General features: G+C 42.4%; 7 protein-coding genes and 1 pseudogene across 18 annotated transcripts in view; 2 read left to right on the top strand and 6 right to left on the bottom strand.

The window, feature by feature from the left end:
- Positions 1–59,913: 59,913 nt before the first annotated feature.
- RPS29 (ribosomal protein S29) lies at positions 59,914–82,921 on the bottom strand. 5 transcript variants are annotated; one of them, XM_025391268.1, is made up of 4 exons: positions 82,611–82,921; positions 69,258–69,357; positions 66,987–67,023; positions 66,829–66,890 (listed from the first exon to the last, which is right to left on the bottom strand). In XM_025391268.1, exons 1-3 carry the CDS (start codon positions 82,661–82,663, stop codon positions 67,015–67,017), a joined length of 162 nt encoding a protein of 53 aa, XP_025247053.1. In that variant the 5' UTR covers positions 82,664–82,921; the 3' UTR covers positions 66,829–66,890; positions 66,987–67,014. The 5 variants fall into 5 exon arrangements, with proteins under 5 accessions (XP_025247049.1, XP_025247053.1, XP_025247051.1 ...); XM_025391266.1 differs by lacking the exon at positions 82,611–82,921 and adding an exon at positions 69,593–69,735; XM_025391264.1 differs by lacking the exons at positions 66,829–66,890; positions 66,987–67,023; positions 82,611–82,921 and adding exons at positions 59,914–60,455; positions 69,593–69,716.
- Positions 59,933–60,395, bottom strand: LOC112628480 (annotated as a pseudogene).
- LRR1 (leucine rich repeat protein 1) lies at positions 81,690–96,922 on the top strand. 2 transcript variants are annotated; one of them, XM_025391261.1, is made up of 4 exons: positions 81,690–83,415; positions 84,974–85,072; positions 90,356–91,077; positions 96,512–96,922. In XM_025391261.1, the coding sequence occupies exons 1-4, from the start codon at positions 83,233–83,235 to the stop codon at positions 96,750–96,752; spliced, it is 1,245 nt and encodes a 414-aa protein (XP_025247046.1). In that variant the 5' UTR covers positions 81,690–83,232; the 3' UTR covers positions 96,753–96,922. The 2 variants fall into 2 exon arrangements, with proteins under 2 accessions (XP_025247046.1, XP_025247047.1); XM_025391262.1 differs by lacking the exon at positions 90,356–91,077.
- Positions 96,923–100,979: 4,057 nt separating this feature from the next.
- Positions 100,980–102,918, bottom strand: RPL36AL (ribosomal protein L36a like). The gene is made up of 2 exons (XM_025391577.1): positions 102,843–102,918; positions 100,980–101,429 (listed from the first exon to the last, which is right to left on the bottom strand). The coding sequence occupies exon 2, from the start codon at positions 101,393–101,395 to the stop codon at positions 101,075–101,077; it is 321 nt and encodes a 106-aa protein (XP_025247362.1). The 5' UTR covers positions 101,396–101,429; positions 102,843–102,918; the 3' UTR covers positions 100,980–101,074.
- On the bottom strand, positions 102,686–103,474 carry LOC112628594 (translation initiation factor IF-2-like). The gene is made up of 2 exons (XM_025391576.1): positions 103,425–103,474; positions 102,686–103,320 (listed from the first exon to the last, which is right to left on the bottom strand). Exons 1-2 carry the CDS (start codon positions 103,470–103,472, stop codon positions 102,820–102,822), a joined length of 549 nt encoding a protein of 182 aa, XP_025247361.1. The 5' UTR covers positions 103,473–103,474; the 3' UTR covers positions 102,686–102,819.
- On the top strand, positions 103,067–105,754 carry MGAT2 (mannosyl (alpha-1,6-)-glycoprotein beta-1,2-N-acetylglucosaminyltransferase). Of its 3 annotated transcripts, none has more exons than XM_025391572.1 (2): positions 103,067–103,313; positions 103,511–105,754. In XM_025391572.1, exon 2 carries the CDS (start codon positions 103,534–103,536, stop codon positions 104,875–104,877), a length of 1,344 nt encoding a protein of 447 aa, XP_025247357.1. In that variant the 5' UTR covers positions 103,067–103,313; positions 103,511–103,533; the 3' UTR covers positions 104,878–105,754. The 3 variants fall into 3 exon arrangements, with proteins under 3 accessions (XP_025247357.1, XP_025247359.1, XP_025247360.1); XM_025391574.1 differs by having other exon boundaries at positions 103,084–103,439; positions 103,531–105,754; XM_025391575.1 differs by having other exon boundaries at positions 103,139–103,307.
- Positions 105,755–107,753: 1,999 nt separating this feature from the next.
- DNAAF2 (dynein axonemal assembly factor 2) lies at positions 107,754–116,774 on the bottom strand. 2 transcript variants are annotated; one of them, XM_025391570.1, is made up of 3 exons: positions 114,630–116,774; positions 109,973–110,116; positions 107,754–108,619 (listed from the first exon to the last, which is right to left on the bottom strand). In XM_025391570.1, the coding sequence occupies exons 1-3, from the start codon at positions 116,514–116,516 to the stop codon at positions 108,113–108,115; spliced, it is 2,538 nt and encodes an 845-aa protein (XP_025247355.1). In that variant the 5' UTR covers positions 116,517–116,774; the 3' UTR covers positions 107,754–108,112. The 2 variants fall into 2 exon arrangements, with proteins under 2 accessions (XP_025247355.1, XP_025247356.1); XM_025391571.1 differs by lacking the exon at positions 109,973–110,116.
- A 9,005-nt stretch (positions 116,775–125,779) lies between these two features.
- The window catches only part of POLE2 (DNA polymerase epsilon 2, accessory subunit), a 52,080-nt gene continuing 34,980 nt past the window's right edge, over positions 125,780–142,879 (bottom strand). For 3 of the 4 annotated variants that reach the window (XM_025391698.1, XM_025391699.1, XM_025391695.1), the window contains 9 exons: positions 138,320–138,492; positions 137,672–137,761; positions 137,450–137,504; positions 136,810–136,869; positions 136,645–136,722; positions 134,095–134,203; positions 133,091–133,267; positions 130,100–130,167; positions 125,780–125,895 (listed from right to left, as the gene is read on the bottom strand). In XM_025391698.1, coding sequence (XP_025247483.1) covers positions 125,877–125,895; positions 130,100–130,167; positions 133,091–133,267; positions 134,095–134,203; positions 136,645–136,722; positions 136,810–136,869; positions 137,450–137,504; positions 137,672–137,761; positions 138,320–138,492 — 829 coding nt within the window. In that variant the 3' untranslated portion in view covers positions 125,780–125,876. The remainder of the gene's footprint in view (positions 125,896–130,099; positions 130,168–133,090; positions 133,268–134,094; positions 134,204–136,644; positions 136,723–136,809; positions 136,870–137,449; positions 137,505–137,671; positions 137,762–138,319; positions 138,493–142,879) is intronic. The other variant, XM_025391696.1, reaches the window with a different exon arrangement.

Below are 142,879 nucleotides of genomic sequence, written 5' to 3' on the forward strand. Positions count from 1 at the left end.
GATGTAAGATATCATTATTGCTCCCTAAAATCCTTCCAGACCTCATTCATTCATTCAACAAATCTTTTCTTTCTTAGGGAGGGGCCGCTGTTCTACACACTAGGGTTCCAAAGATGAGTAATAAATTATCACCACTCTCAAGGAGTAACTGAGAATCAATAATCACAGATATTATAATGGAAAAATAATGAAAAGACCTATGCCTCTGCATGAAAATTTTGTAACAGAAACTATAGAGAGAAAAAATGTGAGGCTCATAGGATGGAGTGGGAAGGAGAGGAGGGCTAGTTAAGACATCTAGAGTCAGGCTTCCGAGCCACCTTCCTGGCACATATGTCCCTTTTTGCTCCAACCTGGCTCATTCTCAGTCTGCCCAACATGTTCACTACCAAGACAGAGCACTTTTAAAGCTGACACCAAAAGGTCCCTGTGTTTGGGGAGCAAAGATGTTCAGTGTAATCCTGGAAAACAGGGCCCCCATCTGATTCAAGAGCAATAAAATACAGATCATTGAAACAGCAACAACGTAGTTGACACACTTACAAAGAAAGGAAGCACCAAAGTCCCTCTCAGGCTTGGGACTCAATGATTAGAATCCTGTCAAATCACTGGTGTCATAGATGAAACAGCAAAAGAGGTCACCAAAGTTCATCCAGAGGACCATTGGTCATCCTCCCCTGAAGCCCCATTTTACAGGTGAGGACATCAAGGCTTCCCCCTAGTCCTCTGGACTTCCAGACCGCTCATCTTCCCCTAAGCAAGATAAGTACATCGTTGTCCATCAATCAGAGGCTCAATGATCCTTTAGAGATATCAGTGAAGTTTCCAAATCTGGTTTCTTGGAACCGTCAGTACAGTGAATAAAACTTTGAGACACTACATCACGTTGTTTATTGCTTTTTGCACAGTTCAAACTGGCATCTGTTCAGCCCAGGGTTATTTAAGGCCTAATGTTCACGGTGCTGGAGTGTACAGTGAAATAAATGGGGTTTCAGCTAATTAAATGCTGGCACAAAGCTGAGGTGTTTGAAAAATCTCTAAATCCATCTAGTGGCCTGTCCCTGAGCCAAGAGCTGCTGCTGTTATATGACACAATAAAAGAGATGCTGTGTAAATTTCAAATATTTTATTGAACATAAATAATTAGAATATCTAACCATTTGCTAAGGCAGAAATATCTAGCAGCTAATGTGCCGAATGCATTGCAGATGTTCACAAACTACAGAAATGTCAATTTGCTTTTAAGTTCCTTTTAACCAATTTTTTACTCTAAAGAAGTAAACATTTATAACTGTGAATAAATTGTTTGTGGTTTGGGCAAAATGTTTAGGAATATTCAATAAAGCATCCATATAAATATTCAGTTATGGAGATAATTTGATTTAAATAGATGGTACTTTCAATAAATAAACATTGTTCAACATGAATAAACATTTTAAACAACCAGCAAGCATCAAAACCCAGCTGATGTTTCAGGAAAATCTTTGGAGAACATTTTATTTAGCAGTTCTTCTTACATATGCTACACAATGTCAAGGATTTCTTCATAGTCTTTATTATCAGGACTATTTGCATGAAAGCAGTACCTTTTCTTAAGAGAATTCATCTTCTTTCAGCACCACATTTTATTACCATCTTTTCTTCTTCGCAGAGTTACCACGCAGGGTTGTGGAGTCCAAGGTTGAGAACAACAGCAGGAACCAGCCAGCCTAGGTTTAAATTGTCTCTGTCATTTAAAGCTGTGATCTTGGGCCGGGCGCAGGGGCTTACGCCTGTAATCTCAGCACTTTGGGAGGCCGAGGCAGGCGGATCACGAGGTCAGGAGATCGAGACCATCCTGGCTAACACGGTGAAACCCCGTCTCTGCTAAAAATACAAAAAATTAGCTGGGTGTGGTGGCGGGCGCCTGCGGTCCCAGCGACTCGGAAGGCTGAGGCAGGAGAATGCCGTGAACCCAGGAGGCGGAGCTTGCAGTGAACCGAGATCGTGCCACTGCACTCCAGCCTGGGCGACAGAGCCAGACTCCAAAAAAACTGATCTTGGGCGGGGCGCGGTAGCTCACGCCTGTAATCCCAGCACTTTGGGAGGCTGAGGTGGGCGGATCACCTGAGTTCAGGCGTTCAAGACCAGCCTGGCCAACACAGTTAAACTCCACCTCTACTAAAAATGCAAAAATTAGGTGGACATAGTGGCGCCTGCCGGTGGTCCCAGCTACTCAGGAGGCTGAGGCAGGAGAATCGCTTGAACCCGGGAGGCAGAGGTTGTAGTGAGCCAGGTTCACCCCAATGGGCAGCAGAGTGAGGCCCTATCTTAAAAAAAAAAAAAAAAAAAAAAAAAAAAAAAAACCTCTGCAACCTTGGGCAGTTTAACCTTGTTTAGCTTCAATATCATCATTTGTGAAATGGAAATCATAATACTCACCTCATAGGAATAAGTATTAGATAAGATCATGTGAGTCAAGTGCCCAGAAAACACTCTACAAACTTACCTGTTACCATTTTATATTACTTGGCATAAATTGAACTTTCCATATGAATCATTTAAAACAGACTTTGGAGTGAATTAACGACATTCACAGTGACCTGGATGAGACTGGAGACTATAATTCTAAGTGAAGTAACTCAGGAATGGAAAACTAAACATGGTACGTTCTCACTAATACGTGGGGTAAGCTATGAGGCCGCAAAGGCATAACAACAATACAATGGAATTTAGGGATTTGGGGGGAAGGGTGGGAGGGACGAGGGATAAAAGACTACAAAGAGGGTGCAGCGTGTACTGCTCGGGTGATGGGTGCACCAAAATCTCACAAATCACCACTAAAGAACTTATTCATGTAACCAAACACCATCTATACCCCAATAACCTATGGAAAAATAAATAGATAAATAAAAACTATATATCTGATTTTTTTTTTTTTTTTTTTTTTTTTAATGACAGGGCAAGAGACAAGGGACAAACTGATCCCCTGCCAGGCTGTTTGATAGAAAAAGGAATGGTTATCTTGGTTCTAAAGCTTCAACCATACTGGATCCTTGTGTTTCACATACCTTAAGGTTAGTGCCAACTTTCCAACTTTCCAAAAGAATAATTACATCGGGAAAGAAACAGGGTCAGCAGGTCTTGCAGTGCTTTTAAACAGGAAGTCTCAGAGCTCATGCAGGGAAGCAGCTCATAGCACAACTTCTTTCCTACTCATCAGCCCAAAGAACCACTTAGTCCCAGGAAGAAGATAGAGGAGCACATCTCACCAAACACAATTGACCCTAACTCTAAATCATCTACAGTCAAAAAAATTGATTCTGCATCTGGTTGACAGTGCCTGTAAAAAATGTGTTTTAAAATGATTCTGCCTATACAATGAAAAATAATAATAATAACATAAAACAGACTTTGGACATCCATTGTTTTAGCTTGTAACTACTTTTTTATACTGTTAATGACAATAGAGATTGGTACAACATTCTTGGACAGCGATTTGGTAACAGCTATCAAAATTTGAAATGCACATTTCCTTTGATCCAGCAACTACACTCCTGGGAATTGACCTATCACTAGCTAGGTGACAATATGTTATTAGATCAATGTCCCAGAATGTTCACTGCTACATTTCTGTAATAGTAAAATAAGGTGACAAATGCCCATCAATAAATGATTAAGTACCATGAACCCCCCACTTACAGGACTTGTCACAGTGGGACTTTACCTTTGTATGTTTGGTTATGGGATGATTACTCTTTATTCCCTGTGCAAAGAGAACACTTGTTCCCTCTTCTGAACTTTCCTTTTGTATGGAGAGAACCCTGACAGTGATACACTGCTGAGCTCTCTCTGCCCCTTGAGGCACTCAACCCAGGGGAGATAGAGGGACTTGTGTGATTGGCAAATTTCAGAAGAATAACTGGACATGCTCTGCTCAGCAACTCCCTTTTACTTCTTTAGAGAGAGAAGTCCACAGGGAACAGGAGCTCTCTTCTCTCCAGGATATTCACCAGGCAGCCCCTGCAGTGGGGAAATCTGCTGTGGTCAGCCCTGCTGGTGACTGGGTGCGTACAGCTGCCCAACTCCAGACATCAGAGTTAGGAAGTCCATGCGAGTTGCACACTATCCTATATTTCCAACATAGCCTTTAGCAATAACAGAGGTAAATAATGTAATCTGTCAATCTTTTCTTTTATATTTCAATTTGATCAGAACTTGGGCAAGGAAAAGGGATGCATTTGAAGGTCCTCATGAAGGTTACTGTATGCCCCACAAATGTAAACTCTTTGGAGATAGGAATTATATCTGTCTTGCTCATCAGTATATCCCTAAAACAGAACTTAGACCCAAAAAATAAATGAATGAATGAATGAATGACACAAATGGTGCTATTTTTAAAGTATGTGATATGTCTGTGTGTGATTATATAAATGTAGTTTCCTTAAGAGGGAGAGACTAGGAAAGGCAGCACCTTTTCAGTGTATGTCTACTGGCACTGTTTAGATTTTCTAACCGCGTTTATGCGGCAGTTATTTCATTAACAAAGTAGAAATGGAAATTGTCCACAAAAGGTTATTGTGAAGCATACTTATGAGCCCTTTTGTTTTCTCCTTTATATCTTTCTTTAATAAATAAACATTTTAAGAGAAAACTCCATTAGAAAAAAAAGGAAAGAAGGAAGAAAAGGAGAGAGGAAAGGAAGGCAGGAAGGAGGGAGGGGGGCAGGGAGAAAGGAAGGAAGGAAAAGGGGGCGGAAGGAGGGAGAAAGGAAAGGAGGGAGGAAAGAAAGGGAGGAAAGGAGGGAGGGAGGGGAGGAAAGGAGGGAGGGAGGGAGGGGAGGAAAGGAAGGAAGTAGAGAAAGAAAAGAGGGAGGGAAACATGGAAAGAAGAAAAAAATTCCTTAACGAGACCTTTTGTAGAATGAGTGATCACTCCTCTACATGTCAGGGTTCTTGGTTGAAAAAAACTAGAAACTAACTAGCTACGTTAAACAGAAAAGAAATGCATCTGAAGGCATCAAATGGCTAACAAAGTTGATGGGAAGGCTGGGGAATGAGCTTAAAAATGATCAGGGTCCAAGGCAGCCCAGAGCACCACCATGATGCCACAGAAACTTATGGTGATGACCACGCCACCTAGGACATGCACAGACAGTGGCCACACTGATGCTCTCACTGAGCCATTGAGTACTCAACTCTGCTGCTACAGTGAGTCTGCTCTGGTCCTCTTGTATCTTTACCTCACAACCTCAAGGTTCAAAGTTCAGAGTAGAAGCAACCATTTAGCCAAGGTGAGGTTATCTGCCCAAGTAGAGGGTTGGCCTTTGGTAGGATGAGGGAGGGATACCTCACCCCCTCATTCTCTCTGGCAAGAGGGTGGATAGTTTGGATACAGATGCTGGGAGGGAGGTGGGTTTGGAGAAGGGAGATGAAGAAATCTGATTGCTTGCTTCTGTTTTCTCAATGCATTATGACAAAGGACTATCATTTCCTTTGAAGTAAGAAGTGAGAAAGCACTGTTAGAGATTTGAAAAAAGAAAAGGTATGAAATCGCACTTTTGGAGGGGGGTGGTCCAGTTATTTATTGCTACATAATAAATGACCCCAAAATGGTGGCTTACAAGAATATAATAATTTATTTTACTTATGATTCTGGAAGTCAAATATGCCCTTTTGCTAGGCAGTTCTCACTTAGGGGCCCTCATAAGTTTGCAGTCAGATGGTGGGTGGTACTGGGGTCATCGTGAAGGCCTATTCACATGTAAGGCTAGCTCCTGGGCTGGGGAGGCAACAGCTGGGGCTCCTCAAAGATGTCTCTCTCTTTATATATATTTTTAAATATTTATTCATATATATACATACACATACATATATAATTTGTTTATATATATATATGTGTGTGTGTGTGTGTGTTCACATGTCAGCTTAAGGTGTCCAATGTCCTAAGATAAATAAATAGAATCTTCATGGCTTTTTCTAACCTAGCCTCAGAAGTTACCTGATGTCCTTTCAGCTGTGTTCAAGTCATGAAAGCAGTCATGAAGAGCTGCCCATATTCCAGAAAATGGGACATAGACTCTATCTCTTAATGAAAGAAATGCCCAAGAATTTGCCAAGATATTTTGAAATCACTACAAGTGGAAAGAAAAACAAAAATATTAAAGAAGTATAATAAAACCATTGGGCCATATTGAGTGCTCATTGGAGATAGGTACTCATGAATTAAAGAGAGACCCTTTGGCAGGGCTATGTTTTTATCAATCGACTTTTGGCTGCTTGGGTACCGATCCAGGAAGGAGGATGGTTGGGTGTAACATGGGCTTTGCCAACAGCTCCTATCATCTCTATGAAGATGAAAGCACTAGGAGAGCAGGGACCTTGTCTGTCGCGCTTTTGGCAGGATCTCAGAGATTAGAGTTGGGCTTTGTACAAAGGGGTCCCTCAATATATCTGTGTGATGGTTGAACCTGACCCTTTTTTGCAGCTTTTGTTTAAGCTGTTCTTTCCAATCAGGATGCCTCCCCACCGCCCCCATCACCAATTCACTATATGACTTTGCACAGATCACTTAACTTCTTGGGGCTTCTTTTTTGCACCTATAAAATGAAGATTATATGATATTTAAGGTCCCTTTCAGGTATACAAATCATATCTTCCTATCTTATCCCATTCATCTGATGACTTCCAACAATGATGCCAAAACACATCAGCTCAGATGAAGGCACTAGCTCAGGTGCCCTCGCGTTTTTGCCTTACAACTGATCCACTTAAGACACAGCCTCTGAAAACACATTGAATCTAAAAGCAAAGCCTCCTACATTCAATAAATCCTTGTTGGATTTCAGTAAGAGACTGCAGAGAAAGAAGGATTGATGCTGGATCTGTAAAGTGCCTTAGAGAAAAGACAGATCTGGCCCATTCTTTGCCCTCTTGGGTGTTCACATCCTTTCTTAGCTATCACCCAACCCAGTCAGATAAATATATCTCTTTTTATCTTCCCACATACGTCAATCCCTTTCTTTCCTGAATCATTCTTGTTGCTTTACTCTCAACCTTCCCCATTCTGTCTTTGCCTTTTCAATGCTTAACGTCAGGACCATCCACAGGGTAGAAGACAGTGGGGTATGCAGAGGAAATAGAGGGGTGGAGGCAATAGACAAATAACACTTAGTAAGACAGCAATATTCACTGAGCATTGTCTGTGCCCTGAAGGCTACAGTACCTCCAGGAGTCAGATTCGCAAAGCTGTCAACTACCTATATGGTGAATTTGAGGGCCTGAAGTAGGGTCTCCTGCTAAAAAATGGCTAGCCTAGATTCAAATGCCACCTCCATCACTAACTAAATATGTACATGACCTTGAATAAGTTAGTCCTTAATCATTCCATTCTTCAGTTTCCTTCTCTAAAAAAATGAAGATGATAGTACATCTGACTTCACAGAACTGTTGTGAAAACTGAATAAAACAATACACATTAAGTGCTTAGAACAGTACCTAGCACATAGTAAGTGCTCAATAAATGTGAGATATTATCTATTATCTTTCATGATGTCTGAAATTCTACCTATTAAAGACTTAACCCTTGTAAGTGAGGGAAAGAATCTATCCTTGATGTTAGTCAAGGATATTCTATTAAATATATTCTATTATATTCTATTCATGTTCTCAAGTTAAGACACCAGTTATGCTCCTGCCTTACTCTGTTATAAATGAGATTTCAACCTTGGGCCCCTGTAACTGTCCCTGCTTTTATAATCTGCCCAATGTCCAATTCCTCTACCATAGGCTCTATGCCTTTAGTCTCCATCTGGTTACTAACATCCAGCTTCTGAAATTCAGACCCATGGATGGAGTTCTGCCAGGTATGCAGTAGCTATACAAGAAATACTCATTGACTGACTGCCCAGCTACCTTCTACTGGTCTCCTTGATCCTGACCTAGAATGGTGCCCCATATACACGCTGCTCTGTGCTCTCTCACCTGCACTCAGCGGCTGCTTCCTTACTGCCCACATCTGAGCCCTCCTGCCACCCTCTGTGAGCAGACAGGTCCAAAACATCAGCCAAACCACCACCCTGTTTCCATCTTTTTGACTGATTAAACTAGGTCATTAAATGTTTGGGAGCTCTTCTGTTAAACACATATTCCATAAATCTCCTGCTCTAAAACTTCACTTATCCAGGTTCAGACAACAAGGATCCACTAGGCACATTTAGCAACATGTACCAGCTTCCTCCCTCTTCTACATTGCCCTCTGCAGCTCTCCATGGGTGTTCCAGTGAGAGCCCCCAACTCGTCCCCACTGCCCAGGATCTCTGCCGAGTGCAGGAAGAGTCAAAACCATGACAGAGGAGATAAGGCTACCAGATCAAAGGGTTCAGGACAAGAGAGGAGTGTAAATTAAGGCTGGAAAAGTAGGATGCAACCAGATCAAGGAAGCAGACAAGTCTGAACAGGAGATTGGCATAAGAGTGATGTTTCAGGAGGGGTTCTGGCCCAGGTACACCATGTTGGGATGAGAAGGGTTTGGAGGTGAGAAGACCAGTGAAGGGAGCACAGACCCCTCTGAAACTCAGCAGAAAGGTAAACGTTTGGTCCAGGGGGAAAAAATAACACCGAAAATTTTGCATAATATTTCAGGGAGTTGATAGATCTTTAGAGCCCATTCCTAGGACTCTCTGGGGCATCCCTGAACTTTAGGTTAAAAATCCCTGAAGCAGAATCTTACAACCAATCAGCACCTGGCATAGGGTGGTCACCCAAATGGTAGTTGTTATGCACTGAATGCTTGTGTCCTTCCAAAATTTATTTGTTGAAGCCTACTATGGTTTGAATGTGTCTTTCCAAAATTCCCTTTGCAACTTAATCCCCAATGAGATAATATTAACAGCCGGGATCTTTAAGAAGTGATTTGGTCATGAGGGCTCCACCCTCATAAATGAGATTAGTGTCCTTATAAAAGGGCTCAAGAGAACTAGCTAGTCCCTTTTGTCTTTCTGCCATATGAGGACACAGTGGGGATGCAGTGCTTTTCTTGGAAGCAGAGAGCGAGCCCTCCCCAGACACTGAATATCCTGGCACCATGATCTTGGACTTCCCAGCCTCCAGAACTATGAGAAATAAATTTCTCTAAAAAGAAAAAGAGGGAGAGAGAGAGAAGGTCTCGCTATGTGGCCCAGGCTGGTCTTGAACTCCTGGGCTCAAGCAATCCTCCCACTACAGCTTCCCAAAGTGCTGGAATTACAGGCATGGGTCACCATGCCCAGCCACAAGAAATAAATACCTATTATTTATAAATTGCCCAGTCTAAGGTATTTTTAAAAAAAAAAAAAACAGATTGAACTAAGACAAAGCCCTAACCCATAATGTGATGGTATTAAGACATAGGCCCTTAGAAGGTAATTAGTTTTAAATGAGGTCATAAGGGTGGGCCCCCATTATGGGATTAGTGCCCTTGTAAGAAGAGGAAGAGACACCAGAGCTCTTCCTGCTCTCCACCATGTGAGGATACAGCAAGAACATAGCCATCTACAAGCAGGGAAGAGGATCCTCACCAAAAAGTGAATATGCTGGCACCTTGATCTTAAACTGCTGAGCCTCTGGAAATGTATGAAATAAATGTCTATTGTTTAAACCACCCCATCTATGGTCATTTAGGATAGCAACCTGAGCTAAAGCAGTAGTGTTTAATCCCACAAAAAAAAAATATCTACTTAGTCTCTGGTGAAAGAAAACAGAACTTGATAAGCATGGTAGTAAATGGTACTAATGGAATGGAAGATAGGAAGTAAACTGTAGGCCATTTAAGAAGGAGGGGGCCGGCCTGGCGCGGTGGCTCAAGCCTGTAATCCCAGCACTTTGGGAGGCCGAGACGGGCGGATCACGAGGTCAGGAGATCGAGACCATCCTGGCTAACATGGTGAAACCCTGTCTCTACTAAAAAATACAAAAAACTAGCCGGGCAAGGTGGCGGGCGCCTGTAGTCCCAGCTACTTGGGAGTCTGAGGCAGGAGAATGGCGTAAACCCGGGAGGCGGAGCTTGCAGTGAGCTGAGATCCGGCCACTGCACTCCAGCCTGGGCGACAGAGCCAGACTCCGTCTCAAAAAAAAAAAAAAAAAAAGAAGGAGGGGGCCGGATGCAGTGGCTCACACCTGTAATCCCAGCACTTTGGGAGGCTGAGGTGGGTGGATCACCTGAGGTCAGGAGTTTGAGAACAGCCTGACCAACATGGAGAACCCGTCTCTACTAAAACTACAAAATTAGCCGGGCATGGTGCCACATGCCTGTAATCCTAGTTACTCAGAAAGCTGAGGCAGGAGAATTGCTTGAACCCAGAAGGCGGAGGTTGCAGTGAGCCGAGATCATGCCATTGCACTCCAGCCTGGGCAACAAGAGTGAAACTCTGTCTGAAAAAAAAAAAGAAAAAAAAAAAAACAGAAGGAGAGCAAAAACCAAGACTTTGAATTTTTTGAATTTGGGGATTTGGGAAATGAAAAAAATGGAAGTTTGAATATTTCTAAATAGCCAGATAGATGGTGATGTATCCAAATGAGAGAGGATGCCTGTGTTTTGTTGATTTGGATTTTTTGAATTGCTTATGGAGAGGGATGTAAAGTTTGACTCACTCATCCAACAAGCTTTAATTAACTGCCTAGAATGTGCTTGGCCCTGGAAACATCAAGAAGAAAACAAGCAAATCCTTGCCCCCACAGAGCTTATATTGCTGTGGGAAAACACACAGGCAAAGAGCAATGACAATGAAGGGGTTGCTGAAGCGCAGGAGAGATTTGTACAAAGCGTGAGGAGCAGGCTGGAAGGCACAATCTGCCTGGGAAAACCATGGTGGAAATTGAGCTTGAGCTGAAACTGAAAATAAGCTTAGAGCTTTGCCTAATGGAATGAAGAAGATTGGTATTACAGAGCCCTAAAGTTTGGGCAGGAGGAACTACATGTTACACTTTTTCCTCCAGGCCCAGTAGCCCACCTTTATGTTCTTGGTCAAGTGCTGCATATGGGAAATGGGAAGAAAGGATCCAAGAGAATGTAGAAAAATCACACTGACAACTGAGGAGAGGATAGGAAGCAGGAAAAGATTTGAGACACTAGGGAAAAAAAGTAAAACAGTGAGGAGGTTATATTCATGAACCTAAACTCCAAGCTGTTTCCCCCAGTGATAAGATAGAGGAAAAAGACAAAATGTGAAAATCTGGACTGGCACAGTCAGATAGACTCCAGTTGGGTTACCTCTGGGGAAATAGTAAAATCACCCTGCAGGGAGCTCAAGGAGCCTTAGTCTTTGAATTGCGTTTTAACAGCAACATAGCCAGATTTTTTTTCTCTGGTCTGCAATGGTATTGGCCTCCATGATCTCTGAATAAGTCAAGCAAGGGATTTTTCCTGAAGTGGGAAGCTTTCCGCGGCAGTTTCTTGAGAGCCTTGAACATGATGCTTTGGCAGGTATGTGGCTGCCCAGCAGGGAATCCTGGAGCTTTGAGCAGCTCTGGCAGTTGCAAGGAGGCAGGTCACACAGCTTCAGAAATCTTCTGAAAGAAAAAGCAGAAGAGTCTAAATTTAAAGAGGAGAAGCAACAGCTATGGAAAAGAGGAGAAAAGTACCAAAGATTTTTAGAAAACAGAATAGAAAAGATTAATTAACTTCAAGCTCAGAAAGAAGCAAAGTAAAAGGAGGAATTTAGGCCGGATACAGTGGTGCGCGCCTATAGTCGCAGATACTCAGGAGACTGAGGCAAGAGGATGGCTTGAGCCCAGGAATTCAAGGCTGCCATGAGCTACAATCACACCACTGCACTCCAGCCTGGGCAACAGAACAAGACTCTACCTCTAAGAAGAAAAAAAAAATGGAGGAATTTAGAATAATGCCCAAATTTCCTATCCAGGGAACTTGGGTTTTGATAGTATCCTTCACAGAAATAAGGGCTGGTGGGAATTCCCGAAAGTTTGGGTGGGGATGGAGATCACCAGAAGGAGAGATAATGAGCTAGTTAAGTTTTAAAAGTGTTTTCATGTACCTTTGGAATATACCACCAAAAAATATATTAAATAGGCCAGACGTGGTGGCTCATGCCTGTAATCCCAGCACTTTGGGAGGCCGAAGCGGCCGGATCACTTGAAGTCAGAGTTCAAGACCAGCCTGGGCAACATGGTGAAACCCTGTCTCCACTTAAAATACAAAAATTTACTGGGCATGGTGGCATGTGCCTGTAATCCCAGCTACTCAAGAGGCTGAGGCAGGAGAATCGCTTGAACCTGGGAAATGGAGGTTGCAGTGAGCTGAGATTGCACCACTGCACTCCAGCCTGGGCGACAGAGCTGACTCTGTCTCACAAAAAAAAAATAAATAAAATACATTAAATATACTAGATTAGAGTTCCAGAGACAGTAGACTAAACACAGTGACTTTGGAAGTAACTCATGTAAGTGAGTGAAGTCATGAGCAGAGATGAGACTACCCAAGAAGAAGGTAGAAAATAAGAATACAAGGAGGTTGAGAGGAAAGAGGTTGAGGAAGATTTCCCTAAGGGAAACTAATATTTAAAGACTAAACAAAGGAGATTGAGAAGGAATGAGACAACTAGATTAAACAGGAGAATAGTGCCAAGAAAATGTAGAGAAGAATTTCAAGAAAGGAGTGGTCAAAAAGGTCAAATGCCCCAGAAGGTTTAAATAAAATGTCAACTGAAACATGTCTATTGAATTTAACAACTGGAAAGTCATTGTTAACTTTTCCAAGATGGGGAATAAAATAGATTTCTGATGACCGAAGAGCAAACAAAGGTGAGGCAGTGTAGACAGCCTTGTGATGAGATTTGACTGTGAAGGGAAGAGAGCTGGAGGTGAGCAGGGGAATATCTACAAGAGGCATTGGGCCACGAGCAGATGTGTGTTTGCTGCCATTGTTTTCTATGGGGTAGATTTGAAAGTGTTTATATTTGGCAAGGAAGAAGCCATTGAACAGGAAGAGGATAAAATACAGAAAATAGAAGGGAAATTCGATAGGGTGAGGTCATGGAAGAGACTGGAGGGTAGTACTTCAGCTCATAGATGAGCCGTGGGAAGGAGAGACTCATCCTGAAAGCATGGCAGCAGGAGGTGAAGGCTGATGCTGATGAGACAAATGTAGACATGGAGCAATTACTGTCTGTCTTTTCTGTAGGTAGGAAAATAGTAGGTAAGATTGTCCACAGAAAGTGAGGTAGCTAGAGGGGAGCTGGGAGTCTGGAAAGACTTGGAGAGGTGGAAGAAAATGTTAAAGGGTTGCAGAGTTGTACATTGCCTTGACACTGGATGCTATAAACCTTCATCTACACCAGTATATGTGTATGTTGTGTGACTGCCTCCAGCATTTCTCAGACTGTCAGGTTTTGGTGATGGAGCTCCCTAGATGTTAAGAAGATATGAATTGGAAGTTGCAGGACAGGTCTAACAGACAGACAAGGGAACAAAGGAATTAAGGATGCCAGCAAGGAAGATTGAAGGATTGATGTGCCATGAAATTTCATCTGGAATTATAAAGAAATGAAACCAGGAAGGAGCTGACAAAATTGAAAGAAACATGAGGGATCAGGAAACTGCAGAGTACAAAGGGCGAAAACAAGCAGATCTTTAAAACCACCTTAAAGGACGTGTTAAGAGGTAGATCTTATGTTTTCTAATTTGGGGTACTACCAAAATGTTTTATTGTGATTATTCTATCTTGGGAAATGAGGGAATGAGAGCAAAGACCTAGTATGTTTATGAACTGCAAATACTATTTTTAAAAAGTAAAAGTCAAAAGATAACTTCAAAAAATAACCTAACAATGCATCTTAAAGAACTAGAAAAGCAGCCAGGCACGGTGGCTCATGCCTGTAATCCCAGCATTTTGGGAGGCCAAGGCGGGTGGATCAGAAGGTCAAGAGACCAAGACCATCCTGGCCAGTATAGGGAAACTCTGTCTCTACTGAAAATACAAAAATTAGCCGGGTGTGGTGGCACTCACCTGTAGTCCCAGCTACTCGGGAGGCTGAGGCAGGAGAATCACTTGAATCTGGGAGGCAGAGGTTGCAGTGAGCTGAGATCACGCCACTGCACTCCAGCCTGGTGACAGAGCAAGACACCATCTAAAAAAAAAAAAGAAAGAAAGAAAGAACTAGAAAGGCAAGAACAAACTGAACCCAAAATTAGAAGAAAAGAAATAATAAAGATCAGGGTAGAAATAAATGACTTTGAAATGAAGAAAACAACACTAAAGATCAATGAAACAAAAAGTTAGTTTTTTGAAAAGATAAACAAAGTTGACAAACCTTTAGCCAGACTAATAAAGAAAACAAGAAAGCAAACTCAAATAAATAAAATCAGAGATGAAAAAGGAGACCTTACAAATGATGCACAGAAATTCAAAAGATTATTAGTGGCAAATATAAGCAACTATGTGCCAATAAATTGGAAAATCTAGAGGAAATGGTTAAATTTCCATACACATACAACATACCAAGATTGAACCATGAAGAAATCCAAAACCTGAATAGACCAACAACAAGCAAGAAGATCGAAGCCATAATAAAAAGTCTCCCAGTAAACAAAAGCCTGGGACCTGATTTCACTGCTGAATTCTATCAAACATTTAAAGAAAAACTAATACCAATCCTACTCGAACTATTCTAAATAATAGAGGAGGTGGGAATCCTTCCAAACTCATTCTATGAGGCCAATATTACCCTGATACCAAAACAAGACAAAGATACATCAAAGAAGGAAAACTGCAGGTCATTATCTCTAATGAATATTGATGCAAAAATCTTCAACAAAATACTTGCAAACCAAATTTAACAATACATTAAAATGATCACTCATCTCATATCCCCTGAAGGGACATGGATGGAGTTGGAGACCATTATCCTTAGCAAACTAACACAGGAACAGAAACCAAATGCCATATGTTCTCAGTTGTAAGTGGGAACTAAATGGTGATAACACATGAACACATAGAGGGGAACAACACACACTGGGGCCTATTGGAGTGTGGAGGATAGGAGAAGGGAGAAGATCAGGAAAAATAATTAATGGGTGCTAGACTTAATACCTGGGTAATGAAATAATCTGTACAACAAACCCCCATGATGCAAGTTTACCTACGTAACAAACCTGCACATGTATCCCTGAACTTAAAATAAAAGTCAAAAAAAAAAGGATCCCTCATCATGACCAAGTGGGATTTATTGCAGGAATGCAAGATGGTTCAACATATGCAAATCAATCAATATCATATATCATATCAACAGAATGAAGGATAAAAACATTTAATCATTTCAACTGATGCTGAAAAAGCATTTGATAAAATTCAACATCCCTTCATGATAAAAAAAAAAAAACCTTCCAAAAAGTGTATATAGAAGGGACATACCTCCACATAATAAAAGCCACACATGACAGACCCACAGCTACTATCATATTGAATGAGGAAAAACTGAAAGCCTTTCCTGTAAGATCTGAAACATAACAAGGCTGTCCACTTTCACCAGTTATTCAACATAGTACTAGAACTCGTAGCTAGAGCAATCAGACAAGAGAAGAAAAGAAATAAAGGGCATCCAGATTGGAAAGGAAAACGTCAAATTATCTTTATTTCCAAATTATTTAATTTTTTTTTTTTTTTTTTTTTTTTTTTTGTTCAGATGGAGTTTCACTCTTGTTGCCCAGGCTGGAGTGCAATGGCGCAATCTCAGCTCACCACAACCTCTGCCTCCCAGGTTCAAGCGTTTCTCCTGCCTCAGCCTCCCGAGCAGCTGGGATTACAGATATGTGCCACCACGCCCAGCTAATTTTGCATTTTTAGTACAGATGGGGTTTCTCCATGTTGGTCAGCTGGTCTTGAACTCCCAACCTCAGGTGATCCACCCACTCAGCCTCCCAAAGTGCTGAGATTACAGGCATGAGCCACCACTCCCAGCCTATATAACTTTATATTTGGAAAAACCTAAAGATTTTACCAAAAAACTACTAGAAGTGATAAATTCAAATTCAGTAGAGTTGCAGAATACAAGATTAACAGATAAAACTCAGTAGCATTTCTATATGCCAACAATCAAAAATCTGAAAAATCAATCAAAAAATAATCTCATTTACAATAGCCACAAATAAAATTAAATACCTAGGAATTAACCAAAGAAGTGAAAGATCTCTACAATGAAAACCATCAAACACTGATGCAAGAAACTTTTTCACACACACACACAAAAAGATATTCCATGTTAATGGATTGGAAGAATTGATATTGTTAAAATGTCCATACTACTCAAAGCATTCTACAGTTTCAATGCAACCCCTATCAAAATATCAATGACATTCTTCACATAAATAGAAAAAACAATTCTAAAATTTATGTAGAACCACTAAAGACCCAGAAAAGCCAAAACTATCCTGAGCAAAAGGAAAAAAACCTGAGGAATCACATTACCTGACTTCGAATTATACTACAGAGCTATAGTAACCAAAACAGCATAGTACTGGCATAAAAACAGATATATAGATCATGGAACAGAATAGACAACCCAGAAACAAACCCACACACCTACAGTGAACTCATTTTTGACAAAGGTGCCAAGAACATACATTGGAGAAAATAGTCTCTTCAGTAAACGGTGCTGGGAAAACTGGATATCCATATGCAGAAGAATGAAATTTGATCTCTATCAAATCAAAATGGATTAAAGGCTTAAATCTAAGACCTCAAACTATGAAATTACTACAAGAAAACATTAGGGAAAATCTCGAGGACATTAGTCTGAGCAAAAATTTCCTGAGTAATACCCCACAGGCACAGGCAACCAAAGCAAAAATGGACAAATGGGATCACATCAAGTTTAAATGCTTCTGCACAGTGAAGGGAACAATCAACAAAATGGAGAGACAACCCATGGAATGGAATAAAATATTTGCAAACTACCCATCTGACAAGGGATTAATAATCAGAATATATAGGACCTCAAATAACTCAATAGGAAAAAAATCTAATAACCTGATTTTTTAAATGGGCAAAAGATTTGAATAGACATTTCTCAAAAGAGGATATACAAATGGCAAGCAGGCATATGAAAAGGTGCTCAACATCACCAATCATCAGAGAAATGCAAGTCAAAACTACAATGAGATATCATCTCACTGCAGTTAAAATGGCTTGTATCCAAAAGACAAGCAATAACTAACAAATGCTGAAGAGGATGTAGAGAAAAGGGAACCCTCATATGCTCTTGGTGGGAATGTAAGTTAGTACAACCATTATGGAGAACAGTATGGGGGTTTCTTGAAAAACTAAAAATAGAGCTACCATATGATCCAGCAATCCCACTGCTAGATAAACACCCAAAAGAAGGGAAATCAGTATATCAAAGAGACAGCTGCACTCCCGTGTTTGTTGCAGCACTGTCCACAATAGCCAAGATTTGGAAGTGACCTAAGTGTCTATCAATAGACGAATGGATAAAGAATATGTGGTACTTATACACAATGGCGTACTATTCAGCCATAAAAAAGAATGAGATCTTGTTATCTGCAACAACATGGATGGAAGCAGAGGTCATTATGTTAAGTGAAATAAGCCAGGCACGTAAAGACAAATATCCCATGTTGTCTCTTATTTGCGGGATGTAAAATCAAAACAATTAAACACATGGAGATAGAGAGTAGAAGGATGATTATCAGAGGCTGGGAAGTGTAGTGGGGGGCAGAGGGGAGGTGGAGATGTTTAATGGGTACAAAAAACGTAGAAAGAATAAATAATACCTAGTATTTGATAACACAACAGGGTGACTATACTCAAAATACTTTAATTACACATTTTAAAATAACTGAAAGAGTATAACTGGATTTTTTGTAACACAAAGGATATACGCTTGAAGGAATGAATACCTTGTCTTCCACGATGTGATTATTACACATTGCATGCCTGTATCAAAACCTCTCATGTATTTCATAAATATACACACCTACTGTGTACCCACAAAAATTAAATATTTTAAAAAACAAAAATAAAAGTCACTTTCTACTCATCTAAAACCGCTAATTGCAAAAGACAGGCCAGTTACTGGCATTATTATATTAAAATGCTGGAAGCAGTGAAGCCAATGAGAAATAAGGTCCCACTTCTGATGAAAACGGATCAATGAGAAGTAAACTCATGCTTCTAACAATAATTGAAAGCAAAACTCTATACTAAGATTGGTCAAGGTCATGCCTGTGAGTTGTAGATCTAGCTTTTTTAGGCATCAAGTTGAAATGTTACTTGATTGATAATTTCCTCAGTGACAGCCAAAGCCATGGTCCAAAAGGAGTGATCTTCATTGCCCAGCCATGAGAGCAATTTACTCGGAGACACCATTCTCCTCCCTCTCTCCACCTCCTACCTGTTCCTCTTACTGGCTGAACCCAATAGGATGCCAGAAAATGGCCATGGATGCAGTACATTCCATACAACATAGGTGTAAATATGTTTTCAAATCGGAGGTTTGCTGATATAACTGGAAAATCCAAGAAAAAATCAGATATAGTACACGTCTCCAAGTGTTTTCAAATCAGGAAATAATCACAAAAAAATGTAGATTCCTGGCTTCTCCTAAAAGTCGAAAGATCCCCAGGCGCAATGGCTCATGCCTGTAATCCCAGCACTTTGGAAGGCTGAGGCTGGGGGTGGGGATCACTTGAGGTCAGGAGTTTGAGACAAGCCTAGTCAACATGGTGAAACCCCATCTCTACTAAAAATACAAAAATTAGATGAGCGCGGTGGTGGGCGCCTGTAGTCCCAGCTACTCAGGGGGCTGAGGCAGGATGATCACTTGAACCTGGGAGACAGAGGCTGCAGTGAGCCGAGATCACACCACTGCACTCCAGCCTGGGCGATAGAGCTACACTCCGTCTCAAAACAAAACAAACAAAAAATTGTTTTAATCTGGCAAAACCAGATCTATTTTCTGTAGGGCAGCACTCAACTGGAACTGAGTAACTGCAGCTGCTCTAGATAGCGAATGCCCTCTCCAGTTTTCCCCAGGGAATACCACCTTCCCACGTGAGGCTGAGGGTGAGTTTTCACCCTTGAGTTGACAATCAGCGTCAGGCATGCAGGGTGTTTTCTTATAAGAGAAAAGTCCTTTTCTGTATTTATGTCTCTACTAAGTGGGAAAACAAAAGATAGACCGAGAAGGCAGAATTATTCCTGAAAAATGGAAGAGAACATGTTTCTTATGAAAGGGAAGAGTATTCCTATGTTTTAATATGCACACAAAGTATTTCTTTATCAAATGAACATAAATGAAGAGATCGTCTGTCCACGGGAACAGAAAACCACATATGGCATGTTCTCACTTACAAGTGGGAGCTAAATGATGAGCACACACAAACACAAAGAGGGGAACAGACACTGGGGCCTACCAGAGGGTGGAGGGTGGGAGGAGGGAGAGGATCAGAAAAAATAACTATTGGGTAACCAGGCTTAATACCTGGGTAACAAAATAGTCTGTACAACAAACCCTCATGACACAAGCTTACCTATATAACAAACCTGCCCATGTACCCCTAAACCTAAAACAAAAGGTTTTTTTCTTTAAAAAAAAAAAAAAAATAGGCTGGGCACAGTGACTCATGCCTGTAATCCCAGCACTTTAGAAGACTGAGGCAGGAGGATTGTTTGAGCCCAGGAGTTTGAGAACAGCCTGGGCAATAGAGCGAGATTCCATCTCCTAAAAAAAGAGACCATTTGTCTTTTACACATCCCTTCACTCAGTTACGGTATTTGCCTGGACTCTGCTGGCATTTCATCTTGAGATCTCAGACCAGAGCCATGCAGGTAGAAAACAGAAAAATCACCTAAATTTCATATAATTGCCCACAGTATTCTTTATTCTTTATTACTTATCGCTATACCCTTCCACTGGTGTTAAACCTCTGTATGTTTCTGACCCAGAAGCTACCTTCATCCTCTAAGTAACTTGGGGCATCTAGAGCTCAAAGGTTTTGAGGCATTGCCAGGTGGGGACATCCTTTAGACAGTTAGAAAAATGTTACTAAGGAAAAGGACACATAAATCAGAGATGATGGTTGAAGGCATGAGAGTCTATTAATTCACTTAAAGAATATGCAGAGGAGGCCAGGAGTGGTGGCTCATGCCTGTAATCCCAGCACTTTGGGAGGCCGAGGCGGGCGGATCACCTGAGGTCAGGAGTTCGAGACCAGCCTGGCCAACATGGTGAAATCCTGTCTCTGCTAAAAATACAAAAATTAGCCAGTGGTGATGCTGCATGCCTGTAGTCCCAGCTTCTAGGGAGGCTGCAGCAGGAGGATCGCTTGAAGCTGGGATGTGGAGGTTGCAGTGAGCCAAGATTACACCACTGTACTCCAGCCTGGGCAAGAGTGAGACCCTGTCAAAGAAGGAAAGGAAAGGAGAGGAGAGGAAAGGGGAGGAGAGGGGAAGGGAGAAGAAGAGTGCAAGAACAAAACCATAACAGGCACAAATAATTAAAAATTGAAGGCCAGTCATGGTGCTCACACCTGTAATACCAATACTTTGGGAGGCCAAGGCAGAAGGATTATTCAAGGCCAAGAGTTCAAGACCAGCCTAGGCAACATAGTGAGATGCTATCTCTACCAGATTTTTTTTTAATTAGCCAGACACAGTGGCTCACACATGTAGTCCCAGCTACTCAGAAGGCTGAGACAGGAGGCTTGCTTGAGCCCAGGAATTCAAGGAGTTCAAGATCAGCTATGATCACACCACTGCATTCCAGCCTGGGTGACAGAGTGAGACTTTATCTCTATAAAAATAATAAAAACAACAAATAAAATTGAAAGGAGACAATTCAAGCAGGAAGAATTTAATACAGGGAACTCATTACTTGGGTGATAGAAGAGCTGAGAAGCTAAACAGACAACGAGTTAATGCAGAGATTAGCAATACCTGGAAGTTTTGCTACTGCTGGGGCTGATAGGACACAAGACAGGGGGGTGATACCAAAGCCAGGAACCAGGCCTGCCGGTGGAAATCTGAAAGGCAGAGACTACCTACCTTGAGTTGGAACTACAGAAAAAGGGCTGTAGAACCTAGAATCACGAAGGAGACTGAGCCACTGCCAAAGAAACCACCTGACATCCTCTGCCAGTTCCTCTCATTGTCCACACTTACTCAGAAATGTAGGTTTGATACAGACAAAACAGGAAAAGAGTAGAGAATAAGTCTAGGAGCAAATGACAAATGACTACAAATCAGGTTTTGCGGGATTTAAAAGGAATTGGGGAATAAGAAACAGAAGAAGCAGATGTAGACCACACATTTCAGCAGTTTGCGCTGTTTCAGTATTTCAGTGCAAACTTCCATTGTTTGCATTCTTCCTGTATTCTTAAGATTTTCAAGAAACTAATTTCAAAAAGCCTACTTATTAAAAAGTTCTGTTTCAAATTATGCTGCCCCAGATGAAATAGCTTTTTCCCAAGTTTCTCCTTCCTCTTTTCTGCTGAAATTTATAACCTCTTCATTAACTTATAATTCCTTTTTTTCCCAGAATATTAATGAAGATAATAAATAATTGTATGATTCTCCCCAATAACATCCTGAATTCCCACCTGGTATAAGCTCTTCTAACTATTCTTCAATCAGGAATTAAATGCAGAATACTGGGCCAGGTGTGGCGGCTCACTCCTGTAATCCCAGCACTTCAGGAGGCCAAAGAGGCCAAAGAGGGTCACTTGAGCCCAGGAGTTTGAGACCAGCCTGGGCAACATAGTGAGACCCCATCTCTACAAAAAATACAAAAATTAGTAAAGCATGGTGTCACATGCCTGTAGTCCCAGCTACTCAGGAAGTTGAGGTAGGAGGATCGCTTGAGCCCAGGAGGTTGAGGCTGCAGTGAGCTGAGATTGCACCACTACACTCCAGCCTGGGCAACAGAGCGAAACCCTGTCTTGAAAAAATTAAATAAATAAATAAATAATTTTTTTTAATACCAGAATGGTGTTCTTGTTATTACTTTGTAATTACAAAACAGGAAATTTATTCACTTAAGAGAAAACCAGCCAGTGATTTAAAGTAACATATGAATAAGAGCTAAAAACACTCCCCTACCGACCAGATAAGGTTTTCCATTAAATCATGTGAATCACCTGAATACAGAAACGCTATAGTTTTCAAGTTGTATGTTCCTAAATCAGGTGATTGTTATTTTATCTTATGTCATTTGGTCTGTGAAACAATCTCTAAGTGATTTATGAGAGAATGACACTACAGAGAGACAGAAGACCTGGACCTGGAATTCAAAAAAAAAAAAAGAAAAACTTAGATCTGATCTTCAGTTTCCTTATCTTAAAAATAGGAATAACCATTGGTACCCAACTACCTCATAGAGTTTTGGAAGATCAAATAAGAGAAGTAGTTGGTTGTTCCTTATAAAATGCAATATAAAAATATAACTTGAGAGCCAGAATGTCTGGGATCCAAACTCAGTTCCGCCACTAACTTGCCATGTGGCCTCAAGCAAATTCTTCAACTTCTCTGTGCCTCAATTTCCTCGTTTGTAAAAATGGAAAAAGCAGGAAGGCCCTCACCATGATTTGTAACTAATAGGACAAGGGTGCAATAGCCCTGCTCCCTTCCTCAACAATGGGACATAGTGCAATTTACACTCAAGAGCTCCCAGTGGATCAGGCTGAGACCACACCTGAAATCCCACCTCTAAGTAGCACCTTCTTTCCTTATTCTATTTCCCTCTCTCCTTTACTAGGTTTTCCTAAAAGCATTCTCTTAATAAATCTCATGTATACAAAATGTTGTTGCAGGCTCTGCTCCTAGGCAACTCACACTAAATCAGTACATGCTACTCTCATAGGGTTGTTCACAATACAAGTAGAATACTCAGAATACCGCCTGGAACATAGTGATTGCTCAATAAGTCTGAGCAGAAAATGGTCCAGAAAGAATGTGATATGATGATTAGCCCAGAAAGAATATGATATGATGATTGTGGTGATGGTGTTACAAAACCCCTAGCTTATGGTATAGCATGTAAGGTTTGGAAGTCACTACTCTATTCTAACAAGTGAAATATGAACAAAAACTGAAAAACCAAAAACTCTTCCTAGATCTGTCAGAGAAATGAGGTCATGAAGCAAACTTCTGCCCATAAAATTGAAGAGACAGACAGACAGATACAGAGAATCGCAACTTATCAGAGCAGAAACTTCCACAGGAACCAGTTCTGGGGTAGGAAAAATGAACTGCTGGAGGCTCAGTGTGGACAAACTCCCAGGGTATCCAGTCATGGGGGGTCCCCACATTTTTGTGAGTTTTACCTCCAGAACCTCTACCAAATTCTCAGGGAGAAGACTGGAGAAAAATCCCTTCTGGCTTCCAGTCAGGAAAGGGGGGAAAGAATCATTTTGAAATGCACCAGAGCATTTTGTTTTTCTTATCAAGGCCTGCCCTCAAGAGAAACTATGGTTACTAGAGCCTAACCTATTGGGGTTTATTAGACCTAACAAACCCAAAGGAAGGGAAACACCCAACTGCAGCACTCCCTAGCCATTCTGTCCAACCTCAGAAGGGAATAAACTGAGAAGCACTTGTGAAGTTCACAGTCCAAGGGCACAGGCTCACTAAAAGCCCTAATCATAGCAAATCATACACTGCAGATTGCTTCCCCTCCTCCCACACCTTACCACCACATCACTTAAGGCCTATTTACGAGAGGTTTATTTTTATCCAGTGATATGGTTTGGGTCTGTGACCCCACCCAAATCTCATATCAAATTGTAATCCCCAGTGTTGGAGGTGTGGCATGGTGGGAGGTGATTGGATCATGGGGGCAGATTTCCCCCTTGGTGCTTTCCATGTGATAATGAGTAGGTTCCCAGGAGAGCTAGTCATTTAAAAGTGTGTGGCACCTCCATCCCGACTCTCTCAAAGGCTGCAGAAATTTGCATAAGTAAAAAGGAGCCAAGTACTAATATCCAAGACAATGGGGAAAAGTCCTTGAAAGCATTTCAGAGACCTTCTAAGCAGACCCTCCTGGAGGCCTAAGAAGGATGGTTTCATGGGCTGAGCCCACAGCCCCGCTGCCCTGTATTGCCTCAAAACACTGCTCCTTGCATCCCGGCTGCTCCAGCCATAGCTCAAAGGGGCTCAGGTACAACTTGGGCTGCTGCAGGCCCTTTAGAGGGTGCAAGCCATAAACCTTGGCAGTTTTGATGAAGTGTTAACCCTGTGCGTTTGCAGAGTGCAAGAGTTGAGGCTTAGGAGCCTCCGCCTAGATATTAGAGGATGTATGGAAAAGCCTGGATGTCCAGACAGAAGCCTGCTGCAAGGGTGGAGCCCTCATGGAAAAACCTCTTCTAGGGCAGTGCAGAGGGGAAATGTGGGGTTGGAGCCCCCACACAGAGTCCCCACTGGGGCACTGCCTAACAGAGCTGTGAGAAGAGGGCCACCATCCTCCAAACCCCAGAATGGTAGATCCACTGGCAGCTTGCACCATGCACCTGGAAAAGCCACGGGCACTCAACACCAGCCCATGAAAGCAGCCACAGGGGTGGAGCTGCCCACAGCCTTGGGAGCCCACCTCTCACACCATTGTGTCCTGGATGTGGAACATGGAGTCAAAGGAGATTATTTTGAAGCTTTAAAGCTTAATGACTGTCCTGCTGGGTTTCAGACTTGCATGGGACCTGTATCCCCGTTTTTTGGCTGATTTATCCCTTTTGGAACAGGAGTATTTACCCAATGCCTATGCCACCACTGTATCTTGGAAGTAACTAACATTTTTTTTTATTTTACAGGCTCATAGGCAGAAGGGACGAGCCTTGTCTCAGATGATACTTTGGACTTTGGACTTTCAAGTTAATGCTGGAATGAACTAAGACTTTGGAGGACTGTTGGGAAGTCATGATAGCATTTTGCAATGTGAGAAGGACATGAGATTTGGGAGTGCCCAGGGGTGGAACGATATGGTTTGGGTCTGTGTCCCTGCCCAAATCTTATATCAAATTGTAATTCCCAGTGTTGGAGGTGGGGCCTGGTGGGAGGTGATTGGATGATGGGGGTGGGTTTCCCCTTTGGTACTGTTCTTATGATAGTGAGTGAGTTCTTGTGAGATCTGGTCATTTAAAAGTGTGTGGCATCTCCTCCCCCTCTCTCTTGCTCCTGCTCTGGCCATGTGGGATGCTTAACTCCCTCTTTGCCTTCCATCATGATTGGAAGTTTCCTGAGGCCTCCCCTGAGAAGCTGATGCTGCCATGCTTCCTGTACAGCCTGTAGAACTGTGAGCCAATTAATCCTCTTTTCTTCATAAATTACCCAGTTTCAGGTATTTCTTTATAGGAATGTGAGAACAAACTAATACACCCAGTATATCATGTCAACTTTCAACAACAATAACAACAAAATGACAAGGCAAAATAAAAGACAAAAGTCAAGTTTGAAGAGACCGGAGCAAACATCAGAACCAGAGTCAGATATGGCAGAGATGTTGGAATTATCAGACTGGGAATTTAAAACAACTATGATTAATATGTTAAAGGCTGTAATGGGAAAATTAGACCACATGCAAGAACAAATGGGTAATGTAAACTGAGAAAGGAAATTCTGGGAAATAGCCAAAAATAAATGCTAAAGATCAAAGATACATTACAAAAATTAAGAATGCCTTAGACAAGCCTACTAGTAGACTGGACACAGCTGAGGAAAGAATTTCTGAGCTACAGTGTATGTCAATAGAAACTTCTGAAACTAAAGAACAAGGAGAAAAAAGATTTTAAAAAGAAAATCGAAATATCCAAAGAACTGTGGGACAACCACAAAACCCCTGACTTTCCAAAAATCTCATAATATTTAAAAAGGACCTCAGTTTTCCTCCAGTTCAGGCTCCAGATAAATGAAAATTTTCCAACACTGAGTTAGGCCACCAGCTGCCATTAGTATGGTATTAGAGAAGAGGTGAGTTCCCAGATTGGATCTCAGTGGCATATCCCTGGGCAAAAGGGAGTAAAAAGGAAATAGAAGAATATAGCATGGCTTCTCAACTCAAATTTTTATGAGGTCAAGAACCTTGTGAAATCCCTAAAGCCTAGCAAATGTCTAGCACATAGTTGTAAAACTGTAAATAATTGTTGGGCACAGCGCTCACCTCTGTAATCCCAGCGCTTTGGGGGGCTGAGGTGGGAGGATCACTTGAGACCAGGAGTTTGAGACTAGCCTGGGCAATATGGCGAGATCCTGTCTCTACAAAAGAAAAAAAAATTGTAATTAGTAGGGCAGCATAGTGTGTGCCTGTGCTTCTTGCTACTAGGGAGGCTGAGGTGGGAGAATTGCTTGAGCCAAGGAGGTTGATAGTGCAGCAAGCCATGATCATGCCACTGCACTCCAGCTAGGTGACAGAGCAAGACCCTGTCTTAAAAAAAAACAAAACTATACATAATTGTTTAATGTGGTCATTTTAAACATATGTCCATAAATTCTTTGATACTCCTCTCCTTAAAAGGTAGAGTTTCATTTCCCTCTGAGTGTGGACTGAACTTACTGGGTCACGTATATTGATTAGAATATGGAAGAAGTGATAGAAATGTCGCTTCTAAGATTAGGTTATCCAACTGGGATTTCCACCTGCTGTTCTCACTCTCCCTCTTTCTCCTAGATCCCTCACTATGAGGGAAGCCATGTCATAAGCAGTCCTATAAAAAGGCCCACAGGGGAGTGAGCTAAAGCCTCCTGCCAACAGCCATGAGAGACCTGGGAGTGGATCCTGGAGCCCTTCAGATGATGGCAGTCCAATAGCTTAACTGCAACCTTGTGAGAGACATCAACCCAGTGTCTTGGTTCCCAACCTACAAAAACTATGAGATAATGTGTTTTTAATTTGTTATAAAATTTGGGGTAATCTGTTACACAGCAATAAATAACTAATAATGTGGAAAGACAATAAAATTCCAGATATCATGGTTTGATCGAAGAATAAGGGCAAAATAGCAAGACTAGGAATAAGAGGGGTTACACTGGAAATGGAGTTATCTGTGTGAATAAAGGCCGTTGGGAGAAGCAAACTGATGCTTCTCCAGATATCAGTATGTCAATATAGAAAAAGCAGAAAGAAATATGAACTATGGCAAGCTCAGTGGAAACTGGACTCTTAAATTTATTGAGGCCTCTGTTACTGTAGGGTACACTACCAATAGAAACTCGGTAACATTAAACAAATGCAAAGTGCTATCATTAAGGAGAAAGTGAGAAGAAACTTTTTTCCTTGGGGAAAGAGAGCAAAGGCAAATCATCAGACCATTAAAAAAGATCAAGAATTAATCTTTACTCTTCTGCAGCTAGAACAAGGAATATCAGATAATACAAACTCTTTGTATTCAGAGTCACTTTTTCTGGTCACCTGAATATAAATTAATAAAGTGTTTGTATAAATTCAATCTTAACTGGATAAATTTCAATAAACTTTCCATTATTATATATTAATAGAGTCCCCAGAAATTTTCCACCACATTCAACTTGTCCTAGGCAGCTCTTGCAGCTTCTTTCCCAAAGTTTGAATTACTATGTTTCCTCCTGGCATTATGATGGGGGTGAAGTCCAGCAGGGCTAAGACTTGAGTTCTGGTCCCAGCTCTATCTAACCAGTCATAGGACCTCAAATAGGACCTTTCCTTTCTGAAACCTACCTCCTTATATGTCAAACAGAGTTGATAATGCCATACTTCACAGCACTGATGTCAGAATAAATAATAGATGAAAAAGCACTTGGGAAACTATAAAGTGCAGTGCAAATTGGAAAGGTGAATTCCTTTTAGTGGCCATATTTTTCAAAGAAGGCCGCCTCTCAGCTACTGTCCTTTCCTCCATCATTTTAGATCTTTTATTAATAGAAAATGTTCTCTCCAGTATCCACTCTCCCTTTGATTATAACAATAACAATGTATCTGTGCTTTCACCCACCCGCCCGCCCACCTCCTTTCCTCTCCTGTTGTTCACATTATTATTTCTGCCTTCTCAGAGCCTGCTCTCCATTTCCTTTTACTCTCTGCCTTCCTCCATATGGGAGACATTTCTCCCCAGTAAATGCTTCAGGCCTACTCTTGAAAAAACCATGGTGGAGTCATTCTGTTATCTCTTTTCAGAGAGCTACCTGCCCAGTGAGGGTTTGTGCCACAAGCCTAAACATCAGGTCTGAATTACCTGGGCCAGTGCGGTCCAGTACTGCCTGTAGACCAGGGATACTTACATTCTGACCAACACTTTCTCACTTTCCTAAGGCACCAAATTCTCCAGTGTTTTAAATTCCAGGAGATCTTATCCCCTACCAAGCTGGCCTACACCACTTTCCCACAGGGAGACAGTTGGTGATTAAGAACACGGGCTTCAGGTCAGGCCGAGGAAGGCAGATAACAAGGTCAGGAGTGTGAGACCAGCCTGGCCAACATGGTGAAACCCTGTTACCACTAAAAATACAAAAATTAGCTGGGTGTGGTGGTGCACACCTGTAATCCCAGCTACTCAGGAGGCTGAGGTAGGAGAATCACTTAAACCCGGGAGGTGGAGGTTGCAATGAGCCAAGATCACGCCATTGCACTCCAGCCTGGGCAATAGACTGAGACTCCATCGAAAGGAAGAAAGAAAGAGAAGAAGGGGTTGAGAATAGAATGAGTCACCCTGGACAAATGACCTAAACTTTCTGGGCTCCGGTTGTCTCATGAGGATAACGTCTGCCTCCCAAGGTCACAGGTATGTGTCAGATAGGACCACATACATAGAGTGCCAAAAAATGTACCAGGAACAGGAAATGGCTCCATAAATGTTAACCAATCAGTGATCATTACTGTTCACAAGGTTTCAGTTCTTCTCTCAAGCTATCCTGCACTCCTGCTGCCGCATTCCCTTCCTCTCTTTCAAAGTTCTCACTCGCTGTCTTCCTGCTGATGCTAACAGGCCCATCAGGGCCCACCCCCTCTGCAAAGCTATTCTTGCCACACTCTCCTACAATGAGGTCTTCCTCATTAGAACTCTCATAGGCCTTGTCTTAACCATTCATTTACTTGTCATATTCTTCCTGGTGCTGTTCATTACCTTTCTACACGTGATGCCGTTTAGCCTGAGCAGTCTTTATTTGCTGATTTTGTGACTTGTTATAAGTACTTTACCAAAAAGTACTTTACCTTTATATAGGCCCAGTCATGTGGATGCTGAATTTTGAAACAATATAAGGATACGCCAATGAGTAACACTGAACAGATCGGTGTTGGCCACATTTAGGGTCCAGCAGTGGGCCAGGCTTTCCTTGGAGCTCCCTTTGTATTTTCTAGAGATGGTCCAACTAATAAGAGGATACAACTCCAACAATGCTTTGTCAGTAAAATTATCAGAAATGGAAATAACAAAAGAGATATAGACTTGTGTTCCCGAGTGGTAGTGAGAAGATTCTACAGTTAAAAGGTAATCTGATAAAAGTCATTAGATTCTAATTACGGTCATCTGGCTAGAAATTGCAAAAATGTACACCTGGAAGTCTTGAGCTTTAAAATAGATAAAACTTGGGGCAAGGTTAGTAAAGTTGAAAAGGAGGGCCAGCAATAGACAGCAAGGAGGGGCAGTCAGGAGAGAGAGATGTCCCACCACATCATAGGTGCCAGGGCAGGGCTTCCCAGGACCCAGGAATAGATTTCAGCAGCCCCTACAAACTTGAGGATGCCTTCTGGAAGGACCACATATTCCTTTGCCTCTCCTCCTGGCCCTATCCAAAAAGACTAAATCAGGGCTATTCTCAAGGCCAATCTTAAAGGAGGCCTAGGATGATTTCAAGGATCCCTACCCAAAGAAATGTCTCCCCACCAACTTGCTGATTCTTAAAAAACCTTTTCTCCTGCAATTAGAGACTGAGGTTTAAAAGGTAAATGCAGTTCACACATTGACTGAACAATCAACAAATGCACATAGTGCTAAGTCATCCTTTCTGGGTTTTATTTGGGTATGAGGGAATCAAAAACACCAGTGAAGGATGAGACTCCAAAGTGAGGAAACCAACTGTGAACTTCAAAGCCAAAGAGAACTTGTGTTCCAGGATAGCTTTCTCCAGCTGTGCTGGTATGCACAAAGGCAGCTCTGCTACTTAGGACACTTTGTGACTCTAGAAAGGTGTAGACTTGAACTGCAAGCAATTCTAAACCCTCCAAGAAGTAAAACATCTTAAGGCTAGACAAGGTAGAAAAAGGTGACCACTAGCAAACCACGTGGGCCTGCCCTGGAACTGTGCCACAAAGTACAGTAGTTAGCAGTCAGAATAATTGTTGAAGAGATTTTCTCCACACATCTCAATTAGGATTGAAGGGGGTTGATATGGACTGAACTGTGCTCCCCATCCACCATCCCTGTATTAAAGCCCTAACACCCTGTGTGACTGTTTTTGGAGATAGGGCTTTTAAGGAGGTAATTAAGATTAAATAAGGCTGTAAGGGAGGAGCCTTAATTCAATAGAACTGTGTCCTTATTTAAAAAAAAAAAAAAAAAGAAGGGGCCAGGTGCAGTGGCTCACACCTGTAATCCCAGCACGTTGGGAGGCCGAGACAGGAGGATCACGAGGTCTGGAGATTGAGACCATCCTGGCTAACATGGTGAAACCCCATCTCTACTAAAAATACAAAAAATTAGCCGGGCATGGTGGCAGGTGCCTGTAGTCCCAGCTACTTGGGAGGCTGAGGCAGGAGAATGGCATGAACCTGGGAAGCAGAGCTTGCAGTGAGCCAAGATCGCGCTGCTGCACTCCAGCCTGGGCATCAGAGCGAGACTCCGTCTCAAAAAAAAGAAAGAAAGAGAAGGTCAGGCATGGTGGCTCACGCCTGTAATCTCAGCACTCTGGAAGGCTAAAGCAGGCAGATCACCTGAGGTCAGGGGTTCGAGACCAGCCTGGCCAACATGGTGAAAAGCCATCTCTACTAAAAACACAAAAATCAGTCAGGCGTGGTGGCACATGCCTGTAGCCCCAGCTACTCAGGAGGCTGAGGCATAAGAATAGCTTGAGCCCAAGAGGCATAGGTTGCAGTGAACCGAGATCACACCACTGCACTTCAGCCTAGGTGACAGAGCGAGACTCTGTCTCAAAAAAAAAAAAAAAAGTAAAGGAAGAGACGCCAGAAATACATGTACACAAAGGCAATGTGAGAACACAATGAGAAGGCAGCCATCTGCAAGCCAGGAAGAGAAATCTCACCAGAAACCAACTCAGCCAGCACATTGATATTAGACTGGTAGCCTCCAGAACTATGAGAAAATAAACTTCTATTGTTTAAGCTACTCTGTCTGTGGTATTCTGTTATGGCAGCCTGAGCAGAAAAATACAGGGGTCTAATTTATAACTGTCCAACACACACACAGCGAGAGAGAGAGAGAAATACTTACCAGCAGAGAAGGCAATAGAGAACTAGGGCTGGCCCCTGCAGAATTCTTTCAGTGGGCTCCAGGATATGGGGTGCAATGTCTATGAATACTCCCTGATATTGTTTGGCTGTGTCCCCACCCAAATCTCATCTTGAATTCCCACGTGTTGTGGGAGGGACCCAGTGAAAGACAATTGAATCATGGAGGCAGGTCTTTCTCAAGCTATTCTTGTGATAGTAAGTCTCACAAAATCTGATGGTTATTATAAGGGGGATTTTTCCTGCACAAGCTCTCTTTTTGCCTGCTGCCATCCACGTAAGGCATGACTTGCTGCTCCTTGACTTCCATAATGATCATGAAGCTTCCCCAGCCATGTGGAACTGTAAATTCAATAAACCTCTTTCTTTTGTAAATTGCCGAGTCTCAGGTATGTCTTTATCAGCAGCATGAAAACAGACTAATACAGTATCACATTAATAATTTTTACCCCATCCCAACATAGTTATTATAATAGAAAGAAGTTTTTTCATAGGATATTAGTACATACAAGTCAACAAACACTTATGAGGCACCTACTGTGCCAAGCAATAAGACAGGGAGTACAAAGATCACGATATCTGCTTTCAAGGACCTTATAGCAGGCTCATCAAGATCCTGGACTGAGCCACGCTCTGCCCACTCCTCCAGGCAGTTTATACTGTGCACCTAAACCATAAGTATTCTCTAATCCTACAGACCCCCGGCTCTCTGGATGGTTTGCTAGTGGACACCTTTTTCTACCTTGTCGTGCCTTAAGAGGTCTTACTTCTTGGAGGGTTTAGAATTGCTTGCATTTCAAAAAGAACCCAGGGTTCTTCATTTGCAGTTTTTCTCGGTTTTGGAAAGCAGAATGGTGGCTGGGAAGAGCTCTGGACATGGAGTTGGGTCTGGATGAGTTCCAGGCTCCCACTTCAAGCCGATGACCTGTCTGACCTAGTCTCCACCATAGGTAAATGAAGACAATAATACTTACCTGATAAAATTATGTGAGGATTTAAAGAAATGTGTATACTTAAGTGCAAAGTTATATAAACAAAATGCAGTAGTACTGATAACCAACATGTACAGACTGTTCTCTACACACCAGGAACTGTGGTTCTTAGAGATAGAGAAAAAAAAAAAATAAGTGTTTTTCCTTCTCTCTCAGACTCAACAAAACACTCTGACACCAGGTATGTGGGGATTTCTTCCCACACATCAAGCAATCAGTGTTCCAGCAGACACCAAATAGATGCCCTCTAATTCAATTCAACTCTGATGCTATCAACCTGGAGATAGCATCAGGCCTCACAGGTTAAGGGCTCGTCCCACAAGACTGCCTCCCACTTCACATGCCAATTGCAGGCCCCAGGTTGTGACCTGTGCTTCTGCCCAGAAGGCTGTAAGTCAGGGTTCCCATGACTTCCTCCCAGGGCTTGATTAATTTGCTAGAGCAGCTTACAGAACTCAAAGAAACACCTTACTTACATTTACCCACTTATTATAAAGGATATTCAAAGGATACAGATTGACAGCTGGATGGAAGAGATGAATAGGGCAAGGTACTGGGGAGGGGCGTAGAGCTTTCATACCCTCTTGGGAGAACCAGGCTTCAGGCATCTCCACATGTTCAGCTATCCAGAAGCTCCCCAAGCTCAGTCATTCTGGGTTTTTATGAAGGCTTCACTGCATAGGCATGATTGATTGAATCATTGACCAGTGAAGATCAACCTAACCTTCAGCTTCTTTCCCCTATTCAAAAGTTGAGGGGTGAGGTTGAAAGTCCCAAGACTCTAATCACATGGTTGGTATCCTTGGCAACCAGCACCCCCACTCCTAAGGCTATCTGAGAGCCCCGGCCACCAGTCATCTCAATAGCATACAAAAAGACACTTACCACTTAAGAAATTTCAAGGGATTTAGGAGCTGTGTGCCGGAAACAAATGGCAGAGACTAAATATATATTTCTTATTATATTACAACATAACGGTGGTCAGTCTTCACAATAACCATGACAAGTCTATGACATGGTACTATTATGACCCTCATTTTTACTAATTAAAAAAGCAGTGCTTTAAGAAGTTACACAACCTGGCCAAGGTCACAGGACTGAGAATTTGAAGCTTGGTAGTTCAACTCCTGATCTCTAGGTACCTATTAACTTATTATATTTTCCCCCTGGTTGCATAACCTTTTCATCAATTATCTTAGGTACTTTCTAGTCATCTGGATTTATCCGTGATCATCATAATGTAAAGGATTGATACATACTTTACAGATGAGAGCCACAAAGAAAAGAAAGAAATATAATAGGTAGAAACTTAAGTAACAGGCTAATCATTAGAAAGACTTAAGAGAGACTACTCATTCAGGCTGCTGCCAAGTCCATGCCTCTAAACGCACTCCATTACTCTTTTAAAGAACCCTAATGCATGAAGTTGGTTATTATTACCAAATCTCTGGCATAAGGGAAATTTTTCTGATTTTTTTAACCTTGAAAATTGTTCCTTTTAAATCATCGTATTAGACTACCTTTTTTTTTTTTTTTTTTTTTTTACCATTCAAACAGGTAAGCAGGAATGTCTTTTTTTTTTTTTTTTTTAACTGAAGAAAAGCTTAGTTTTTCCCTGCAACTGCATATAAAGCCTTTTAACTGTGTGATTGCTCTGCCATCTAGCTTCCTAAGCCTATATAGCTGTTCATGAGATACTCCTGGGGTATATTAGGGATAAGCACTGCTTTGGTTTAAAATGCCTTGGTTTAGATTACTTTAATGTTCAATGATCATACACATACACACACACACACACACACACACACACAAAAAAAAAATAACAGTAATCATCATATCTCCTTCTCAACAGGAAACAGTCCTTGTTTGAAATGTCAGTCTACAATGTTGTAAGGAACCCCTGAGCCAGTTGAAATTTCTTCTTGTTAAATAAAGGTCAGCTGAACAGCGTTCTTTCTTTTCAAGTGTCTGGAATGCAGATTTTGGACTTAAACTGTGTAAAGTTAACATGAAAGGCCAACAAATAAATCACTGAGCATTCATCCATCTGTTGTTTGACTAAATCGTATCAATTTAGATGAAAAGAGAAAGCTTTTTCTAGTTGTCTGTGTATGTCATGGGACACACCCTTAAGTTACCCAGAATAGTGTTTATTATAGAAATATTACTGTTCCAGGGCTAAGTGCGGTGGCCCATGCCCGTAATCCTAGCACTCTGGGAGGCTGAGGCAGGCAGATCACTCGAGGCCAAAAGTTCAAGACCAGCCTGGCGTGCATGAAAAACCCCATCTCTACTAAAAATTACTATTGTTCCTAGACAATAGTAACATATCACTTAGGAAATGAAGATAAATCTCTACTTTTGGCCTGAACCTGGGTTTGAGACCATATGAAATCACAGTCCTTAGAGGTGGACATGGTGGCACACACCTGTCGTCCAAGCTACTCAGGAGGCTAGGATGGGAGGATTGTTTGAACCCAGGCGTTTGAGACCAGCCTGGGCAACATAGTGAGATCCCTCCGAATAAATTTTTTAAAAAAGCAAACACTGTCCTTGAGTAGAGTCATCAATATCAGGAAATAAATGTCCTCATCTCCCTCAGGATAGGGGACCCTGTTGCCAGCAGAGTGTGACACATGAGTGGCAAATAGAGACAAGGCTATTCTCATACTACATGGGACCTGAATCTTTTCTTATGAAATTGCTCCTTTGTTATTAAAGGATTTGTACTCGGTTGTCCTGGAGGTCTTGGTGTTCTACTGTGTTTTTCTAGAGTGGCCCCACCACACAACACACACACACACACACACACACACACACAAACATTTCTTTCTCTCTGTTAAGACACCTAATTCTAAGATGTTTTCAGTTTAAAATGAGTAGGAAAAAGGTATGCTTCCTATGCCATCAGCAGTTTTCAGTGAGCAATTGTAATGCAAGAAACAATTATAAAGTGATCAGATATACAATGTGATTTGTCAGAAAAAATTGTGAAAGACTTAGAAATAGACCAAAAAGTCTACAGTCATACCACACTGAACATGCCAATCTCATCTGATCTCAGAAGATAAGCGGGGTCAGGCCTGGTTAATACTCAGATGGGAAGAGTGAACCATAAAGATAGCTGAGCATTTTCTGTAAACAAAAAATAAAATCCTAAGCCCCTCCACCAACTGAAGACTCCCTCTGAGCCAAGGGAGCCACAGAGAAACCTGAAAACCTGACTTCCCAGCCATGACTAGAAGGGAGGTTACATATGCCTCGTTACACCCTCCTCCCTTTTGGAGTTTAGGCACAACTGACTAGCATTAACAGTAAAACAGTGATCATAAGACTGACAAAACAGACTCTTTGTGGCAATAAGATACCAAATTCCAGCCTGACTCTGGTATAGCATCACATGACAGAGAGCAGACCCTAAAGAAAATGAAAATATTTTGCCCCCAAATATATGTATTTGACATATTTTGAAATGGCCCTGAAAAGCTATCATTCACAGGAGAAATTTGCATCTTAGAGAATCTTTATTAATATAGTCAGGCCTTTCCTGGATATAGAAGAGATTAACTAAGAGTGTGACACCTTTTATGATTCAAAAGGAGACATTTACTATCTATTCTCTCTGAAGGCTGTTACCTGGAGGCTTCATCTACATAGCAAGAACCTTGGTCTCTTCTGCTGAGTCACGAAAAGAAAAAAAAAGAACCTAGTCCCCTAAACCCCTTTAATCTTAACTAAAGCATTTCTTTCTGTAGTCTTTAGACAAAGCTTAACTCTTCAACCAATTGCCATTTAGAAAATCTTTGAATCCAACTATGACCTGTAAGTTCCCCCTCTTCAATATATCTCACCTCTGTATGCTGAACCAATGTACACATTGCACATATTGATTTATAATTTCAGCTGTAATTCCTTTCTCCTTCAAATGTATAAAACCAATCTGGAACCCAAGCATTCTGGGCAAACTTTCTCAGAACCTCTTAAGACTGTTCCCTTGGCCATGGTAACTCATATTGGCTCACAATAAACCTCTTTAAATATATTCCAGAGTTTGGTTTTTTTAAATCAACATTTCAATGGGAAAAAATGTATTGTGTCCAGTACTCTCTCCTTGCTTATCTAATTCTATTGATACAGGAGCTAGAAAAAAATTATTTAGGCAGATAGTGAGGATAAGAGAGTCCTCAGCAAGATTTCCCTTTTAATAAAAAGCAGCCCCCAAATCATTTCTTTTCTAACAAACAGCAGCCTGAAAAATCAAGTTGCAGACAGATCAGCAAGCTGGAATCCACATAGGTAAATGCTGGCAGCTGTGCCAATAGAAAGCTCCATCTTCCCTTTTCTTTGTCACAAAGTATGCAGTAAAGAAGCAGACAACATGGTGCTGGTGAGGTAGAGAACCTATCTGCATAATAAAGGATTAGGATGGTGAAAGATTAGGGTACAATGTAAATGGCACACCTGGTCCAACCAATCCTTTGCACCATATGTAAATTAGACACTGTCTCCTCAAACACATCTATAAAACCAACCAACTCTTGCTGCAAACCAGGAGATCTGCTTGGAACCACCTCCCTCTGCACAAGGGAGCTTTTCTTTTTTGCCTATTAAACTTCCACTCTTTTTTTTTGTTTGTTTGTTTTTTGTTTTTTTGAGATGGAGTCTGGCTCTGCCGCCCAGGCTGGAGTGCGGTGGCCAGATCTCTGCTCACTGCAAGTTCCGCCTCCTGGGTTTACACCATTCTCCTGGCTCAGCCTCCCAAGTAGCTGGTACTACAGGCGCCACCACCTCGCCCGGCTAGTTTTTTGTACTTTTTAGTAGAGACGGGGTTTCACCGTGTTAGCCAGGATGGTCTCGATCTCCTGACCTCGTGATCCGCCCGTCTTGGCCTCCCAAAGTGCTGGGATTACAGGCTTGAGCCACCGCGCCCGGCCTAAACTTCCACTCTTAAACTCACTCCTCGTGTGTGTGCATCCTTGATTTCCTTGGCAAGAGGTACCTCAGGTATTACCCCGAATGGATGATGCTGCTTCACTATTAGGTTTTATTATCTTTGGCCTACTCATAACTCTGTAAATAACTGATAGCAAAGCAAAAATTCTTGTCTACAGACATGCAAGTAGATTCTGACTGCTTGGAGGAAACACTGATTTCCCTCTACCCATAGTGTTAAAGAAAAAATTATGGCCGGGCACAGTGGCTCATGCCTGTAATCCCAGCACTTTGGGAGGCTGAGGTGGGTAGATCACCTGAGGTCAGGAGTTCGATACCAGCCTGGTCAACATGGCAAACCCCATGTCTACTAAAAAAACAAAAATTAGCTAAGTGTGGTAGTGGGTGCCTGTAATCCCTGCTACTCAGGAGGCTGAGGCATGGGAATCGCTTGAACCCGGGAGGCAAAGGTTGCAGTGAGTTGAGATCGTGCCACTGCACTCCAGCCTGGGTGACAGAGCAAGACTCCATCTCAACAAAAAAAAAAAAGAAAGAAAAAATTATTCAGTGATACTTGTTAAAGCACCATAATTTTTTCTTTAACACTGTGGGTGGAGGGAAATAAAGAAAAATTATTCAATGATACTTGTTAAAATATGTAAAGATACATATTCAGAACCATTGAGATAAATATAGGGACCACTACAACAGGATTTTGTAGTGAAGGAGAGAGATTGTGCCCAATTCCAAACACAGTGTAGGCAAGAGAAAATTTACAGTCAAGAACCAGGGTGGAGGTTAGTGGATGGAAAATTACTATGAGGAAACATCAAGGTGTAAAGGGGACTCTGCATAAACCCACCTAACAGGAGTCTTGCTGAAGACAGACCAGGGTGATCAGACATCACCTGGGGGATGATGGAGGATCAAAGGTAGAAGATGATCAGACATTGAGAGTAGGGGGTTTTTGTTAAAATGCCTTACCAGAGTTCTTGCTAAAATTGGATTTTACGAGTGCATAAACGGGCCTAGGAGAAGTTTCAAGAGCCTGACTAAAGTTTAGTCAAGCAAAGAATCTTTGTCAGTAGGAAAAGCCAGTTTTACATTCATTTGTAAATTTATTTCATGGCCTATTTTTGTTTCTACTCTTTCAAGTTCGTCTTTGAAATAGCTGTAAAATCTTTCTGGTTCCCTCATAAATTAATGAGTTATGCCTGTAAGAAAGTCACGAATTTACCTTTTTTTTTTTTTTGAGATGGAGTCTCACTCTGTCACCCAGTCTGGAGTGCAGTGGCACAATCTTGGCTCACTGCAAGCTCTGCCTGCTGGGTTCACACCATTTTCCTGCCTCAGCCTCCTGAGTAGCTGGGACTACGGGCGCCCGCCACCACACCTGGCTCATTTTTTGTATTTTTAGTAGAGATGGGGTTTCACCATGTTCGCCAGGATGGTCTCAATCTCCTGACCTCATGATCAGCCTGCCTCAGCCTCCCAAAGTGCTGGGATTACAGGCATGAGCCACCGCACCCGGTCCCATTTATTTATTTTTTTAAACTTTCCTCTAAGAGACCTTATTTTTTTACCAGCCATTTTAGGAGAGGAGTGGAAATCAGGTAGCAAGAGAATAAAGGGCTATATATTCCACTGGGTTTCTCTAAAGTCCCCAGACTCAGTTTAAAAGAGAAGGGACAGCCAGGTGCAGTGGCTCACACCTGTAATTTCAATACATTGGGAGGCCGAGGCAGGAGGATCTCTTGGCCCAGGAGTTTGAGACCAGCCCTGGCAACATCTCAACAAAATGCTGTCTGTACAAAAAATAAAAATAAATAAAAAATTAGTCAGATGTAGTGATGCACATCTATAGTCCCAGCTACTTGAGAGGCTGAAGTAGGAGAATCACATGAGTCTGGGAGGTTGAGGTTGCAGTGAGCCATGATCTTGCCACTGCACTCCAGTCTAGACAACAGAGTGAAACTCTGTCTAAATAAACAAACAGGCCAGGCATGGTGGTTCACGCCTGTAAACCCAGCACTTTGAGAGGGTGAGGCGGGCGGATCACCTGAGGTCAGGAGTTTGAGACCAGCCTGGCCAATATGGAGAAACCTCATCTCTACTATAAAAATACAAAAACTAGCCAGGCGTGGTGGTGCATGCCTGTAATCCCAGCTACTCAGGGCGCTGAGGCAGGAGAATCCCTTGAACTTGGGAGGCAGAGGTAGCAGTGAGCCAAGATCACACCACTGCACTCCAGCCTGGGAGACAGAGTGAGACTCCATCTCAAAATAAAATAAAATAAACAGACAAACAAATAAATAAATGAATAAATAAGAGAAGAGGCAACACGGCAATTCACCCAGACCTTCAGCCTCAGGTCTGAGCCTCACAGCCTGAGTGTCATTGAAGGGGTCACATCTAGGCTCAGGGATCCCTTTGATTTCCCAGTTTTCTCATTAAACTAGCTTGGATGAATCATGGCTTTTCCCAGAAGAGTCAGGAACCTCAGATATCACATTGTGGACAATGTACTAAGCACAATGATAACTTCCCTTTAGCTTAAATAAGAGTATTCCAAAAGCACACTACTTATTTAACAAAGACATGACCATGACCATTCATACAATACAGTAACCAGAGTTTCCCAAAAACTGAGACAAAATTGAGAAAAAAAAATACTCAGCTTATTTAACATGCCTTTGTGCATTGTCGCAGGCAGTGTAATTAAGACCTTGAACTTTGAAGTCAGACAGCCTGAACTCAAATCCCATTTCTACCTTTTTTGTTGCACTGTAGAAGTAATTGACCTAACCTCTCTGGATCCCAAATTTCCTTATGTGTTAAATGAAACTAATAATAATTCCCTCACAGAGTTTTTGTGAGAATTTTAAAGTGTTTGGCAGGAACAGATGCATAGTAAATCCTCAACAAATGGTAGTTATTATTACTGTTATTATATTCTACACTTCTTTTATATAAAACATATAACTGGCTAGGCACGGTGGCTCACACCTGTAATCCAGCACTTCGGAAGGCCGAGGCAGACGGATCACGAGGTCACGAGGTCAAGAGATCGAGACCATCCTGGCCAACATGGTGAAACCCGTCTCTACTAAAAATACAAAAATTAGCTGGGCATGGTGGGGTGCATGCCTGCAGTCCCAGCTACTCGAGAGGCTGAAGCAGGAGAATCGCTTGAACCCAGGGGGCGGAGGTTGCAGTGAGCTGAGATCGCACCACTGCACTCCAGCCTGGTGACAGAGTGAGACTCCATCTCAAAACAAACAAACAAACATATAACTATACTATCTTACAGTAGTAAATAGGATAGGAGTTGAGGCTGAAGGCTTTGTGATCAAAGACTTTTAATTACATTTTGAGGCCCACCCCTCCCATGCCCCATTCCTAAGGTCCGGTCACTGGAGCCTCTTTTATAAGGTCACTGCAATAATTTGAATGTGCTCCCTAAGTTTAAGGGTTGGAAAGTTAATCCCCAACGTAACAAGTATTGGAGGTGGGGCCTAATAAGAGGTGATTAGGTCATGAGGGCTCTGCACTCATGAATGGATTAATGTCATTATCAAGGGAGCGAGTTTCTTATGAAAGCAAAGTTAGCCCTCTCTTGCTTTCTTGTTCACACCCTCTCTTGTCCTTCCAGCATGGGATGACGCAGTGCAAAGGCCCATGCTATATGCTGGTGCCTTGGTCTTAGACTTCCCAGCCTCGAGGACTGTGAGCCAAACAAACTTGTGTTCATCATAAATTACCCAGTCTATGGCATTCTGTTATAGCAACACAAAACAGACTAACATAGGCACTAATCCCATGACCTTATCACCTCTCAAATGCCCCACATCTTAATACCATCACACTGTATCACACTGCAGATTAGGTTTCAACACATGGATGGAGGGAAGAAGGGGCCAGGAACAAACATTGAGACCATAGCAACAATAAAACTTCCAGAAGATAATACAGAAAAACATTCTCATGATCTTCAATGAGGGAAATATTTTTAAGTAAGTTTTTTTAAAAACCATAAATATTGATACATCATACTACATTAAAATAAGTAATAACCGGAGGGTTTACGAAGTGATTACATATAAGATTTTTATGCAAAATTTGAATTTCTTTTCTATATCCAGCAGCAAACAACTGGAAAATGTAATTTGAAGAAATACACCATTTAAAATAGAATTAGAGAAAATCAAGTACCTAAGATTCATTCTACTGAGAGATGTACGAGAACACTACAGGGAAAAATAAAAACTTATTAAGAGACATGAAAAAAGATCCAAATTAGATGTGTACTATATTTGCTGATAGGACAACTTCAAAAAGATATTAATTTTCCCAAAACTGATCCACAGATTCAATGAAATTCCAAACAAAATCTCAACAGGATTTTTCACTGAACTTCACTAGCTGATTTTTAAATGTATATGGAAAAGTAAAGATTTTAGAATAGCCAGAATATTTCTGAATAAGAAAATGCAGGGGGAGACTTGCCCTACCAAATGTGAGGACTTATTATGAAGCTGTAGCAATTATAACAGTATGATCAAAAATAGACCAATAGAGCACTAAAATAGAAAATAGAGCTCAGAAACAGACCCAAGCATGTTTGAAACTTCGGCATATGAGAGAGGTGGCATATCAGATTTGTTAAAGTATAATTTTCTAACGGATTAAAAAAATTGTTTTATGCAAAAGATTTTATTCAATTCATTGATCAATGAGGAAATCTGTCAGATGCTAAAATTAGCCCAAAGAACGTTTAATGAGTTAGATGTGTAGAGAGGCAATGTAAAAAAAGAAATTTTAGGTAGTTTTGGGTTTATGGAAAATCAGTTCCTATTTCTCTAAGATTATTTGTTATATTAGATAGAAATTATTTACATCTCTAGTAGAAAAAATATTTAAGTTAATCTCTCTTCCTACAGTTGTAAATTGTTCAACCACTACAGAATCAAGCCCAGAACCTCACTTGAAGGATTCCCAATAATCTCTTTCTGCTATTTCCACATTTCAATAATTATTTTGACACACGAATGGGAAGAAAAGAGACTTTAATAAAATAAAAAGAACTATTTAATAAAATTAAAAGAACCATATATAAATGGTATATATATACCATATATTCACATATGGTATTTCATCTCTTTTCATATGAATAACTATAAATACATATAAACTCCAGATGAAGTAAAAATTTAAGTATCAAAAACAAACGAACACTCTAAGTATTAAATATAGGTGAATATCTTTTAGAATGTGGGAAATTAAAGAATCCCTTTTTTATTTTTTCAAACTTTTACATTCAGAAAATACAAATTAAAGAATCTCTTTTTTATTTTTTCAAACTTTTACATTCAGAAAATACATATGCAGGTTTGTTACCCGGGTATATTGGGTAATGCTGAGGTTTGGGTTATGAATGATCCCACCACCCAGGTACTAAGCATAATAGCCAATAGTTTTTCAACCCTTGGTCCCCTCCTTCCCTTCCCCCTTTAGTGGTTCCCAGTGTCTATTGTTATCATATTTATGTCCATGAGTACCCAATGTTTAGCTCCCACTCGTGAGAACATATAGTATTTGGTTTTCTCTTTCTCCATTAATTCGCTTAGGATAATGGCCTCCAGCTGCATCCATGATGCTATACAAAGGACATGATTTCATTGTTTTTTATGGCTGCATAGTATTCCATGGTGTATAAGCGCCACATTTTTTTTTTTTTTACACAATCCACCATAGATGAACACCTCAGTTGATTCCATGTCTTTGCTATTATTGTGATAGTGTTGTGATGAACACGTGAGTGCATGTGTCTTTTTAGTAGAAAGATTTGTTTTCTTTCAGATACATATCCAATAATGGAATTGCTGGGTCTATTTGTAGTTCTGTCTTAAGTTCTTTAAAACTCCCCAAACTGCTTTCCACAGTGGCTGAACTAATTTACATTCCCACCAACAGTGCGTAAGCATTCTCTTTTCTCTGCAGCCTCACCAGCATGTGCTGGTTTTTGACTTTTTAATAATAGCCATTCTAACTTGTGTGAGATGGTATCTCTGTGGTTTTAATTTACATTGCACTGATGGTTAGTGATGTGGAGCATTTTCTCATATGTTTGTTGGACATTTGTATGTCTTCCTTTGAGAAGTGTTTGTTCCTGTCTTTGGCCACTTTTTAATGGTTTTTGTTTGTTTGTTTGTTTGTTTGTTTGTTTGAGACGGAGTATCGCTCTGTCGCTCAGGCTGGAGTGCAGTGGCGTGATCTTGGCTCACTGCAAGCTCCGCCTCCCGGGTTCACACCATTCTCCTGCCTGAGCCTCCTGAGTAGCTAGGATACAGGCGCCCGCCACCACGCCCGGCTAATTTCTTTTCGTATTTATGGTAGAGATGGGTTTTCACCTTGTTAGTCAGGATCGTCTCGATCTCCTGACCTCATGATCTGCCCGCCTCGGCCTCCCAAAGTGCTGGGGTTACAAGCATGAGCCACCGCGCACGGCCTAATGGGGTTATTTGGTTTTTGCTTATTCAATTGTTTAAGTTTCTTATAGACTCTGGATATTAGAAATTTGTCAGTTGCATAGTTGTGAATATTTTCTCCCATTCTGTAGGTGGTTTATTTACTCTGTTGATAACTTCTTTTGTTGTGTGGAAACTATGTAGTTTAATTTGGTCCAACTTGTCTATTTTTGCTTTTGTTGCAATTGCTTTTGAGAACTTAGTTATAAATTATTTCCCAAGGCTGATGTTCAGAGTGGTCTTTCCAAGGTTTTCTTCTAGTATTCTTCTTTTTTTTTTTTTTAAGTTCTGGGATACATGTTGATATATTTTGACTGTGTCCCCAGTCTCATCTTGAGTTCCCACATGTTGTGGGAGGGACCTGGTGGGAAGTAATTGAATCATGAGGGCAGGTTTTTCCCATGCTGTTCTCCTGATAGTGAATAAGTCTCATGAGATCTGACAGTTGTAAAAACGGGAGGTTCCCTGCACAAGCTCTCTCTTTGCCTGCTGCCATCCAAGTAAGATGTGACTTGCTCGTCCTTGCCTTCTGCCATGATTGTGAGGCTTCCCCAGCCATGTGGAACTGTAAGTCCATTTATAAACCTCTTTTGTAAATTGCCCAGACTCGGGTCTGTTTTTATCAGCAGGGTGAAAATGGACTAATACACATGTGCAGGATGCACAGGTTTCTTACATAGGTAAACATGTGTCATGGTGGTTTGCTGCACCTATCAACCCATCACCTAGGTATTAAGCCCTGCATACATTAGCTATTTAGCTTCTAGGGTTCTTATAGTTTGGAGTCTTACATTTACATCTTAATCCATCTTGAGTAAATTTTTGTATGTGGTGATAGGTAGGCATCTAGTCTTTTTCTTCTGCATATGGCTAGCAAGCTATCCCAGCACTATTTATCGAATATGGAGTTCTTTCCCTATTGCTTGTTTTTGTCTACTTTGTCAAAGATCAGATGGCTGTAGGTGTGCAGTTATATTTCTGGGCTCTCTATTCTGTTCCATTTGTCTATGTGTCTGTTTTTGTACCAGTACCATGCTGTTTTGGTTACTGTTGCCTTGTAGTATAGTTTGAACTTGGGTAATGTGGTGCCCCCAGCTTTGTTCTTTTTGTTTAGAATTGCTTTGGCTAATCAGCCTCTTCTTTTGTTCCATATTATTGGTTTTTTCTAAATCTTTGAAAAATGTTATTGGTAGTTTGATAGGAATCGAATCTATAGATTGCTTTGGGCAGTATGGCCATTTTAATGATATTGATTCTTCCAATTAATGAGCATGGAATGTTTTTTCATTTGTTTGTGTCATCTATTATTTGTTTTAGCAGTATTTTATAGTTCTCCTTGTAAAGATCTTTCACCTCCTTGGTTAAATGTATTCGTAGGTATGTTGTGTGTGTGTGTGTGTGTGTGTGTGTGTGTGTGTGTGTGTGTGTGTGTNNTGTGTGTGTGTGTGTGTGTGTGTGTGTGTGTGTGTGTGTGTGTGTTGTAAATGAGATTGCTTCTCTTTTTTTTCTTTTTTCTTTTTTTTTTTTTTTTTGAGACAGAGTTTTGCTTATGTGTCCCAGGCTGGAGTGCAATGGCACAATTTCAGCTCACTGCAACCTCCACCTGCCGGGTTCAAGCGATTCTCCTGCCTCAACCTCCCAAGTAGCTGGGATTATAGGTGTGTGCCACGACGCCCGGCTAATTTTTGTATTTTTAATACAGATGGGGTTTCACCATATTGGTCAGGCTGGTGTCAAACTCCTGACCTCCAGTGATCTACCCACCTTGGCCTTCCAAAGTGCTGGGATCACAGGCTTGAGCCACAGCTCCTGGCTGGGGTTGCTTCTTGATTTGGCTCTCAGCTTGAATATTTTTGGTATATAAAACTGCTACTGATTTTTGTACATTGATTTGGTATCCTGATACTTTAGTGAAGTCAAGGATTTCTTAAACAAGACCCAAAAGTACAAACTATAAAAGATTAGCAAATTTAGTATATTAAAACCATCACTTTCATTCACTGAATACATCTTAAAGAAAGTGTGACATTATAAACTGGGAGAATTACTTTCAATGGGCATATCTGTAAAAGGATTAATATTAATAATATGTAAGGGTCCAGCACCATGGCTCATGCCTGTAATCCCAGTACTTTGGATGGCAAAAGCAGGAGGGTCACCTGAGGTCAGGAGTTCAGGACCAGCCTGGTCAACATGGTGAAAAATACTCTCTACTAAAAATACAAAAATTAGCCAGGTGTGGTGATGCACACCTGTAATCCCAGCTACTCAAGAGGCTGAGGCAGGAGAACTGCTTGAACCTGGAAGGCAGAGATTGCAGTGAGCTGAGATTGTGCCATTGCACTCCAGCCTGGGTCCTCTGTCTCAAAAAAATAATAATAATATATAAGGAACTCCTATAATTAATAAGAAAAAGACAAATAGCCCAATTGAAAACTGGGTTAACAACATGAATAGGCATTTCACAGAACAGTAAAAAACATATGGACAGTAAAAATATGAAGAGATATTCAATTTTACTGATTATCAGGAAAATAACAATCAAGACTCTAATGTTGTATCATTTTATGCCTGTTTTACTGGCAAAATTAAAACAATACACTGACAATTACAAGTGTTGATGAAGAGGTAGATCCATGGAATATCTTTAAGCTTAAGAGTGGGTGTGTAAATTGATACAATCACTTTGGAAAAACACTTGACAATATCTACTAAAGCTAAATATATGTGCTAAAGTGCATTCCATCCACTATTAGGAATAGACCCAAAAGAATGTACACCAAAAAAAAAACACATACGATAATGTACATAGCAGTACTCTCCACAATGGCAAAAACATGCTAAGGAAGCAAATGCCTTTCAAGAAATGCTAGATGGGCCGAACGTGGTGGCTCATATCTGTAATTCCAGCACTTTGGGAGGCCAAGGCGGATGGATCACTTGAGGTTAGGAGTTCGAGACCAGCCTGGCCAAAATGGTGAAACCCCATCTCTACTGAAAATACAAAAAAAATAGCTGGGTGTTGTGGCTGGCACCTGTAATCCTCACTACTTGGGAGGCTGAGGCAGGAGAATCGCTTGAACCTAGGAAGTGGAGGTTGCAGTGAGCCGAGATCATGCCACTGCACTCCAGCCTGAGAAACAGAGTGAGACACTGTCTCAAAAAAACAAACAAACAAAAAACCCTGGATAAATAAACTGGGATATATTCACATAATGGAACATTGTACAACAGTCATAAATGATGACATATAGCAACACCCAACAAATATGAATAAATCATAGCGATATTTTAAAAAGTTGTCAAAATTGTTTAAGATGATGACGCATCAAATGTTTCTAATTCCAAATGTCTTAAACTGCAATATAAGCAAAACTGGACATTTAAGCTGAGATGTAGCTGAAGAGTAGTTATGCCAGGTCACAACCTTTAGATACGCAAATTCATCTATTTTTTGAAGTATAGGAGTAGGTTGCGTGCAGTGACTCACGCCTGTATAATTCACTTATTTTTTGAAGTATAGAGGAGGTTGCGTGCAGTGACTCACGCCTGTAATACCAGCATTTTGGGATGCCAGGGTGGGAGGATCACTTGAGGCCAGGAGTTCGAGACCAGCCTGGCCAACAGAGTGAGACTCTGTCTCTACTTAAAACAAAAACAAAAATAATTATGTAGATGTCGTGGCACATACCTGTAGTCTCAGCTACTTGGGGGACTGAGACAGGAGGATTACTTGAGCTCACGAGTTTGAGGCTGCAGTGAGCCATGATCATGCCACTGCACTCCAGCCTGGGCAACAGAGAAAGACCCCATCTCTGAAAAAAAAATTAAAGGTACACTTATCATATGAGCCAGTGATTCTACTCCTGGAAATTTATCCAAGAGAAATAAAGACATGTGTCCACAAAAAGACTTGGAAAAAAATCATGCTAATATCCCATCTCAGCCTCCTAAGTAGCTGTGACTACAGGCACATGGCACCATGCCCAGCTAATTTTTGCATTTTTATAGAGATAGGAATTCACCATGTTGCTTAGGCTGGTCTCAAACGTCTGAGCTCAACCGATTGGCCTGCTTTGGCCTGACTCAAATGTTTATCAGCAGAAAGCCAGGCGCGGTGGTTCACGCCTGTAATCCCAACACTTTGGGAGGCTGAGGCAGGTGGATCACAAGGTCAGGAGTTCGAGACTAGCCTGGCCAACATAGCAAAACCTCGTCTCTACTAAAAATACAAAAATTAGCTGGGCATGGTGGCACACGCCTGTAATCCCAGCTACTCAGGAGGCTGAGGCAGGAGAATTGCTTGAACCCGGGAGGCGGAGGTTGCAGTGAGCCAAGATCATGCCACTGCACTCCAGCCTGGGCGACAGAGCAAGACTCTGTCTCAAAAAAAAAAAAAAAAGTAAAAGGAGATGGTACTTAGAAAGTTCCTGGTCCAGGAATTTCATCTAATGGGTAATCAAAAATGTTGGCTCTTTAAATCAAAGCAAAAAAAATTTTTTTTCATGTTGGTTCCTTCTCTTTCTCTCTCTCACTCATTCTTTCTCTTTCATCCTAAATATAGAAACTTTTACCCTCTTCAGCACCTTGCTGGCATCTTTGTAGAAGATTTTAAAGGATATGTGCCCTGGAGAAGACAACAGTTTCTGGATTCTAACTGATTTTGCTTTAAAGAAATTTTTTGTGCCTCACTGCTGTGAGGAATGGGAGTCTATTCTAGTCAGCTATGGAAAGAAACAAAATTGAACTTATAGAATAAGCTGATGAAATCATTGGTTTAGGCAATGGCAGTCTATAGTATGCCGAGCAATATCTCCCTGGTGTGGCAGCAATATGGTCCTATACAGCCCTTGCAGATTTAAAGCATCAAACAAAAGACCAACAGATATTTACAGATTCTAAAATGATACTACTCAGAAGGATGAAAGGGGAGGATCACTTGAGGACAGAAATTTAAGACCAGCCTGGGCAACATAGTGAGATCTTATCTTTAAAAAAAGAGGCCAGGCGCAGTGGCTCATAGTGAAACCCCGTCTCTACTAGAAACACAAAAATTAGCCAGGTATGGTGGTGGGCGCCTGTAGTCCCAGCTACTCGGGAGGCTGAGGCAGGAGAATCGCTTGAACCTGGAGGGCAGAGGTTGCAGTGAGCCAAGACTACACCACTGCACTCCAGCCTGGGTGACAGAGTGAGACTCTGTCTCAAAAAAAAAAAAAAAAAGAAGAAGGCTGGGCACAGAGGTGGCTCAGGCCTGTAATCCCACCACTTTGGGAGACCGAGGAGGGTGGAACGGCTGAGGTCAGGGTTAGAGACCAGCCTGGCCAACATGGTGGTAAAAATATCTCTGCTAAAAATATAAGAAGTAGCCAGGCATGGTGGCGGGCACCTGTAATCCCAGCTACTCAGGAGACTGAGGCAGGAGAATCACTTGAACCTGGGAGGCAGAGATTGCAATGAGCTGAGATGGTGCCACTGCACTCCAGCCTGGGCAACAAGAGCGAAACTCAGTCTCAAAAAAAAAAAAAAGAAGAAGAAGGTCAGGCACAGAGGTGGCTCAGACCTGTAATCCCAGCCCTTTGGGAGGCTGAGGCAGGTGGATCACCTGAGGTCAGGAGTTCAGGACCAGGTTGGCCAACATGGTGAAATCCCGTCTCTATTAAAAATACAAAAAGTAGCTGGGCGTGGTGCTGGGCACCTGTAATCCTAGCTACTCGGGAGGCTGAGGCAGGAGAATCACTTGAACCTGGGAGGTGGAGGTTGCAGTGAGCCAAGATCATGTCACTGCACTACAGCCCAGGTGGCAGAGTGAGACTCCGTCTCAAAAAAAAAAAAAATTAGTCCGGTGTGGTGTTGCATGACTGTAGTCCCAGCTACTGGGGAGGCTGGGCAGGAGGATCCCTTGAGCCCAGGGGTTCATTACACTGAGTTACAATTTCACAACTGCACTCCAGCCTGCATGACAGAGCAAGACTCCATTTCTAAAATAAAAATAATAATAACGAATTAAGCCCTCTATTTTCCTGTGTTCAAATGCTTTCAAAATGTTCTTGTCAACAGCTTTCTCAATAAATAATGTTTTCAACTTCAAGCTCTTGACAGTTTGGTTTCATTCACTTTTGGTTTTCCCCCATGTGCTGTCCTGAGATTGAGTAGTCCATCATCTCAGTGTTTCAGTCTAGTAAATGCTAAGTCCCTTTATTTGCAGGCCTAACACTCCCGATCAGGAGCCTGGATGTTGCAAGGACCACTGGAATGAGAACAGCGGCAATGAAAATAGGAAGGCATCTCTGGAAAAAGTGTGACTCCTTGGGGTGACCGAGGCACTCATTCCATAGTGGGTTGAGATTGTGCTCCCTGAAGATTTGCCAGGAGGACCAACATACTCTTCAGGCCCCCAGAGTCATAGTAATTCCCATTCTAGCTGATTATCTGGCAAAACAACAAGGGTGAGATGTTTGTTCCTCATGTGTACAGCCTCCCCTTGAGTCCTCAGATGCCTGGAGATGATTTATACCTCAAGTCCCCAGCCTTCAAGGTCCTGCACCATCAAAACCATCCACAGTCAGCTATCTGTGCCCTTTTTACACATTAATTCATTTGGTACTTGCAACACTTCGGTGCTTATTTTATACATGAGATTATCTTCTAGACTGACCCACATTTCATTGACATTGTATTATGAAAACAACTATCCAACTGGGAATTTTTCACTAGGACAAGAAGGATTATTTTAGTGATTAGATAACTGTAAACCAGCTAGTCTTTGTGTAAATACAGATCAAAAATAGAAAAAAAGAAGTTAAGCTTTCAATATCAGCCAGGAGAGGGTTTTGTCTGTTTGTTTGTCTGTTGCTCAGGCTGGAGTGTGGTGGAGCAATCTCGTCTCAATGCAACCTCCGCCTTCCAGGTTCAAGCAATTCTCCTGCCTTAGCCTCCTGAGTAGCTGAGATTACAGGCATGCACCACTATACCTGGCTAATTTTTGTATTTTTAATAGAGACAGGGTTTCACCATGTTGGCCAGGCTGGTCTCAGACTAACCAGGAGAAAGTTTAATAAATATTCTTGCCTGAAGGTTGCCCCCACTGGATCAGATGCTGATCTATCCTGCCTTACAGAAATTCAGGAAATGAGCTTCACTTATTGCATCTCCCAACTCCTCTATCTTCACCGCTCCCCATCTCTACCCTTCCCTCCCTCATCTCCTAGGAAGATTTACCTTCAGTCTTGCCCAAAAGCAGACCTATTAATTCCAGGCAGGCCTGAGGATTCTTCTCGGCACAGGCATCTACATAATGCAATTAGGTTTAGTTAAGGTCTCAAAACCTAGCATCCCCTGCAATTATAACAAGGCAGAGCATGTGCACTTACAGGCCAATTACTCTCAAGAAACTTTACAGATATTGTATCATTTTTTCAACATTGTATTGAAAGAGGTAGGGGCCGGGTGCGGTGGCTCACACCTGTAATCCCAGCACTTTGGGAGGCCAAGGTGGGTGGATCACTTGAGGCCAGGAGTTCAAGACCAGCCTGGCCAACATGGCAAAACCCATCTCTGCTAAAAAGAAAATACGAAAATTAGCCAGCTGTAGTGGCACACGCCTGTAGCCCCAGCTACTCGGGAGGCTGAGGCATGGCAACTGCATGAGTCTGGGAGGTGGAGGTTGCAGTGAGCCAAGATCCCACCACTGCACTCCAGTCTGGGTGACAGAGTAAGACTCTGTCTCAAAAAAAAAAAAAAAAAAAAAAGAAGTAGGAAGTCACCATTTTCCTGATGTTTTTCACCCAGAGGTTAAGAAATGGATCATACAAAGAGTGAATGACAGAGTCAGGAAATAGTGAGACCCTCAGAGCCATTCTGTTCATTTGCTCTTCACATAGAGACAGAATAGAAAGGAGCAACATGATATAAACCAGCACAGAGTCGTAACTTTCTTGCCTCAGAAAAGTCTAAGTTTAACAACTGCCTGTTATAGAAATCTTGATGAGTCACCTGGGTCTGCTATTCTAAATTTCGAAAAAGAGGTAAGAAATCTGGTATAGAGGAAGGAGGTATTATTGCATATAGCAAGTTAGCAAGGTATCTTGGTCTGTTTTGTACTGTATAACAGAAGACCATAGATTGGGCAATCTATAAAGAAAATAAATTTATTTTCTCACAGCTCAGGAATCTAGGAAGTATAAGATCTGGGTGCCAGTATCTGGCAAGGGCCTTCATGTCATGTCATACCATGGCAGAAGGGTAAAGAGAGAGAGAGTGCAAGAGGGGGCCAAACCCAGTTATAAGGAGCCCAGCCCCAAGATAACAAACGCACTCCCTAGATAATGGCATTAATCCATTCATGAGGGTGGAGCCCTTGTGACTTAAACACTTCTTAAAGCTCCCAATACTGCTGCACTGGAGATCAACATATGAACTTTGGGGGATACATTCCAACCATAACACAAGGCTTTGTAGAAAAAGACTTTTGTAGCCAGAAAGAACCTTAGCTATTAAAGGTCTAATAACCTTTTCATTTCACAGAAGATACAAATGAGGCTAGGTCAAGGTCACGCACCACGGTTATGACAGGAGTGTTGGGTATCCTGACTCCCAAACCAGTGTTTTTAGTTCTTTCTATACAGCACAAATGGTCCACTGACTCCAGCTTCTAAACAAAGTACAGATGTATCCTGCACATCAATTGTTCACAAATGATTTTCCACCGTAATGGCTCTTGAAAATACCTTCTTTTGGCCCGAGCACCATGGCTCACACCTGTAATCCCAACACTTTGGGAGGCCAAGGCAGGCAGATCACCTGAGTTCGGGAGTTTGAGATCAGCCTGACCAACATGGGGAAACCCCATCTCTACTAAAAATACAAAATTAGCTGGGTGTGGTGACGCATGCCTGTTATCCCAGCTACTCAGGAGGCTGAGGCAGGAGAATCGCTTGAACCTGGGAGGCAGAGGTTGCGGTGAGCCGAGATCGCGCTATTGCACTCCAGCCTGGGCAATGAGCAAAACTCCATCTCAAAAGAAAAAAGAAAGAAAAAAAAATACCTTCTTTCTCAGTTATGCAGTAAAGCAGTAAGTCAGCAGGCCCAGGTGGTTCAGGCACTACACATTCCAAAGAAAGTCCTGTCTTCAGGAGGACTGGCCCTTGACTCACTCCAAAAAGATAAACTCTGAGCCCTCAGAATAACAAGCCTATTAAGAATGTTTTTCTATTGCCGAAGCCTTGGGTCATTTTGTGTCAATGTGAGTTCTGAGGAGCAGTGTCTGAGGAGCTAAGGTCAGTGGGTGCTACATGTCTATGTGACTGACCCCAATAAAAACCCTAAACGCCAAGGCTTGGGTTAGCTTCCCTGATTAACAACACTTTGCACGCGCTGTCACACATCCTTGCTGGGGAAGTAGGCAGTGTCCGCGTGAGTCCACTGGAGAGGACAACTGGAAGTTTCTACCCAATATTTCCTGGATTCCACCCTATGTGCCTTTTCCCTTTGCCAATTTTAACCTGTATCCTTTCACAGTAATAAACCATATCGGTGAGTATAATAGCTTTTCTGAGTCCTTTGAGGCCTTCTAGTAAATCACTGAGTCTGAGAGTGGTCTTAGGAACCCCCAGGATATCAATATACATTTTTTTTGCTCTAAAACATTCTAAATAAATACACTATCAGAATTGATCTTTCAACACTACAACTTCAGGCAAAGAGACACTCACCAATTTACAAAACAAAACAGAAGACATATAGGACAAAAGTGAACTGTGTTTGGATGAACTCAAAATGTTTGTTTTGGGTACATGCACCAACTGAGTAGGAATAAAAGGAAACATCTTGAGAGACTTCATTCTGTGTGGATGAAAGAGTACCATTTCCATGAGTTTAGCCTTTATTGTGCCCTGAAGAAGTTTTCCTGCACTGTAACTTTATTTTTAACCGTAGTTTGAGTGCAAAGCAGTAATAATCCCCAGAAAAGGTGAAAATTGGTCAAGAAAATGGTACAGAAAGAATCCACTTTGCGAAGAATGATGCTCTCAGACCTCTCCTATCAACCAACACTCCACCACTGGCAAGTTCAAAAAAACTTGTGTTTGTGATGTGGCATAGTGTGCACAATATTTTTTCATATGCTTTCTGTTTTATAGTAAAGAATTTGACTGGCTTTTGTCTCTGGTTCCTAGGAGGCAGACTCAAAATGATTGGAATTCCCCAACTAACAGGGATATCTTTGTTTTTCATGAGCCTCTTGGATCACACCTGAATTTATGCTGGAAGATGAGATGACTCAAGATGGAGGCCAGTTACCAGCAAGACCAACCATGTGATTAGATAGTTGGTGCTTTGAGTCAGCCTGACCTCCAGAGTAAGGGGTAGGAGTGGAGATTTAGTTCAATCACTTGCCCAGTGATTCAATCAATTATACATATATCATAAAACCCCAATAAAAACTTTAGATACTGAAGCATGGTGAAGCATCCTGGCTGGTGAACATATCAATGTGTTGAGAGGGTGACACACCCTGATTCCACAATGCAGGACATAAAAGCTTCGCATCCAGGGCCCTCCTAGACCTTGCTTTATGTGTCTCTCCATTGGCTGGTCCTAACTTGTATCTCATAATACAACACAATTGTAAATACAGCATTTTCCTGAGTAATGTGAGTCATTCTAGCAAAACGGCAAACCTGAAGGAAACCCCTGAGTTTTTTTGGTTTTGTTTTGTTTTATTGAGACCAAGTCTCACTCTGTTGCCCAGGCTGAAGTGCAGTGGCACCATCTCAGCTCACTGCAACCTCTGCCTCCCAGGTTCAAGCAATTCTCGTGCCTCAGCCTCCCAAGTAACTGGGATTACAGGCGACGGCCACCATGCCCTGCTAATTTTTGTATTTTTAGTAGATATGGGGTTTCACCATGTTGACCAGGCTGCTCTCGAACTCCTAACCTCAGGTGATCCACCTGCCTCAGCCTCCCAAAGGGCTGGGATTACAGGTGTGAGCCACCACGCCCGGCCAAACCCCTAGATTTGTAGCCAATTGACTGGGGACTCCCAAAGGGTGACTGGCATCAAAAGTGAGGACAACCTCGTTTGGGATCATGCCCTTTAACTTGTGGGGTCTTCTCTAACCCTAGTTAGTGCAAGAATTGAATTTCAATATACCAGTTGGGGTCAGAATACTTTGGAATTATTGTACATTACTTTTATTAGCTTTTTTTCAGTTTAACTAGTATATTCTTCTTTTTGTGAAAAGTACTCAAGTACCTTGTAGTGTCATAGAAAAAAAAATTTTTTTCTGAAAACTTAATGGAATGTTTTCACTTAATAGCTTTTAACTTGGTGGTGGAGTTTTCAGGAACAAATTAAAGTCATTAACAAGGAGCAAGTGTATTTAGAAAAATCTATAATGAAGGACACAAATGAGAAATGGTCATTGTCATCATGCTTTGCTCCCTTGGCAGTAAAGAAGCTATGGCGCTCAGAAATCAGATATTGAAGTCTCCTGACCATGTAGAAAATTTTAAAGAAAATTGTGTTTAAAGAGATTACCCTGGCCTGGCATGGTGACTCATGCCTGTAGTCCTAGCATTTTGGGAGGCCAAGGCAGGTGGATCTGTTGAGCCCAGGAATTTAAAGCCAACCTGGGCAACATGGCAAAACTTTATCTCACCAAAAATACAAAAATTAGCCAGGCTGGTGATGCATGCCTGTGGTCCCAGATACTTGGGAGGCTGAGATGGGACAATTGCATTGAGCCTGGGAGGTTGAGGCTGCAGTAAGCCAAGATCACACTACTTCACTCCAGCCTGCATGACACAGTGAGACCCTGTGAAAGAAGAGAGAGAGAGAGAGAGAGAGAGAGAGAGAGAGAGAGAGAAAGAAAATTACCAAAAGAAAATACAAAAAATAAAAAAAAAAATAGGCCAGGCATGGTGGCTCATGTCTGTAAACCCAGCACTTTGGGAGACCAAAGCAGACGGATCACTTGAGGTCAGAGGTTTGCCAACATGGCAAAACCCCGTCTCTACTAAAAATATAAAAATTAGCTGGGTGTAATAGTGCACACCTGTAATCCCAGCTACTCCGGAGGCTAAGGCAGGAGAATCTCTTGAACCCAGGAGGCAGAGGCTGCAGTGAGCCAAGATCGCACCACTGCACTGCAGCCTGGACGACAGAGCTAGAATCAAAAAAAAAAAAGAGAAAGGTGACTTCTCCCCAAGAGTCCTGACAACACCAACAATTAAACCACACTGGGCAGAGGACTATTCAGAATTTCAGAAGCTATACTTAACAGAACTGGCCTAAGACAAAATTATACAATGGTAAAGTTTGGCTCCTATATCCTTTTTACATTGGGTCAGCACCCCTTGGATTTCTCAAGCATGTCAGCACTATTGGAGTGGACCATCTTTTGGCCTCGGTTCCAAATATGCATTAGTTTATATAAACCCTATCTTTTTGTGGTTGTCTGAATATGTCATCTGTGCTAGAGGCCCACACTTAGTCTTCATGAATGTTAATAAGAGTTAATTACCATCAAAGGAAGAACAGATGCACAAGTGTCATCATGAAATGGGAAGTGTGGGTGTGTGAAAAGAAAATCCAGGGTGAATCAGAACTCAGTCTATGAAATTCAACTAAATAGACTGCCAAGAGACAAGTTTCTTTTCTTTTTATTTTAGCCTCTTATTGATTTGTCTGTGCTGCCAGGAATTTCATCACTCCATCAACTTGTCCCTTAATATGCGATCTTGTTATTATTTAGGAAATGAAATGAAAACCTCCTTTGGCATTAAAATAATGAGATATTACTCTTTGTGGGCAACTGTTAGGGGTTTTAGTAACCCACATATCTTTGGTTCCCTGGGTAAAGGCTTATTGATTTTTCTAGCACTTGCTGTTAATGCTTGATGTTTGGCAATGGAGTCTCAGTCTACACGAGGGAGCTGTTTACATGGTCAGCATAATTATTATTGGGTTGTACAATGTACATGAAGCTACTGGAACTTATACTCTTACAACACTATTATTAAACTAAACCATTTTTTTTATTTCATTGCTGTTACAGTTAAGGTCATAAACACACCTACGATGATCCCATTCGAACCTAGATTACATACAGTAAGAAGTTACAAAGTCAGCTCCCGAATACGGGCCTGTCCTAAAATGTGTTCAGAGAGACCAGAGGGATCCTGCATTACTGGTGGTAGAATCACTGTAAGATACAAGCAGGAAAAAGGTGTGATTTTTCTCTTAACACCAGTCTCTTTCTCTCCCTGCTTCTCCAGATACTTCACTTTCCTGCCTTTTTTCCAGACCTTAGCAACTCTAGCCCATAGTCTCTATCAATGGAAATGTAGTCCCTTTCCTATTTGTCAGTGATGTTATGTAAGTATTTCAAGGTTATCTGAATTAATCAAGGTTTTACAATAAACCTTTAGTGGCAGCCTGCTGGGTCTGGTGAGCTGACTCGGAACAAAGCACTGGTGAGGAGGGGTCACCCATGAAGAAATTGGAAGGCCTGAGGAAAGAACAGAAATCAAGGAAGATGACCAGATTGTATATGTCCAAAGTGCAGGCAAAGTTGGTCATTTAGGCTTAGAGCACAGCTTCCTGAAATGTGTCCTTTGGACCCTTGGAACAGGGTCCACTTGAGGTCCACACCAGCCACTTCTAGAGCCAGAGACTTTGAGTCCTTGCCCCAGGATCAGTGGTTCTCAAACTACACAGCTATACGGGCAGCCAGGGGTCTCTTTCTTTTTCTTTTTTTTCTTTTTTGAAACGGAGTCTCGCTCTGTCGCCCAAGCTGGAGTGCAGCAGCGCGATCTCCGCTCACTGCAAGCTCTGCCTCCCAGGTTCACGCCATTCTCCTGCCTCAGCCTCCCCAGTAGCTGGGATTACAGGCACCTCCCACCATGCCTGGCTAATTTTTTTGTATTTTTAGTAGAGACAGGGTTTCACTATGTTGGCCAGGCTGGTCTTGAACTCCTGACCTCAGGTGATCCACCCGCCTCAGCCTCCCAAAGTGCTGGGATTACAGGTGTGAGCCACTGTACCTGGCATCAGGGATCTCTTTCTAAGGGGCCTAATAGGAGCAGTGAAGTGGGTGAGTGAAAGAAGAAGGGGAAGGCATTATAGTTCTACAGGCCTTCAATATTTCTGTCCCATAAACTAATAATGGGAATCCACCATTTGTTTATAGCAGTCAGAAGGTCTAGTCTAGAATCTGCTCAAAGTGTGGTCACCATCGACATACATAATAGGCTGAATTTAACAAAAGGAGTTACACCAAAGGAAGCCAGTTCTGGCTTCTCTAAATTATTTCCTGGCTGAGCACAGTGGCTCACCCCTGTGATCCCAACACTTTGGGAGGCCAGGGAGGGAGGATTGCATGAGCCCAGGAGTTCCAGACCAGCCTGGGCAACATGGTGAGACTTCCATCTCTATGGAAAATTTTATAAAAATTAGCTGGGCATTGTGGTGCACACTTACGGTCCTAGCTACTTGGGGTCTGAGGTAGGAGGATTACTTGAGCCCAGGAGGTTGAGGTTGCAATAAGCCATGTTTGTGCCACTAAACGCCAGTCTGGGTGACAGAGCAAGGCCATGTCCAAAAAAAAAAAAAAAAATTTCTAATTTAGCAAATGACTTTATGTTCAAGACATTAAATGATAATTACCTCATCTAGATTAAGCTTGTGACTTTCTGCCTCCATTCTTTTAAAATTCTAAAAGATAGAAGATAACTGGAACTAGCACACATAATCTAGGCTAATTTTTGGACCCTGTGTAGCCTTGATTCCTACACACACATATTACAAACTGAGCCTTTTATGTTCTACATTAACCTTCCTGAGAAACAGCTAATAGTACAGCCTTTTTTTTTTTTTTAAGTGGTACAAACACGACTCATTGAAACCTGGACCTCTTGGGCTCAAGTGATCCTCTCACCTCAGCCTCCTGAGTAGCTGAGACTACAGACATGCACCACTACGCCTGGCTAATTGTTTTGGGGTACTTTTGTTTAATTTTGGTAGATATGGGGTCTCCTGATGTTGCCCAGACTGATCTGGAACTCCTGGCATCAAATGATCCTCCTGCCTCAACCTCCCAAAAGGCTAGGATTACAGGCATGAGCCACTGTGCCTGGCCTCTTTTTTTCAATTTTTGTGGATATTGAGGAAATTAAAATACTTTATTATACCCTTCTTAATCGTACTACTAGAAGTGCTTTTTCTCTGCCTACCTAAAAACCCAAATCCCTAATATACCAATTACCATTAAAGATAGTTTTAAAGAATGATGTCCTAGCAGAGGTTACGCAAGCAGTCTGCTTTAAAACTGTTGAAGGCCGGGCATGGTGGCTCATGCCTTGATTACGGTTTGTGGGCTCTGTGTCCCCACCCAAATCTCATCTTGAAATGTACTTCCATAATCCCCACATGTTGTGAGAGGGACCCGGTGGGAGATAACTGAATCATGGGAGTGTTTCCCCCATACTTTCTCGTGGTAGTGAATAAGTATCACGAGAATTGATGGTTTTATAAGGGATTTCTGCTTTCATGTCTTCTTCATTTCTCGCTTGCCGCTGCCATCTAAGAAGTGCCTTTCGCCTTCCACCATAATTGTGAGGCATCCTCAGCCACTTGGAACTGTGAGTCCAATAAACCTATTTTTTTTTTTCCCAGTCTTGGGTATGTCTTTATCAGCAGTGTGAAAATGAACTAATACACACCTGTGATCCCAGCACTTTGGGAAGCTGAGGTGAGAGGATCCCTTGAGGTCAGGAGTTCGAGACCAGCCTGGCCAACATGGTAAAACTCCATCTCTACAAAAATTAGCCAGATGTGGTGGTGGGCACCTGTAATCCCAGCCACTTGGGAGGCTGGGGCAGGAGAATCGCTTGAACCTGGGAGGTGGAGGTTGCAGTGAGCTGAGCTTGCATCCACTGCATTCCAGTCTGAGCAAGACTTCATCTCAAAAACAATACATAATAAAATTTAAAAAAATAAAACTGTTGGGGGCATTAGCCACACAAATAACTGTCTAAAAGGCAGGGTCTCTGGTTTTTGTTGTTTTTGTTTTTACAGTTTTATTGGTTTTATTTAAATCCCAATAAAACAAACACATTCGCTGTCTATTCACTTTCTGCACTGTGTAGGCTGGCACTGGCATTGGTGACTCTGATGACCACCTGAGCTGCTCTTTCTAAGATGGCTTTGCAGTTCTTGGAGGAAACATCATGAGTGATCTCAACACAGTAAGATTTGTTACACATCAGCAGTACTTCTAGTTCCTTAACATTGTGGACCAGGAACTTCCAGAAGCCACTGGTCAGTATGTGCTTTGTCTTTTTTTTTTGTTTCTCCCATAACCAATGTTGGGCATAGATCTGGCCCTCGAACCTTCTATGAACCATTTTGCCAATACCTCTGTGTTTCCACCAGTTACACTTAATTTTGACATATCAGTCTGACTGGTGCCCAGTGAACTTCTTGGTGCTCTTTTTGACGATCTTGGGCTTCACAAGGGGTCTGAGGATGGCCATGATGGAGGAGATGGGTGTCACCTCCATAGGCTAGTGCCAAAGAAAAGAGCTCAGGTCTTTCTGTAATGGTAAAAGAGGACCCACAAAAAGTGAAAAAGCAACGATGCCCAACCAAATTCAATAAATTTTTACTGCATGCCTGCCCTGTGAAACATGTTATGTCACTATCAGGATCTAGATTGAGTGGAATTAATTCAGAGAACACCAAAGATCACTCTAAATCATGTCTTAGAGAAACAGTTGAAATAATCAGAGATGGTTATACTGGAAATAAGAAGATTCTAGGAATATATGAGAGCCTTCATGCCTAAATATTTAGCCCCTTTTTTTTTTTTTTTTTTTTTTTTTTTGCAGAGATTACACTTGGTTTGTACAGGACAACACAGAATTAGTATCAATGAGTATCAGTCAAGATCAGTAGAATGAAATCATAGCAACCTAAGAAAAACTTTACTATCAAAGCAATCTAAAAATAGAATGAGCTGTTTTAGGAGGAGCAGAAGCTTCACTAGCAATATTGGTACCAGGGACATTATATACTGCAGTCTCTGGATACTCAATCTCTAAATGAGTCTTAATCAGACACTGCTGCAAATCAAATCTTAAATCACATCACCCAAAGTCAAATGCTGCTAACATAATGACATGTTTCCTTCTGATTTTTTTCCCTGTGTAGTTTAACATAATAAAATTGTAGCACATATACAATCTTTCACTTTTTATAAAAAATTATTTCTTTCGGCAATTTTGTAGACTACCAATATTTACCAAAGCTTTCACTTTTTTTTTTTTTTTTTTTTTTTTTTGAGACAGGGTCTCACTCTGTCTCCCAGGCTGGAGTGCAGTGGCATAATCTTGATTTACTGCAACCTCCCTTTCCCAGGTTCAAGCGATTCTTGTGCCTCAGCCTCCCAAGTAGCTGGGATTACAGGCGCACACCACCACGCTCAACTGATTTTTGTATTTTTAACAGAGATAGGGTTTCACCATGTTGACCAGGCTGGTCTCGAACTCCTGGCCTTGTGATCCACCCGCCTTAGCCTCCCAAAGTGCTGGGATTACAGGTGTGAGCCACCACGCCCAGTCAGCTTTCACTTTTTGTTGAACATTTACAGTTTAGTGGTAAGAGCAGTTTTCAAGACACACTACCTGGTTGAATCTCTCTTACTAGTTGTACAATCTTGGGAAAGTTACTTATTCATTGTGCCTCAGTCACCTCACTTGTAAAATGGGAACTGTACCTCAGGGAGTTGTTGTATTAAAGGAGATTCCATAGCCAAAATGTTTGTGTTCCCCATAAAATCCACATGTTGAAACCCTAGCCTATGGGTTCTAGGAGGTGGGGCATTTTGGACAGAGATTAGGCCATGAGAGGTCAACCCTTATGGGATTAGTCCCCTTATAAAATAAGCCCAGGAAAGCTCATTTGCCCTATCCACCATGTAAGGACACAATGAGAAGGCACCATTTATGAGTCAGGAAACAGCTCTCATCAGACATGAAATCTAGCAGCACCTTCATCTCGGACTTCCCAGCCTCCAGAACTGTGAGAAATAAATGTCTGTTATTTAAGCCACTCAGTCTACTCGATTTTGTTACAGTGGCCCAAAGACACTAAGACAGAATCCAAACCTAAGAATATATCCTCTGCCAGAGTAGTGGCTCACACATGTAGTCCCAGCAAGAGGATCACTTGAGGCCAGAAGTATAAGGCCAACCTGGGCAACACTGCAAGACCCTGTCTCTACAATAAATTTTGAAAAAGAAAGAATAGATCCTCTATGTTCCAATGGTTGTTTGGGCCTCTCCTATAGCACCTACTATCTTTTGCCATCAACACTTATTGAGCTTTTACTAGGCAATTTAGTTCAATTTCCCAACAAATGAGGACCTATTAATCTACAAGGCATCTTGTTATGCGCTTGGTATACATGTAAATATGAAAGGAAACATTTACTCCTGCCCTCAAGTAACTAAGTGATCTTTGGGAATAAGAGATGCACAGTCCTTTAACCTTACAATAAGTGTGTTATGGATATTAAGAGCATAAGCACTGATGTCAGACAGACCCAGTTCCAGTCATTTTGTCTCTTTCGTTGGGAGACCTTGAAAATTACTTAATCTCTAAGCCTCAGTTTCCTTGGTTATGTAATGATGATAACATCTACTGAAAAGTACTCCAAGACTTGAAAAAGGCAATGTGCATAAAGCACTTAGCATAATGTCTGGCACATGACAAATTTTAAAACAGAATATTTATCAAGTAAGCATTATTCAACCCCTACTAGAAAAGCCAGACCACCTATCCACAGCAGCCTTCCCACTTACTACCACCATGTACGCACAGGGATAGGACTGGCTAGGAGGTGTTTCCCTTCCATTACCTAAGGCACTGCACGTCTCTTACGGAATTTACACCAGGCCATCCCACTAGACCAGAGCCCAGCTCATCCAAGAGACTCTCATGACCAAATCAAACACATCTCACACCCTTGTGGACCTAACTTACCACTACATATGTAAGCTTCTCTCAACATCTCCCAAACTTTTTTTACATTTGCTTAGCTGACACAGCTTCTCATCTACTCTATCTGCAATACCAGCTCATCCCATTACCAATAAATGTTTTTTACATCCTCAACCTCATCTCCCAATATTCTTCCCACCTCCTTACCCAGACTGAAACCTGGTTCTTTCCTAGACTCTTCCCCAACACCAACTTTATCATCACATACACCTGGGGTTCAGGGTTAGGCGCATAGGTGGATTTACTATGAAGCTTATGAAACTTAAGCTCCAGTGTCCCTATCTTCTACAAGCTCCTTCTAAGGGAAACATACTAGGAATGCGTTCAATTATGTTTTCAAAAAATTGGCGGCCAGGTGCAGTGGTTCATGCCTGTAATCCTAGCACTTTGGGAGGCTGAGGCAGGTGGATCACCTCAGGTCAGGAGTTCGAGAGCAGCCTGGCCAACATGGTGAAACCCTGCCTCTACTAAAAATACAAAAAATCAGCCAGACGCTGGCAGATGCCTGTAATCCCAGCTACCTGGCAGGCTAAGGCAGGAGAATTGCTTGAACCCGGGAGGCAGAGGTTGCAGTGAGCTGGAATCATGCCACTGCACTCCAACCCAGGCAACAGAGCAACACTCCATCTCAAAAGAAAAAAAAAAAAAAAGGCTGGGCGCGGTGGCTCATGCCTACAATCCCAGCACTTTGGGAGGCTGAGATGGGCAGATCACCTGAGGTCTGGAATTCGAGAACAACCGTTGACCAGCATGGAGAAACCCCGTCTCTACTAAAAATACAAAACGAGCTGAGCATGGTGGCACATGCCTGTAATCCTAGCTACTCAGGAGGCTGAGGCAGGAGAATTGCTTGAACCCAGGAGGCGGAGGTTGCAGTGAGCCAAGATCACACCACTGCACTCCAGCCTGGGCAACATGAGCGAAACTCCATCTCAAAACAAACAAACAAACAAACAAACAAAAATTGGCAAAGATAATTTAGCTGCAGCCAGTTAAGATGCTCATTCCAGCTTCTCTTCTGTCACAGTTCCCCTCCTCTCAGATGAAACTGGGGTTACCAATTCTGTCTTAATCAGAGGCACACAATATAGTTGATCACTCACTCTCTGCTTAAAACAGATTCTATTTGGATGTATAAGACATGTCTCAAAGTCAACATGTCCAAACTGAACTTTCTATTCTTCCCAAATCTGGGAAGACCTATCTCAACAGTAATTCTATCCTTCCAGTTGCTCAGGCCAAAATCCTTGGAGTCATTCTTAGACTGGGTCTCATTCTGTTGCCCAGGTAGAGTGCAGTGGCACAAGCCTCCCAAGTAGCTAGGCATGCACAACCACACCCGGCTAATTTTCTCTTTTAAATTTTTGCTATACTCCCGCCTAGGCCTCCCCAACTGCTGGGATTACAGGAGTGAGCCACTACGCCCAGCCCCTAGGAGTCATTATCTACTCCTATCTCCCATATCGGTTCCTTCAACAAACCTTGTCTCCCACGGTAAGGCTGGTTGCAGTGGCACTCGCCTGTAATCCACTTTGGGAGGCCAAGGCAGGCTGATAACTTGAACCCAGGAGTTCAAGACCAGCCTGGACAACAAACCCCGTCTCTACTAAAAACACAAAATATTATCCTGGCATGGTGGTGTACACCTGTAGTCCCAGCTGCTCAAAAGGCTGAAGTGGAAGGATAGCTTGAGCCCAGGAGATTGAGGCTGCAGTGCACCACTGCACTCCAGCCTGGGTGATAGAGCAAGACCCTGTCTAAAAAAAAAAAAAAAAAAAAAAAAAAAGTAGTGACTATCTCAGCCACTCCCATCTATCCTAATGCAAGCCAAAATCACTTGCCTAGACTATTGCAATAGCTTTATTTCTACCTCTGCCTCACTGAAATATGTTTGGTTCTTAAGAACTTAGTTCACTGCTGGGCACAGTAGTGCACACCTGTTGTCCCAGCTATTTGGGAGGCTGCAGGAGGATCACTTGATCCCAAGAGTTCAGACTAACCTGGACAGCACAGTAATACCCCACCTCTACGAAAATAAGTTTCCAAATGGATGCTAATCTCACAATATCTAACTATAACCTACAAGGCTACCACAGACCCTGACCGACTTTCTCACTCTTCATCCACAACTTTGCTATTTCTGATTCCATTCAGGAATTCTCTTCCCCACACAATCTATGCTATCACGTCTATTAAGTTCAAAAGCCAAATAATAAGTATGGCTTTCTTCTCTGACCTCAACATCTAGCACATATACCTCTTTTACCCTGCTTTTCTTCAAATACCGCACATTATCATGTATTGCTGCTCTATCAACACATAAATTCAATAGAGAACTTTTCATGCACTACAGAATTCTGTCTGGCATATAGGAACTCAAGTATTTGTACAATTATTGTCCACAAGTGGTAGAACACTACTTTCCAAACCTGGATCACATAGGGGCTCTTGTTCAAATGTACACCAATTCAGGAGGCACAGGGTATACCCAAACAGGGCATTTCTAATAGACTTCCAGATGACAACATGTCAAGTCCCAAGAATTTTCACCTACCTTCATTTATTCCATCTCATATCAGTCACCTGCATTACCAATGTTAAAGCAACCACACACTACACCTACACTTCACCTTTTACTGAGTCCCTCAGTAGACATCTTTCAGGACCATGATTTTTATTTTATTTTTTTTTATTTTTTTTTTTTGGAGACGGAGTCTCGCGCTGTTGCCTGGGCTGGAATGCAGTGGCCGGATCTCAGCTCACTGCAAGCTCCGCCTCCCGGGTTTACGCCATTCTCCTGCCTCAGCCTCCCGAGCAACTGGGATTACAGGCGCCCGCCAACTCACCCGGCTAGTTTTTTGTATTATTTTAGTAGAGACGGGGTTTCACCGTGTTCGCCAGGATGGTCTCGATCTCCTGACCTCGTGATCCACCCGCCTCGGCCTCCCAAAGTGCTGGGATTACAGGCTTGAGCCACCGCGCCCGGCCAGGACCATGATTTTTTACAATTTGGACAACCCCTCCAAATACTCCCAACTGCTTTTCTCCACAAATATGAACATGCACACATTGACAGATAAGACCCTGTATCTCCAAAAGTGTGTGAACATATATAAATTCCTTAAAACGTTTTTTTCTCATCCTAACACAGTGAAATCCCATCTCTACTAAAAATACATAAGATTAGCCGGGCTTGGTGGTGGGCACCTGTAGTCCCTAGGAGTCTGAGGCAGGAGAACAGCATGAACCCGGGAGGCTGAGCTTGCAGGGAGCCGAGATGGTGCCACTGCACTCCAGCCTGGGTGACAGAACGAGACTCCGTCTCAAAAAAAAAAAAAAAAAAAAAATTCTTTAGAGACAAGGTCTCACTATGTTGCCCAGGGTGTTCTCCCCTGGGCTCAAGCAGTCCTCCCACTCTTACCTCCGAAAGTACTGGGATTACTGGCATGAACCTGACACATTTTGTAAAGTATAAAAATAAAACTGGCATTTATCAGTTTACTGGCTGGTACAATTTTAACTCAGGGAAAATAAGCCATCGAGACAAGTATATTGAGAACGTAATAAAATTTAAATTTTAAAAAGATTTCTTGCCGGGCGTGGTGGCTCACGCTTGAAATCCCATCACTTCGTGGGGGGCCAAAGCAGGCGGATCACTAAGAGACCGAGACCATCCTGGTCAACATGATGAAACCCCCATCTCTACTAAAAATACAAAAATTAGCTGAGCGTGGAGGCTGAGGCAGGAGAATGGCTTGAAACCAGGTTATAGTAAGCAGAGATCGCGCCACTGCACTTCTCCCTGGCGACAGAGCAAGATTCCATCTCAAAAAAAAAAAAAAACAAAAAAAAATTTCTATAACTAATTAACTATTCCAGTCATATTAAAACACTCATAAACTGAAGGGCTTTTTCAAATGTTTATTTTATGTACAAAGAACTATCATGGTTTTTCATTGAGTAGATGCCTTGGATAATCCTTTGAAGGAAGATCACTCATAAACGGAAGGGTTTTTTCAAATGTTTATTTTATATACAAAGAACTCTCATGGTTTTCAGATGGCCTTGGATAATGCTTTGAAGGAAGATCATTTAGTCCAACTGAAAAAAAAAAAGCAGATAATGATTTATTTCAAAATGCTTTAATCTCTACTTGATTCTCACACAAAAAAAAAAGGCTCATTATAGAATGTTTAACTGGACCTCTGACCTACCCAAACTAACCACACCAGGTTCTACATAGTTTAAATATTTACTGAATGCCTACTCCAGAATCAACTATGTTTTAGAATGATTTTTGGTAATGCTATCCCGCTTCTTCCATCAAAGTAATGTTTCCCAAAACAAAACACTAGTAAATAAATGATCTTTACCAAATGCACAGGATAGTTTTTCAGTAGGCAACTATAATTACACTGTTCATCTTTTTTTTTTTATTTTTTTGAGACAGTCTCGCTGTCTCCCGGACTGGCGTGCAATGGAGTTATCTCCACTGATTGCAACCTAAGCCTCCTGGGTTCAAGCGATTCTCCCATCTCCGCCTCGTGAGCAGCTGAGACCACAGGCGCGGGCCACCATACAAGGCTAATCTTTGTGGAGACAGGTTTTCGCCATGTTGGCAAGGCTTCTCGCGGAAATCCTGGGCTCAAGAGATCCGCCCACCTTGTCGGCCTCCCAAAGTGCTGGCATTTAAGGCGTGGGGCACCTCGCCTGGCCCACAGTTTATCTAGGACACAGAGCTAGGGCGTGGGCCAAGGTCCATTTTCTTATGTGTAATATACTTCTCGAATTAGGCGAACCTTCTAATTTTAACAAGAAGCATATACTGAAGTATTTGTTCAAGGCTGTCAAGCCTGAATTTAAAGGTACTTTATCTGTCCCTGCTGCATTGCAGAATCCATATTAACAATTTACAACAGGGCGCCAAGTGGCTCACGCCTGTAATACCAGCACTCTGAGGGGTCAAGGCGGCTGATCTCCTGAGGTCAGGAGCTCAAGACCAGCTTGGTCAACACGGCGAAACCCCATCTCCACAAAAAATAAAAACAGGCCGGGCGTGGTGGCAGACGCCTGTAATCCCAGCCCCTCGGGAGGCTGAGGCAGGAGAATTGCTTGAACTCGGGAGGGGGAGGTTGCAGTGAGCTGAGATCACACCACTGCACTCCAGCCTGGGCAACAGACGGAGACCCAGTTTCCAAAAAAAAAAAAAAAAAAATTTTACATCATTATAGAACAGTATTGTCCAATACAAAATAATTAAGAATCAAAAAGCTGGTGAATTTATCTCAAGGAGTCAATAATAAATTCGTTTTCACCTTTAAAAAACCCCAAATTACTATTTAAAAGATTTTTAGAAGCCAAAAGTTTCATATAAACATTTGCTTAAGGTGATCAAGAGATAGAAGCACTAAATAGCGGACCCTTGTTTGCTGAATCTTAATAGCTTTCTGACCCCAAACTTTTAGTTCATTCCAGTATATGACCCTATCAAACACTTAGGGTGGCCGGGCGCGGTGGCTCACACCTGTAATCCCAGCACTTTGAGAGGCGGGCGGATCACGAGGTCAAGAGTTCGAGACCAGCCTGACCAACATGGTGAAACCCTCTTCTAAAAATAAAAATTAAAATGAGCCGGGCATGGTGGCGAGCGCCTGTAATCTCAGCTACCCAGAAGGCTGAGGCAGGAGAATCGCTTGAACCGGGGAGGCGAAGGTTGCAGTGAGCCGAGATCATGCCATTACACTCCAGGTTGGGTGAGTGCGACTTCGTCTCAAAAAAAAAAAAACCTGGGGTCAGTGGTTAATACATTTACTTGGTTAGAAAATATCTAGGTAAAGCCGCGCGTGGTGGCGAAAGCCTTTAGTCCCAGCTACTCGGAACGCCAAGGCAGTAGGATCGCCTGAGACCAGGAGTTCGAGGTTGCAGTGAGCCAAAACAACACCACTGCACTCCAACCTGGGCGACCGAGAGAGACCCTGTCTCGAGAATAGGTACTTATAAGATCGATAAGTGAAAGAAATGTAAAACAACTTTAGTAGCCTCTGTAAAGTGAATAATTTCACCCAACACAATACATGGCACCTAAAACTGACTAAGCTATCTATGTAAAAGGGGGTAGGAAAGACTAAGTCCTTCACCTTCTCCATTCTATTAATCTGATTGTCCAAACCATCAACACTGTCACCAGCTACCAACTAAAAAAGAGGAAAAGCTCTTGGTCGAATGCTCAGATTTACCAACCCAGGGAAGATTTGTCGGTTGTCTTTCGCAGAAAAAATAAAGAACCACCACGACCTCCGCCCACACAAACATGGAGAACGCCTGCAGACGCCTACCTTAATGAAACCGATATCCTTCGCGTACTGACGGAAACACTGGCGGCACATATTGAGGCCATATTTCCGGATCAGACCGTGACGGTTTGAACACACGCGACTGTAAGAAAAAAGACAGCGGCTTTGCAGATCACAGAAATTACAAGACTCCGCACTCAGACGGCTACTACCCGCATCCCGGGACTCCCAGGCCCCAGCACAGGCCTGTAATGGCGGCACCAGCGGCTCCCAGTCGGCCTGCTCCCTCGTGCAGCCCGTGATCTCCTCTACTTGGGATTTTAAGCAGCCTAGCGCTCCATGGCAACGCTTCCCCAAAATCACAAACTATTTCTCACCAAGAGCGAGAACCCTGGCCGAATTTTCGCGGGTGGCTCCAGTACAGCTGCTGGTGACCCATCTTGCTCTCCGAAGTGCAACGAGGTAAAAGGAAGGAGCTCGCCCACGCATGCGCTCTTCAAATTTTTGAGACAGTTTACCCAGAATGCAGTGCTCAAAGGAAACGCGTGCGCAGTGTGCTCAGGTTGTTTCGCGGGGTGAACAAAATGAAATCTTAGAGGCGTTGTGGGCCGTCCCAGTTGATGACGTCACTACACCACAGCTTCTAGTGCTATTCTGCGCCACTCTCCGACCGCCGGGCGCGGTGGCGCGTGCCTGTAGTCCCAGCTACTAGGGAGGCTGAGGCTGGAGGATCGCTTGAGTCCAGGAGTTCTGGGCTGTAGTGCGCTATGCCGATCGGGTGTCCGCACTAAGTTCGGCATCAATATGGTGACCTCCCGGGAGCGGGGGACCACCAGGTTGCCTAAGGAGGGGTGAACCGGCCCAGGTCGGAAACGGAGCAGGTCAAAACTCCCGTGCTGATCAGTAGTGGGATCGCGCCTGTGAATAGCCACTGCACTCCAGCCTGGGCAACATAGCGAGACCCTGTCTCTTTTGAACAATAAATACGTTAATTTTGAACTCTAAAGAAATGCATAAATACGTTAATTTTGAACTCTAAAGAAATGCATATTCATAGCCTCTTTTATTGATTAAATCTTTTACTTTCTTTTCATTAAAACGTTACACTTGGGAAAGGATTTTTCCCTCGACTCACCAGTGACACCTACTGGAATAAATTTACAAAACAACTTAAAATCAGCTGTAATAATCACGAGTCAACGGTAGGGTTTGCTTTTATTTTGTTAAACAGAGTACCTTTTCAAATTTATTTTTTTGACACACTCCTCCAAGAAATACACCTACACCATTCCAGAAAAAAAAATGAAATTCTTTGGCATTTAGTGTATTTGATTCTTAAGTGTAATTGGCTGAATGTAAAGTAGTAAGCAAGTAATGTGCAGTGTATGCTGCTTTGACTAGATAATTTGGTGACAAAACAACTAATGAAAAGCAAATGCAAAAATGCAAAAAAAAATGCAATAAACGAATTTCTGCTGAAAGATGCCTAAAATTCCATATGGTCATTTATAATGCCTCCAGATAAAACTGCTCTGAAATCAAAGCTTTAACTAGATTTATAAAATGTAGCACAGGGTGCAACAATTCAAGAAACTTTTACATATAAACTCTTATAAATTGAAATACAACACTTCTTTAAGGTATGTTATGTCAGGGTTCTAGTGGGGTCCCCCTACCCAATCATTAAGTTAGGCATTGTATTATATGATTAAGGAAGGAGGGGAGTCAGAGATTTGTAAACTACATATAACTTGTTCCTTGCCCTCAAAATGTTCTAATCTAATCTACTGTGGAAAACAGGATTATCTCCAAGACCTCAACATACAACGTTTGTGCACCAGCAACACGTATACAACTAAGGAAAATATTCTGTATTCAATGATGGGTGTGCTCATGAAGTATGAGAGGAGCGAAGAAGAGAAATTAGTTCCAGCTTGAGGTACATTTGAGAGACCTTTGAGGTAGACCTTGAAGAATGGGATTTCTACAGGCAGCACTTGACAGAAGGGAATGCCTGTTGAAAGAAAGCACTTGAGCCAAGGTAAGGCAAACAACTTTGTGTAACTAGAATAGAAGATGCACAAAAGGCCTAGTGATAGGAATGAAAAGGTATTTTATTTTAAAGCCTCACTGGGCAATATCCAATGTCAAGTTTCTACAACTTTCCTATAATTTATATCGGTCACTAATGTGTGGTTTCTAAAAGCCGTTTGCCTCACAAAAGCTAATCTAACATTTGTCCACACTTTCTCAGGCCTCTCCTAGTTGGTCTCCATAATATTTAAAAGATTACAGTGGTTCTGAGATCAATTCCATAAATATTTTTAGTACTCTGATATATAATCCTTTGGACCTAAAGAAGTGAATTCATTTAGGAGAGAAAAAAAGACAAATAAGAAGCAACTAGTTGCACTTGAACAATCTTAATCCGAATACTTAAGTAATTCTTAATGCTTATTCTAGTCTATAGATTATTCTCTTTGATAGAGATATTGCAAAAGTGCAGCTAAGAAGTCGTACTTCCTTTCAGTTTTAAGATAATGTGACATCATCTATCCCAAACAATGGAATTATGCATTGCTTTTTCAATAAACTGAGAACAGCTTTAAAAGTTCATTTTAACTCAGTGTTTATCAAGAGCTTTTATGTTTTTGTTTTTCCTTTTGTTTTGAGACCGAGTCTTGCTCTGTCGCCCAGGCTGGAGTGCAGTGGCGCTATCTTGGCTCACTGTAAGCTCCACTTCCCGGGTTCACGCCATTCTCCTGCCTCAGCCTCCCGAGTAGCTGGGACTACAGGTGCCCACCACCACGCCCGGCTAATTTCTTTTTGTATTTTTAGTAGAGACAGGGTTTCACCGTGTTAGCCAGGTCTCGATCTCCTGACCTCATGATCCACCGGCCTCGGCCTCCCAAAGTGCTGGGATTACAGGCGTGAGCCATCTTAGTTCTCTTTTATACATGGCTTTGAAACTTTGAAATGCCTCTTCTTTTAGAACACATTTTCCTTTAATACGATATTTCTTGGGTTGGGTTCTTTGTTTTTTAAAAAATGTACAATGAAGTACAAAGAAAAAAAAGAAAAAAGTGCCACAATGTCCTTGCCAAGATAACCCTACTAATATTTTTCTTTTGAAAAAATAAAAGTAATATATCTGTAAGATTGAAGCATTCTAACACTACAGAGTATAGATCTTATTTTTAAGTACATTGGAATAATATGCATATTAGGACACTATTATTCAAGGTGTCTTTAATTTTCTTTCTCAAATTATTCTTACAATCTTCTGTGATCGTCTATCCAGAATTTAATCATTTAAAAACCTTCATCTTAGGCGTATACACTGCTGACGGGAATGTAAACTACTTCAGCACTGTGGAAAGCAGTTAGGTGATTTCTTAAAGAACTTAAAACAGAACTGCCATTTGACCAGCAATCTCATTACTGAATATATACCCAAAAGAATATAAATCATTCTACAATAAAGACAAATGCATGTGTATGTTCATCGCAGCACTATTCACAATAGCAAACACACTGAATCAACCTAAATAGCAATTTTTTAGGCAACAGTAGACTGGATAAAGAAAATGTAGTACATATACACTATGGAATGCTACACAGCCACAGAAAACAAGATCATGTCCTGTGCAACAACATGGATGGAATTGGAGGCCATTATCCTAAACAAGCTAACACAGGAACAGAAAACCAAACACCATGTTCTCACTTATAAGTGAGAGCTAAACACTGAATACACATGCACCCAAAGAAAGTAACAGACAGCAGGGCCTACTTGAGGGTAGAGGGTAGGAGGAGGGTGAGGATTTGAAAAGTACCTACTGGGTACTAAGCTTATTACCTGGTTGATGAAATAATAACCTCTGTGACACACAGTTTATCTATAGAACCAACCTGTACATGTTCCCTTGAAACTAAAACTTTTTTAAGAAAAAACCTGGCCGGGCGTGGTGGCTCATGCACTTTGGGAGGCTGAGGCAGGCGGATCACAAGGTCAGGAGTTCAAGATCAGCCTGGTCAATATGGTGAAACTCAGTCTCCACTAAAAATACAAAAATTAGCCAGGCATGGTGGCGGTGGCCTGTAGTCCCAGCTACTCTGGAGGCTGAGGTAGGAGAATTGCTTAAACCCAGGACGTGGAGGTTGCAGTGAGCCAAGATTACACCACTGCACTCTGGTGTGGGCAACAGAGTGAGACTCCATCTCGAAAAAAAACCAAAAAACAAAAAACCCTGCATCACTCTTGAGTTACTTTCAATTTCAGAACCTTTAGGAGGCTGGGCATGGTGGCTCACGCCTGTAATCCCAGCACTTTAGGAGGCCGAGGCAGGCGCATCACGAGGCAGATTGAGACCATCCTGGCTAACACAGTGAAACCCCATCTCTACTAAAGAATACAAAAAATTAGCCGGACGTAGTGGCGACCGCATATAGTCCCAGCTACTCGGGAGGCTGAGGCAGGAGAATGGCGTCAACCCAAAAGGCAGAGGTTGCAGTGAGCCGAGATGGTGTCACTGCACTCCAGCCTGGGCAACAGAGCAAGACTCCGTCTCAAAAAAAAAAACAAAAAACAAAAACAGAATAGATTCTTTAGGAATAGAATCATACTTTTCCTCTAAACTTTACAAAACCTGTTTTACCAGAGACAGAGTCTAAAATACATGTTTTGCATGTTTGGTTATTACAATATGCACACTTCAGTGTCATGCCCCAGTTAGAATTAGGTCTTATTTTTTTCTTTTCTTTTGGAGACGGAGTCTTACTCTGTCACCCAGGCTGGAGTGCAGTGGCAACATCTAGGCTCACTGCAACCTCCACTTCCCGGGCATTAGTGATTCTCCTGCCTCAGTCTCGTGGGTAGCTGGGATCACAGGCGTGCGCCACCACTCCCGGCTAATTTTTATGTTTTTATTAAAGACAGGGTTTTGCCATGTTGGCCAGGCTGGTCTCGAACTTCTGGCCTCTAGTGATCTTCCCCCCTCGACCTCCCAAAGTGCTGGGATTACAGGAGTCAGCCACCATGCCCACCCAGAATTAGGTCTTTATTAATAATTATTAACCCTTCAAAAAAGCCCAGTTGTTCAATAGTGTTATGTGTTTGTCCATATCTATTTTAGCAAATATTAAATTTTAATTAACTGTACATATTATATTTTAAAGTAAAACATACATACTCTGGGAAAGGGGACTCAGAAAAAGGGAAAAAAAATACACACATACATGCATACATTAAATATATTGTTAAAAGTAAGTCTTTCTCTAACCCCAGGCCCCTATTTTCCCAGTCTCCCTATCCAAACCAACAAGTTAGCAGTTTTTAGAGGTTTTTTTGTTTTGTTTTGTTTTTGTTTTTGTTTTTTTGACAGTCTCACTCTGTTGCCCAGGCTGGAGGGCAATGGCGCAATGCAATCTCAATCTCAGCTCAGGACAACCTCTGCCGGGATACCGGCTCAAGTGATTCTCCTGCCTCAGCCTCCCAAGTAGCTGAGATTACAGGCACAGGTCACCACACTCAGCTAATTTTTGTATTTTTAGTAATCACAGGTTTTCACCATGTTGGCCAGGCTGGTCTCGAACTCCCGACCTCAGGTAATCCACCTGCCTCAGCCTCCCAAAGTGCTGGGATTACAGGCATGAGCTGTCACACCTGGCCCAATCTGACATTTTTTTTTTTTTTTTTTTTGAGATGGAGTCTTGCTGTGTCGCCCAGGATGGAGTGCAGTGGTATGATCTCGGCTCGCTGCAACCTCTGCCTCCCGGGTTCAAATGATTCTCCTACCTCAGCCTCCCGAGTAGCTGAGATTACAGGTGCCCACCACCACGCCCAGCTAATTTTGTGTATTTTTAGTAGAGACAGGGTTTCACCGTGTTAGCCAGCATGGTCTCGATATCCTGACCTCATGATTTGCCTGCCTGCCTCAGCCTCCCAAAGTGCTGGCATTGCAGGCGTGAGCCACCGTGCTGCACCCCAATTTGATTTTTTGAAGTCCATTTAGCAAGATTCAATTTGATTTTTTGATGAGACACAGCATAATTTCCTATGTTTATAAGCCAGACATGTATCTTTATCTGGGAACTTTTTTGAGTCCATAGCCCAATTTTTTAATCCATTGGTAATCTAGAGTTTATATATTTATAAATACTTATGTATAAGGAAATACACCTTTGACCTTCAGATAAGATGCAAAGTTATTTTCTTTGCCACCATCCCAGATTCTTATTTATTTTTTAAATTTGTTTATAGTATATTTTTCCATGCAACAAGTTTTTATTTTTTGTTTGTTTGTTTTTTAGGCTAGTCAAGTGAAGCAGTGGGAGTGGAGAAGGAACAAATAAATCTGTAACTGGTTTAGTTGTAAACGCCACTGCACTCAGAACAGCACCATGCAAAAAGTTTTAAAGTCTATGTTTGTTTGTTTTTTTTTTTTTTTTTTTGGAGACGGAGTTTCGCTCTTGTTGCCCAGGCTGAAGTGCAATGGCGTGATCTTGCCTCACCGCAACCTCTGTCTCCCGGGTTCAAGCGATTCTCCTGCCTCAGCCTCCCGAGTAGCTGGAATTACAGGCATGCGCCACCACCCCAGCTAATTTTGTATTTTCAATAGAGACAGGGTTTCTCCAGGTTGGTCAGGCTGGTCTTGAACTCCCGACCTCAGGTGATCCACCCGCCTCAGCCTCCCAAAGTGCTGGGATTACAGGCATGAGGCACCGTGCCTGGACAAAAGTCCATGTATTAAATGTGTTAACTTGTCATACTACTGCCTTTAGGTTTTGCATCAAAATTCTTTAAAGGTTACATGTGTTTTCCTGTGATATTTTTAAAGTTTTTATTTTAAATCTTGAAACCACCTAAAATTGATGTCACTGTTCCCCAGGAATGAGGGAGAAATTCAGCTTATTTTCCCCTCCCAAATGGCTACTTATCCCAACACAAGCATGTAAGACTGCTGTATTCTAGCACAATGCATGCTTTCACAAATATTTGCTAAATGAATAAATGAAAAGCAGTATTTGTTTATTCTTTCTACAAATATGCATTGAGTACCGACTGCATATAAACACTATGCTAGGCTTTGCATATAACAGCAGTGACTCGGAAGCCAGGAAGCATATCATCTAGAGGTGAAGATAAGCATTAAATAAGTAATCATATGGCAATATTTTGAACAGAATAAAATTCCTCTTACCGTCAACTCCCAAATGTGCTGGATAAAATATGACATTTTGGCTGGGCGCAGTGACTCACGCCTGTAATCCCAGCACTTTGGGAGGCCAAAGTGGGTGGATCACCTGAGGTTAGGAGTTTGAGACCAGCCTAACATGGTGAAACTCCATCTGTACCAAAAATATAAAAATTAGCCAGGCATAGTGTAATCACAGCTACTCGGGAGGCTGAGGCAGGAGAATCACTTGAACCTGGGAAGTGGAGGTTGCAGTGAGCTGAGATCGCGCCATTGCAGCACTCCAGCCTGGGCGACAGAGCAAGACTCTGTCTCAAAAAAAAAAAAAAAAAAAAAAAAACACCTTTTAAAATGCAGAGGTGAACTCACAAGAAAGGGGTATACTGGGGGCAGGTGCAAAGTGGGAACTGAAAAACCAGAGGCTGTCCTGGGGCGATTTGTCCTGCTAAGTAATATTAAATATAACCTGGATTCCAAAGGGAGCAAGAGACAAGCCTTTGGGCAAGAGACAAACCTTTGTATTTAATTAAATTGTGAAGAGTAGAAATCCATGAAGGTTTTTGGGAGAAATTAAATACAGCATCTGAGACTTGAGTTCTAGACCTCTTTAGTCTAACATTGACTATCTATGAGGTCATGGTCAAATAGTGTACCTTTACTCTTAATTCCATTCCCTCTTGTGCGAAATGAGAGAATTGAAGTAAAATATCTGTAATCGACATTTCAGCTCTAAAACTTGAGGATTCTATGATAGGATATCCCTTTACAAATTTAATTTGGCTGCAGTATGGATGGTGGATTATTACAACAGCCTCCTGATACATCTGCTTTCAGGCTTGCTCTACCTCCAAAATCATCTTTTTACTGACCACAAGAACCTTTCCTGATCAGGTCTGAATTTTATCTTTTTTAAAATTTTTCAAAGGTTTTCCAGAACTTTCAGAGCCTGGAGGACAGGGTGTGAACCTGTCTCAAAAAAAAAAAAAAAAAAAAAAAAAAAAAAAACACCTTTTAAAATGCAGAGGTGAACTCACAAGAAAGGGGTATACTGGGGGCAGGTGCAAAGTGGGAACTGAAAAACCAGAGGCTGTCCTGGGGCGATTTGTCCTGCTAAGTAATATTAAATATAACCTGGATTCCAAAGGGAGCAAGAGACAAGCCTTTGGGCAAGAGACAAACCTTTGTATTTAATTAAATTGTGAAGAGTAGAAATCCATGAAGGTTTTTGGGAGAAATTAAATACAGCATCTGAGACTTGAGTTCTAGACCTCTTTAGTCTAACATTGACTATCTATGAGGTCATGGTCAAATAGTGTACCTTTACTCTTAATTCCATTCCCTCTTGTGCGAAATGAGAGAATTGAAGTAAAATATCTGTAATCGACATTTCAGCTCTAAAACTTGAGGATTCTATGATAGGATATCCCTTTACAAATTTAATTTGGCTGCAGTATGGATGGTGGATTATTACAACAGCCTCCTGATACATCTGCTTTCAGGCTTGCTCTACCTCCAAAATCATCTTTTTACTGACCACAAGAACCTTTCCTGATCAGGTCTGAATTTTATCTTTTTTAAAATTTTTCAAAGGTTTTCCAGAACTTTCAGAGCCTGGAGGACAGGGTGTGAACCTGTCTCAAAAAAAAAAAAAAAAAAAAAAAAAAAAAAAAATACTGTGTTAAATGAATGAATAAATGTATTGAAGCAAGAAGACCTTGTAAATTTTGCAACAGCTCTGTAGCAAAGTAATGCAGCTCTGAATTGATACGGCAGTGCTAAGAATGGAAAGGTGGTCATTCATTAGTAAATAATCATGGAAACACAATCTATAAGACATAATCAAAGAGTGTCACTGAAGAAAGGCAGCACTGAGAGGAGTGAAATTTGCAGATACCAGGATGAAATCACTTTTGTCAGAACCAAACAAAATAGGGCCAGAAAGGCACAAAGGAAGGGCTCATGTTTGTATGTCTGAGATAAGAACTGTTCCTGAAGACTTTCTAAAAGCTCCACAAGAGATCAGTTCGCATCCTTCACACATGTCCTCCTTTGCACAGTCAGCAGGTTTCAGACACATACATATGTTTCTATGACAAAGCTTATCATTGTTTAGGACTGCAGTAATTTAGATAAGATGCTCTTAAAAGAACACTTGCCCAGTAACAGCATCTCCACTAATGAAATGATGACAACTCTGGCTCTGAGCCTCTGGAACCAATGAACTCTGTTTATTGAACAGAACTCTTGCTTCTGTTTCCAAGCAGCTTTATTTGAACTTGCCCTTTTTGCCAATAAAAGCTTCCTTTTACCCTTCCCTCACTGGACATACTTTTGGCTTGCCATTTCATGCATCCTGAATTCTAATATTCTCTTCCCATTCCTGAATAAATTCAACATATTTGGAGACATTTTTCTCCAGTCTTTTTTTTCCTTGACATTGAAAGAGGTCTGATGCTTAGGTTCATATTTGTTAACTATTTAGCTGTACTGAGTCTTAGATGATGTTTACCACTAAAAAAAAAAAAAAAAAAAAAACAACTAACTCCAACATCTGGATCCAATGTGCTAGGGCAAGCAAGTCTACATTGTCCATAGCTTGTGACCTAGTTCTTTAAGAATCTGATGTGGGCGGGGCATGGTGGCTCATACCTGTAATCCGAGTGCTTTGGGAGGCTGAGGCAGGAGGACACCTTGAGGCCAGGAGGTCAAGACCAGACTAGGCAACATAGCAAGAACCCCCATCTCTAGCAAAAAGTGAAAAAAAAAAAAAAAGGAAAAGAAAACCACACACATCTGGCCATGGTGGCACGCACCTGTAGTCTCAGCTACTCAGGAGGCTAGGGCAGGAGGATGGCTTGAGCCCAGAAGTTTGAGGTTGCAGTGAGTTATGAATGTTGCCACTGTACTCCAGCCTGGGTGAAACCCTGTCTCCAAAACTAAACTAAAAAAAAAAATTCTGATGTGACTGTGATTTTACTAGCTCAAATCTAGTGAGCTACAACGTGAGCAAAGTTCACTATGACTACAAATGAAAAGTTAAAGAAATCCATTATCACCAGGGCGCGGTGGCTCACACCTGTAATCCCAGCACTTTGGGAGGCCGAGGAGGGTGGATCACCAGAGGTCAGGAGTTCGAGACCAGCCTGGCCAACATGGTGAAACCCCGTCTCTACTAAAAACACAAAAATTAACCGGGCGTGGTGACGGGCACATGTAGTCCCAGCTACTCGGGAGGATGAGGCAGGAGAATCGCTTGAGCCCGGGAGACTGAGGTTGCAGTGAGCTGAGATCTTGCCACTGCACTCCAGCCTGGGAAACAGAGGGGAGGGGAGGGGAGGGGAGGGGATTCAATCCAAGGGAATCCATTATCTGTTGAATGCCTAGTATGTGCCAGAAAGCCAGGGAAATAAACGAAAAGTGCAATTGGAGCTTGCAAAAAGGAAGGTCAAGATGCTAAAGAAGGTTTAGCGGAAACTGAACTGGAATTTGATAATATTAATTAGTATGAACAAAACAGAGAGAAAAGAATGTAGTTTGTAGGCCAGGTAGAAGAGAAACTAATTTTATAGAAGAAAAACAAATCTAAATGTTTTATCTCTTATTTCTCTTGTCAAAAACTTGTAGCCCAATTATTTTAAACTCCTTATGTATTTCCATTTTCAGTCTGTCTACAAGGGAAACTAACTCAAGGTAATTAAGGGTAGAGATCAAAGAACAGATTTTATTTGTATGGTGGTAATGTTCAAAGGGCTCTTTGCTTCACAAGCAATCCACTAAGACCAAAACCTTTAGGTGTACTCTAGAGTGTCAGATCCAAGTATTTAAACCATTAAATGTGGGTGGACAAAGGGGAGGATGTGGAAAGGGAAATGAGATATCAAAAACTGATAGATGTTTAAAAAAGAGGTAGTTTTGAAACTACCTCTTTTTTGAGACTGACAGGAAGACAGGTTTTCGGCAGTATATACCACTGTTTCACTCGAAAATCACCGTTGAACTGTTATGTAACTTTCACCTATTTATTTAATTACTGAATCCATGCTTCAACAACCCAAGCCTAAGTAACACAAATAAAGGATTGAGATTGAAGCTTTTCTTTTTTTTTTTTTGAGACAAGGTATCGCTCTGTCGCCCAGGCTGGAAGGCAGTTTCCGCTCATGGCAACTTCGGCCTCCCAGGCTCAAGCTGGGACTACAGGCGCGCGCCGCCCCGCCCAACTAATTTTTTTTTCTTTCTTCTTCTTTTTTTTTTTTTTTTTTGAGAATCTTGCTGTGTCGCCCAGGCTGGAGTGCAGTTGCACGATCTCGGCTCACTGCAACTTCCGCATCCTGGGTTCAAGCGATTCTCCTGCCTCAGCTTCCCGAGTAGCTGGGACTACAGGCAGCGCCACCACGCCCTGCCTCCCAAACTGTTGGGCTTCAGGTGTGAGCCACCGCGCCCGGCGGCTAATTTTTTAATTTAAATATCTCGTGGAGACAAGGGCTCACTATTGCCCAGGCTAATCTCGAACTCCTGGGCTAAGCGATCCTCCTGCCTCGGGCCTCCCAAATTGTTGGGCTTACAGACGTGAGCCACCGCACCACGCCGGCAGAACATTTCTACTCTAATGAAAATTTCTGTATTTTTAGTAGAGACGGGGCTTCACCATGCTGGCCAGGCCGGTCTCCAACTCCCGACCTCAGGCGATTCTCCCACCTCGGCCTCCCAAAGTGCTGGGATTACAGGCGTGAGCCACCGCGCCCGGCCTAATTTTTTAATTTAAACTTTTTGTGGAGGCAAAGGGCTCACTATTGCCCAGACTAATCTCGAACTCCTGGGCTAAACGACCCTCCTGCCTCGGGCCTCCCAAATTGTTGGGCTTACAGACGTGAGCCACCGCGGCCAGCTTAGCTAATTTTTTAATTTAAACTTTTTGTGGAGGCAAAGGGCTCACTATTGCCCAGGCTAATCTCGAACTCCTGGGCTAAGCGACCCTCCGGCCTCGGGCCTCCCAAATTGTTGGGCTTACAGACGTGAGCCACCGCGGCCGGCCTAGCTAATTTTTTAATTTAAATTTTTTGTGGAGACGAGGTCTCACTATTGCCCAGGCTAATCTCGAACTCCTGGGCTAAGCGACCCGCCTGCCTCGGGCCTCCCAAATTGTTGGGCTTACAGGCGTGAGCCACCGCACCTGGCAGAATATTTCTAATGAACAGTTTTTAGTTTTCCTAGTTCCCAACTGTACTTGGAAGTTCAGAGTCCATTTAATGTACTTGTAATAATTTAGGCTGTTTTATTTTTTCTATATTATTACCCTCTCAAAGAACAAAAGCAGGTAACTCCTATAAAGTCTAATAGTCTGAAAATTGTAGTGTCCGTTTTCTCTTTAGGCATAAGGTTAAGTTTTGCTAAATGCTGAGTAGCGTTTTAATACTCTACTAGATGTACATGTAAGAATACTAAATGGAGGGGAAGTTAATTTTTTTTTTTTGAGTCGAGACGGGGTCTCACTGTGTCACTCAAGCTGGAGTGCCAGTGCGTGATTATGGCTCACCGCAGTCTGTCGACCTCCCTAGGCTCAAGTGATCCTCCCGAGTAGCTGGTACTACAGACACGCGCCACAATGCCCGGCTAATTTTTTTGTATTTTTTCGTAGAGACGGGGTTTTGCCATGTTACCCAAGCTGGTCTTGAACTCCTGGGCTCAAGTGACCTGCCTGCCTCAGCCCCCCAAAGTGCTGGGATTACAAGCATGAGCCACCGCCGCCGGCCATAATTTTATTTTAATCACTATTTTTCAGAAACCATTACGTCTTAAAGAATGAGGAATTGACCGACACCGCAGGTTCAACATGTAAATAGGGACGCTCATTTGAGAATAAGCCACATTTTGTCACAGTTGTATTGAAAAATCGGTATTTCTGAACGTCATTTTACCATTACGGAAGTATAACTCAAACAAAATAAAATGTTTACTATACAGCTAGGACTAGGTTAAGGCGAAAGAGGCGCCTAGAGCACAAATTTTAAGGAGGCAAGACTACTACCCCAACAGTGAACGCCTCCTTAACACTTGCTCCCCAGGCGCTTCCCACTCCCCAGCCGGGCCCCGCCCTAGTTCAATCAATCAAGAAAATCAAGAGTACGAAGGCCTTGTGCGGTCTGGATGGTCTTTCCACGTCTCACGTGCAGTTAAGCCAGTCACACTCCATCCACCCTACTCGCCATGGAAAATTATTTGTTCAGCAGGAATTAACAAGTCAAATACAGCCATATAAAGCCCCCCTCCGACGTGCCAGGTTTGCCTCCGGAGAGCAGCCACCAAAACCACCAGCAGCCCGTCCGCGCCGGGAAATGAGCCCTCGCTGGGTTGGCGGGCCACGCGGACAGTTCTAAATCCCTTTCCCCGTAACGCAGACGCACACCTGCCTTCCCTTGGGAAACAGCGGCCCAACGTGCGCCGGCAACGCGTAAAGCGTCAACAGCTGAAACCCTCGGAATCCGCCCCAAACAGAAACAACCACCCCTGCCAGCTGCGCGCTCGGGGGAAAAGACGTTGCGCCCCCGCCGATTGCCGGTTTCCGGGGGCGCGAGCCCGGATCTCAAGTGGTCAGTCCCGGTACGCAGCCACGGCGAGGACCCGGCGCTGCGAAGGGAGAAGGGAAGCCGTTTCCCGCGGGCTTCATAGAGCCACCGTATTAAGACAGCCCGAGTCGCGGACAAGTCCAACAGGCAGGCGGATCCGCGGGCAGCCCGCGTGCGCGAGGACCCCGGTGGCGGCGCTGGGTGGCGGGAAGGAGGAAGTTTCAAAGCCAGGTGGCCTGGTTGTGGCCTCTGGGCGAGATGAAGCTACACTGTGAGGTGGAGGTGATCAGCCGACACTTGCCCGCCTTGGGGCTTAGGAACCGGGGCAAGGGCGTCCGAGCCGTGTTGAGCCTCTGTCAGCAGACTTCCAGGAGTCAGCCGTCGGCCCGAGCCTTCCTGCTCATCTCCACCCTGAAGGACAAGCGCGGGACCCGCTATGAGGTGCGTGAAGTGGGCAGGCCCTGTCAGCCTCGCGTACTTCTCGGAAGCCGAGACGCGGGCCGCCCTCGGTCCTCATGCGCTCGCCTGCTCCCGAGGCGAGAGCCCGCCTTGGGGGTTCCTGAACTCCGAGCCCTGAGACCTACTACCAGCCGGACCCCAGGGTCCTGTGCGTCTTCCTACGGACCCGAAAGAAGAAAGCTTTTGAGAGTGCACCTTTTCGATATTTTTCCTCCCCACTTTTACGACTTTGAATTTACAGTGTTGCTATTTAGTAGTGGATGGCAATCCCGCCTGTTTCAAGCTTCTGAAATTTTGCGTGAAACAACTGCAAATGAAGCCGCTGTCCAACTGGGGAACAGTAAAATAACTGCACTTCTGTTCAGTGAATTCTTTCTCCCACAGTATTTTCCGTAGCTTAAAAAAGGAGGTCATAGCATCCTGCACTTCCCTTGTCTTGATATTTGTTATAAGTACTTGTTTAATAACGCTCTCTCATTAGATTGTCAACTCTAAGTGTAGTTACCCAGTCAGTCTTATTCATTGCTATGTCCCAAGACCCTATTAGAGTACCTGGTACATAGTGGATTGTGACTCAATAGTTGTTGAAATCTAAAGCAGATGCAACAGCAATCATTAATTTTTTTAAATTTTAAATATTCCATTTATATAGATGATAGTCATTAAAATTTTTTTGAGCATCCATTATGTGTCAGTCACCGTTCTTGCACTCAGGATAGAATAGCAAAGGAGACAAGATTCCTGCTCTCATGGAGTTTGTATATAATCTACTGGGAGGTGTGCCCACCCCAGGCTAATGGACTGAAGTTATGAAGGCAAGTAACTACTATTGGCAACTCTACCTACAATTACATAGTTGGAATGGGAGAAGAGGAGCATTCTCTCAAAACATGGTGATCCTGTTCTGAAAGGAGAGTTACTGGACAGACAGAGCAGTAACATCCACTACCAGCTAGATGGGGAGTATAACTTCCCAACTGCTTAAAAAAAAAAAAAACAAAACTTTAAAACTTGGCCAGGCGCTGTGGCTCATGCCTGTAATCCCAGCAATTTGGGAGGCCCAGGCAGGCAGATCACTTGAAGCCAAGAGTTCTAGACCAGCCTGGCCAACATGATGAAACCCTGTTTCTACTAAAAATACAAAAATTAACCGGGCATGGTGGCATGCACCTGTAATCTGAGCTACTAGGGAGGCTGAGTCAGGAGAATTGCTTGAACCTGGGAAGCGGAGGTTGCAGTGAGCCAAGATTGGCACCACTTCACTCCAGCCTGGGCGAGAGTGAGACTCCATCTCAAAAAAAACAAAACAACTGTTTTTTGTTTGTTTGTTTGTTTTGAGAAGGAGTCTCATTCTGTTGCCCAGCCTGGAGTGCAGTGGTGTGATAAAAAGCTTTAAAACTTAAAACTGTGAAAACACTCAGACTCAAGGACTAAAAGCCAAACCAAAGTCTGGCAAAGTGACTGGCACATTCTAGTTGTAATAAATGTTACTGAGTAACAGTAGTTAATTTTGTTCTTTTTTCCCACTGGTTTTATGCAGCTAAGGGAGAACATTGAGCAATTCTTCACCAAATTTGTAGATGAGGGGAAGGCCACTGTTCGGTTAAAGGAGCCTCCTGTGGATATCTGTCTAAGTAAGGTATGGTATTAAAAACATTAATGGTTAATGTTTGGCTGTATTTTCTAGAAACAGAATCTTGTTCTGTCACCCAAGCTGAAGTACATTGGCACAGTCATAGCTCACTGCAGCCTCGAACACCTAGGCTCAAGCGAGCCTCCTAGATATCTGGGACTACAGATGTACCTCACCACTCCCGGCTAATTTTTTAAAATAACTTTTTGTAGAGACAGAGTCTTGATATGATGTTGCCCAGGCTGCCCTCGAACTTCTGGCCTCAAGCGATCCTCCTGCCTCAGCCTCCCAAAGTGTTGGAATTACAAGCATGAGCCACGATGCTTGGCCTGGCATGTATTTTCTTTCCTTCTTTTTCTTTGTTTTTCTTTTTTTTTTTTTTTTGAGACGGAGTTTCGCTCTTGCTTCCCAGGCTGGAGTGCAGTGGCACAATTTTGGCTCACTGCAACCTCTGCCTCCTGGGTTCAAGCGATTCTCCTGCCTCAGCCTCCTGAATAGCTGGGATTACAGACATCTGCCACCATGCCTGGCTGATTTTTTTTTTTTTTTTTTTGTATCTTTAGTAGAGACAGGATTTCACCATGTTGACCAGGCTGGTTTTGAACTTCTGACCTCAGGCGATCCACCCACCTCAGCCTTCCAAAGTGCTGGGATTACAGGCGTGAGCCACTGTGCCTGGCCTGGTGTGTATTTTCTTTACAGAAGGCTGTTTGCACATTCTGATATTCCATATAGCTGAATAGGGACAGACTCTTGCAGGTTTGTTTGAAGAGGCAATGGCACAAGAGGTAGCTTCCCAAATATGCTTGTGTGCCTTCTAAAAGGGCAAAGTCTGCCTCAGTAAGATTCCCAGGATGGGAAGAAAACTGAGTTTGCTTCTGTGCTGAAGATGGAGCCCTAGGGTATTCTTAGACTGGAACTCCATAAGAGAACTGCACAGGTCTACATTTTGCCAGCTAAACCACAGGTTACAAACCTTAAGTTTGGTGTAATAAAAGAGGAAAAAATTCAATTAGAACTATCTTGTATTTTATTTACTGTAATCATTCTTTTTACTTTTTTTTTTTTTTTTTTTGAGATGGAGTCTCACTCTGTCACCCAGGTTGGAGTGCAGTGGGAAGAGCTTGGCTCACTGCAACCCACAGCTGGGTGCCACCACTCCTGGTGAATTTTTGTATTTTTAGTAGAGATGGGGTTTCACTACATTGCCCAGGCTGATCTTGAACTGAGCTCAGGCGGTCCACCTGCCTCAGCCTCCTGAAGGGCTGGGATTACAAGTGTGAGCCACCACGCCTGGCCCCTACTGTAATCACTTTTTTTTGTTGTTGTTGTTTGAGACAGAGAGACTGTCTCTCCCTGTCACCCAGGCTGGAGTGCAATGGTGCGATCTCAGCTCACTGCAACCTTTGCCTCCTGGGTTCAAGCGATTCTCCTGCCCCAGCCTCTGAGTAGCTGGGATTACAGGCACGTGCCACTATGCCCAGCTAACTTTTTGTATCTTTAGTAGAGATGGGTTTCACCATGTTGGCCCAGCTGGTTTCAAACTCCTGACCTCGTGATCCGCCCACCTCAGCCGCCCAAAGTGCTGGGATTATAGGCGTGAGCCACCGCGCCCAGACTGTAGTCATTCTTTTTTTTTTTTTTTTTGAGACGGAGTCTCACCCAGGCTGCAGTGCAGTGGCGGGATCTCAGCTCACTGCAAGCTCCGCCTCCCGGGTTTACGCCATTTTCCTGCCTCAGCCTCCCGAGTAGCTGGGACTACAGGCGCCTGCCACCGCGCCTGGCTAGTTTTTTTTGCATTTTTTAGTAGAGACGGGGTTTCACCGTGTTAGCCAGGATGGTCTCGATCTCCTGACCTCGTGATCCTCCCGTCTCGGCCTCCCAAAGTGCTGGGAGGCCAGGCTTGAGCCACCGCGCCCGGCCCAGTCATTCTTATGAAAACATAAACCGAGGCTGGGTGCCATAGCTCACACCTCTTATCCCAGCACTTTGGAAGGCCAAGACTGGTGGATCACTTGACCTCAGGAGTTCAAGTCCAGCCTGGGCAACATGGTGAAACCCTATTTCCACAAAAAAAAAAAGAAAAGCCAGGTGTGGTTTTCATATCTGTAGTCCCAGCTACTTGGGAGCCAGAGGTGGGAGGATCACTTGACCCTTGGAGGCACAGGTTACAGTGTGCCAAGATTGCACCACTGCACTCCAACCTGGGCGACAGAGTCAGACCCTGTCTCAAACAAAACAAAACAAAAATACCATAAACTGGTTGGGTGCAGTGGCTCACACCTGGGAGGCCGAGGCAGGAGGATCACTTAATCCCACAAGTTAGAAGCTGGAGGCCAGACATGGTGGCTCACGTATATGATCCCAGCACTTTGGGAGCCCTAGGTGGATGGATTGCTTGAATCCAAGTGTTCAAGATCAGCCTGGGTGACATGGTGAAACCCCATCTCTACAAAAAAATTAGTCAGTCACGGTGGTTGTACACCTGTAATCTCAGCTACTTGGGTGGCTAAGGTGGAGGGTCACCTGAACCTGGAAAGTCAAGGCTGCAGTGAACTGTGATTGCAGTCACTGCACTCCATCCTGGTTGATAGAGGAAGACCCTGTCTCAAAAAAAAGTTCAAGGCTTCGGTGAATTATGATTGTGCCACTGTACTCCAGCATGGGTGACAGAGCAAGACCCTTTCTCAAACAAAAATATATAGATCTTTAGAATTTTAAAACTGGTGGGGTTTTTCTGCCCTCTCTCACCTTTTCCTCTTTCCCTTCCCGGTGGGTGGAAACAATGTCTCATTCAACCTAACTTTTTTTTTTTTTTTTTTTTTTGGTGAGATAGGGTCTCACTCTGTCACCTAGGCTGGAGTGCAGTGACACCATCACAGCTCACTGTAGCCTCGACCTTCCAGGCTCAGGTGATCCATCCTTCTCAGCCTCCCAAGTAACTGGGACTATAGGGGCAGAACACCATGCCCGGCTAATTTTTTTTGTGTTGGTAGAGACAGGGTTTCAGCTTGTTGCACAGGCTGGTCTCAAACTTCTGGGCTCAAGCAATCTGCCCAGGGTGGCCTCCCAAAGTGGTGACATTACAGGCATGATCCACCACATCTGGCCCAACTGTGCATTATTCTTAACTCCAAGCAAAGTGCTTTGCAACATTAAAAGTTTGATAACTAAGGAGTTTAGATTGAATGGGATCATTTTGTCCATTTGATCCTCCTTGTGATTTTTCATTTTTTTCTTGACTTGCAGCTTATTCTTTCACTAATTCCTCCTTTCTATCTAAAAACAAGCTGAGATCTGACTGATTTAAAAAAAACAAATTTCTAGAAAGACAAGGCTGAATTCATTGTCTCCACTTTTTATCTTTTGACCTTTGCTTTTACTGGTTTACTGAAAACACTGCCTCAGAGATCAATGATCTTTTCACTTGTCTGTCACAGTATCATTTCTCATTATTTTTGCACTCTGTAGAATTTGACAATGATAATTACCCTTTTCTTAATAAAACTCTTGGTATCTATGATAGGGCACTATGGGTTACCTTCAGTTTTCTTAGTCACTTCTTTGTCTCCTGCTTCCAGCAATGTTTTTTTCTATACCCAGAATAAAGGCTTTATTTCAGCCCTCTGCTGTTTTCTGTCATACCTGCCTTCCGTTTGATAGCTCAGCTGTTATGTGGGTGACTCCCAAGTCTGTGAGCCAGTATGCTTTATAGTACCTAGTTGACCCAGGTCTTCTCCAGACTTTTCCCTACCCTGGTTCATTGTGTACAGTGCTACCAAAATAGTATTTAGCTCTTGTCATGTAACTTTCATGCTTAAAATCCTTACACTTTATGCTGGCATCTGAGCTCATTTACAATCTGTCCTCATATTATATTTCCAATCTTTTGCTCTACATGGCTTCCATATTCCAACAAAAATTAGCTTTTTTTTTTTTTGATATGGAGTCTTGCTCTGTTGCCCAGGCTGCCGTGCAGTAGTATGATCATGGCTTACTGCAACCTCTGCCTCCCAGTTTCAAGCAACTCTTCTGCCTCAGCCTACCGAGCAGCTGGGATTACAGGTGCCTGCCACCATGCCCCGCTAATTTTTATATTTTTAGTAGAGACGGGGTTTCACCATGTTGGCCAGGCTGGTCTTGAACTCCTAACCTTAGGTGATCCACCCACCTCAGCCTCCCAAAGTGCTGGGATTACAGGCGTGAGCCACCACTCCCAGCCTTTTTGTTTGTTTGTTTGTTTTTGTTTTGAAATGGAGTTTCACTTGTGTCACCCAGGCTGGAGTGCAGTGGTGTGATCTCGGCTCACTGCAATCTCTGTCTCCCAGGTTCAAGCATTCTCCTGCTTCAGCTTCCTGAGTAGCTGGGATTACAGGCGTGCGCCACATTGCCTGGCTAATTTTTATATATTAGTAGAGAAGGGGTTTCACCATGTTGGCCAGGCTGGTCTCAAACTCCTGACCTCAAGTACTCTACCTGCCTCGGCCTCCCAATGTTTTGGGATTATAGGCGTTGAGTCACTACACCTGGCCTTAAATTCAATTTTTTTTTTTTTTTTTTTAAATTTTTCAGATGGAGTCTTGCTCTGTTGCCCAGCCTGGAGTGCAGTGGCATGATCTTGACTCAGTGCAACCTCCACCTCCTGGGTTCAAGCGATTCTCCTTCCTCAGCCTCCGAAGTAGCTGGGATTACAGGCACGCACCACCACACCCAGCTAATTTTTGTATTTTTAGTAAAATCGGGGCTTCACCATGTTGGCCAGGCTGGTCTCAAATTCCTGACCTCAATTGATCCACCTGCCTCGGCCTCCGAAAGTGCTGAGATTACAGGTGTGAGCCACTGCACCCCACCTAAACTCAAATCTTAAGTGGAATATTCAATCCTTTCCTGTCTTATTTTATACTCTTATGATTTCCCTTTATTTTTGTTAATTTTTGTTTTTTGAGACAGCCTTACTCTGTTGCCCAGGCAAGAGGGCAGTGATACTATCATGCTTACTGCAGCCTCTACTTCCTAGGCTTAGGTGATCGTCCCACCTCAGCCTCCCAAAGTGTTGGCATGATTTCCCTTTGAACAGTTTTATTTAGAATGTGTCCCTCCATGTAATTTTTTTTCGAAAACTTTTAAACTTGAAATTTAGTCAAAGTACTAAGAAAAGTTTTACAGCCAATTTCAATAAATCATTGTATCATATTCATAAGAAATGCTATAGAATTTGTTATGGGAAGAACTGGCATGTATGCATTATCTCCAGTGGAATTTATAATTCTACAACTTTTATTTATTCAGGCCAATTCCAGCAGTTTAAAAGGTTTCCTTTCAGCTGTGAGACTGGCTCATAGAGGCTGTAAGGTTGATATACCAGTTTCAACACTCACACCAGTGAAGACTTCAGAATTTGAAAACTTTAAAACTAAAATGGTTATCACATCCAAAAAAGACTATCCTCTAAGTAAGAACTTTCCATATTCCTTGGAACATCTTCAGACTTCTTACTGTGGGCTTGTCCGAGTTGATATGCGTATGCTTTGCTTAAAAAACCTTAGGAAATTAGACTTGAGTCACAACCATATAAAAAAGCTTCCAGCTACAATTGGAGACCTCATACACCTTCAAGAACTTAACCTGAATGACAATCACTTGGAGTCATTTAGTGTAGCTTTGTGTCAGTCTACACTCCAGAAGTCACTTCGGACTTTGGACCTCAGCAAGAACAAAATCAAGGCACTCCCTGTGCAGTTTTGCCAGCTCCAGGAACTTACAAATTTAAAACTTGACGATAATGAATTGATTCAATTTCCTTGCAAGATAGGACAACTAATAAACCTTCGCTTTTTGTCAGCAGCTCGAAATAAGCTTCCATTTTTGCCTAGTGAATTTAGAAATTTATCCCTTGAATACTTGGATCTTTTTGGAAATACTTTTGAACAACCAAAAATCCTTCCAGTAATAAAGCTGCAAGCACCATTAACTTTATTGGAATCTTCTGCACGAACCATATTATATAATAGGTAAGATTTTAACAGTCATATAATGTGGTGTCTTTGATAGCATTCTAATATTCTCATCAAACTCAGAGTAATAAAGTCTAACATTGCTTACAATACTATGCACAGTCTAACCCTTTGCTGTAATAGTCTTCTTGCTGTTCCTTACCTCTACTTAGAATGATTTTTCTCCAGGAAGTCTCGTAGCTCACTCCCTCACTTCATTCCGTTCTCTGCCCAAGTGTCATCCCAGAAAGGTCTTACCTGTCCTTTCTATCTAAATTTTATTTCTTACCTCCTTACATTGCTTGATTTTTTTTTTTTTTTTTTTTTTTGTCATAGGACTCATTGCCTATTATATATTTTTAAACACTTTTTTTTTTTTTTGGTTTACTGTCAGTTTTCCCCACTAGAATGTAAGATCCATGAGCACGTGGATGTTGTTTTATTCTCCACTATTTCCCTGGGATCTAAACTGTATCCCCTGCTCCTAGCATATATTAAGCACTCAATAAGTAGTTAAAGGAATGAATGACATTGTTTCTCAAAGTGTGCTCCCCAGACCAGCAGGATCTGCATCACCTAGGAACTTCTTAGAGATGCAAGTTCTAACATTCCAGACCTACTGAATCAGAAACTGAGAGTGGGGTCTAGCTGTTTTAGTGAGTCCTCCAGATGATTTTCATGTACTATAAAATTAGAGAGTTGGCACAGTGATGAAGTATGGTCTTTGGAGTCAGACTTAGGTTTGATTCCTGGCTTCACCACTTTGTATGACTTTAACCTCTTTTTTTTTTTGAGACAGGGTCTCACTCTGTTGCCCAGGCTAGAGTGCAGTGGTCCAATCTCAGCTCACTGCAACTTCTGCCTCCCGGATTCAAGCGAATCTCCTGCCTCAGCCTCCTGAGTAGCTGGGATTACAGGTGCCCGCCACCATGCCTGGCTCATTTTTGTATTTTCATTGTATTTATTTGTTTGAGACAGAGTCTCACCGTGTCACCGAGGGTGGAGTGCAATGGCGCCATCTCGGCTCACTGCAACCTCTGCCTCCCGAGTTCAAGCGATTCTCCTGCCTCAGCCTCTTAAGTAGCTGAGATTACAGGCACCCACCACCACACCTGGCTAATTTCTTTTGTATTTTTAGTAGAGACGGGGTTTCACTATGTTGTGCAGGCTGGTCTTGAACTCCTGATCTCGTGATCTGCCCACCTTGGCCTCCCAAAGTGCTGGGATTACAGGTGTGAGTCACCACGCCCGGCCTTATTGTTTTAATTTTTGAGATGGAGGCTTGTTCTGTTGCCCAGGTTGGAGTGCAGTGGCACGATCTCGGCTCAACTATAACCTCTGCCTCCTGAGTTCCAGCAATTTTCCTGCCTCAGCCTCTCTAGTAGCTGGGATTACAAGCGTGTGCCACCATGCACAGCTGATTTTTGTATTTTTAGTAGAGACGGAGCTTCACCATGTTGACCAGGCTGGTCTCCAACTCCTGACCTCAGGTGATCTGCCTGCCTCGGTCTCTCAAAATGCTGGAATTACGGGTGTGAGCCTCTCAAAGTGCTGGGATTACAGGCGTGAGCCACCACGCCCGACCTATTTAACCTCTTTGATTCCATTTTCTCAGCTGTGAAACAGGAACAATAATACCCACCTGACAGAGTTGTTACAATAAATGAGATAATGTAATGCCAAAGCATTTGGCATATAGTAGGATTCAGTAGCTGTTGGTTCTCTTCTCTTTGTCTTTAAACAACACTAACTGCATTTGGTTTCATGACACCCTGAGCGCCAGATTCATTTTGTTCAGGCTTTCTGTATTTTTTTTTTTTTTTGAGATAGAGTTTCGCTCTTGTTGCCCAAGCTGCAGTGCAGTGCCCAAGCTTGAGTGCCTCCCGGGTTCAAGTGATTCTCCCGCCTCAGCCTCCCAAGTAGCTGGGATTACAGGCACCCACCACCATGGTCGGCTAATTTTTTGTATTTTTAGTAGAGATGGGGTTTCACCATGTTGGCCAGGCTGGTTTTGAACTCTTGGCCTCAAGCAATCCACCTGGCTCGGCCTCCCAAAGTGCTAGGATTACAGGCGTGAGCCACCATGCCCGGCCATTGTTCAGGCTGCTTTTTATTTTTTGAGACGATCTTTCTCACTGTTGCCTAGGCTGGAGTGCAATGGCATGATCTCAGCTCACTGCAGCCCCTGCCTCCCAGGTTCAAGCAGTTCTCCTGCCCCAGCCTCCCAAGTAGCTGGGATTACAGGCACCCACCACTATGGCCGGCTAATTTTTTGTATTTTTATTAGAGGCGGGGTTTCATTATGTTGGCCAGGCTAGTCTCGAACTCCTGACCTTGTGATCCACCTGCCTCGGCCTCCCAAAGTGCTGAGATTACAGATGTGAGCCACCGCACCCGGCCTGTTTAGGCTTCTTGAATGCATGTGTGGAAGCTAAGATGTGGACCAAAGTATTACTGAGAGCCTATAAAATGGTAGAAAGATCATATTTCAAATAAGAAATTCTTAACTTTTTTAGGGGGAAGGGGCTCTTAAAACTGACCAAAGTTAAGGATCCAGAAAACTGTACACATGAGTACACAGAATGTTGCATAAAATGAGCCTGGTTCCCACTGAAACTCAGTCCAGTCATCTCCTTGCCATCCCCAGTGTAAGAACTCTTACTCTAAATCAATGGTTCTCAGACGTTACTTCAAATTTAGAATAACCTGAGAAACATTTAAAACATCTGAAGGCCAGGTGCAGTGGCTCACGCCTGTAATCCCAACATTTTGGGAGGCCAAGGCAGGCGGATCACGAGGTCAGGAGTTCGAGACCAGCCTAACCAACATGGTGAAACCTTGTCTCTACTAAAAATACAAAAATCAGCCAGGCGTGGTGGCGTGTACCTGTAATCCCAGCTACTCAGGAGGCTGAGGCGGGAGAATCACTTGAACCCAGGAGGCGGAGGTTGCAGTGAGCCAAGAAGGCACCACTGCACTCCAGCTTGGGAGTGGAGATTGAGACTCCATCTTAATCAATCAATCAATTAAATAAAATCACCAGAAGTGATACTGATGATTCAGGGTAAATCCACTGATTTGAAGGAACTCCAAATGGTATCTTTTGGCAGTGAGGTGCACCTGAGGCTATTGTTTCTCTAAGCCATACATAAAAGAAATTGTAAGGCGGGGCCTGGTGTCTCATGCCTATAATCCGAGCACTTTGGGAGGTCGAGGCGGGTGGATCACTTGAGGCCAGGAGTTTGAGACCAGCGGGACTAATATGGTGAAATCCTGTCTCCACTAAAAATATAAAAATTAGCCAGGTGTCATGGCAGGCACCTGTAATCTCAGCTACTGGGGAGGCTGAGGCAGGAGAATTGCTTGAACCCAGGAGGTGGAGGTTGTAGTGAGCCGAGATTGTACCCCTGCACTCCAGCCTGGGCTACAGAGCGAGACTGCATCTAAAAAAAAAAAAAAAGGAATTGTATTTATTCAAATTTGAAAATTATGTCCAAATGAGAAATGTTATAGTTTTGATTTGAAAAGACTAACAAGTTGGCTAAATGATCAGGTAAAAACATGCTAAAGTCCAACACGAAAAAGTACAAATTTGGAAGGAAAAAAAAGATGATCAAAATATAGTATAATTGGCAAGGCAAAATTTGGCAGAATAGTAATTTATTAGTGCTGAATGATTTCGCATTATAGCATTTATATTGCTTTTTAAATCTTACCCCTATTAATATAGCTTTCTTGTAAGACGACCAAACCTTTGCTGAAGTATAATTTTGCATGTTTTAAGCTCCCTTGTTTTAAAAAGTATATAGATTTAAAGCTGTGACACCAATACCTATTATCTAGCTGTTGATAAATGGCTCTAACTACTGGTTACAAGCATACAGTTATGATCTATTAGGAAAATATGTGGGAATTTAAGTTATGCCAGATAGAAAATACAGTTTTTAACTATTATCTGTTTCCTCAGACTAGAACCATCTATCCTGAAAGAGATTAACGTAAACATGTGAGAGACATTCCCTGGCAGAGTTTTTTTTAAAAATGGTTACTTACACAAGCAACAGATTAATACAGTTTTTTATGAAAAATTTAAAAATTGCAAATAGGGCCATCCTAGATCCCCTACCAAAGGTAATCGCTGTTTTTATTTGAAATATGTATCTTTTCAGACTTTTCTGATAGGGTTTTAAACTCTCATTTTAAGTTATAAGGCTAGGCTTGCTTGTTTGTTGAAAAATATCTGAGCACCTATTATGTGCCAGCCTAAGCTAGATACTAGAGAAACAACAAAGAGCAAGACACTGTGTGGGAGGCAAAGTGGCTGGGGCATGGTTGTGTGTAGCGGGGACATTTGGGCAGTGAGCAGGCAATCTCAAGACTGTCTTTTAGTGTCTTGTGGGTGATTTAAAAACTTCGCGGCCCAGCGCAGTGGCTCTTACCTGTAATCTCAGCACTTTGGGAGGCCGAGGTGGGCGAATCACTTGAGGTCAGGAGTTCAAGACCAGCCTGGCCAACATGGTTAACCCCCGTCTCTACTAAAAATGCAAAAATTAGCCGGGAATGATGGTGTGTGCCTGTAATCCCAGCTACTTGGGAGGCTGAGGCAGGAGAATCACTTGAACCCTGGAGGTGGAGGTTGCAGTGAGCTGGGATTGCACCACTGCACTCCAGTCTGGGCAACAAAACGAGACTCCGTGTCAAAAAAAAAAGGTTTAGGCCAGGCGCGGTGGCTCACACCTGTAATCCTAGCACTTTTGGAGGCTGAGGCTGGTGGATCACTTGAGGTCGGGAATTTGAGACCAGCCTGGCTATCATGGTGAAACCTTGTCTCTACTAAAAATACAATACAAAAAAAGATTAGCTGGGCGTGATGGGTAGGTGCCTGTAATCCTAGCTACTTGGGAGGCTGAGGCAAAAGAATTGCTTGAACCCAGGAGGCAGAGGTTGTAGTGAGATGGCACGCCACTGTACTCTAGCCTGGGTGTCAAAGCGAGACTATGTCTCAAAAAATAAAAATAGAAAGTTCGACTTGGGCACCATTGAAGGGTTTTAAGTGTGAGAGTGAAATGCCTTAAGCAAGGTAAGGTTAGCCTTACTTGCCCAGCCACTAAAGTAAAACTCATGTCCCAAGTAACATGTATTTTAAATTTGTCTTACAGAGTTTAAATTTCCCTTTTGAACAGTTGATCCCTGAAAGAGCCTATATAAAGGACAGGTGACTTTTTCATTCTGTTTAGGAAGTTATGCTATTAAGTGGTTGTGCTGGAAGATATTTTATGGTGTCATATCTGAAGTTTACAATACATCATATGCTGTATTTTAGTATATTTTAAATATACTAATCACTTAATAAAGTAATTTTATTTTTCATTGTTACAATTCCATGTCCTAATAATTCATGTCCTGAATCTAGTAACATGTTATAAAATATTTTTATCATTCTTTCCAATAGGATTCCATATGGCTCTCATATCATTCCATTCCATCTCTGCCAAGATTTGGATACCGCAAAAACCTGTGTTTGTGGAAGATTCTGTCTGAACTCTTTCATTCAGGGAACTACTACCATGAATCTGCATTCTGTTGCCCACACTGTGGTCTTAGTAGATAATATGGGTGGTACTGAAGCACCTATTGTCTCTTATTTCTGTTCTCTAGGCTGTTATGTAAATTCCTCTGATATGTTAAAGTAATAGGTGAGACCAGAAAAAGAAATTTCAATAACAGATCAGTTTGGGATGCAAGTATGATTTTGCGACGTCAAATTGGAGTAAGGGAAGATTTCTGTATAGTTGCTGGAGAGGAGGAATGTGTATAGTTACTCATTTGACTCCAAAACTTTTATTAAAACCAATTTTAATTTCACTGTGGGGTTAACTTTTTTTTAGTTTATTGTACTTGTGTTTATTTCAGCCTAAAGTTTCCAAGATGGGTTGTGGAGTTTTCTTTTAATGTTAAACAGATATTGATCCCAGTTACTCTGTTGATAAGAATTTTACCAACTTTCTTCTTGCATTTCAGTTAAACACATCTGAGTTTCTGTGTGCAGAAAATATCTGTTGGAGGGCTAATATGTCCTAAATTATAGTGAAAACTTGTTTATTATGAAATTATATGTAAGTTTTTAAGCATGCCACTTTTTGTGTTTTTCAGATACATTATTCTACATGTGGAATTTACATTTACCAAGCAAAACATAGGAATTGTTTCGGGAAAGACTTCAGCTTTCATAATTTTTAAAAATGTTCCCATAGTAATTGTTGTGATTTCTTTTTTTGTTTTTGTTTTTCTGAGATGGAGTCTCTGTCTCCCAGGATGGAGTGCAGTGGCGCAATCTCGGCTTACTGCAACCTCTGCCTCAGCCTCCTGCATAGCTGGGGTTGCAGGTGCACGCCACCATACCCAGCTAATTTTTTGTATTTTTCAGTAGAGGCGGTGTTTCACCATGTTGGCCAGGCTGGTCTCGAACACCTGACCTCAAATGATCCACCCATCTGAGCATCCCAGAGTGCTGGGATTACAGGCTTGAGCCACCGTGCCTTGGGATTGGATGGGATGGGAACGGGAACAGAAAATTGCTACTTTTTTTTTTTTGAGACAGAGTCTCACTCTGTCACCCAGGCTGGAGTGCAGTGGCATGGTCTCGGCTCATTGCAACCTCCGCCTCCCAGGTTCAAGCGATTCTGCTGCCTCAGCCTCCCGATTAGCTGGGACTACAGGCGTGTGCCACCACACTCAGCTAATTTTTTTGTATTTTTAGTGGAGACAGGGTTTCACTATGATGGCCAGGCTGGTCTCGAACTCCTGACCTCGTGATCCGCCTGCCTCGGCCTCCCAAAGTGCTGGGATTGCGGGCGTGAGCCACCGCGCCTGGCAAAAAATTGCTTCGTTTTGCTGATTACATTTTGTGTTATTAGGGTGGGTTTTTAAATTATTTTTGTCACATAAGATGACAAAAATATATTAATGACAAAATGTTTAATATATTATTTTTGTCATATTAAATGACAAAATGTTTAATGTTTTTAATTTTAAAAGGAGTGGCAATATACCAGCTAAATGGTGATTTGGGCCCGGTGCAGTGCCTCACTCCTGTAATCCCAACACTTCAGGAGGTCGAGGCGGGCAGATTGCTCGAGCCCAGGAATTCGAGACCAGCCTGGGCACCAAGACAAAATCCTATCTCTACAAAAAATACAAAACTTAACTGAGCATTGTGGCGTACGCCTGTAGTCCCAGCTACTCTGGAGGCTGAAGTAGGAGGATCACTTGAGCCTGGGAGATTGCAGTAAGCCAAGATCATGCCACTGCACTCCAACCTGGGTGACAGATGGAGACCCTGTCTCAAAAAAAGATGACGTGAACTAGCATGAGGAATGGAAAAATAACCAACTTGAAAGACTCATGGAAAATAAAACCAGTATTAACTTTTTCATTCTGTTCATTCCCACTGACCTATCATGGAAAATAGAACCAGTATTAACTTTTTCATTCTGTTCATTCCCACTGACCTACCTCAAGTCAGCCTCTCCACCAGAACATTGCAATAACCTCAGACTGGTTTTTGTGAACAAAGGAAAGAATAAAAGTTACTGGAGAAAAGCCCTCTCCAGTGTTAACATAATATAATTGCTGTTTTGGGCTTGTTAGCAGGGTCTCTGTAAGATTATTTCTTACAAAATAATTACTGCCTTTGTCTCCCTAAAATGTTTATTTGAGGCATTTTTTTTTCTTTTTTGAAAGTTCAGATATTTCTGAGTAGATGCAATTTCTTTTTGTTTTTGTTTTTTGAGATGGAGTCTTGCTCTGTCACCCAGACTGGAGTGTGATGGCATGGTCTCGGCTTACTGCAACCTCCGCTCTGCCTCCTGAGTTCAAGTGATTCTCCTGCCTCAGCCTCCCAAGTAGCTGGGATTACAGGCATGTGCCACCACGCCTGGGTAATTTTTGCATTTTTAGTAGAGACAGGGTTTCACTATGTTGACCAGGCCGGTCTCGAACTCCTGACCTCGTGATCCACCCTCCTTGGCCTCCCAAAGTGCTGGGGTTACAGACATAAGCCACCGCGCCTGGCCATCTAATTTTTGTATGTTTAGTAGAGTTTTCACCATGTTGGTCAGGCTGGTCTCGAACTCCTGACCTCAAGTGATCCGCCCACCTCGGCCTCACAAAGTGCTGGGGTTACAGGCATGACCCACTGCACCCAGCCATTCCAGGTGTTTTATAAGCATTTATTCTTTACAAATCATCCTACGAAGGAAGTACTATGAACCCAGATCAGATTTTAAGCCCAGGCTACTGTCTTCTAGTTAATTCACTTTTGGTCTTTAAAACCAAGAATTCTCTAAGTAAAATATTTTAGGATTTTCTAAACTCGTAGGTTGGTGAGGGATTGTCCATAAATATTACAAAACAGCTGCATTAAAACGTTCTTTAAAAAGTGATGGGAGGCCAGGTGAGGTGGTTCACGCCTGTAATCCCAACACTTTGGGCTGAAATGGGTGGATCCTTTGAGCCCAGGAATTCGAGATCAGCCTGAGCCACATGGCAAAACTCCCTCTCTATAAAAAATACAAAAATTAGCCGAGCATAGTGCTGCGTGCCTGCAGTCCCAGCTACTAGGAAGGCTGAGGTGAGAGGATAGCTTGAGCCTGGGAGGTCAAAGCTACAGTGAGCAGAGTAAGCCACTGCACTCAAGTCTGGGCAACAGAGCAAGACCCTGTCTCCAAAAAAGTAAAAAGTGATGGTGATGTATTTAAAAATAAACTTGTATACATGATTTTTACAATCAACAAATGCAGCTATAATCGTCAGTTATTGGGATTATGTGCAAACCATGTTACTCCTAGACACCCTAGCCCTTTGCATTCTCTTATTCAGTCATTCCCATGTATCTTAGTCAACTTAAATTCATATACAAAAGGCAGAAATTACCCTCTTATAACCCATACCTTTTCCCAGCTTTTCATTTGATGCTGAACTTTTCTTGCCTTTCATAATTACAAGGCTCAATTTTTTTCATTGTGAATTTCAACCTTTTTGTTTTCAGTTTATAACTCCTAAACCTTCCCAACTGTCAGTAAGTTCTGGCCAAGCACAGTAGCAGACACTGTAATCCCAACACTTTGGGAGGCTGAGATGGGAGAATTGCTTGAGCCCGAGAGTTGAGACCAGCCTAGACCAACATAGTGAGACCCCATCTTAAAAAAAATGCCAGGCAAATTCGCCAGGCATGGTGGTGCCCAACTACTCCAAGGCTAAGGTAGGACCTATAGAGCCTGAAAGGCCACAGTGAGCCACGAATGTGCCACTGCACTCCAGCGTGACAGTGACAGATTGTCTAAAAAAAAAATTTCCATACCTCCTAGAGTGTTCTGAGAGGTTCAAAAAACAAAATTTATGCTATCTTGGACTTTCACTCGATTTAGTTTGAAGTCAAGTCAATTTTGAACTATTCTTTTATACTCAAGGCCATAGTCTATACTGTCCAAAAGAACTTTCTGCAGTGGTAATGTTTTACATCTTTGTTGTTCAATAAACTAGCCACACATTGCTGTTGAGTACTAAATGTGACTAGCGTAACAAGCAGCACATTACCTGGCTAGTTACCCCTACTAGACAGAACATTTGCCGTGAGCTCTTACTATCCCCCAACTTCGATCCTCTGCCTAACCCAGCCTGCTATACACAAGCCTAGCATATCTTGTTTCTTATCTTGCAAAATCTTATAGACCCTTCTAAGCTGCTCAATGTTTATGAATTCACTCAACATTTGAAATTGACTAGAAAACAATATAGTATTTTCCCTTCATATATATATATGTTTATATAGATAAATATATATATAAACTTGTTAGAAAAGTTTGAGGTGGGACTACACTAAACATGGAATTCTATTTATAAGTAAAAACGACAAAAGGTTTGTGTAAGAATATCACTATTTATTTTCCCTCAGGTAATCTTCCTATGGCTTCAACATTTTCTCTTCAAAATCAGAAGAAAAATATCCCAAAGTTTAGAACTGGATCACTTGGCCCTTTCTCTTCTTATCTCCTCCCAGTTCAAAATGCTTGCATCTCTTAATGGCCAGCATCCTCTTGGATCTGCAGTTAGGCTCAACACATTCCAGCCTTAGCACAATCTTCTTTGTGGTCTTAGCCTTCTTCCGGAAAATTGGCTTTGTCTGCCCACCATAGCCACTCTGCTTCCGATCATAGCGCCTCTTTCCCTGGGCATACAAAGAATCCTTGCCCTTCTTATACTGTGTCACTTTGTGAGGCTGATGCTTGCCACACTTCTTACAGAAGGTTCTTCGGGTTTTAGGCACGTTGACCATCTTTGCAGCAGGGCTGTTGTCTATATGATGAAAACTGTAGTAAAATATTTAAGATAGCAGACATTAAACATTCCGAAAAGTGAAAGTGCTATACAAGTAGATATACGAAAACCGTATAAATATATAAACCCACCACGTACTCATTTTCCATATGAATAAATGCACATACAAGTGCATACCTTTTTTAAACACTTCGTTTAAATTACTGGAGGACTAATTTTTTGTCAACCTGAAGAACTGAGGCAAGGCCGGGCGCGGTGGCTCATGCCTGTAATCCCAGCACTTTGGGAGGCCGAGGTGAGTGGATCTCCTGAGGTCAGGAGTTCGAGACCAGCTTGACCAACATGGAGAAACCCCCGTCTCTACTAAAAATACAAAATTAGACGGGCGTGGTGGTACATGCCTGTAATCCCAGCTACTCGGGAGGCTGAGGCAAGAGAATCGCTTGAACGCGGGGCGCGGAGGTTGCGGTGAGCCAAGATCGCACCATTGCACTCCAGGCTGGGCAACAAGAGCGGAATTCCGCCTCAAAAACAAAAACAAAAAAAAACACAACTGGGGCAAAATTCATAAGTAGAGTGTTTATTTGGGCCAAGTTTGAGGACTGCAACCCGGAGCACAGATGCAAATTGCCGTGAATAGCAGCAGTTGCAAGCGGGTTTTTAGAGGAAAAAATGGCAGTTCCTAAGTTGTTTACCAAGAATTTACATTAAAATAACACAAGCGATTGGCTGGCTATACATCGTTCTTTTTATGACAAATTCCAGGAGCACGGACATAATGGGTGAAGCAGCTAGTCAGGAATAAAATGCCAGGCATGAAGTGGGGAGGTGTCCGAAGTCTCATACTCCTGTCTCTCTGGGCCCAGCAAATTTTGCACACCTCAAAGAACTCACAATGCTACGAGCCATTTTTCTATTCTCATATAGAACAAGATTCACGAAAATCAAGAGCAGCAGCTTTAGAAGGCCCAATACAGTCAGTTTTCTGTACGAAATGGGTTTAATTTATTGTGGCTGCCCCAAAAGAAATGTGCGGTTCATCTAATTTTCTTCCGCAGAAAAAGAAGAGTTTCTTTGACTCTCTTTCCCCCACCCACCTCCTCCATTTTCCAACTCTAGAGAATGGCTGGGGCAGTGCGCGACGTCGTAGCTACGGTTACGACCCGCCCCGTTCCTTCTCCGAGAACCACATCAGCGTGGTATCACTTTTCCCCTCCGAAGCACGGTCACCCGTCAGCAGCCTAGAGGACTGACGTGTCTTTATCAAGCCGGCGCGCCTCGCGATCCTATAGCCGCCATGCCTGAAGGGAGAAGCCTGCTCTCGAACTAAGGCCGACGAGGGCCGTGGGTCTCGCCTTCCCTTTCCTAAGAAGGCCTAGTCCTACCCCGGATTCTGAGCAACGGAGGCTCCTATTGGAACCGCTACAGTTCCGTTCTTAGCTTACCGAGAAACGGCGTCCGACACCCTCGCGTAGCGCAGCTCTCGCCTAACAGGAAAGGGAAGAGAGAAGCGGAAGTAGGAACTGCACCTGAGCGACAGTACTGAGAACCAATAGGCAGCCGGTCACGGCAGCCAGGCGCCTTCGGTCGCGTCTGGAAAACACCAACCAACGGTCTAAGGGGCGGGCCGGAGGGGTGTGGGCCGGAGGGCCGCGGTGTTCCGCGGGCCAGTTGCGGGTTGTCAGAACTGTCGCCACCGGAGTGGGGCGAGGCTGCGTCGCTCAGTCCTGGCCGTCTAGGGCCCACGTAAGGATGAGAACGCAGAGGACGCAGGGCCGCTGGAGGCGCAGGTAACGAAGCTAGGGTGCGGTGGGGCAGCTGCTGGGTTTCTTCCGGGACCCGTGGTGCTGAATGGAGAGGACCGAGACGAAGCCGAGCCGCGGCTCCTAGCGGCGGCGCCGATGCCCGAGCTGTAGCTGCCAGGCGAGGATGTGTGGAGCGCAGGCGGCGCGGGGTAGCTGAGAGGTCTCGGGCCTCAGGACCCCCGGGGTCCGGGATGAGTTAGCGAGGGCAGCCGCCGGGGCCAGTTCCGACCGTGACAGGCCAAGGCGACGGCCGCCGCCCGCCCGCCCCATCCGTGCAGAAGCAGCTACTCCTTTCCGCGCCCGCCCGCCCGCGCTCCCGGCCCTGGAGACCATGAGGTTCCGCATCTACAAACGGAAGGTGCTAATCCTGACGCTCGTGGTGGCCGCCTGCGGCTTCGTCCTCTGGAGCAGCAATGGGCGACAAAGGAAGAACGAGGCCCTCGCCCCGCCGTTGGTGGACGCCGAACCCGTGCGGGGTGCCGGCAGCCGTGGCGGGGACCACCCCTCTGTGGCTGTGGGCATCCGCAGGGTCTCCAACGAGTCGGCGGCTCCGCTGGTCCCGGCGGCCCCTCAGCCCGAGGCGGACAACCTGACGCTGCGGTACCGGTCCCTGGTATACCAGCTGAACTTTGATCAGACGCTGAGGAATGTAGATAAGACTGGCACCTGGGCCCCCCGGGAGCTGGTGCTGGTGGTCCAGGTGCATAACCGGCCCGAATACCTCAGACTGCTGCTGGACTCACTTCGAAAAGCCCAGGCAATTGACAACGTCCTCGTCATCTTTAGCCACGACTTCTGGTCGACCGAGATCAATCAGCTGATCGCCGGAGTGGATTTCTGTCCGGTTCTGCAGGTGTTCTTTCCTTTCAGCATTCAGTTGTACCCTAATGAGTTTCCAGGCAGTGACCCTAGAGATTGTCCCAGAGACCTGTCGAAGAATGCCGCTTTGAAATTGGGGTGCATCAATGCTGAGTATCCCGACTCCTTCGGCCATTATAGAGAGGCCAAATTCTCCCAGACCAAACATCACTGGTGGTGGAAGCTGCATTTTGTGTGGGAAAGAGTCAAAATTCTTCGAGATTATGCTGGCCTTATACTTTTCCTAGAAGAAGATCACTACTTAGCCCCAGACTTTTACCATGTCTTCAAAAAGATGTGGAAACTGAAGCAGCAAGAGTGCCCTGAATGTGATGTTCTCTCCCTGGGGACCTATACTGCCAGTCGCAGTTTCTATGGCATGGCTGACAAGGTAGATGTGAAAACTTGGAAATCCACAGAGCACAATATGGGTCTAGCCTTGACCCGGAATGCCTATCAGAAGTTGATCGAGTGCACAGACACTTTCTGTACTTATGATGATTATAACTGGGACTGGACTCTTCAATACTTGACTGTATCTTGTCTTCCAAAATTCTGGAAAGTGCTGGTTCCTCAAGTTCCTAGGATTTTTCATGCTGGAGACTGTGGTATGCATCACAAGAAAACCTGTAGACCATCCACCCAGAGTGCCCAAATTGAGTCACTCTTAAATAATAACAAACAATACATGTTTCCAGAAACTCTAACTATCAGTGAGAAGTTTACTATGGTAGCCATTTCTCCACCTAGAAAAAATGGAGGGTGGGGAGATATTAGGGACCATGAACTCTGTAAAAGTTATAGAAGACTGCAGTGAAAAATCACAATTACAGAAGCAAAAGTGACAGTCTTCTATTTTTGATATTTGTCCAAACAGGACATACAATTGAATAAAAGAGTTTAGGAACTGGTTTCTGCTTTAATACAAAAACAAAATCTTGTAAAAGGTGTCCAAATACATAGTAATCTTTTCCAATTATGTCTGATTAAGATTTAAAACTGAAGGTTTCATTTTGGGAGTAGGATTTTAAAGCTCAATCTGTATCTGCTAAAACTGATTATTGTTGATTGATAGAAGAGGGGAAATTTGATTTAAATTGCATCTATTAATCTTTTTATCTGAAACTTTGTACACTTTTCCACTTTTAAAACCTATTTTAAGTACAGCAAAATTTATTTAAAACTGTCAAAGCAGTAAAAAGTATTACCATGAAATGGTTAGGGTATTAATGGAACAAACCCAGTTTCACTCTATTGACATACTTACTAGGAAGAGATTGCTTCACTGGTTTAATAATTAAAAAGTTATGTTTATTAAAACACCCTGTCAGAACAGTCATTTTCAGTATTAGATTCCTGTACTGTTGTGTTTTGAGTGTGCTTTGGAACCTTCATAGAAGACACTTTCTTTTGGAATGTATTTGATTGATAAGAAAGTTTAAACATTGTTTTCACCTCAATGTAGAAATACAGTGGTTTTGTTTTTTTTTTTTTTCTTTTAGTGCTGACAAAATAAAATACTCATTTTTGCATAAAAAGGTTCCTAATCCTTTTGCAGAATAAGTTTTGTTTACTCTTTATAGCAAATTTAGTGAAGGCATTCTACAAGTTTTGAGTTAGCATTATATTTTAATATTTATTATTGCCACATTGTATAATTGAGTTTGAAATAAAACCCAGCTCATGACAATGCATTCCCTGTGCAAGAAACTGTTTGGCTTTCAAATTACCCAGGCATAGATAATGAACAATAAAATGTTGCTGTGTAAGGTAAATACAGCCTAAATTGTTTTTGAAAGCCAGAAATGGTACAAAGTTCAGTCATGCCAAAGTGAAATACTTTCTAGTGCCGGCTTTAACTTAAATCATACTTTTTAAAAGGACAGATACAGAAAATTATAGGAAACAGGCTTAAATTTTGCTCCATATTTAATGTAGAAGTTTCCCTTAATTTGTAATTGCATTCAACCAAAAATTTCTCATAAAAGACTAATTTCTGTGTAAAGATATTATTAGGGGCTGGGTGTGGTGGCTCATGTCTGTAATCTCAGCACTCTGGGAGTCTGAGGCAGGCAGATTGCTTGAACTCAGGAGTTTGAGACCAGCCTGGGCAACATGGCAAAAACCCATTGCTACCAAAAATACAAAAAATTAGCCTGGTGTAGTGGTGCATCTGTAGTCCCAGCTACTTGAGAGGCTGAGGTGGGAGGATCCTTTGAGTTTGGGAGGCGGAGGTTGCAGTGAGCCTAGAGCATGCCACTGCACTCCAGCCTGGGCAACAGAGTGAGCCTCCATCTCAAAAAAAAAAAGTTACTTCAACTTACAACTATTAAATGGTAGTCTCAAAATTATTGCATCAATTTAAGATTCATAGTGGTTTAAGAGCATATATGCTCATCCAAGGTGAGGTAAATGGTTCTCTTGCTTTACGAGCTACCTTTAGACTTACCCTCACAGCCCAATCTGGTGCAAGATTTGGGGGGGGTTAAATAAGGGTGAATCAGGAGGCTTTTTACCTATTTCTGGTACTCTGACCTGACATCACTAGTTCAAAGAACTAAAAACTTAGGTTATTTCCAGGACAGAGCTAAGAAGGCCAGAGTCTGAAGTAGCAGCTGTTTTTGAAACAAATAGATCAGTTCCTGGCTTTGGGGGTTAGTGATTAGATCAACAAATATTTTCCTTTCTGCATTTTCTTTTCCTTTCTGCTTTTCCTTCCTTTAATTTTCTTGCCCTAAAATTTTTTGTGAGAAAAAAACCTGTTAGGATCTTCTCTCTGCCTCACATTTTAGGTGTTATAAAAGAAATTGATTATGCAGGAGGCTTAGATGAGAGCATCGCTTGAGCCTAGGGGTTTGAATCCAGCCTGGACAACATAGCAAGACCCTATCTGTTGTTTTTTTTGAAACGGAGTCTCTCTTTGTCACCCAGGCTGGAGTGCAGTGGTGTGATCTCAGCTCACTGCAAGCTCTGCCTCTCGGGTTCATGCCATTCTCCTGCCTCAGCCTCCCGAATAGCTGGGACTATAGGCGCCTGCCACCATGCCTGGCTAATTTTTTATATTTTTAGTAGAGACAGGGTTTCACCATGTTAGCCAGGATGGTCTCGATCTCCTTACCTCGTGATCCACCCGCCTCCCAAAGTGCTGGGACTACAGGCGTGAGCCACCGCGCCCGGCCGACCCTATCTCTTAAAGAAAGAAAGTGATTAGGAAACACTGGCTTTTTTTGGTTTTTTTTGTGTGTAATAATATAATGAAGGCAATTTTCCTATCAGAGCAAATTGCCAGATTTAAAAAATTCCAGTTTTACTCTTAAATTTCTATAAAACCACAAGATGTTTTAGTATTTCAATAACTTGTAAGAAATTCTTCAAAATTGAATTTTCAAAATCATTACTAAATAACTAAATCTATTATATATACTTTATGTGACAAAAATATATATAGTTTGTGTGACAAAGTGAAATATAGAGTTGATGAAAAATACTATATTTTATCTGGTGTATTTGTATCCTAATTATTTAGATTAATATTGGTTAGTAAAGTTCTTTCCCCTCTAAGTTCTATTTCAAGCTTAAAAATGTCCTATTTAGTGAGACTGAGAAACAGTTTTGAAATTCTACCCCCGACACATGTACTCACAATTCCAGTTAATTGCATTCTTGAGAATTACTTTGTGTGACAAACACAACTTAGTGAATATTTATTTTGAAATTTTATTAAAGTAATGACAAAGCAAAATTTAACACAGAAGTATATATACACAGGTTATATTAAACAATGTTTTAACTCTCAAATAGAAAAACATACACATCTATTACAGGAATCACAAAACTTATATCCATAAGGAAACTTTAAACTCCAGAGGTAAAAAAAAAAATAAAAATCTCCAGTTTCCCCCATGAGAATCAAAACTGCAATTAAAAAAAAAAAATGCAAATTTTAATTTTATACTTTAATGCCTTTAGTTTTAAGACAACAGTTAACAGAATCAATTTTAGATACAGGCATTTTTTAACCTTAATATTTAAAAGTCCAAAATTATATAGAATTAATCCAAATCATATAGCAAAGAATTCTGAAAATTGAATGCACAATTGGTCACATGATCTTTAATGACCTGTACACTACCATCCTGCATATTGGTTTCTTTTATGCTGTCAAATCCAGGTATATTGTGAACTGTAGTTTTGTTCAGTAATGAAGATAGGTGATCTCCATCTGTTTCTTTCTCTTCAGTTATTATTGACTCGTTCAAGTTATCTTTTTCCTCATTTGAGCAAGTAGCACTTTTTTCTTTTATAAATTCAGATTGCATTTTTGACTCAGGTTGCTGAGATTTTCCAAGTATCATTTGAGAAACATCAAGAGACTCTTGTTGAAAGCATGTAACTGAACCAAAGCTATCTATTTGTAGTGCTTTAACTGCTATAGATGAATCAGAATCAGTTGTAGAGGTGTTAAAATGTTCTATATATTCCTTTTCAGTTAGACGACTTTCTTCGTTTACTCTTTCTTCCTTTCCTTGTAGCTGATCAGAGTTACCACATTCTTGCAACTGTGTCAAGAGAAACAACCAATTAATAATTATTTGAAATAATATAAAATTAAATTGTACTACCTCCTGGCCTCAAATGATCCACCTCCTTAGCCTCCCAAAGTGCTGGGATTACAGGCATGAACCACCACAACTGGTTTGCTGCCAGTCTTTTTTTTTTTTTGAGATTGAGTCTGGCTCTGTCGCCCAGGCTGGAGTGCAGTGGTACAATCTTGGCTCACTGCAACCTTTGCCTCCCAGATTCAAGCGATTCTCCTGCTTCAGCCTCCAAAGTAGCTGGGATTACAGGCGCCCGCGACCACACCCAGCTAATTTTTATATTTTTAGTACAGACGGGGTTTCACAATGTTGGCGAGGCTGGTCTCAAACTCCTGACCTCAGGTGATCCGCACACCTTGGCCTCCCAAAGTGCTGGGATTACAGTTGTGAACTACTGCACCCAGCCTACTGCCAGTCATTTTTTAACAATGTAAGCCTGGCATTGATATCCTGATTATATCCTTTCACAACAATAATCCATACTTTTCAACATGGTCTACAAAACTATTTAACAGTTATTCTTATAAGCACATTGTTGAATTTCTTGAATTTTCTTGAACTCCTCTAATTTTTCGGAGCTGCCCTTCTAATACATATGTCTGCCGATTGTGGTAGTTACTAAATTATTTGCATCTTCACTACTGAAGACTATAAAAATGACCAAAATTAAGATTGAATTAGAAAGAATGTTACGACATAGTTCCCATGGTTTGAGAGTCAAAAAAGATTGTATGTCCCTGGACTAGTACTCAAACTTCCTAAGTGTTATTCTCTCTTTGTTCCTCATTGTAGGGTTATTTTGGGATTAAATGAGATGACGTGAAAATGAACAGCAAAGTGTGTAGCACATAATAAATACACAGACAAAAGGCTTTCCTTGGTCGGGCGCAGTGGCTCATGCCTGTAATCTCAGCACTTTGGGAGGCCGAGGCGGGCGGATCATGAGGTCAGGAGATCGAGGCCATCCTGGCTAACACGGTGACACCCAATCTCTACTAAAAATACAAAAAATTAGCCGGCCATGGTGGCACGCTCCTGTAGTCCCAGCTACTCAGGAGGCTGAGGCAGGAGAATCTCTTGAACCCAAGAGGCAGAGATTGCAGTGAGCCGAGATCACGCTACTGCACTTCAGCCTGGGTGACAGAGCGAGACTCTATCTCAAAAAAAAAAAAAAAAGACTTTTCTTCTCTTAACATCACTCTGCTCCACCATTATGTTCATTTTGTTTAAAGTTATGACATTAGAAATGAATAATTTGTTAGGTTTTAACTCTGTGCTTCATTACTCCTTTATAGAGCCCACCAACTTCCTTACCTTTGCATTAATTTCAATCTTATTATCAGTAACTTGAAGAACTTCAATTAATGGTGGGGTTAAGGACATACACTGTTTGAATGGAGAGCTCAGGACCTCTTCAAGAAACTCATTAACATTTTCTTCATTGACAAATAACCTTTCCTAAAATAAAAAGGGAAAAAATATTCTGCCTTATAAGTCACACTTGACACAGTTGTATCTCAAAGCAGCTCACAAAATTTCTCACATTGTTCAGGGGTATATTTTTTAAAATGTTTATTTTAATGTTATTCCTATGAGCTGTCTTGGAAAAATTTAAGTTTGGTATTATACAGAGCAGTAAGAGTTGTACTGAGGACAAACATAAATGTATAGGAAAAGAACCTAAAAGAAAGAGGTCTTGGTACTTTGTCTATTAAATCTGACCTTTTAGTATTTCTTTTCTTTCTTTTTTTGTTTGTTTTGTTTTGTTAAGATATAGTCTCACTCTGTTGCCTATGCTGGAGTGCAGTGGTGCAATCTCGGCTCACCGCAACCTCCGCCTCCCAAGTTCAAGCAATTCTCCTGCCCCAGACTACCAAGTAGCTAGGATTAGAGGCAACCGCCAACACGCCGGGATAATTTTTGTGTCTTTGGTAGAGACGGGGTTTTACCATGTTGGCCAGGCTGGTCTTGAACTCCTGACCTCAAGCTATCCACCTGCCCTGGCCTCCCAAAGGGCTGGGATTACAGGTGTGAGCCACTGCACCTGGCCTCTTTTAGTATTTCATAAGAATAACATCATCTCTAGGGCTATAAATGGGATCCCAGATACAAAATATAATTCAGCTTTAAAACATTTCCTAATGAGGTGGCTAAGAAATATACATGAAAGGATCTATTCCAATTTTGTGTGACCAGTTTGCCTTATAGTTCTTGGGCAGGTAAGAGCTAATTACAGTATTTTATTTAAAAGAAGTGGTGTGTTTTTTTGTTTATGTTTGTTTTTGAGACAGAGTCTTGCTCTGTCACCCAGGCTGGAGTGCAGTGGCATAATCACGGCTCATTGCAGCAGCCTTGACCTTCTAGGCTCAAGTGATCCTCCCCCACCTCAGCCTCCAGAGTAGCTGGGACCACAGAACATGCCACCATTCTCAGCTAATTTTTGTATTTTTTTGGAGAGACAGGGTTTTGCCATGTTGCCCAGGCTGGCCTCAAACTTCTGGACTCAAGTGATCCACCTGCTTTGGCCTCCCGAAGTGGTGGGATTACAGGCATGAGCCACAACCACACCCAGCCCTTTTTTTTCCCCCCTTGAGACAGGGTCTCGATTTGTTGCCCAGGCTGGAATGCAGTGGCACTCATAGCTTCCTGCAGCCTTGACCTCCCTGGCTCAAGCAATCCTCCCACCTGTGCCCCCAAGTACCTAGGTACCTGGGACTACAGGTGCATGCCATAATGCCCAACTAATTTTTACATTTTTTGGGCCAGGTGTGGCAGCTCACACCTGTAATTCCAGCACTTTGGGAGGCCAAGGCGGGTGGATCACTTGAGGTCAGGAATTCAAGACCAGCCTGGCCAACATAGTGAAACCCTGTCTCTACTATGACTGTGATCACTTGAACCTGTGAGGCAGAGACTGCAGTGAGTCCAGCCTGGGTGACAGAGTGAGGCTCTGTCTCAAAAGAAAAGAAAATTTTTTTTAAAGTTTTTTGTAGAGACAGGTCTCACTTTGTTGCCCAGGCTGCTCTCCAACTCCTGGATTCAAGCTGTCCTCCCACCTTGGCCTCCCAAAGTGCTAGGATTACGGGTGTGAGCCACTACACCCAGTCAAGAAGTGTATTGTATTTTTAAGCACTGGGATACTCCAGTGTGACATTAGCAAACTGTATAGTTATTAAAAGAATGAAGTAGAGCGCATATATTCAGGGCATTTTGAATCTACGCTCCAGAGAAAAGGTAAATTATGAAAAAAAATAGGTTGGGCACAGTGGCTCATGCCTATAATTCCAGCACTTTAGGAAGCCAAGGCGGGTGGATTGTTTGAGCCAGAAGTTCGAGACCAGCCTGGGCAACATGGCAAAACCCAGCTCTACAAAAAATACAAAAATTAGCCAGGCGTGGTGGCATGCACCTGTGGTCCTAGCTACTCCAGAGGCTAAGCTGGGAGGATGGCTTGAGTCTGGGAGGTTGAGGCTGCAGTGAGCCATGATCGCACCACTGCACTCCAGCCTAGATGAGACAGACTGAGACCCTGTCTCCAAAAATAAATAAATAAAGAATGAGATAGATTTCGAGATGCTGACACGAAAAGATTTCCAAATTATTACTAGGAAATGCAAAAATCACTCTTTTACCTGAATTCCAAACACAAAGCAGTTTGTTCACGTCAAGTGAATACAGGTATATAGTTAGGGTGTGGGGAGAATAACCATATTTTAAATTACTTAATTTATAAAAGCAGTTCATTGTTGCCCCAAATAAAAATGTTTTCCTCTGTACTTTTATATAAGCAAATTTTGTAATTACAAAATAAACACAGCTCATTGTTTGGTCCAAATAGGTAGAAAATATCAGAAAGAAACAAGTTTCAAGTTATCTTCTATTGGGAACATATATTCAGGGCCACTTGAATATGTGTCTCCCGGGTTGCAGTCCTCTATTTTGGCCCAAATAAACTCTCTGTACACACACACACACACTCCTTTTTTTCTTTGAGACGGAGTCTTCCTCTGTCACCAGACTGGAGTACTATGGCGCCATCTCGGCTCACTGCAACCTCCACTTCCCGGGTTCAACAAATTCTCCTGCCTCAGCCTCCCAAGTAGCTGGGACTACAGGTGCGCATCACCACACCCGGCTAATTTTTGTATTTTTAGTAGAGACGGGGTTTCACCATGTTGGCCAGGATGGTCTCAATCTCCTGACCTCGTGATCTGCCTGCCTCAGCCTTCCAAAGTGCCGGGATTACAGGCATGAGCCACCACGCCTGGCTGTATATTTTTCTTCCATTAAACAGTATTTAAAATCGTGAAAACCTACCAAAACAAAAGTGAACCTTGAGAATAGAAAGATTTTAGAGTAATTGGCCTTGCTGTTATTTGAAGATCCAGAATAACACTGTTACAGAAACATCCCCATCAAAAGCATTTCTAAGGTTCATGCCTCTAGAAAAAGACATCATCTTTGACTCATTGCAAATAATACACCAAATATTTTAATTTTTAGTTAACCCAAGGAATATATAACAGAAATGGTTATGAATAAAATACAGAAGATTTGCGGCGGGCGCGGTGGCTCACGCCTGTAATCCCAGCACTTTGGGAGGCTGAGGCGGGTGGATCACGAGATCAGGAGATGAAGACCATCCTGGCTAACACGGTGAAACCCCCTCTCTACTAAAAATACAAAAAAATTAGCCGGACGTGGTGGCGAGCACTTGTAATCCTAGCTACTTGGGAGGCTGAGGCAGGAGAATCCTTTGAACCCAGGAGGCGAAGGTTGCAGTGAGCCGAGATCGCGCCACTGCACTCCAGCCTGGGCGGCAGAGCGAGACTCCGTCTCAACAATAACAACAAAATAAATAAAATAACCTCTTCCCAGAAGAGGTGCAGTTAACGTATGTACTGTTAGGTTCAACAAATATTTATCACACTTTGTTAAATGCTAGTCATTGTGCTAAATATTAGTAGGGACCTAAGCATGATTACGAGATGCAAAGTGACATAATCTCAATTTAATATAGCGCCAACCCAAGGACAATCCCGCCAAAATCTTAGACTAAAATTAAGCAGCACCATATGGCCCAAAGGGCATTTGAACATAATAACTGTGTGAGTAACTGGACAAGTAACTGGCTGAGTTACTTTTCCTCTCTGGAAGTAAATTATTCTTCTTCTCTACTTTCTAAGCTCGGAAAAAATGATTTACTAACTTCAAATGCCCATTATAGAGTGCTTTTTAAACTTCTTTGTGTTACAAACCCCTTTTAAGAATATAACTAAAATTATAGCCCTTCTCCCCGGAAGAGATCACTCCCTACTTTTTGCATACAATTCCAGAGGTCTACGGCTCCCTGAAAATTCATTTAAGGTCTCCTTCCGAGGCAATGGACCTCAGGAAACAACGCATTCGAGGTAACTTTGAAGATCTGAAACCCATCCACCAGACGCGATGCATGTTGTTGTTGGTTTTTTTTTCAAAATACGCTTAACAAGCACTGACATCTTTCATCATGTGCATCAGTGCAAGTCATTACAAGAAAAGTTATAATGGAAAATGCTTTGTTTAGGATAAACTGAAAAGGTGCCCGTAATGGCAGTTTTTTTTTGTTGTTGTTGTTTGTTTTTGAGATGGGAGTCTCGCTCTGTCGCCCAGACTGTTCTGCAGTGGCACGATCTCGGCTCACTGCAACCTCCGCTTCCCGGGTTCAAGCGATTCTCCTGCCTCAGCCTCCCAAGTAGCTAGGACTACAGGCGCCCGCTACCATGCCCTGCTAATTTTGTATTTTTAGTAGAGACGGGATTTCATCATATTGGCCAGGCTGGTCCAGAACTCCTGACCTCGTGATCCGCCCGCCTAGGCCTCCCAAAATGCTGGGATTACAGGCGTGAGCCACCGCGCCCGGCCCGTAATAGCAAATTTTTTAAGTGAGATGGGATATTTCAAATATGAGGACTCTGGAAAGAACTGTTACCTCCAAAGAATCGTTGTTTACACCATAATACCACTCTCTCCAATGTCCATGGCTCTCTGGAGATTTTGCCAGTTCTATCACTGCATTGTTTGAAGAAATGCTAATCACAGGTTCTGTGGTACTCAATTTATTCTCTGGAGCAAATTGCAAAAAGAAGGAATAAACTAAGTCTTGTGTGGAGAAGCGTAATTTGTACCAGAGGGGATTCAAATCTCCTTGAAGACTTTGCGGCTGGATCCGAGGCACCTGAATGAGCAGAGTCAAGGTCTCTTTGTCCTGATTACACAGTAACGGAGGACACAAAGGCTCCCCGCTCTTGGTCCCGGGACCACCCATGGCGCGGGCTGAGGGCTCGCAGCGCTTGCCCTCCGACTCTGCGCGCGTCTCCACACCGGTATCTCCGCGCGCACTCTCTCTTCCCGCATAAGACTCCCAGGCAAGGCCCCGGCAGGACGTACAAAGGGAGCCTCCGCCAGCAGGTGAGTTCTCTCCTCCGGGAGATGGTTCCTCCACGCTGCCCGGCGGCGACCCCGCGTGCGTGCTCAAGTCCTGCTCCCCCGGCTTGGGGACACGCTCCTCTCCAGCGCCGGCCGGCGGGGACGCCACTTTGGGGTCGCCCACGGTGGTGACCCCAGAGCTCGCAGCCCCAGCCACGCAGGTATCGCGGCCTCCGTCCTCGGCGCGACTCCCCGCGGGTCCCGCCTCCCCCTCGTGAACGGAAGCGCAGGCCTGGCCGTCAGTTCCGGACGGGTCCAAGGACTCTTCCGGCGTGGCGGCGGCGACTGCGCCGGCAACGGCGGGATCCCGGCGCGCGGCCGGTAGTACCACTGGCAGCGTAACCACTAGCTGTCGCCGGGCCTTGTTGAATTGTGCCTTGCCGCGGCCGTCGTCCACTGGGTACGGGAGCGATAGCCGCAGCCGGTAGTCGGGTTTCCTTGAGTCGAGGCACAGCAGCTTTCCCGTCACCTCCAGCGCCGCCTGCGCGGCCGAGCGCAACAGCGGCAGTTCGATGGTGACCACCAGCTCATGGGGTACGGGGCTCGGGGCTGAGTCCCGGGAGCAGCGGTAATCCTGGAGGTCCACGTGGTGGCGCTGCACCACGCTGTAGCGGGGCTCAGTGGGGGCGGGCTGCAAGGCCGCTTCCGGAGGGGAGGGCGCCCGGGGCCCGGGGGTTGCAGAGTTCCGGGAGGTTGCCGGGTACTGGTAGGGGTAGGGGAAGTCCGGGAGAGGACCCTTCGGCTCCCCCTCAGGCCTGGCCAGGATGACCCCGGGCAGGGGTGTGCGCAGCACCGCAGCCTCGGGGGTCCCCTTATACTTGGCTTTCAGGGTCTTGGCATTCCTGCGGTCCAGCTTCACGCCGAACTGCTTCTCGACTGCCTCCAGGGCCGTAGCGTCCAGCATCTGGCGGAAGCCCTCGTGCCGCCGGGCCAGCGCTAGCGCGTCTGGATGGAAGACCACGTCGTAGACCATGTATCGGCTGCTGTTGCGCCCCGCGTACTCACGGCCTGGCGCCAAGCTGTAGGGCAGGGACCAGTGACTGCCAGGAGCTGCGCCCCGGTCGTCATCGGAGCCGGGTCGGCTGCTGGGCGCGCCCACCAGCGCATTGCTGCAGACGTTCACGAAGCAGCGCCGTGTCCCGTCCAGGCTGGTGCGCAGCACGTGCCCCGGCTCCGGATGCACGAACCGCACCTCCACCCCGCGCTCACGCTCTAGCGCGGTGATCTCCGCCTCGTAGCGCCGCCGGTTCTCCGGGTTGGTGAGCTCCTCGGCGTACTGGGAGAACATTCGCCGGAACTTCGGGTCCTGGAAGGCGGAGGTGAGCCGCTGGACCTCCTCTCCACTCAGGTCTAAGTCCTCCAGCGACGAGGAGGCCTCCGCTTTGGCCATACTGCCCTGTGGCTTCTCGCCCTCTGGCCAAGGGGGATCAATCTGAGACTGGCTTGGGGGATCCGCCTCAGAGTCTCTGGGCAGCCGAGAGTGACGCGGTGGAGATCGGTAACGGCTGGAAAATTGAGCCTTGAGCAGCGCGTGCTTGTTGCCATAGTGACACCACTAACATTCGGGAGGAGGGGTAGAAATCTTGGTGGAATAGGCTGGGCGCGTGGTTCAGGCCTGTAATCCCAGCACTTTGGGAGGCCGAGGTGGGCGGATCACGAAGTCAGGAGATTGAGACCATCCTGGCTAAAACGGTGAAACCCCGTCTCTACTAAAAATACAAAAAAATTAGCCGGGCTAGGGGGCGCCTGTAGTCCCAGCTACGTGGGAGACTGAGGCAGGAGAATAGCGTGAACCCGGGAGGCGGAGCTCTTGCAGTGAGCCGAGATCGCGCCACTGCACTCCAGCCTGGGCGACAGAGCGAGACTCCGTCTCAAAAAAAAAAAAGAAATAATGGTGGAATAGTGGAAATGCCAGAAATAGCCCTCTTAGATTCTTCAAACTAACTCACCAATGTACTTTCTCTGTTTTATAGATTCCTGTGCCATAGTGCAGTTACTTACTTCTGCAGAATAACTATTGTAGTAACTGTCATAATTTCCAGCATTATGTGCATTATCCCATTCATTGCTCACACCACTAAAAGATAAAAACCTCATCCCCCTTTCACAAACAAGAAGATGGGACCTGAGAAGTTGAACCAAGGTCACATAGCCAGTGTATTCAACAGGCGAATCCAAACCTAAGTTTATCTGCGTTTTTCACTTTGCTAAACCAACATTTCAATCTTTTTTGTTGTTGTTGAGATAGAGTCTCACTCTGTCTCCCAGGCTGGCATGCAGTGGCGAGATCTTGGCTCACTGCAGCTTTAGCCTCCCGGGTTCAAGCAATTCTGCCTCAGCCTCCCAAGTAGCTGGGATTACAGGTGCCTGCAACCACGCCAGGCTAATTTTTGTATTTTTAGTAGAGATGGGGTTTTACCATGTTGGCCAGGCTGGTCTTGAACTCCTGACCTCAGGTGATCCACCCTCCTCGGCCTCCCAAAATGCTGGGATTACAGACGTGAGCGATGGCGCCCGGCCAACCTTTCAATCTCAGTGTTCCTCCTTTGCATTTTCTGGCGATTCCACTATAATATTTACCCAGTAAAAACTCATTTAGGGCAAGACATATGGGCAGGGTGTTCATAAACAATTGCCAGTGGCCCGTGAACATATAAGACTACATTAATAATAAAAATGCAAATATACCACATTTAAACTACCAAAATAGCAAAGATCCTTATAGTTACTGTGTTTCCTTTGGGTGGGAGTAGACTTTAGTAAAATCTTTTTAGAAAGCAGTTGTGCAATTGTATCAACACCATTTATTCATTTGTGTATGTATGTATATATTTTTGAGACAGGGTCTCACTCTGTTGCCCAGGCTGGAGTGCAGCTTCAACCTCTCCGGGGCTCAAGCAGTACTCCTGCCTCAGCCTCCCAAGTAACTGGGACTACAGGCATGCGCCACCATGCCTGGCTAATTTTTTAAGTTTTTGTAGAGATAGGGTTCTCACTGTGTTGCCCAGGCTGGTCTCCAACTCCTGGATTCAGATGATCCTCACACCTTGGCCTCCCAGAGTGCTGGGATTATAGGATTATAGGCGTGAGCCACCACACCAGGTCCAAAACCCTTTTTTTTTTTTTTTGAGGCTATCTCACTCTTTTGCCCAGGCTGGAGTGCAGTGGTGCAATCATGGCTCACTGCAACCTCCGCCTCCCAGGTTCAAGCAATTCTCACTGCCTCAGCCTCCCAAGTAGCTGGGATTACAGTCACTCACCACCACATCCGGCTAAGTTTTGTATTTTTAGTAGAGATGGGGTTTCACCATGTTGGCCAGGCTGGTCTCCCACCCTTGACCTCAAGTGATCTGCCCACGTCAGCCTCCCAAAGTGCTGGGATTACAGGCATGAGCCACCGCGCCTGGCCTAAAACCTTTCTAATGTGCATTTTTTTTTTTTTTACCCAAATGCCCTTAGAGTATTTGACACAATACTCTTAGAACATTCTCAAGGTGACATCATTTATGATTCTAAAGGTTTGAGAAGAATCTACAAATTCAACAATGGAACTGATTGAGCAGGTTTTGGTAGAGCCACACAACAGAATTTTGTACAACCATTGAAAATGATCATATGGAAGTATGTTTATTTACTGGAGTAGTTATTTATTCATTGGTAATTGGTCAATTCAGTGATCATTTTTCTATTCTCAGCAACATTTAACACAGTTGATGTTGGCATTACCTCAGTGACAAGACACTTTCCAGATTTCTCTTCTATCTCATCAGTCACTCTCATAGTTTTGCTCTGTAGGTATCTACTTCTTTTCAACTTCTACATGGAAATGCCCCAAAACTAGGACCCAGTCTGTTACCCATCTATATTCTCCTTCAGAAATATATTTACACTCACACATACTTGTCTTACACTCAGGTTTTACACTCCTATATCCAGCTGCACATTCGAGGTGTCCATTTGAGTGATTAATACGTAAGCTACTCAGGCTTGAAATGATCAAGATCAGCAGAACTCCTGTCTTCCCAAACCACTGCCTCATCTTATGGTCTCTTGGAAGCATTCAAAGCAGTTGACTGCCCCCTTGAAACACATCTTTCTCATGTTTTGCAGAACTCCAAACTGTCCCATTTTCCTCCTCCTCTATGCTCCTGCCAGTTTTCCAAATGTGGGAGTCACCCAAGGCTTTGTTCATCAGCCCTCTTACCTAATCATATTTCTTCCAAGATGTCTTATGCAGGCCCATAGTTTTAAATGCCATCTGTGTTCAAATTAGTCCTTTCAAGAAATATTTATTGTGTGCTCATTGCACTTATTATATAGGTAATTAACAAGGATGTAAAGCAGTTGCATTTCCTTTTTTTTTTTTTCTTTGAGACAGAGTCTTGCTCTGTCGCCTAGGCTGGAGTGCAATGGCGCGATCTTGGCTCACTGCAACCTCCGCCTCCTGGGTTCAAACGATTCTCCTGCATCAGCCTCCCAAGTAGCTGGGATTGCAGGGGCCCACCACCATGCCCGGCTAATATTTGTATTATTTAGTAGAGATGGGGTTTCACTGTATTGGTCAGGCTGGTCTCGAATTCCTGACCTCAGGTGATCCGCCCACATCAGCCTCCCAAAGTGCTGAGATTACAGGTGCAAGCCACCATGCCCAGCCAGCAATTACACTTTCATATCCTGGGAGTCTGTATTGGAACACTGTTAACATAATGCTTATGACAATGAAATTCTACTCCCAGATACACATTCAACAGAAACACGTATCCCCACCAAAAGACGTGTACTACAATGTGTGTATTCATAGCGGCACTATTCATAACTGACAAATTCTGGAAACAACCCAAATTCTCATTCATAGTAGAATGGATAAATGGTAAATACCCACCCATACAATGCACTACTCAACAGTATAGATGAATATCATTAACATCATGGTGCTTGAAAGAAACCAGATGTAAAATAATACATATGACTCTGTCATATAATAGACAAAACTTGGCAAAATAAATCTGTTAAGCCAAGCTAGTGATGGCCATTTTGGGAGAGCTTCTGGGGTGAGAGTCTGTTAATCTTGGTTACATTGGGTATGCAATTTGTGAAATTCATTGTGCTGTACACTGACAATAGATTTTGTATATCTTTTAAAGTCAAAAAATGTACTTTTTTTTGTTTTTTTGGAGACAGAGTCTCCCTCTGTGATCTAGGCTGGAGTGCAGTGGCACAATCTCAGCTCACTGCAACCTCCACCTCCCAGGTTCAAGCAGTACTCCTGCCTCAGCCTCCCGGGTAGCTGGTATTACAGATGCCCACCACCCACGCCTGGCTAATTTTTGTATTTTTAGTAGAGATGGGGTTTTTCCATATTAGCCAGGCTGGTCTCAAACTCCTGACCTCAGGTGATCCACCCTCCTCAGCCTCCCAAAGTGCTGGGATTACAGGAATGAGCCACCTTACTCAGCCTAAAAAAAAGGAAAAAAAAACTTTGGTTTTTTTTGTTAAAAAATAAAAATCTTTGCCCTCATGGATTTCATCTGGGGTGAGACTAGTGAGTCCAAAATGGTATCTCCAGTTCTGTCTGACCACTGAACTCTAAAAGACTTACATGCCACTGCCCCGCAGAGTTCTCCACCTGGATGTTTGATGGGCATCTCACATTAACAGTTCTACATAGAAATCTTGATTTTTTACATCTTGAACTTGTTCTCTCCCCAGTCGCACTAAATGATACTGCCTGCCCAGCTACTTAAACCTAAAACGTAAGCATAATTCTCGATTCCTCTTTCCCTCACCCTGCTGCCATTCAGTTACATAGTCCTGTTGCCTCTTCTTGTACACTCCAAATATATCCACTTCTTTCTATTTCCAGTGTGAGCCACCATCATCTCCATCGCAGACTAGTGCAGTAGCTTCCAATTGGTCTCTTCAGCTCTTCCCTTCTGACAATCTCTTTTCCACACAATTGCTTTAGTGATCTTTAAAATCAAATCAATTTACATCATTCTCTGCTGAAAACCTAGTAGCTTCATATCCAGGTTCCTTACATGTGTCTACACTTAATCCCTAACCCTCTTCATATTCACCATCTAATTTTCTTCCCCGGATCAGTCTAATGTCAGAATACTCTTGACTCCTCTGCAGCCTGGGTACAGGCCATTGAACCTCAAGACCTTAAATGATGTCACCTTAGTGACTCCCTGCAACATGCTTCTCCCACCTCCAACACCTTATATAATTATGGCCAGCAACGTTTTTTGTTGTTCTTGTTTTGAGATGGAGTTTCGCTCTGTCTCCCAGGCTGGAGTGCAGCAGCGCGATGGCGGCTCACTGCAACCTCTGCCTCCTGGGTTCAAGCAATTCTCGTGCCCCGGCCTGCAAGTAGCTGGGACTACAGGAAGGTACCACCATGCCCAGCTAATTTTTTTTTTTTTTTTTGTATTAGTAGAGATGGGGTTGTCTCCATGTTGGCCAGGCTGGTCTCGAACTCCTGACCTCAAGTGATCTGCCCGCCTCAGCCTCCCAAAGTGCTGGGATTACGGCCATGAGGCACCATGCTTGGCTTTTTTTTTTTTTTTTTAAACCATGGTTTATATTTGGTATTTTCTTGTTATAGGGTATGGCTCTCCCCATTTGAAAAGGGAAGCATCATGAAATCTAGGACCTTGCCTTTCTGATTTACCACTGGATTCTCTGATGCCTAGAACATTATTGGGCAGGCAGATGAATTAATATAGTAAAGAAAAAAATCAAGTTTAGTATGTATAGTATGATCCCAAAATATTTTTATAGGAAAAATGTATACATAGAGAAAAATCTGGAAGCATATTTACCAAATATTAACAATATTTCTGATAGTGGAATTGCAGGTTGTTAAAAATTTTCTTTATGCTTGCTTATATTTTATAATTTTCTATGAACTTGTTTAGTAAAAAGTCTTAGAACACCCTGCTGTTAGGTTTTAAAGCTTTGCATCTAAAATAGCTTTGAGACATAAAGATGAGTTCCAAAGGGTTCAAAGCACCTGAGGGATGTGTAAAATTGCACTCTTTTCTATTATAACCCTGAGGTCAGTGAGCATAACCAAGGATTGTCAACTTATTTTCACTCACCTTTGTAATGTCAAAATTCTGGACGTTTGACCTTAAAAAAGGCATTTCCAAACATGAACACACCATACTTCTCAAAAGACAACAAACTACAACTGGTTGTTTAGAAGTGATGATGGCCTTTGGGGTTCCTGAACCCTCTGAAATTATGTGTACGGGTAGGCTCGTGGGGCTGGGGGACATGGGTCTCAGTAGAGGCCCATAGGGCCCGTAGCTTTCATTAGATTTTCTGAGGGTTCCTACCCTCTGCTTTGCCAAATTTCTTACTATGTGATGTTCTCTTTCCCAGAAGAATCTCTTTGGGAAAAGACAGTGTAGTTGTGGAAGAGCCCCCTTGCCCAAGACAAATGTTCCCTTGCCTAAAATTCATCCATTAAAGAAAGCTGTCCTTAAAAAAAATAATGGGCCAGGCGCAGTGGCCCACACCTATAATCCCAGCACTTTGGGAGGCCGAGGTGGGTGGATCACCTGAGGTCAGGGGTTTGAGACCAGCCTGGCCAACATGGTGAAACACCACTTCTACTAAAAACACAAAAATTAGCCAGGAGTGGTGGCGGGCACCTGTAATCCCAGCTAGTTAGGAGGCTGAGGCAGGAGAATTGCTTGAACCCAGGAGGCTGAGGTTGCAGTGAGCCGAGATTGTGCCATTGCATTCCAGCCTGGGCGACAAGAATGAGACTCCGTCTCAAAAAAAAAAAAAAAAAAAATTAATGCCTTTTGGAGGGAGAAGGTCCTAAGTACTAGAGCCATTATCAGTTATTAACCCCTTTGTGCAACCTGTCTTATCCTATCCTTCCACAAATACTGCTTTTGCTCTCTTCAGATGCCATTGTTCTATTTACTGGGAAGTAGAGGTCCAGAGTAGATGGCTGAGACCTACTGACTTAAGTGAGACACTGTGATAGCACATGCCAGATCCTAATACATAACAAACAGCTTCATGAGACAAAACTTAATGCACTGGAATTTTCTATTCTGCTGTGACTCATTTATATTTCAACCCACGGATCAGTTTGACCTTCAGTCTGAAACACTGCTCAAGATAAATGATCTTTTGTAGCTTCAGTAGCATGTTCAGTAAGGAAGTAGAGGAAGGCAAGACAATACTATGCTGGTGAAGCGCCTGGGCTCCATTCAGATAACCCAGCATCAACTCTGCTGTGACCCTTACCAGCTGTGTGACTTTGGGCAACTTATTTAACCTCCCTATGCCTGTTTTCTTCATGTATAACTAAAGGTAATAGTGAACCTAATGAGGATTAAACTGCGCAATGAATAAGCACTTAGCACAGTGCCTAACATAGTAAACATTTAATACATGCATTAAGGAATTGGAGCAATGGTCTTGCAACCCTTTCCACAACCCCCCCAGCCCTTTAATTTAGAAAACCTGCCTAAAAATGAAGCCCAAAGTGTAAGCACAATAAAAGCAATAAAAGTGGAGCTTTTGAATAGAGTGGGTAGGAGCCTTAGCTCCAGAGAAAACGTGTATGTGGGCACAGGATCAGAATGAAATGTCCCATTTTAAGTTTACCTTCCCTCATCACCAGTACAAGAGGACACTAAATTTTACAGATGGTGGTGAATGATTGGGGCTCACCTGATTTTGCTTAATAGGGATATCTTATGGACCACAAAATTAAATTCCTGTGCCTATAAGGCAGAGAAAACAGTTCGTGAGCACAATCCAATCTGTAAGCATGTCTTCTTGGTTGCAAACTGCAATTTAAATTAGTGCTTGCGAAGTCAGGATATTGTACCGAAAAATCCAGATTTCTCTAAAATGGCCCTATAGGCCTGGTTTCCTGCATGGCTGCCCATGGCTAAAGAATGCTTCATTCGGTCTGTCCAGTCTCTGGCATTCCATGGTTTCCCTACAGAGACTACGTGTTTGCTTTTATAGTAGAGAAATCTTGTGTGTGTTAATAATCTGGCTCCTGCTCTGAGGTGCACCTTTACTTAATGGTGCCTCGTAAACACTGCAGCAGTGAGATCAGCCGGGCTTCAGCTGATTAAACACCCATTTGGGAACACCCAGTTGGGAACACGCTGTCTCTGTTCTTTTACTAAAGTCAAGTCCAGACATTCTTTCACACCGGCTCCTCTGCTGTCTCATCTCACAGACCTTGGCTTTCTTTTCCATCTCTGAACGATGTTGATCCTCACCTGGTTCTAGCTCCTGCCTTACCTTATTCTATTGATGGCCTGCTTCTGGCAATTTACTGCTCTGGGTTAACTGCCTTGTTTCACTTCACTTCATCTTGTTTAACCCCTAAATGCACCCTACTTTCACTGTGTTCTTGAAAAGATCTCAAAATACCTCTAATTATAGAAGCAATTATGTAACCAGTGAATGAGAGGACACCTTGATTTCAATTTCCATTTATAAACTTCTGCCCATCGTCATTCATATTTAGCTCTGTGACTCTCATAACTGGACCAGCAGCCTTGCATGTCTATTTTACTGCTACTTTCTAGGCCCTGTTTAAATTTATGTCTTGACTTCATCTTTAAATTTTGATTTTACCAGGTTATTCTTGAAATTAAAGCTAAACCTTGCTCTTCTAACATTAGGCCCCTTCTAACATCCTTCCAATTTTCCATCCCCAAACCACATGTCAGATTGTCATGTCCTTGCTGCTAAATTCACTTATCACTGCATTCATATTAAATTTCCTTGAGGAATTTCCCATTCACTGTGTCATTTTTATATTTTTTTATTAGTACCTTTTCTCTCAAAAGCTAATTCTCTTTGAAAGCAATGTCTTCCAGTCCAGGCTCTTCGTTTTTTTGTTTTTTTTTTTTTGAGACAGAGTCTCACTCTGTCACCCAGACTGGAGTGCAGTGGCCTGATCTCAGCTCACTGCAACCTCTGCCTCCCAGGTTCAAGCAATTCTCCCTGCACTCCAGCCTGGGTGACAGAGCAAGACTCTGTCTCCAAAAAAAAAAAAAAAGTATATCTTAACACATATCCACATAGTTTTCTTTCTTTCTTTCTTTCTTTCTTTCTTTCTTTCTTTCTTTCTTTCTTTCTCTTTCTTTCCTTCTTTCCTTCTTTCCTTCTTTCCTTCTTTCCTTCTTTCCTTCTTTCTTTTCTTTCTTTCTTTCTTTCTNATAGTTTTCTTTCTTTCTTTCTTTCTTTCTTTTTTGACGGAGTCTTGTTCTGTTACCCAGGCTGGAGTACAATGGCACGATCTTGGCTCACTGTAACCTCTACCTCTTGGGTTCAAGTGATTCTCCTGTCTCAGCCTCCCGAGTAGTTGGGATTACAGGTGCCCGCCACCACGCCCAGCTAATTTTTGTATTTTTTTTTAGTAGAGACAGGGTTCTGCCATCTTGGCCAGGCTGGTCTTGACCTCCTGACCTCAGGTGATCACCCGCCTCGGCCTCTCAGAGCACTAGGATTACAGGTGTGAGACACTACGCCTGGCCCCCATATATTTTTCTTAAAAATACGCAGAAAATATTTTTCCTAGAAAACTTTCTAAAGTATACCATCATATTTATCACTTAGTATCAAAATTTCACAAAATACAAATTTAAGCAGAACCTCCTAAAGTTTACCATAATTTTATTGTAATATCAAAATCACATAAGATACAGAGTTAAGCAGAAAACTGATGAATTTTCTTCAGATGGTCTTCAAGATCTCAAAAACCTTGAAGTTTGCTGAAAATAGGAAAAGAAAAATATTTGGAAACCTAAGTTGTACACTTACTAATACTTAGTTGTAGTTAATTTTTAAAAATAGGTATAATTTATTTTAAAAAGTAGGTCAATACATACATACTGTTTCAAATTCAAAAGGAGACTCTAAAAAATAAGTCATTCTCACGCCCCTTTTCTGCTCCCCAAAAAACAAGTGTATATCTTTTTTTTTTTTTTTCGAGATGGAGTCTCACTCTGTCGCCCAGGCTGGGGTGCAATGGCGCAGTCTCGGCTCACCGCAACCTCTGCCTCCTGGGTTCCAGTGATTCTCCTGCCTCAGCCTCCTGAGTAGCTGGGATTACAGGCATCCACCACCACATCCAGCTAATTTTTGTATTTTTAGTAGAGACGAGGTTTCACCATGTTGGATAGACTGGTCTCGAACTCCTGACCTCAAGTGATCCACCTGCCTCGGACTCCCAAAAAGTGCTAGGATTAGAGGCATGAACCACTGCGCCCGGCCGACAACTGTATGTTCTTATAAAGGTAGACTAATTTTAAAAAAAGGTAGCCGGGCGCGGTGGCTCACGCCTATAATCCAGCACTTTGGGGGGCAGAGGCAGATGGATCACCTGAGATCTGGAGTTTGAGACCAGCCTGACCAACCTGGAGAAACCCCGTCTGTACTAAAAATACAAAATTAGCCAGGTGTGGTGGTACATGCCTGTAATCCCAGCTACTCAGGAGGTTGAGGCAGGAGAATCTCTTGAACCCGGGAGGCGGAGGCTGCGGTGAGCCAAGATGGTGCCACTGCACTCCAGCCTGGGCAACAAGAGCGAAACTCTATCTCCAAAAAAAAAAAAAAAAAAAAAGTAAGTCTAATCATATGTAAGCACATGTATATGTGGTCTTATGCTTTAAAAACACAGAAGTGATATGATATTACGCATACTTTCTACACCTTTTTTCCATTAGTAGTAAATACATTATATTTATCTATATTTAATTCTTTAAGGCTTTGAAATTTAAGTAAATCAGAAAGTTCTGAATAGGTACATTTAGATATATATACATTTTTAAAATTTCTTGGTATAAAAACTGCAGTAAAAAGGCTGGGCACAGTGGCTCATGCCTGTAATCCCAGACACTTTGGGAGGCCAAGGCTGGTGGATCACCTGAGGTCAGGAGTTTGAGACCAGCCTGGTCAACATGGTGAAACCCCATCTCTACTAAAAATACAAAAAATAGCTGGGTGTGGTGGTGTGTGCTTGTGATCCCAGCTATTTGGGAGGCTGAGGCAGGAAAATCGCTTGAGTCCGAGAGATGGAGGTTGCAGTGAGCTGAGATTGTGGCACTGCACTCTAGCCTGGACAACAGAGCAAGACTCCATCTCACAAAAAAAACTGCAGTAAAAAGCCAATTGTACCTAATTCTACATGATGTACTTGTATACATAGGCTTAAGTATACCTTAAGGATAAATTCCTTTTAGGATAAATTCCTGAAAGTGGAATTGTTGGTGTAGGCATTAATAAATCTTGTCAAATTGTCCTCCGAAAAGGTTTTTGCCATTTTTCATTCTGACCAAGTACATGTGAGAATGTGTATTTCCTCCACTACATCACCAACATTGTTTTTAAATAAAACTACTTGAAAGTCATGTTGAAACAGGGTTCATTTTATCAACTTTGACTACATTTCTGTGATTAATTCCACAATATAATTTCGCAAATATTCTAACAGAAGGCTTCTTAGAAGAAACTAAGTGGCAAGAAGACCAGATTATTTCAATATATCTTGAAATTTTCTGTTTTCCCAAAACATAAACTTAGATCAATTTGTTTGATCTAGCATTGAAAAGATTCCCCAGTTACCAATACAAAATTATAGTTTGGAAATTATGTCAAGGCTTTCAGCATCTGAGGCCACAGCAGATAAAGGAAGCAACTATTTCAGTTCGACAAAGAGTGAGCATCAACTACAAGTACCATGAGACAGGGTACTTAACAGCTGTCACCCAGGCTGGAGTGCAATGTGGACCAATCAATCACAGTTCACTGCAACCTCCGACTCCCGAGCTCAAGTGATCTTCCCATCTCAGTCTCCCCAGTAACTGGGACTACAGCTGTGGGCCACCACGCCCAGCTAATTTTTTGTATTTTTTGTAGAGAAAGGGCCTTGCCATATTGCCCAGGCTGGTCTTAAACTCCTGACTTAAGCCATCTCCCTGCCTTAGCCTCCCAAAGTGCTAGATTACAGGTGTGAGTCACCACGAATGGCTGCAGGCCGTTTTATGTCTGCAAGTTTTATGCCAAATCTTACTTTAGTAAAAGTCATTCTAACAGTGGACAAGACCATATGCTCCAGGCTGACAGCCCTCAGAGTTGACTTAGTCCTGAGGTCACAAAATCAAGTGCCCTCAGGATATCCAGCATAGACAGGTGGGCTGGAAAAGAGCATATGTCTGTCCCTTACCTAAAGGCATTCCAAATCAATTTTTTAAGTATTCAGTGTGGGCTAGGTAAAATCAAATACACATTAGGGTTTCATAAAACTAGGGGCTAGAATATCTTATGTCCTTTATGAGAATATCTATCTGCCTATATTCCAAGAACTAAGCTGTGCTTGGAATACAGCAAGAATCAGCTGTATGTAAAATAAGCAAATTCAAGAATAAAATTTAGAATATATCATAGAATAAATGGACTTAAATCTTCCATGAGTATTAAGCAGCAAGAATATATGCATAAAAATTTTCTAAAATAAATATATTTAAGAAACTTAATCATGGTTTCAGGATTAGGAAACAGAGGTGTTTTTCCTTTTCTCTTTTTTTTTTTAAGACAGTCTCGCTCTGTTACCCAGGCTGGAGTGCAGTGACACAATCTCAGCTCACTGCAACCTCAGCCTCCTGGGTTCAAGAGATTCTCCTGCCTCAGCCTCCTGAGTAGCTAGGACTACAGGCATGTGTCACCATGCCTGGCTAGTTTTTTGTATTTTTAGTAGAGATGGGGTTTCACTATGTTGGCCAGGCTGGTCTCAAACACCTGACCTCAGGTGATCTGCCTGCCTCAGCCTCCCAAAGTGCTGGGATTACAGACTTGAGCCACAGTGTCCGGCCTCCTTTTTAATTTTATATTTGTAAGCATTATTTTGAAAATTTTGTTATTCATTTTGTATTCACTTTTATTTAAATAAATATGTTAATTCCAAAAAGAAAAAGACAATTGGGCTGTGTTCAAGATTATATTCTCTGACGAGAATCTGGAGGGGAGTTACTTGATTTGGTCACTTGTTCTTTTTTTTTGAGACGCTGTGTTGCCCAGGCTGGAGTGCAGTGGCACCATCTCCGCTCACTGCAACCTCTACCTCCCAGGTTCAAGCAATTCTGCCGTAGCCGCCTCCTCCTGAGTAGCTGGGATTACAGGTACATGCCACCATGCCCGGCTAATTTTTGTATTTTTAGTAGAGACGGGGTTTCAGCATGTTGGTCAGGCTGGTCTCGAACTCCCGACCTCGTGATCCCCACACCTCGGCCTCCCAAAGTCCTGGGATTACAGGTGTGAGCCACTGCGCCCTGCCTGGTCACTTGTTCTTAACCAGTGGTGGGAGCTTTTTCAAAATATAGTTATCTGAGAAATCACGTTAGGATGTCTGAAATCAAGGGAAATAATATTTAAAATGCCTATTCTTTACAATTAGAAAGTCATTTGATGAGTCTGGGGTAAAATCCTAAAACTTAACATTTTTAACAAGGACCCCAGAGGATTCTGATGTGGGTAATCTATATAGATCACTCTGAAAACTACTACCCACTAGCTGGTTATTTTCTTCTCTCCCAAGACCTTTCTGTAACTCCAACCCCATACCATCACCAGACTCACACACAGCTCCCTCACTGTCAATTTAAGGGAAAGTAGGGCTGACCTCTCAGAAGAATGAGAACAGCATCAGGAGTCAGCCTGTAAGAGAACTAGCCCACCTCCACAGCTGGCCTGAGATTTCCCCCAAAAAACAGTTCTTGATCTATTTCAACACAAACGTACTGTCATGTATGCACAATTCTATATCACACAGCATAACCATGATAAGCTCAGCCGATAATATTTCTTACGGGCCAGTGTAGACATTTTCAAAAAATCTCAACACACTGATAGAATATCTCATTTTCAGTAATTTAACACCTAGAGAAAGATCTTTTTTACTGTGTCTGTGCACACACTTACCTATCTTCTACTGTCTTATTAGAAGGATAAAAAACTTTGAATGAAAATCCACTTCTTGGAAAAGAGCCCTTTGGGGGAGAAAAATGTCTGTAAGTGAATATTCCAACTTTTTTTTTTAATAAATTTTTAAAAACACAATATATATATATATTTTTTTATTTTATTTATTTATTTATTTATTTATTTATTTATTTATTTTTTGAGACACAGTCTCACTCTCATCACCCAGGCTGGAGTGCAGTGGGGGCAATCTCACTGCAACCTCCATTTCCAGGATTCAAGCAATCTTCCCACCTCAGCCTCCCAGGTAGCTGGGACCACAGGCGTGGGCCACCACGCCTAGCTAATTTTTGTATTTTTTGTAAAGACAGATGGGGTTTCACTGTGTTGCCCAAGATGGTCTTGAACACCTGGGCACATGTGATCTGCCCACCTAGGCCTCTCAGAGTGCTGGGATCATAGGCATGAGCCACCGTGCCCAGCCGGATACTCAAGTTTTATAAAATAATCCCTGTTTTTTAAATTAAATTCCTTGGTTATGATTTAAAAATGACAAGATGTGACTATAAAGTAACACAACAGATTTTTACATGATCTCTGTACAGAGTTATTCCTATAAAATATCTCCACTTGAAGCAAGTCTTTTGAGTTGGCTAGACAGTCTTATGCTAAAAGATGAGGTTGGAAATGCTGAGGAGGAGCCTACTTAGTATAAGAAATAAACAGACTGTGTAATGCCAAATATGCATGTGAGACAATCAGCAAGTTCAAGAAGTCTTTCCTGCCCCTCCCTCTAATGCAAATCTGATTTGCATTCCTATGTGCCTGTTTGATTCCCTTCCTATGTGCCTGTAAAGCAACTGAGCAATAATCACACATACAGTTGTCTACTATGAAACTCTCAAGTGGCTGAGCAGAGGCCCTGTCTTTTCAGTCTTTGTGCCCCAAGCACTGAACCCAGCGCCTAGCCTATAGCAGGCATTCGTTAATGTGAATAAATATCAAGAAAGGATGAAGTAATGTCTAAAGCTAGTTTTGAGCTTGCCCAAAAGGTATAAATAAGGTAAAAAAGATATAATGATGGTGTAGGAGGTGGTGGTTTACTCACAGGAATGAAAAAGTAGAAAAATTCAGAAATAAGTTGTATTCAAATAGAGCATTAACTAGGAGAATGCTCAAAGTTTAAGTAAGGAAATAGGATCACTATGAAAGACTATTTCAATGTGAATAAAAATGAGGTCATAAATTTCTAAGCAATAAAACCAAATCAGTTAACTGTGTTCATCCTTAAAGCAGACGTTCTTTCTTTTTTTTTTTTTTGGAGACAGAGGCTCGCTCTGTCCCCCAGGCTGGAGTGCAGTGGCGGATCTTGGCTCTCTGCAAGCTCCACCTCCTGGGTTCATGCCATTCTCCTGCCTCAGCTTCCCGAGTAGCTGGGACTACAGGCGCCCGTCATCACGCCCAGCTAATTTTTTTTGTATTTTTAGTAGAGATGGGGTTTCTCCTTGTTAGCCAGGATGGTCTCGATCTCCTGACCTCGTGATCTGCCTGCCTCAGCCTCCCAAAGTGCTGGGATTACAGGCGTGAGCCACCGTGCCTGGCCAAAGCAGACGTTCTTAACCAGGGCTACTTTGTCCCTCGGGGATATTTGGCCAATGTCTGGAAACACTTCTGATTGTTACAGCTGGGGGATGCTACTGACATTTATTGGATAGAGGCCAGGGGTGCTGCTAAACAGCTTACAGTACACAGGATAGCCCCCACAACCAAAAATTACTTGGTCCAAAATGTCAAAAGTGCCAAGGTTGATAAGCCATGTCTTAGAGGAAGCCGGACAAACTGTGTGTTTGAGGAAAGCAAAGTAAGTAGAGACAGGCCCTTCCTATGTTGCCCATGCTGGTTGTGAACTCCTGGACTCAAGCCATCTTCCTGCCTCGGCCTCCCAAAGTGCTAGGATGACAGGTCCTCCCAAAGTGCTAGGATGACAGGTCCAGGCATGATGTTTCTAGAAATTACTCAGATGAAACAAAAAATTAGTAAAGTCTAAAATTCACAAGAATCAAGGAAGCATGCAATTCAAAAATCACTAGTGGAGATAATATTTTGTTTGACATAACTGTTTATGTCATTGTTTATGCAGTATTTATTCTCCAAGTTCAAAAAGTCAATTATATTTCTTTTCTTTTTTTTTTTTTTTTTTTGAGATGGAGTCTCGCTCTGTTGCCCAGGCTGGAGTGTGATGGCGTGATCTCCACTTACTGCAACCTCTGCCTCCCGGGTTCAAGCAATTCTCCTGCCTCAGCCTCCCGAGTAGCTGGATTACAGGTGTGCACCACCATGCCCAGCTAATTTTTGTAATTTTTAGTAGAGACGGGGTTTCACCATGTTGGTCAGGCTGGTCTTGAACTCCTGACCTCATGATCCACCTGCCTCAGCCTCTGAAAGTGCTAAGATTACAGGCATGAGCCAGCACGCCCAGCCTAAAAGTCAATTATATTTCTGTAGAAATTCTGAAGCAATGTCAAGATTCTGAAGCAATTTCAAGGTTCTACATAAAAAGTAATAAAATGTGTACCAATGAGGTTTCTACATTAATCAGGCTTAGATTTTTGGGACCTGTGCAATTTCTAAAAATCAAAATCATTTTCAAAAGACAGGTACCACCAATATACAGACTCTGAAGCAATTCCCAGAAGGGAATCCCAATATAAGTTTTAAAGAGGAGAAAATACTGTTTTGGATTCATGTTTTGGTATGGTTGTTTTTTTTTTTTTTTTTTAAAAAGTCACATTACTTTATAGTCACATACTATACTGAAAATTTAAGAACTTTCTGTGTATACCAACTTTCTGTGTATAGAAACTTAATTCAGTGTTTCATTAATAGCATATTTTTACTTCAACAATAATTTTATTAAATATATATTTTAAATTAAAAAATGTACTCTAATCTTGACAAATAATGACTATATAAGATTAACTACATTCTTACAGGGTTTATGCAGAGGCATTCAGTATTCGTGATAGTGAAGGGATCGTATTTGTCTGCAATGACAAGTAGATCGGGCACAGGATACACTCTCAAAGCATAGTCATATGCCCAATACACTGGGCAGACATAAAGAGGTAGGGGAGTCAGATGTCCTTGGGATAAGATAGTCTTTACAAACTACAAAAGAGCACAAAACAAAACAAACTTCAATTCATTTGCAAAAGTGAAAATAGCTAAACAAATAATTTCAAATTAAACCAAAAGGAACCAGAAAATTTGAGAAACAACTAGGAAAGCTTTGACTCACAGAGCTTTGGGAGACACTAATTTAAAAACGAAATGAACTATTCTGTATTTTAGGGGAAAAAAAAATCTATGAGTTTTCATTTAATAACATATATATACGTCATTATGCTGCCCAGGCTGGTCTTAAACTCCTTGCCTCAAACAAGCCTCCCAAAGTGCTGGGATTACAGGCATAAGCCACTGCGCCTGGTCCATAAACTTTAAATATTATAAAATGAATAACACAAATGCTCTGTAACATCTATTTCCATACTTCTCAAATGGGGGTATATGTAATCTGGGATTCATAACGGTATGTGAGGGAACCTTGAAGCTACAAGATAAATACTGTACATTCTTGTGATATGGACATACTATATAAAATATGTAACCAATGGGATAAATAAGAACAGTTTATTAAAACAAATATACATATATTTTAAAGTATGATTTAAGAGTTTAAAAGACAAAACACAAAGCTTGAAAGAAATTTTCTGCTTATTCTCAGCTTTTCTCTGTCCTTTAGGGTATACACTTTGGTAGAAAGCTGCGAAACACTGACTTCACTAACAAAAATTAACTTACTGACAAAAGTATGTTCAAACTATTTTGAACCATAAATAAATGTCCTAACCCAAGGACAAATTATTAAGTGGCTTAATAAAATTTTATATAATGCAACATGTAAGACAGTTTAATAAAAAAGATGTTTCACTTACATGATTAGGAATAGCCAAATTGCTACTAGGAAAACGGACGCAGTTTCTGCACATTTTATTTACTAAGTCTTCACGGAAGACAATAATTTCCTGTGTACAGTACTGAATTCTGAAATGAAAACAGTAGTTGAATTTGACTTCTCAGAAAAAAATGAGATTAATTTTAAAGGTAAAATCTCTTAGAATACAAGCCCATTCCCACATCAACTGTTCACCATACAAAACTTCAACCAGAGTCTGTCTATTCATCCATTCATTTAACAGCTATGTATTGAGCTCTTAATATATGCCTACCCCATTCTAGGGATTAGCGAACAGAACCAAGAGATCCCAGCCCTCATACAGTTTACATTCTAGTGAAGAGTGGGGCTAAGAAAATAAAAAGCAAACATAATTATATAGTATGTTTTAAGATAATTAAGTGTATGAGAAAAAGAAAAAGACAGGCTAAGAGGGATAACATATGTAGGAAGAGAGAGCCTAGAAGGCTGGCATATTAATAGGATGATCAGAACAGGCAGGGCTCATAATTTAGGGTGACTTGAGCACAGGCTTGAAGCAGAAGAGGGACTTAGTCAAGCAGATATCTAGAGGAAGCGCACTGCAGGCAAAGGGAAGATGTAGCACAGGTCCTCAGACTGGAGCTTGCCTGGCATCCTTGAGGAACAGAAGGGAAGCTAGGGTGGCTGGAGTAAATGGGGAGGAGAGGAAATCAGAGAGAGAACGGGGCCAGATCACACAGGGCCTTGATTCCCACTGCAAGGATACGGCTGTCACTAAATCACATGAGGGGGCCCTTTTTCCAGGATCAGGAAGATGGACTGGATATGTCTTATGCTTTACAGGATCACTTTCACACTGCATTAAGAGTAGAATATGGAGGGGAAGGGGTAGAAGCTGGAGACCAATTAGGAGGCTATTGTAATAATCCAGGCCGACCAGATGGCAGAGCGGGGCTCCTCAACCCCCAGGCCACGGACTGGTAGCAGTCCATGGTCTGTTAGGAACTGGACCACACAGCAGGAGGTGAGCGGCAGGCTGCAAGCAAGCAAAGCTTCATCTGTATCTACAGCCGCTCCCCATCAGTTGCATTACATCCTGACCTCTGCCTCCTGTCAGATCGGTAGGGGCATTCGATTCTCACAGGAGCACGAATCCGGTTGTGAACTGCACATGTGAGTGATCTAGGCTGCACACTCCTTATAAGAATCTAATGCCTGATGATCTGTCACTGTCTCATCATCCCCAGATGGGACCATCTAATTTCAGGAAAACAGGCTCAGGGCTCCCACTGATTCTATATTATAGTAAGTTGTGTAATTGTTTTATTATATATTACAATGTAATAATAATAGAAATAAAGTACACAATAAGTGTAATACGCTTGAATCATCCCAAAATCACCCCCACCCCCCTGGGGTCTCTGGAAAAACTGTCTCCTGTAAAACCAGTCCCTGGTGCCAAAAAGGTTGGGTACCACTGTGGTAGAGGGTTGTGGAGGTGGAGGTATAGACAGGTGGCAGATTCTGGATATAATTTGAAGTTAATAGGATTTCCTGAAAAAACATATGTGAGAGAAACCCTAAAGTGTTTGGCCTGAACAACTGGAATAATTGTTATTCAGGCCATGAAGTTGCCACGAACTAAGATGGAGAAGTCTACAGAAGAGGTTAGGGGCGCTGGTGGGGAGGAAGATCAGGAGTTCACTTAGGTTGGGATGGTGATAAGTAGCAACTGGATACCTGAGTCTGGAGTTTGGAAGGTAGGCTGAGGTGGAAATATAAATGTGGGAGGTGTCAATACACAGATGATACTTAAAGCCAGAGGACACTGGAGAAGGCCAGCAAAGAAGTGAATGTAGGCAGAAAAGAGAGGCGAACCAAGGCTGACTCTGACAGTATTCCCACAGGAAGAATTTATGATTACAATGAGCAATACCAACAGTAAATAAGTAATCTTTGTATTCTTCCTTTGTAACCTTTCTTAAAGGATGTGTAATAATAGTATCTATTTTTAAATCGCTATCCATTATTCAAGAGTCTGAATTCACTACCAATAAATTATTTAAATATAGTTAAACTATTTTCAAAGTTTTGAGAAACCTAAAACAAAAATAAATTTTCTTCTTGTATTTATTCCATAACTGTTGGAATTCAGAGACACACTTTAGGAATCAAGTTAGGGTTTTTTTGCTGTTTTTTTTTTGTCTGAGACAGGGTCTCACTCTGTCTCCCAGGCTGCAGGCTGGAATGCAGTAGTGCATTCTCAGCTCACTGCAACCTCTCCACCGACCAAGCTCAAGCGATTCTCCCATCTCAGCCTCTTGAGTAGAACCACAGGCGTGTGCCACCACGCCCAGCTAATTTTTGTATTTTTTGTAGAGATGGGTTTCACTGTGTTGCCCAAGCTGGTCTTGGAACTCCTGAGCTCAAGCAGCCTGCCTGCCTCGGCCTCCCAAAGTGCTGAGATTACAGGTATGAGCCACCGCAGCTGGCTGAATTATTTTTTAAATGAAAGGAAAAATGTGTAACACAAAATACTAATTCTTACCTGCAAGGATTAGTAGTAAAAACTGAAAATGGTACCCTTTGTCTGAATTCATTAGTGATGCTTTCAGCAAGTGGTGGTCTATAAAAACAATTTATGTGATATAGTTTATATTTTTAAATTTTACAACATTTTCTACACTGTTGCAAAAATTTGAACAAAACTTACCTTGGTAAGATGGAACCAAATCCAGGATCCTCTGGACCAGGTACAAACACAAAACGACTACTGTAGCAAAATTCAACACAATTCATTTCAAAATATTATTGTAACACTATCCAATAGCTTAAAAACAAGTTATTCCCTTTGTTTTCACTTTAAAATTAAAAAAGTTTAAATTTCATGCATTATAATAAATGAACTATTAAGTCTCCAGACCAACACTGTCTAGTAATGTGATGATAGAAAAGTTCTATATCCGCACTGTCCAATTGAACACCTGAATTGTGGCTAGCATAGCTGATGGACTGAATTTTATATTTTATTTAACTTCAATTAAACTTAAATTTAAAGAGACATGTGGCCAGTGACTATCATATTGGAGAGTGAAGCTCTAGACTCTTAAGAGTAATGTCACAAAGAAATTCCAAGTATGGCTGAAATTACCTCTATCCCTTTCAATACTTTTCATTATAAACCTCTAGTACAATGTGAGGATAACTTTATCTCTTAGCTCTTTTAATTTCCTCAACTTTATCTTTCTTCCTTAGTTTTGTAATAATTATTGCTGATATGATATAACAAAATTCATTTTTTGTTTTTTTTTAAGCAAAATGGTGAAAAAGATATACAGTGGTGAGATCATTACCTTTGGTGAATATCTGGGTATTCACATATTATATCTGCCAAAGTTTTTAGGGAATCTAAAATTTTAAAAAGGTATTGAATTAAATTTGCATATAATGCCATAAAAATTATATTTGATTAGACACAATTCTGTATATTCTTAATTAAAATATTATGGATAATTCCTTATTACTTTAGTTTATATGACTATAGAAACACTTCTTATTAAATAGACCCTTAATACCTTTCAGAGCTTGAACTTGATTTTTGCCATATGGTGCAGATGAAAAATTACCACACAGAATAAAGCAGGTTGGAGGTGATGGTGAATAACCTAAAGAATAAAAGAGTAATGAACAATACTTTTCTAGTCTACAAATCAAGTTAAAAACCTTTAACCATGACTTTTTAATAATAAAAATTTATTTTAATTAAAATAACATTTCAATAACTTATTAAAATAATACTAATAACCGTACTCATTTATTGGGCACTTACTATAGGCCAGGCCTGCACTGGCTTAATTACTCCTTAGAATGTCCATATAATCTGAGACTTAGGTTAAGTAACATGCCCAAGGTAATAGGCTCACACTTAAACCCAGTTTGTTTTTGTTTTTGTTTAGAGATGGGGTCTCACTATGTTGGCCAGCTGGTCTTGAACTTCAGGACTAATTCTTATTTATCATGACTATAAACACACACACACACAGGTTTTGTTCTTAATGTAAAAATTTAAGTCTTTAAAATGAAATCTAATTTAAATTATCTCATTGTTAACTCAGTGTTTTTTTTTAAATAGAATACTCAAAAACATAAATATAATACTCAAAAAGTTTTAAGACATGAACCCTCATAAGAGTTCAAGAAAGAAGAAAAAAAATAAGACCTACCAGCAAACATTATGCGAAGTTTTTCCAATACTTCCACCTGATCCAACCAAACATCAGATAAAAACACAAACATAGCATCTTTATTCTCTTCTTCTAGTTGTTTTAGTTTTGCAGAAGTCTTCACAGATGTATTAGAAGGACCTCCAAAAAAATTAATATTTCCATAGTATGCCCTAGATAATTACAACATAATTATCTTCTATATACTACTAGAGATATTTTTCTAATAATTTTATACATTTAGCTTCTTTTTATCTAATGAAGTTGTTTTCCAGTGTAAATAGGTGAAAATGTACTCTTTGTAATACTTTAAAAGTACAAAGGTTATCTAAATATTCTAAAATGAGACAAGCAATATGGAAGCAGTAAATAAAATAATAGGCTATATCTGTGTCTTAAAACTGACTAAAGCAAACATTAAAATAACAATTTCCTATGTCGCTGAAAGTAAGAGAAATGAGTACACCATTTGAACAATACCTAATAGAAACCTCAAAATATGTGCTAACCATCTGCCCAAGTAATTCCACTTCTGGAATGGTTAATCCTAAGGAATTAAGGATATATACAGAGACTAGCCTATATCCAAGAACTGTGAAAAAAATTATTCAACGGTTCCTTCAAAGCTTGGTTTTATTCAGCGCTTACCAAGCAAGGGTCAGTAGGAAAGTGGGTAATCTACACCCTCCCAGCCTCCACCACTCTTGCCCACTCTACACTGACAGCTTGCAGTTCCCAGCTTAAATGCAAATACCCCAGAGGCCTCCTCTGAGGATCCCAAAAGAGGTTAGATTTTCCCATTATACACTCTCATAGGAACCTGCGCTTCTCCTTTGCAGATCTTATCAAATTTGTAATCAGGCCAGGGTGGCTCACACCTGTAATCCCAGCACTTTGGGAGGCCGAGGTCGGGGGATTGCTTGAGGTCAGGAGTTCAAAACCAGCCTGACCAACATGGTGAAATCCACCCAGTCTCTACTAAAAATATGAAAATTAACCAGGTATCGTGGCAGGCACGTATAATCCCTGCTACTTGGGCGGCTGAGGCAGGAGGATCGCTTGAACCTAGGAGACGGAGGTTGTAGTGAGCCAAGATCATGCCACTGCACTCCAGCTTGGGCGACAAAGCAAGATTTAGTCTCAAAAAAAAAAAAAAATTGTAATTGGCCAATTGTAATTGGGCGTTCTTTCATGTCTGTCTCCCCCACCTAGTGGCAAAAAGTATGTGCTCAAAACATACTTCCTAAATGTCACAAATCATGCTATAAAACAATATTTCACAGTAATAGAAAATGTTGATAGCATATTATTAGATGAAAAACACGTACAAAGCAAGGTACAGTATGTATCCATTTATAGTGCCAAAAAAAGGGAATATAGACCTCTGCATTCATGCATAAAAAGAAACTCTCCAGATATACATACATACCCTGTTATAGTTGATTTCCTTTTTTTTTTTTTTTTTTTTTAAAAGACGGAGTCTCACTCTGTCTTCCAGGCTGGAGTGCAGTGGTGCATGGTGCAATCTCAGCTCATTGCAACCTTGGTCTCCCAGGTTCAAGCAATTCTCCTGCCTTAGTCTCCCAAGTAGCTGAGATTACAGGCACGTGCCACCACGTCCAGCCAATTTTGTATTTTTAGTACAGATGGGGTTTCACCATGTTGGCTAGGCTGGTCTTGAACTCCTGACCCCAAATGATTCGCCCTCCTTGGCCTCCCAAAGTGCTGGGATTACAGGCATGAGCCACCATGCCCAGCCAGTTGATTCTTGTTATTAGTGATAGTTATGTTCTATAAAATCTCCACAATGAATTGGCAAACACTGAACCACTGCTCCATGGGAAAATTTGTACATATATATACGTGGATTGATTATAGTCTTAAGTCCTAAAACCAATTTATCCTGGTAGATTCTAATTTACAAATGAGAAAAGTTTAAGTGACTTGTCTGAGGTTGCTCCAAAAACAAGTGCCAGAGCTGAGATTCAAATGCCCCCTCCCCACTCACAACTGGCCCCAGGGCCAGAGCTTCTTGCACTACCCTGTACTGCTCCCTGCAGTCTCTGTCCTCTGGTCATCTCTTTTTTTTTTTTCTTTTTGAGATGAGTCTCGCTCTGTCACCCAGGCTGGAGTGCAATGGCGTGATCTTGGCTCACTGCAAACTCCGCCTCCCGGGTTCCTGCCATTCTCCTGCCCCAGCCTCCTGAGTAGCTGGACTACAGGCGTCCGCCACCTCGCCCACTAATTTTTTTTTCTTTTTTTAGTAGAGACGGGGTTTCATCGTGTTAGCCAGGATGGTCTCGATCTCCTGATCTAGTGATCCGCCCGCCTTGGCCTCCCAAAGTGCTGGGATTACAGGCGTGAGCCACCGCGCCTGGCCCCTCTGGTCATCTCTTAATGAAGCTGAAACAAGAGGGCAGTGTGGCCTTGTTTGACTTCAGCTGGGAACATGCATGCCAGGTGACTCAAAATTTTTTGCTGTTCTGCTGAGCATAAATGACTAAAGCACCTTTAGTATTGACTTTAGGAGGTACAAAAACATTTTAGCACAAATCTGTAAATAATGAGGATCTACTATATATGGACAGTCATGCACAGCATAACAACATTTTGGCAATGACGGACTGCATATATGAGTGGTTTCATAGAATGACAATGGAACTGAAAAGCTCTTATCGCCTAGTGACATCTTAGCTGTCAAAATGTCCTAGTGCCATACATTACTGTGTTTGTAGAAACACTGGTGTATACAACCTACTGAGCTGCCAGTTGCAGGAAAGTAGAGCACATACAATAATGTACAATATGTAGCACTTGGAAACAATAATAAATGACTATGTTACTAGTAAATATGTAAACATTTACTGTACTTTTAATCATTATTTCAGAGTGTACTCCTTCTACTTTTTTTTTTGAGTTAACTGTAAAACAGCCTCAGGTAGGTCCTTCAGGAGGTCCTTCAAGAAGAACGCATTGTTACTACAGATGGCAGCTCCATGAATTATTGCCCCTGAAGACCCTCCAGTGGAAAAGATGTGGAGGTGAAAGATAGTGATACTGATGACTAACTGTGTATAGGCATAGGTTAATACATTTGTCTTAGTTTTTAACAAAAAACATTTTTAGAAAATATAAAGATGGAAAAAAGTGGCTGAGCACAGTGGCTCATGCCTGTAATCACAGCACTTTGGGAGGCTGAGACAGGAGGACTGCTTGAGGCCAGGAGTTCGAGACCAGCCTGAGTAACATAGTGACACCCTCCCCCACTAATCCCTACACAAAAATTTTTTTTAATTAGCAGTCCTAGCTACTTGGGAAGCTGAGGCAGGAGGAACACTTATGTCCAGGAATTTGAGGTTGCAGTGAGCTATAATCCAGCCTGAAGAGAGGAGTAAGATTCTGTCAGTAAGTCAATTAATCAATAAAAGAAAAAAGCTTACAAAATCAGGATATAAAGAAACAATTTTTGTGCAGCTGTACAATGTATTTGTTTTAAGCTGTTTATTACAAAAGAATCAAGAAGTTTAAAATTTTTTAAAGTTTCTAAAGTAAGAATGTTATAGTAAACTACAGTTAATTTCATTAAAAAATTTTTCTTTTGAGACAGGGTCTTGCTTTGTCACTCTGGCTGGAGTACAGTGGCACAATCATAATTGACAGCAGCCCTGAACTCCTGGGCTCGAGCAATGCTGCCCCTTCAGCTCACCAAGTAGCTAGGACTACAGGCACACACTGCCACACCCAGCCAATTTTGTTGTTGTTGTTGTTGTTGTTGGTAGAAATGAGGTTTTGTTATGCTGTCTAGGCTGGTCGCAAACTCCTGGCCTTAAGCGATATTCACTTCAGCCTCCCAAAGTGCTAGGACTGATTACAGGTGTGCCACTGTGCCCAGCCTAGGTTAATTTCTTACTGAAGAAAGAACCTTTTTTGGCCCGGCGCAGTGGCTCACGCCTGTAATCCCAGCACTTTGGGAGGCCGAGGCGGGCGGATCACGAGGTAGGAGATCGAGACCATCCTGGCTAACACGGTGAAACCCCATCTCTACTAAAAATACAAAAAATTAGCCGGGCGCGGTGGCGGGCGCCTGTAGTCCCAGCTACTCAGGAGGCCGAGGCAGGAGAATGGCATGAACCCGGGAGGCGGAGCTTGCAGTGAGCCGAGATCACGCCACTGCACTCCAGCCTGGGCGACAGAGCGAGACTCTGTCTCAAAAAAAAAGAAAACTCTTTTTAAATAAATTTATTGTAGCCTCAGTGTACAGTGTTAATAGCGTACAGTAGTGTACAGTAATGTCCTAGGCCTTCAGATTCACTCACTACTCACTTACTGACTCACCCAGAGCAACTTCCAGTCCTGCAAGTTCCATTCATGATAAGTGCTCTATATAGGTGTACCAATTTTATCTTTTACACCATAGTTTTACTTTATCTTTTCTACAATCGAGATAGACAAATACTTATCATTGTGTTATAGTTGCCTATAGTATTCAATACAGCAACATGTCACACAGGTTTGTAGCATAGAAGCAACAGGCTGTACCATACAGCCTTGGTGTGCAGT

This window comes from Theropithecus gelada, chromosome 7b (assembly GCF_003255815.1).
Source record: "Theropithecus gelada isolate Dixy chromosome 7b, Tgel_1.0, whole genome shotgun sequence".
Taxonomy (NCBI): Eukaryota; Metazoa; Chordata; class Mammalia; order Primates; family Cercopithecidae; genus Theropithecus; species Theropithecus gelada.

Bases quoted from the DNA above. Each gene is read 5' to 3' on its own strand.
- RPS29 (XM_025391263.1), bottom strand. From the start codon at position 69,654: ATGGGTCACCAGCAGCTGTACTGGAGCCACCCGCGAAAATTCGGCCAG. The intron at 69,358-69,592 runs GTGAGAAATAGT...TTTTTCTTACAG, and splicing joins GGCCAGGGTTCTCGCTCTTG to TCGCGTGTGTTCAAACCGTC.
- LRR1 (XM_025391261.1), top strand. From the start codon at position 83,233: ATGAAGCTACACTGTGAGGTGGAGGTGATCAGCCGACACTTGCCCGCC. The intron at 83,416-84,973 runs GTGCGTGAAGTG...GGTTTTATGCAG, and splicing joins AGCGCGGGACCCGCTATGAG to CTAAGGGAGAACATTGAGCA. The intron at 85,073-90,355 runs GTATGGTATTAA...TTATTTATTCAG, and splicing joins TGGATATCTGTCTAAGTAAG to GCCAATTCCAGCAGTTTAAA.
- RPL36AL (XM_025391577.1), bottom strand. From the start codon at position 101,395: ATGGTCAACGTGCCTAAAACCCGAAGAACCTTCTGTAAGAAGTGTGGC.
- LOC112628594 (XM_025391576.1), bottom strand. From the start codon at position 103,472: ATGGGGCGGGCGGGCGGCGGCCGTCGCCTTGGCCTGTCACGGTCGGAA. The intron at 103,321-103,424 runs CTGGCCCCGGCG...ACACATCCTCGC, and splicing joins TTGGCCTGTCACGGTCGGAA to CTGGCAGCTACAGCTCGGGC.
- MGAT2 (XM_025391572.1), top strand. From the start codon at position 103,534: ATGAGGTTCCGCATCTACAAACGGAAGGTGCTAATCCTGACGCTCGTG.
- DNAAF2 (XM_025391570.1), bottom strand. From the start codon at position 116,516: ATGGCCAAAGCGGAGGCCTCCTCGTCGCTGGAGGACTTAGACCTGAGT. The intron at 110,117-114,629 runs GTAACAGTTCTT...TTTTTATTTTAG, and splicing joins TAAACAACGATTCTTTGGAG to GAAAGGTTATTTGTCAATGA. The intron at 108,620-109,972 runs GTAAGGAAGTTG...CTCTTGACACAG, and splicing joins AGATTGAAATTAATGCAAAG to TTGCAAGAATGTGGTAACTC.